The sequence below is a fragment of the Coloeus monedula genome (genome assembly GCF_965178545.1).
Source record: "Coloeus monedula genome assembly, chromosome: 2".
Lineage (NCBI taxonomy): Eukaryota > Metazoa > Chordata > Aves > Passeriformes > Corvidae > Coloeus > Coloeus monedula.
This window is the reverse complement of record NC_138782.1, coordinates 110,275,284-110,387,382: the sequence shown is the minus strand read 5'-3', so window position 1 is coordinate 110,387,382 and position 112,099 is coordinate 110,275,284. Positions and strand designations below refer to the sequence as shown.

At 40.6% G+C, this 112,099-nt stretch overlaps 4 protein-coding genes across 5 annotated transcripts; all 4 read left to right on the top strand.

Annotated features, from left to right (window-relative positions):
- Positions 1-6,549: 6,549 nt before the first annotated feature.
- Positions 6,550-19,825, top strand: LAPTM4A (lysosomal protein transmembrane 4 alpha). Its single transcript, XM_082302554.1, has 7 exons — positions 6,550-6,718; positions 13,303-13,423; positions 15,538-15,614; positions 15,711-15,833; positions 16,978-17,073; positions 18,438-18,536; positions 19,053-19,825. Exons 1-7 carry the CDS (start codon positions 6,620-6,622, stop codon positions 19,125-19,127), a joined length of 690 nt encoding a protein of 229 aa, XP_082158680.1. The 5' UTR covers positions 6,550-6,619; the 3' UTR covers positions 19,128-19,825.
- A 2,101-nt stretch (positions 19,826-21,926) lies between these two features.
- Positions 21,927-35,860, top strand: MATN3 (matrilin 3; the record flags this gene model as incomplete). Its single annotated transcript, XM_082302597.1, has 8 exons — positions 21,927-22,050; positions 23,689-24,258; positions 27,066-27,188; positions 27,617-27,739; positions 28,275-28,397; positions 30,284-30,406; positions 33,903-34,013; positions 35,808-35,860. 8 exons carry the CDS (start codon positions 21,927-21,929, stop codon positions 35,858-35,860), a joined length of 1,350 nt encoding a protein of 449 aa, XP_082158723.1.
- A 5,043-nt stretch (positions 35,861-40,903) lies between these two features.
- Positions 40,904-82,993, top strand: WDR35 (WD repeat domain 35). Of its 2 annotated transcripts, XM_082303005.1 has the most exons (28): positions 40,904-40,994; positions 41,582-41,699; positions 42,492-42,563; positions 43,918-44,010; positions 45,118-45,246; positions 45,462-45,595; positions 47,134-47,299; positions 47,396-47,541; positions 49,585-49,710; positions 52,243-52,428; positions 52,982-53,014; positions 55,679-55,739; positions 64,303-64,447; positions 65,689-65,758; positions 66,500-66,553; positions 68,323-68,432; positions 69,941-70,151; positions 70,729-70,809; positions 70,934-71,070; positions 73,297-73,500; positions 75,394-75,540; positions 76,644-76,776; positions 77,441-77,551; positions 78,666-78,830; positions 79,765-79,905; positions 80,693-80,849; positions 81,455-81,695; positions 82,640-82,993. In XM_082303005.1, the coding sequence occupies exons 1-28, from the start codon at positions 40,971-40,973 to the stop codon at positions 82,788-82,790; spliced, it is 3,546 nt and encodes a 1,181-aa protein (XP_082159131.1). In that variant the 5' UTR covers positions 40,904-40,970; the 3' UTR covers positions 82,791-82,993. The 2 variants fall into 2 exon arrangements, with proteins under 2 accessions (XP_082159131.1, XP_082159132.1); XM_082303006.1 differs by lacking the exon at positions 52,982-53,014.
- Positions 82,994-84,477: 1,484 nt separating this feature from the next.
- On the top strand, positions 84,478-85,940 carry TTC32 (tetratricopeptide repeat domain 32; the record flags this gene model as incomplete). Its single annotated transcript, XM_082302492.1, has 3 exons — positions 84,478-84,590; positions 84,665-84,825; positions 85,665-85,940. The coding sequence occupies 3 exons, from the start codon at positions 84,478-84,480 to the stop codon at positions 85,790-85,792; spliced, it is 402 nt and encodes a 133-aa protein (XP_082158618.1). The 3' UTR covers positions 85,793-85,940.
- Between the last annotated feature and the right edge of the window lie 26,159 nt (positions 85,941-112,099).

The following is a 112,099-nucleotide window of genomic DNA, read 5'->3' as shown; positions in this document are numbered from 1 at the left end:
GGCTGGAAATCAATCCTCTGGTGCAGCCACAGTGTGGGAGGTGGGATGAAGTGTGGCTGGCAAACATCTATGATCTGGTTAGGCGCAGGCAGTTAATTGTTACAGCAGCAGCTGTAAATGATGAAATACACGGCTTTAAGTTTCCACTTTCTCTTAAACTCAGTCTGCTCTATTTTTGCAATGATGCTCTTTCTTGTGGGCAGCCTCTTGAAGGTGGAAGATTGGCTATATCCCTTATAATAAAGCCATATCCATACGTGATGAGTCCATAGTATCACAGGCATTAAGATGTGGCTGATTATGTAACTGATGAACTCCTGACCTACAAAGTTGTGTTTACTTGCAGACAGCAGGCTGCAGAGGCAGAGGCTGAAGCTTTGCTTCACACTCAAACCATGGTGTAACACCGCCAAGGTTAAGAGGGGAAACCGCAGAGAGGAGTTTGGCCTGCTGTTCCATAATTATCCATAACTGATCATTGTAATTGTCTATAATTATCAAGGTCCCACCCAGTCTGCAGATCGGTGGCACAGCCAGCATGTGCACAAGCTGACTAGCAGGTAGCAATGCTTATTGCCTGGCAGGAAATAATTTCTTTACTATGTTTACAACATGGGCCTCCTCTGTAGCATTGAGTATTTTCTAAGGGTAGCTGAATGTTGTGAGGAGAGAGGGTTTTCAAGTCATGGGCCACAAAAATCAAATATAGGAAACCTTGTCCTTCTTTGATTGTACTGGACCAGACCCAGGGATCTTTTCAAGGCAAAATGAACTTTCCAGTATGTGCCATCCCTGACATTCAGCCCTGCAGATGTTCCTGCAAAGGAAAGGTCCCCCCACACTGACTGAACAGACACTGCAATGCACTGATCTCAGAAACAACTCCCTGTGTCTTCTGGGGAAAAGGCCACTGTAGGAGTAATTCACCCTTGTGTCATCCCATCATGAGAATATTACAAATTTGGTAAACTTTATTTTCTATCAAACTTTGATTTCTCTTTGCATGCACAATTTACCTTGGGTGGTGGTTCTGTGCAGTGCACGTTACAGGGACACATGATAAATGGTTTTATCGAGCTCTTCTGGCAGCAACAGCTGCCTGCCAGTGTTCCTCCTGGAAATCTGCTGGCATCCCGAACTGCAAACGCAGTCAAGTAGCCAATGTGTAAAGAAATAACAACCACCAGAACTTCCCTGAGGAGGTAGCGTTCATGTCCTCAGGCTCCTCCTCTTCACCCTGCCAAGATTCATGGAGAGGGCAAGTTCAGGCTGAGGGCTGGAAGGGGGAGCCTGCCACTGAGTACAGGACATTTTCCATTTCCAGTGCTCACTGTTGTTCATGTGAAAGCACTGAGATATCTGGAGTTGCAAGTTCCATTTTAGATCATGTTATTTTTAGACATTTTCATAGCTCCTCAGCTGTGTGGAGGCTGCTATAAACGAACCACAGCTCTTTTAGTTTAGCAGATTTTGACTCTCTAAATGAAGACAAGATTTATTCAGTGTTGAGATTTAGAAAATCTGAGTGTACAGCGAGTAACCCAGAAACACAGTCCTGGGCTTAGAGAAATTTTAAACCATGCTGTCATATTTTAGCTTATTTTCTAACCCTGACTTTCTGATCCATCTGTTAGGAGTCTAAAAGGTTTGGAACTGAGTTAAACTGAGTCATACTGGTAAAAGATAATTCATATTGTTAACAGCAACCAACTAGAACAAATAGTACAGAAGCTTGGAACATTACATTAGGAATCCCAAAGTGAAGTCGATTAATTCAGTAAACGAGTAAAATTCAATAACCACAAAAGTCATTGTGATACATTCTTATTACTTTCTTACCCCTTTTACAAGAAACCACTGATACTCCAAATTAGATTGTTTTCCTGCAAAATTCATCTTGGAAAAAAAGGATGGTAAAATTTGTTAATGCTGACTTCAGTATATTTATGATTTTGCTGTATGAGTCACCAACAGGAAAGTTTCCCCCTGACTAATTTACATGAGGTTTTTTTTCCCTTCATTGATATGTTAATGCTTTGCTTTTACTCCAGCACATTCTTATCTTTTTTAAGGAAGCAAAAAGTCTATCCATGCTTTTAGCCTGGGTATTTTTCACACGTTCTGCACCAGTTCTATGGATTTTTCTAAATTCTGTTAAGGGGATACAATGTTATATATTGCAGTTTCTATGTAAAGATGTTGAAAAATTTCCATTTTTTTTTAACGTAAAAATGGTTGTTCAGCATGGAAAATAACTGTGTCTGAGAAGCTAACTAACCTTTTCTCTCTTTTTTTTTTTTAATTTTAGAATGCAGAGTAGCAAGCACATGCATTAAGTTATAGGGAAAAAAATAGTAGTAGCTTGTTCCTGCCCTCATAGTCAAGTGCCTTCTATTTGGGATGGAGCAGCTCCCACATGTCCTGCACTGCAGCTTTTATTGCCTGGCAAAGAAGCCAATGGACAAGAGACTTCCTTGATGTTCCTAGGACTTTGACCTTTAGTGGTGTTGGTCAGATCAGTTCATCTCGCTGTGCCTTAAGTTTCTCAACCCCAATCAGGACAATACTTTCGTTTTAAAGTGATATGAACTCTGCCCGAGGTTACATGTGATTGTCAGTTCAGGGTCTGTAGGCTTCCCTTCAAATAACACAGCAAATGCTGAAGCAGAACACCTTACTCTTCAAAATACTGCCATCCTGGCAATAGCTCAGTGTGTGGTTACAGCATTAAACCACCATCTTCTAGTCAAGGACAGACTGAAGAATGGCACAAAAGGAAAAAACTGTGGTATTACAAAAATTAGCAGAAAACAGGGCTGCATTGTTTTGACATCTGGCAAGTGTTGGACTTCAAATTTTTGAAGAAGTTGAAGCCTGGTCTCTCATTTACCTGATCCTAGCTGTTTTGCTGTCACCTTATTAAAATATGATTATCCAAAACTAATTTGTGTTTGGTAAAACATTGCCAGGCCCTCTCAAGACAGAAGTGCAAATCTCCTGTCTAGACATGGGTTTTGAAAGCCCTGACTAGCTTGGCTAATGAGGAACATCATGATACCAAACCCTCCCTACCTGCTGAGACAGAAGGAGTTAAAATGTCATGCTGGTAAAGGAAGCCCAATCATTCTTTTGCAGCTGCTTCTGACTTGCAAATCCTATGTAGGGCTTCCTGCTCTTACTGTTGTGGATGCTTTGGTCCTGCATGCCACAGTCTTTTTGCTATTTGTGAGGAAGTTTTTTCACTAGTACTTGCTGTCTCTCTGAGATTTTGCTCTGCCTGTTATGACTGTAAGCTGAGCCCCTCAGAGTTTTTAATACATTTAGCCTCACAAATCCTCTTTGAACTAGCAAAAAGGAGAGAATTAAGGCTCAGCGAGAAGGAAGTGTCTTGCCTGAGGTCATCTGGGCTGTTTGTGGCATGGAAGAACTGGAATTTTTCACAGAGAGTAGGACTAAAATCATTAACCTATTATCTCTTCCCTCGAGTACAAGAAACAATCCAGTCATTCTTAAACTACTCTTTAAATCTTTCTTTTCCTTTTTTTTTTTTTTTTTTTTAAGGGAGGAGAAATCGGAGAGGTTTTTTTATGCAAATTCAATAGTTCCACATCAGCCTATACTGCTGTGGAAAGCTTCTTTGTAATGTTAAATGAGATTCACATTATTCTTCTCCATTATCTTTGTTGTTTGCAGAGTATAACAAGCAGTGAAGCTCAAGGGAATCGCATCAATTTTTATTCTGAGTCTGGCTGACAAAGATATGAACACTTAATTAAGATTTCTTTCATCTCATGAAAATAACCCTGAATATCCGAGCCTGACATGAGAGCTCGATCTTAGTGAAGGCAAAGTGTCCAACTGCAAGATCTTAGTTGGAACACTTGCCCTCACAAATCATTTGAGCTTCGAGCGAGATCTAAGTGTTTCCAAGTAGATGTCCAAACTTTGAGGGAGGGGCTCCTGCTTTCATTTCTGACTCATTCTAGTCCTGTGAATTCCTGTTTCACACAGGGACAGACCAACAGGAAGGAGAATCTCTCAGCTCCGCAGAACAATGTAATAAATTCAGGCATGCATGCAGCAGGAATAGTTGGCTTAGACTTCCCAAAGTGCCATCTGTGAAAAAACCGATTTTTTAAATGACTGATTACAACAAAATGCACATTCTTTTTTCTATTTTTTACATAGATGCATGTATATTGATTAAAATTAGTCCTTTCTTGCTACATTGAATCAGTGTTGATAATTAGACAAATGTGCACAGGGCTGAAAACATTAGGAGCACTAAAGAAACAAACAATAGTTTATAATAGGATCATTACAGCCATCTTAGCAGCACTTACAACATGTTTATCCAAAAATGAAATATGCCCTAAGGAAGAAAAACACCAACTATGGAACTCTGGGGATTTAAAATAAAAAGGTCACTTTTAAAGCCCTTAAGTAAATAATTTCAAACAACTCAGCAACAGCTCACATAAAAAATAGTCTTAAGCAGCTAAAACAATTAAATGTGTTAATTGGGCAATCTGGAACGTATCATACGGACAAGCACAGTCACCCTCATTACCTTCTCATTGTTCAAAGTGAAAAAACTCAGTATTAATACTGACGTACATCTTGGTGTATATATGCATTGCAAATATTTATGGTTCTGTGAGTGTCTCAGATTGTACACTGCTGGGAAGGAAATACTTGCAGCTGCAAGTAGAAGGTTAAAATAAACTGTGTGCATTTCTGCATCAACAGCTCAGGTCTCCAGAAACCATTGGGTCAGGGGAAGTTTACAGGTCCTGCTCCATGTGGGAACAGGAGACTGTGTGTCTAAGTGGTGGTGAAACTTATCACATACACATATGAAGACAGGACTCGGATTTACACATTATTTCTAATTAACGTATTAACCAGTGCAGCACCCGCAGGTTTTGGTGGAACTAACGAAGCATTTGCACTACCCACTCAGCAACAGATGCTTGAGTGGGGCTTGGAGTCACCAACAAAGTAAAGCAATTCTGTGGACTAAATTTCACCTCTTCTGTTTTCCCTCTGATGGCATATCCTCTTAGCATGTAGCAAAATCTTAGTATTATTCTTTAATCCAAGGAATTAACTCAAAAGAACAGCAAAACAGTTCATGTGAACTAAACCTTCTGCAGCACTGGGTGAATTTCACTGAAAGCTGGGCGATGTTGGCAGCACCTCAAAGCAGGCCTCTTCAGGCTGTATCCCACGTGTCGTGGTCTAGGAATGGTACTCCCCAGTTCAGGAGCCCCACTGAGACTTTCCAAAACCACATGCTGCTGCTCTCTCTCACTCCCCCTTCTCCTCCTCTTTCCCACTGCTGTGGGCTGGAGTTGAGAATTGGAGGCACAACAATATACTGGAAAAATCAATGAGATAGGAAACCTGCTCCCCTTCCAACACACGGTACTAGTTGGCTCCCTCCTCCATGTTTTCTCCATAGGAAGAAACCCCTTTTCCCCCTGCTCCTGGCAATGACCAATGATGTGAGGTGCGATAGAATAACCTCCACATCCTAGCCACGCTCTCTCCTGGTTCCTGCAAAAATTAACCCTGCCCCAGCTGGAATCAGGACATCAGGAGACATTACGTATTCATTACTATTTTAGAATTAAGGGTTGTCCATAATCACAAAATCAATTAGGTCGGAAAAGACCTCTAAGATCATCGAAGCCAAACCATAACCTAACACCATGTCAACCAGACCATGGCAGTGAGTGCCATGTCCAGTCTTTCATTAAATACCTCCAGGGATAGTGACTCCTGTTCCCCTGTCTAATCACCCTTTCCAGGAAGAAATTCCTCCTTATGCCCAGACTAAACCTCCCCTAATGCAGCTTGAGGCCACGTCCTCTCATGCTGTCACCAGCTGCCTGGGAGAAGAGGCCGACCCCCACCTGGCTACAACCTCCTTTCAGGAAGTTGTAAAGGGCGATAATATTCTCTCTGAGCCTTCTTTTCTCCAGGCAAAACACCTTCAGTCGCTCCTCATCAGACTTCTACTCCACACGCCTCACCAGCTCCGCTGCCCTTCTCTGGACAGTCTCCAGAACCTCAATGTCCCTCCTGAACTGAGGGGCCCAGAACTGGCCGCAGGACTCGAGCCGCCCCTCACCCGCGCCAAGTACAGCGGAACGTCTCTAGACAACGCAGCTTTCCCCATAGGGTTTCGCTGCCTCCCCGGCTGCTAAGTCCCAGCTTTTGAAATCCCCGGCGTGCTGCTCCCCGTACGCCAGGCGAAGAGGGCAGGACGTGTCCCCGCCAGACCCGCCGAACAGCACCGCCTGAGGGCCGGCAGTGGGGGCGGACGAAGTCCAACATGGCGGCAGGTACACCTCCCCCGCCTCGGCCTCAGGTGCGGCCCTCGCCGCCGCAGGTGAACGCGGGGCGTCAGTCCCAGGGCTGTTGTGATTGGTCTGCAGTGCTGTCAATCATCTGTCACCGCGGCAACACAGGCCCGCCCCGCGACACTCTCTCGGCGGTTGATTGGTCAGCGCGGCGGTGACGCGGGCGCCGGGGGTTTTACAGGCCTCGGTATCGGGAGCCGCTTGGAGAGGGTGGGTGGCGGGTCTGGTGGTTGGAGTTGTGTGTCGCCGCCATGACGTTCAAGCGGAGTCGTGACCGCTTCTACAGCACCCGCTGCTGCGGCTGCTGCCATGTGCGCACCGGCACGATCATCCTGGGCACCTGGTACATGGTGAGAGGCGGGGGTGGCCGCGGGCAGCGGCTGGAGGGGCGGCGGTGGGGGCCGTGTTCAGCGCGCGTGCGCGGGGGGTTCGGTGGGGCGGCGGAGCAGCGGCCGCTCTGAGGGACCGCGGGCGTCCCGCTCCCCTCGCCCGGGGAGTTGCTCGCTTTCCTGGGGGCCGCGGGGTCCCGCCCCCTTCGCTCGGGGAGTTGTTTCCTTTCCTGAGGCGATCGGGGGAAGCTGCACGAGGGGATTGCCTGGGGTCACCTGGCGGGACTGGGGTCCCTCTTCTTTTCTGGGGTCTCCTTCCGGCTAACCAAGCCCTGTTGTCCCTCGGCTGCCTTCCTTGTGGTTGGAAAAAAAGTGAAGAGAAAGTTTAGAGCGTTTTAATCTGCGTCTCAGAGGGGTTGTGTTACTCTTCCTTTTCTTGGTTTGCAGGGGTTAAGACTTTTATACAGTACTGAGCCTGTCCTTGGTAAGGGAGGAGAGTTGGGGGAGACTGGAATTTGGGGTATTTTATAGGAGAATAAGGTGTGGTACCCGTGAGTGGTATGTAACCTCTGAGAGGAAAATTAGTGTCTCCAAGTGGGCAAGAGCTTTGTGGCAGGGGAAGTTCTTGGTTCTTCCATACTCAGCACAGTGGTTGAAGAGCAATGGAAACAAATTTGGCTCCCAAAACACCTCTTTTTTCCTGACTGGTGAGTGCTTTCTGTCCGAGAAAGAGCTGTGGTAGTGAAGGTAAAATATTAAAGTTCTGAACTAGGGTGAAATGGAAATGTGAGAACAGTACCAACAAGTTAAAGGCCTGGAGCCCTAATTCCCTTGGTTCCCTTAAAGGGGGCTTGAGCTCCCCTTTATCGAAGTCATTTCCTCTTTCCTTCCCCTCACCCTCGTGGGCAGTAAAAATGAGTGGATAGTTTACAAAAGTAGCATCATAGCTGTTTTCTTCTCCTGAAGCTGTAATCAAAGCCTTTATTCTCCTTCACCCTTCTCCAGATTGTAAGAAACAAAGAATGCTGAATTTTTGTGTTGATATGAAACAGCCATGCACAGAAACTGCCTTTGGAGGCATGGGGATTTGAGTTTGAAGACTTCATGGTTTATTTTCAACAAGTATGGGGAGGTCCTTTATTTTTATGCATCGTGGTCCCTCAATTGGCAAAAAAATGTACAGGCAAACAAAGTGGCTGGAGACAGAGGACCTGAGGAAAAGGCAAGCTAGGGAGTTGGAAATGTAACAGAACTTTAGGGGAAGGTTATTTCTTTTTCAAAAAGAAATTGGGCAAAAGTCTTGGTACTGATTAAGTTTTATTATTAGTTTATTTAAAACGGAAAAGGTCCACTGTAGTATTGAGAATCGAACTTCTTTTGGAAACCTGCAGACCACGCTGTGCTGCTCATGGATGGAGTTCAAGAATATGCTCCTGGTACTTCAAGTAAAAGCACGAATCGTTAACAGTGAACAGGGAACAAAAGCACCTCGCTGCCTTCCGCACTGTGATTCCTGTTCGCGGGAGTGTCTGTAAACCCAGGAACTTGCTGGGGGCGGAGGACTGGGAGATATTTCCGTGGCCACAGACCTGGTAGCACTTCCAGCTTCTACCTCCTTTGCTGTGCTTATGTTTCCTCTTGTTGCCTGGATGCAGCACCTCTTTCTTCTTTCTGAATGGGTGCTGGGGACGGTGAAAGCTGCGCCGGGCACCCGTGAGGCTGCTGCTCCAGGGTCAGAGTGCGCCTTTGATCTCGTGTAACCGCAGCGACTCGGTCTGCTAGACGGAAAAGTAGAGTTGAGTTCAAGGTAGCAGGGGGCATGCAAAGGGCTTCATAGGTGCGGTTTTTTATTAAAAACTCCCTGTATATCAAGTGTATCGAAAGCTTTGTTAAACTGCGCATTGAATATTTTTATCCAGTTCTCAGCTGTCACCTGGGAAAGGGTGAGAACTTTTAAGTCTGGTAACTGTTGGCTGTTTGAGCTGAAATAAGGTTATAACACAAAGCTTTAGGTGGTCTTGCCTAGTGCTTTAAATCAGAACTCAACTGTAAATTGTACTTTTTTTGAAGGTAAAATGCAGTTTGGAGAGTGAAAGTTTAATTTATTTGTCTGCTGCCAAACTTTTTAAAAAAAATGGCCCAGAATATGTCAGGTTGTTAATGCACAATTTAAGTATAGCTCTAACTTAGTCTTTCAGGTTCTTATGAGAAGTATTGCTAAATCAATTAAATAATCTCTCTTGTAAGTTATGATGGGACAAATAGTAATAACTTTCTGTGTAGGATGGTGTTTTCTGCTTTATGGGTTTGATGGGGCTTTTTGTTTGTATTTTGTGTGTTTTGGTTTTGGTTTTTTTTTTTTTGAAGGATGTAGGGGGGAGAATGTTTAGTTCAAGAATAGCTTTGTGTTACTGAAAATCTTGCTATTTACTGCATAGACGGTGTTCTCGTACAGTGCAGTCCTGAAGGAATTTGATAGCAAACTTAAAATGGAGTCCCATAGCAATCTACTCCAGATGTTTTAGTAAGATAAGACTTCTGTCTACTTAGTACTTGTTATATAACCATTTCTTTAGGCATTTTCCTATTCCTTGCTTATTTGTATATTCTTAAATTATGCATGTAATTAACTTTTCTCCTCACTAAGAGTTTTATCACTGTCCTTGTTGCATGCTTTTGTGAGTCCAGAGAGACTGTCTTCTAAAATGTCTGCTGCTGATGCTGTGATCAAAGTGTGTCTTAAGCATGGTTATGTCTGTGTGCTGCTGATGTTTGTGATCAGTGAATAAAAGTGTATTTCCCAAAAGACAAGTTAAGAACACTAATGGCAGAATTGTACTTGAGTTCCAGGACTGACAAAGCTTGGTTAGCTCTGCAACACCCACTGCTGTTCTGTGTAGGAAGGAAAAAGAAACCTCCTGTTCCTCTCTCCATAATTGCAGTCGTGTTGCTTTGAAGTTTGTTTCTTCCTGTAAACTTTCATATTGGGCACTGCGCTTTCCAGAAACCGGAAGCATGAACACTGCACTGGCAAAAATGGGATCAGAGTTCAACAAACAGTCTAAAAGCCAATAGCATTGTTTTGGAGGGAGGGGCTGGTGCGTTCTGGCAGCAAACTCCAGCACTGAAGTCAGTGATGCAATTGCTGCTGGTTAGCAGGAGCATGAGGGGGATCTCTGGACTCATTTGTTCACTGAACAAGATTGACAGAAATGAGCCAGTATAACTGGTCTCAGTCTAATACTGGTAGTGCTAGAGGCTCTGAAGTCCCCTATTTAAAATTACTCTTTTTCAGTTTTTATTAAATCAATATAATGATAAACCAAACCAGAATCTCTGTCTTGTTTGGTTGTTGTTGTTTTGGGGTTGTTTTGTTTTGTTTTTTTCCTTTGGGAACATGTCTAGGGGAAAAATACTGGAAAAGTGATAGGAAAATGAGTTTAGTAGTGCAAGGCAATTTCCCTCCTTCCCCTCATAAAAGGATATAAGCAAATTATAAGTAGGCATTCTTGAGTTTGCCCAAGCCACTGAGAGTGCTTGGGGAAAACTAGACTTCCATGTTCAGGCCTCCAGAGAGATGAAGCACTTACATGATAAGGCGTTAAGTATATGCCGTGCACATAAAACTCACTAATTAAAAAGCTAATGCTTGTTCACAGTTCCACAGTCTTTTGCATTCTAATCATGTGGGGAGCTAATAGTTCTGTTACCTGTGTGTAATAAATGCTGACTTTCTGCTTGAGAATTTGGAATTTCAGCTATTTGAATTTTGATACAAGCTACACCAAACTGTTAAACTTAGTTATCCCAAATATAAAAATGTAAAATACACTCCTTAAACTACTACAAAACTAAATTAAGGTTCTTTTAATCTTAATGGAATAATTTTTTGAATAAGAATTTGAACATGCATTTTGCAAATTTTTTTGTTACTAATTTTGATTTCCTAGCAAAAAAGACCAGGATGAGGCCTCTGGGATTTCTGAGGTGTTAACCTTAGAGTGCTGCAGTATCCACTGATGGCTGTCTTGTCAGGTTTGGGGGTTTTTTGGGTTTGTTTTTTTTTTTAAGGAGGAGGTGGTGATGGGTTTACTCCTCATATTACACTGAGGCATACATGAGTTATGGTTTTTCTGACTTGTCCACGTAGATGTTTGTGAACATGCATTTGATCTGCAGTGAGTATGTACTTAAAAGCTCTAACGATGTTTTGTGATCCGAACTATATTCTTGCTTCCTGTTATGTTGATTATTTTGAAGTGAGCCTTGTGATATTGCTGTTATCAAGCTTCTGGGAAAGAATGGAAGTAGTTAAAATAGAGGCTCTGGCTGTGTTCCTCTTTATTGAATTCCATATGTTAAATGTGATAAATTGCTCAGTGTTGTGATGGATTTGTAAACAGCAGTAATGGAGTACTGGAAACCCTGAGGTGTTAATTGGCAGAAGTTTGGGTTTATTTGTTATGTTTACATTTGTTTTGGTTTGTTGCTATTTTTATTTGGTCTCATTGATTCTAATAGATTGGATTTTGAATGACTCTTTATTTTCTGTTTTACTTGCATACCATTTCAGGTTGAGAAAATAAACCTTTAATACTTGGAACTGCAGTCAGTAACTAGTGAAATTACTAAGGACTTTGGTATGCTGAATTAGGACTACAGGATGAAAATTTAAAAAAAGTGACTAATGGGGAATTACAATCTCAAAATTTGGAGGCATTCAAGTTCTTTAGTACTTCTATAGCATTTCAGGTGCTGCTTGTTCTTTATCTTGAGGCAGATAGCCTATCATGGCAGTCAAACTCATGACTGTGTATAAACAATAAATGATTTAGCTGTAATTGAAGTTTGTGCTTTATGAAGTAGAGATCACTGTTTCAACTGCCAGAGACCTGAACCTTGACATGGGCTTTTTGAAACAAGTACAGTGCAGAAAGGTGTTTTCCAGTACTCCCAGTTCACTCACAGAGGGGATGAAATAGAAGGGTTGAAGATGCATTGTGAACAGAAGGCCAGAGTACAGAAGGATGAATTGGGTGGGAGATGATCGTTTTCTATACGAGACCAATGGTGAAGGAAAATAAGATTTAAAGACAAGAGGCAGGTGAGCAACTTGACAGTTTGCCCTGTAGGAAATGTGTCCTGTGAGAGTGAAAATATGTGCATTTTGGGGCTAAAGATATTGGTGGTTGAACAGAGTTCTTTACTGCCAGCTGTTTTGGCTACTATGTTTTATATTCCAAGGCATAAAATGCCTTATAAAAATACAAGTGGCTGAAAGCAGCTGGAAATTCTATCAAGTTTGTGTAATACATGATGAGATTATTGCATTTATACAAAGTGACCACCTTTGATTCCACTGAAGGGCTCTTTTTAGCGGAATGTGCAAACAAGTTTATCACCATGTGTCTCTAAACCCCTGGGGAAAAAAAAGAAAAAGAAGAAAAAACCAATATAAACAGCAGGGGGGAAAAAGTTACGGGAACTGTGCATCTCAAAGTTTTCAAAAGGTTAAAAATGTGGGTTTTTTTTTTCCACTACTGAAATCTTAAGTAATTGTACATCATTGACTTCTGGAACCAGGCCAGTAGAAGAAGAAATACCTGGCAAATATTCTTAAGTTGTGAGAAACTGCAAACCAGTTTTTTTTTCTTTTGAGGCTAATTGGAAGGGATCCTGCTGGTGGTAGTGGCAGTACTGAACACTGATTGGAAAATGTCTGCAGCTTGAAAATACCATCATGACTTTTTTTTGTGTTATGCAACCTTTGGCATATGTGTCTGTGTCCAGATACTAGTAACAGAAACTATGTCCCTGTAAATCTTGAATACAATATAAATGCTGTCAAGGCAATTTTACAGAAGCTTAAGCTACTTACGATTCTTTGAGCTTTTACTGAAGACATTTCTGGTGTGTACCAAAATGTGGCCACAGAAGGAATCTTAAGTAGCAGCGTGAGGGAGGAGAAGGACTGGTGAGCGCCCAGCCTTTGCTGAATGCGTACACATTATGGGGGTTGATCTTCGTGTGAAACTTTTTAGCTTGCCCTGTGCTTGTGTAGACCTTTCTGATAAGGACTGATGGGGTTTTAATAAATTATCTGGGAAGTAGAGGGAGATGTTCTATCTTCTCAAAGCTGTAACATGGCAGAAACACAGTACTTTTTGTGTGTTAAATTAACTCAACTTGTTGTAGAAAGCAGAAATCCTTTCCAAATGTTCCTCATTCTATACCTTTACCTTCCTGACCTTTTTAAACTGTTTTCAGTTTTCCAGTTCACAAATCTGTACATTCTACAAGCAGCATCAGCTTAACTGTGTAATTTGAATCCCTAGGAACCTTACCATCCCCTCAATTTGCAAAGTTACTTAGTTGTGATTCACTGAATCTAGTAAGTGCTCCATGCTCTTTGGGTTGTTTTGGTAGTGGTTTAACTAAATCAGCTTGAAATTTAACTGTAAGTTGGGCTCTTTTTTTTTTTCCTTCCACATGCAGGCAAAGGGAAGAGTTTATTTTTAACTGAAATAAAGGATTATTAGTGGTCATTAAAAAGATCTTAGCTGTTGCAGTGTAATTAACCTTGAGGTAACTGTGATCTCTCTCAGGTGGTGAACTTGCTGATGGGCATCTTGTTGACAGTAGAAGTGACTCATCCAAATATGGTGCCAACTGTCGATATTCAGTATGAAGTCATTGGAAATTACTATGCTTCCGAGAGAATGGCTGGTAGGTCTAGAACTTCTCTGGCGGATTGGAATATCAAGCATGCAATGTCATGGATTTGCCTTACAATAGGGTGTAATATATGCATACACCTTTTAAATATGCTTATCTTGTTTTCTGAATTTCCCTTTAATTATACTAGGACCGAATTCTTTTACAATAATAAAAAAAGACTTTATGGAGTATTATTTTGACTTCATATTACACTGAAGCATCTTAAGCGATGAGATTTCTTGGCCTTCTAATGCTTCAAGTGTTGAAGTATGTGTGGGACATCTGGTTCACTTTCTCCATAAAAATTAGCCATCTTTGCTGTCTCAGTAAAACAAGCAGCAGAAAACAAGTTTAAAGACTTTTTCAGAATTTTTAGTGATCTTCATAGATCAGGAAAGAGCTTAGCACTATTGTGTATGAATTTACTAAGAACACCATGATATCTTTCTAAGAAAAGTGGAAGAATTGGGATGCCAAGTACTTGAGTGAAACCAAAGTGTTTCTCTAAGTTTCACCTGCAGAATAAATGAAATAGAAAGCATCATGAGCAGAATTAAGCCTACTTTTCACCCTGTTATTGAGTGTATGATGTGTACAAGTGTAATAGGTGTCAAGCTTTTTAACTATTGTATCTGTAAACTTGTGCATATGCTTTGCTTCTCTTGGTTTCAAATGTGCAGAAATGTGTTGTGTGGCAGTTCTAATCTGCCTCAGTCTGTTGTATTACATGAAAATTTGGGGAGGGTCAGATTCAGCAAAGATAAATAGTACAGCCCAAACCTGGGTTTTGAACATTTTGTGTTAATTTTTAATGAATTGAGAATCTGTCAATTCTGACCTGTGACTGTAACTCAGTTATTAGTAATGAAATAAGAGTGGGAGCAAGGATCAAATTCTTCGTAAGGCTAAGATATTAAGTAAAATCACAGCAGATGTCTGTAAAATGTCATATGATCTGTAACAACTGTTGCTGTACTTGGTAGCCTTAAGTTTATATGAGTGAAACATGCTGCTGAAGGTGCTTTCTTCACTCTTTAGTGTGAAACCTCTGTTACAAGCTTTTGACTTAAAAATTTATTCCTTGTGTTGGGATCTGGGCTAGAGGGTTTTGTGTGCATGAAAGAATATTACAGATATTATTGTGCTTGTGGATATTGTGAGTAATAAATCCTCAGAAGACAACCACAATTATGGGTGATTGCTGAGACTTAGGTCTGATCAACACAGTGCATTTCAGACACAGGGGGGCTCTTTCTTGATGCCATCTGTGTATGTAGATATTATTACCTTGTACTGAATTGGGTATGTAAGTGCTTCCACAGTGTCTTTTCAAATTAATTGCAGAGTAAAAAGGAGTCTCAGATCATCTCTTTTTCAAGCAGGGGAACCACAAAATTTTGGCTTCAATATTGCTCAAAAACATTAATTTACCACATCTATAGACTCTCAAGCTGGTTTCTTTGTGTTTAAAAAAGAACAAGTATAATCTTACTTGTGGAAAGCAGCTGTGCTTCTGTCATCAGTAACTGTGATGCACAAGGAGAATGTTTATCATGCAGTTTCCATGAGTGTCCTGGATTTTGCTACAAATTGGTTTTTGTTCAGCTGCCTTTTCTTGTAAATAATGGGATACCTTCCACACAGTGATTTCCTGTTTCCCTTAGTGTTAACTGAAGGAGCAGTACTGCTCCCAATGCCAATGACCAAATTACATAACCAAACCATTTTCAAGTGTAAAGGTTGATACTGTGTTAGCTTCACTTAATATTCTGTCCAGTTGTAGAGTTAATTACTCACATACTTTTAGCACTGACACATATTGCAAATCAGCATCATTATGGTGCATTACTGTCAAACTATGTCAAGCTTCTAATTGGTGTTTCTGGGCTTTAGTCAGGCTTTTGATTAAGGCAGAGGGATTTTTCCAGATAGTTGCAGGTTTTCTTGAACCAGATCTTTTTTTGTTAGGAAGGATCTGAGGTACTCTATTCTGCTGCTGGTAGTTGGCACAGATGAACCAGTTGAGAACAGATCATAGTAATGGACAAAGCTTGGGTACCTGTCAGCTGCAGTGTGACAACTATAGGAAATGACTGATTCTTACTGTTTTCCTTTTAATGCAGAAAATGCCTGCGTTCTGTTTGCTATCTCCCTCCTCATGTTCACAATCAGTGCAATGATGGTGTATGGTGCCATTGCTGTAAGTATATTTATAATCCATGGCTTTAAATTTGCTACTTGATTTTTTTTTAACTAAATAATTTACAAGTGCCTCCTTTTTTCTATTTCTTCTAAGCATCGTGTAGGCTGGCTGATCCCATTTTTCTGTTACCAACTCTTTGACTTTGTGCTCAGTTGTCTGGTTGCCATCAGCTCTCTAACCTACTTGCCCAGAATCAAGGATTACCTGGATCAGTTGGTAAGTATTCAGCTCAAGTTGATATTTTACATTTGAAATTAAAGTTTGTTTTAATTGGATCAGTGGCTGAGCTACAGTTCCCTTCCTGTACATAAGAAAAAGGAATTCAGCCTGCAGCAGCCGTAGGTGGTTATGGGAATGGTAGCTTATCAGAGGTGGAAGAGTCAAAGGTGTCATTACTCCCTAAAAAGAAAGCCAGGGAGAATAAGGAAAGAATTGTGATGGGAACTACTGGTTTAGATTGTGTTGGCTACAATTGAACTTGAAACTGTTTGTAACCCTTTAAGCAATGGGGCTCAGTGGCAAATTTGCTGCTGCAGATTAAAGATGTGTTGACCCTTATTTGGTAGGGAAGGGGAAGAGAAGTGTAGGTAAGGATTCCAACAGCATTACACATGGAATCTGAGATTCCAAGGTTTCCCTTTTACATTCTGTGTGTCTCTTCTCAAGTTGCAACAACACTTTCTAACAAAACTGCAGTGGAGTTCTCACTAACACTGCCTATGTTTTAACTGCAAGAAGAGTCAATGGATAGAATACACTGTCAGCAGGGACCACAAGCTCTGTTTGGCTGGTGTTTTGATCTGTTCAAGTAGATGTTTAAAAAAAAGTCCTTTTTTAAAACAGATTAAATGTTAGATTGGTGTTGGAGAGAGGCTTTGTTACTGTTGTCAGGGAAAGAAGAGAGACTGAGCTTTGCAGAAGCTCTATTTTGGCTCTTCCAAGTTTGACGATGACTTCTTATGCTATACATCTGTATGTTACAGGTTGGACTGACAGGATGTAATTAACAGTAAGTCATTAAAGAGTTGTGGAGGACCATAAGCACAAATACTGTGCTGCAGCTGTGAAAAGGAATCTTGTGGCTATCTGTATTGGCATGGGACTGATGAAATGACTAGGGACACAGACTGTACTGTAGTGATCTGCTCTTGCAGGACAGAGGCAGGATAAATGCTGTGCTTTGTGGGAAGATAAAGAGGAAACTTGCTAGAAATGGAACTTTTTGTTTCAGGGGAGTAGTTTGTGCAAGGGTTTTTTTATTTGGTGTGGAGTTTGGATGTTTTTCTATCCTATTTGACTGTGCAGTGTTCATTCTTATCTCCTCCCTTTCTCTCCCTTCCCCCATTTTTTTTTTCACTAGCCGGATTTCCCTTACAAAGAAGATCTCCTTTCTTTGGACTCCAGCTGTCTCTTGTTTATTGTTCTGGTGTTCTTTGTTTTATTTATCATTTTAAAGGTAAGTTAAAACTTAATCATGTGTCTGTTGGAAGAACTAAAAAATATTAAGATGCTGTCAATCTGAGTTAATTCTCAAGGCTGAGTTGAGAACCCAGCTGCCTTCTTAATGCTGAGGTAAGAACTTCTTTGAGCACAATTGTTAGGATGTTCAGTTCCAGTATGACTTAAGTCTAATATGTTGTGTACTGGTGACTTCAGCTAATTTGTGTGTTTGCAGTGAGGTGTGCTTATGCAGCTCTGCCCTTCCTGAGTAGGAAGGAGGAATGCAAAAAGGCTTCATACCATCTTTTTGTCTATGTGGAGATAATTTTAATATTTGTAATTAAGCTTGTAGTGAAAGAATATTGAGTTAATGCATACAAGTTTCTAAACAAAATGTTTAAAAACTCTCACTGTGCCTAACAAACCAGAATGCAAGCTTTGGAAGGAAGATGATAGAATGTGGAAATGCATAGGTTAATTCAGAGCTGCATCTTCCTCCCTACTAAAGGGTATTACCAGTTATTTTCTTTCTGAAGATCAAAATACAGAAGCATTCATTTGAATTATAAAAACTCTTGTGTAGACAAAGCATATTAGAGAAATGAATTGATAATATACATTGGTTATTATACTATTCCTTTATTGCTAAGAAAAAATGCAATGATGAAAAATAATTTTACTAATCTTCTATACTTTATCACAAGAGGAATGTTTAACTGAGGGGAGTGGAAGCCTAATACAGTAGATAACACTTGTGTGTTGATTGGGAAATTTGGTACCTTTTGTACAACAGAGTGCTAACTTGCCAGTGAGAGATTAATGTTACACTAATTAATAATAAAAAAAACCCTAATCCTCATCATACCATGATACTGTTTCTTTCTGCAGCAGTCAGTGTTGACTCGAAGTTCAAGGTTCTTGGCTCTACCATCTCCCTGCTGCCTCAGTTGTGTGTTTGAGCCCTCTCCTTCACACTGGCAGTTAGCTGGAGAAATAGTGCTAACTGGGGGATGAGTGGGATTGTACTGCTGGCCTTTCCTCCTCCTCCTGGCAGCTTTGGACTGAGATCCACAGAAGCATAAGCCAGTTGGGGATTAATTTGATTAGCACTGCTGAGGCAGACAGAGATTAATTGAATGGATCTGTGAATTCTTTTGCTAAAACCTGTGCAGTGCATCCTCTCTGAGTCACTGTGACAGCAAAGCTAAATGGAGAGCAACATAGGTATGTGGCCAGGTCTGTGAAATAGCAACCATTCCTCAGATATGTATTGCCTAAGTTGATTTATGCTCCTTTTTATCATAGGAATGTAATCCAGCATCTAATTTCTGAATCTGCCAATGCATATGAGGTGTTTAAAAGAAATATCTCTTCTTTCAGGCATACTTAATTAACTGTGTATGGAACTGCTATAAATACATCAGCAACAGAAATTTGCCAGAGATTGCTGTGTATCCTGCTTTTGAAGCTCCTCCACAGGTAAAACCTCTTTGAGATAAAAGGAACCAGTATCATTAATTTTGAAGTAGAAAATCACCACAACCATGTATGTTTCCAAGCCTAGTCCAGCTTTCTAAACAAAGACTGGAAAGATAAAAAAAATTTAAAGCAGCTAATTTTGTGGTGGGTTATTTCTTAGCTAAATTCTGTCAGTACCTAAAAGGAGGGTCTTTAGAGAGAAGTCTTTGAATGTTTTCTTGTAGTAGAGGGAAGCTTTGATTGTACCAGTCCAAACCTTCCCTGCTGTGCAAAGTCAAGAAGCAGTGGGGTATGGAATGAATGACCCAGAGTTAGGCTCAGCAGAGCAGTAAACTGCTCCTGCACCTTCTTTCACTTCCTCATTTGCTTACTAGGAAAGCAGTAAGTTCTTAAAATAACTGCCTGCAACAGAGGATTAAGTTGCTGATGGGGCATGTGTGCTTTTGTTCTGCTTTTTTTTTTTCTTCTTCATTTGAAGTCTACTGCATTAATCACTTCAAAATGTCTTCTCCTTAGTATGTTCTGCCAACGTATGAAATGGCAGTGAAGATGCCTGAGAAGGAACCTCCACCTCCCTACATACCTGCCTGAAGCAATTTTTATGTTCATTAACATCTGTACCAGCTTCCTGGGGGTTTTGTCTTTTAATCTTGCAAAACTGCTTAAGTAATAGAAATATCCAGGGCTTTAGGAGCAAACTGTTCTGTTTAAAATATATTTGATATAAACTTACTAAGCAAAACACATCTGAGAGTGATTTTGTTTGCTTTAATTTTTGTTCTCCCTAATGCTCTTAAACATTTTATTGCCTTAGGGCCTTACACCTGCAAGAACTTAAGCATGTGACTAACTTGTGGCTTTTCAGAAAACCAATTGAGCCACTGTGATTGAAGTTAGCTACAATTGTGTCTGCAGGATTGTGCCCTTAATTTATATTAATTTTTGTAAGTAGTTCATAAAGACAATCTGATTGTGCAGCAAAATGACAGTTTGCCTTTATCCATTTTTTGGAAGGGGAAGGGTTTGAATGTGGTATATACGTGACTTTTTTACTTTGCACTTTTCTCATATGTTATCTTACCTTTTATTGTGGTTTTTTTGGTTATCCTATGTCTTGAAACATAGTATTTTTGAGGAACAGGTGAGGGTGGCACAGGAGTTCTATTACAACAAGCTGGGAATGCAAGAAAAATAAATAGAAATGTGGAAGATGGTTGCATGCTTCTAATCTTCTATGTATTTTCCTCTTTGTGATAAATGATACTTAAATAAATCTTTTACAAAATGTTTATCAGTAGTGTTGGTTGGTCTGTGTGGTGGTTTAGCAGCATCAAACCGCCACAGTCTGTTTGGTGGCTTTTTTGTTGAAGTGCTTCATTGTGCTGCAGATAGTCCAACATCCTTAGTTTACACATTTAGTGGCTGATCCATTCTTCAGCAGAAGACCTTGAGTGGGTGGAGAACATGGATTCTCTCTAACACACAAGCCTGTGTTTAAAGCCTTCACAGTTCAAGTACTTGATTGTCTTCCACTTGTCTGATTGGTACTTACACATGAGCTGGGAAAAGGGAATTGTACTGGAGGCTTTGAGCCCTCGGGGAAATCTGATGTCTGGTCAGCTCAGGCATTAAGAGCAGCACAGACACCCAGTAGGACTACAACATTATTTACATTGGAAAGTGTCCACAGTCATGAGAGATATGCCATAACTTCAGTGATGTTCTTCTAAAATCAACAAAAAATCCCAAACCAAAAAACTACCCCCAACTTTCTACTCTTCCTCTTTTGTAGCAAGAGGTGTAAAGAGGTAAAAGATAATTTAGCAATTAGTATGTCTGAAGAAATAAAACATCTTTCTGCTTTGGAAGAGAAAAGGTACGTGTTGTTAAATTCTGGAAAAAGGGATTCAAATTGTTGCAGCTTATAGTTTGTGGGGTTATTACTATATTTTTGGTATGTACCTCTGTACACATTTAGAAATGCTCCAGTAGGGGCCTGCTATCAGCAGTAGTTTCCCTGTTAACTCAGGTGCCACCTGTGAGAGCACTTTGAACTGCGGTGGTCTCAGAGCCTCTCTGCCCCTGTTGTGACAGTGCCCTCCCTCCCTGAGGGGGTACCCAGGCTGTGCCCAGTGCTGGTGGCAGCTGCGCTGTTTCCACATTCTGAGGAACTGCACTGGATCTGGACTCCCAGAGACACTCCAAACCCAGGGCATCTTTAGATGCTGCCACAGTCTGCTTAAGCGTGACTGGAGGAGGGAGGGATATGAAACATCACTGTGGTTTTGTGTGGTCTAAGAACCACAGCTGAAGTTGTTGGGCAGTTGGGTGCTGCTCAAATACGGATTCCAGCCCGCTCTGCTCTGGATCCCTCTCCATCGAGGGAGTGTGTGTGTGTCTGACCACGAGTGGGCGAAGAGCTCCTGCCAAGGGCTGGCTATTGAGACTATCTAAGTGGGTGGCGGGCCATGTGGGTGAGCAGTTTTTGGCAGCAACAGGCACTGCCTGAAATTTGTCTGGGGTGTGTGTGCATGTGCTCCTGCTCAAAAAGCTGTAGCCTCTTCTGGGTGAGAAAAGCCATTTTATTACCCTGGAGCCCTGTCCTGTGGCTTTGTCCTGCTTGGAGGGTGGTGGTCCCTCTTCCCTGCTGTTGTTTGCAGCCTTTGTGAATGTGATGGTGGCCTCTTGTACTCTGCCTTTGCGGTAGAACTTGCTGAAGTGAGTCAGTGCCTGCCTGATACTGTACAGCTGGTGGGTTGGTGGTTCCTCTTCTAAATCAGGGCTTCCTGTTCCCCTGATGGAGGTGATGGGAGAGAAGATGATTCTGCAGTACAACGGGGTACAGATTTGGCAAAGGTGTCTTCTGAAGCCCTGTGCTGGAGATCAGGGTGCCTTTGTGCCCTAAGCTGTGCTTTCCGTTGAAGCTCACTGCAGCTTCCTGCAGGAACTGGCAGGAGTTCCAGTGCCAGGAACCAGACAAAATGCTCTTGGTCAGATTTGGCAACAGAGCAGGCAGTCCCTTGTGCCTCGGTGATCACACTGAGAGCTTTTTCTCCCGTTCTTTTCAAATACTGCTCTGGAGACTGAAATGCAAAATTAGCCTGGACCAAACACTTCTGGTGAAAGAAAAACGGAGTCTCAGTTCCCCCCTGCGTCCGGGTTTGAACCTTGTCCAGGCCCTGCCGCACGTTCCCAACGAGGAGCTCTAATCCTCGCCCCCTTCCCTCTCCCGGCGGCTGAGCGCCCGTCGGGGCGGGGGAGCGAGGGCCACCGGCCCGCCCTGGGGAGGAGACGGCGGGGGCGGCCGATGCCCCGTCGGTGTCCCGTCCCCCTTCCCCGGCCCGGCAGCTTTAAAGGCGGCGCGGCGGGTGCGGGGCCGGCGGTGGCACCATGGGGCGGGCGCTCGGCATCCTCGGCTGCTGCCTGGCGCTGGCGCTGCTGCCGCTGCCCGCGGCCCCGCGGGGCCCCGCGCTCCGCCCGCGCCGGCAGCCGCGCCCGGGCGGCCCCTCCGCAGGTACCGCGCCCCGGGGACACCGCGGCCCGCCCGCTCCGCGCTCCGCTCGCTGCTGCCCCGAGCCCCGCGTAGCTCTTCCCTGCCTGTGCTCATTGCTCCAAACATTTTTATTTCAGACTCATGGAAGGACCAGGTTGCCGAAAAGCTTTTTGTTCTTCTTACTCTAAAAAAGAGAATTCTTCTACCTACAAACTCTGCATTGGGTCTTTTTACTTTCTTTTCTTTCCTTTTTTTTAGGACAAACATTGCTTGTCTTTTTTTTTTTTTCCTATGTCTTAAGCTACGTGTGCATGCACTAACATTTCTTCATATTTTCTCAGCTTCCCAAAGGCAAAATTGAGTTACAGGATGCATATAGAATGATATAGAATATACCTGGATGGGATCCTAGATTCATCTGGTCTATTACTCCATCCAAAGGCAAAATCAACTCTGCTGCTGTGCTTCCTGAGGGAATTTGTGCCAGTTCATTTTTTCCCTCTGTTTTCACTTGAATCAGAAAAAAAGTTTCTAACACCTTGAAAAAAAAAAACCAAGGTGCTGTTTTCACCTCTACTTTTAAGATACATCTGAAGATTTTTTTAAATTTTCAGCTGGAATGGAATAATAAAAGTGAACTTGATAGTAGCCAGGAGAGGTGTGTCAGGTTCCCAAAACAGCCCTCAAGGTGTGAACTCAAACTGAACACCTCATATTTTGCTATTTAATGCACTGGTGAGCCAGAATGTCTCTTTTATAGAAATACTCTTGTTTTGGGTTGTCCATTTTTCAGCTGCAAATCCAACCTTAATGATAGAAACTAAGTACATGGTACCATCAGTGTCAGGACATGGTATCAGGACTGGGAGGGTGCATTTCGGCTGTCTGCTGTCACTGTCTTAATTGTTTTTTCTCTTCCTAGAAGTGATGCTTGTCTCTGATCTGAGCTATGGCTTTTCTGCTTCTGTCTAGATTTATATGGCAGTGAGGAATTTTGGAAATATGTGTGTAAATGTTCATTTTTACATGTAAAATTACTTCATAACTAATTTCACTTTTCTCTCTGTTCTACAAGCCTTAAAACAGTAAAAATTTCCAAAGAAGCTTTTTTACAGCATTATTTGTGTCTTTTTCCTGTTGACCTTTATTTTTCTGTTGTGTATTTTGGATTGTTACTTGCAAACAAGAAATAATTCCTAACTAGCAGTTTATATTTTTACTATGCTAAAAAATATTAAGATTTGTTCCCTGTGTGATCTACTCAGATGTTTTGCCATTTTATTTCTTTATCTTATAAAAACTGGAATTCAGGCTTTATGGAAATAAAGAGTAAGTACATTTATATATAATTGCTCCATGTCTGTGTTGGCTGTTACATGAAAACTGCAACCCTTTGTTTCAAGGATAATTAGACATTTTGAGGGCTCAAATGTGCACCTATCTATTAATGCTTAGAAAAGTTCAGTTATTTATTAATTATTAAAATTAATATTTAAGAATATCTAATGTGTTGCTCACTATCATTTGAAGCCTCTTCATAAAGAATCAACCAACATTATCTGGTAGGAGCAGTTTGCCATGACAGCACTCACTGCCCTTGGGTGAGAGCTCCTGTCCTGTGTAGGAGACGACTGAAGCATTTTCCTTCCTTCTTGGCAGACACTGCCTGTAAGAACCGGCCCCTAGACCTCGTCTTCATCGTAGACAGCTCCCGTAGCGTCCGACCTGAAGAGTTTGAGAAAGTGAAAATCTTCTTGTCAGAAATGATCGATACCCTGGATGTTGGTGAAAGAACAACGCGTGTGGCGGTCATGAACTACGCGAGCACTGTCAAGGTGGAGTTTCCCCTCCGGACCTACTTTGACAAAGCCTCTCTGAAGGAGGCTGTGTCTCGCATTGAGCCCTTGTCTGCTGGCACAATGACTGGCCTTGCCATCCAAACTGCCATGGATGAAGTCTTCACCGAGGAAATGGGCACCCGGCCAGCAACCTTCAACATCCCCAAGGTGGTCATTGTTGTGACAGATGGTCGGCCACAAGACCAGGTTCAAGATGTGGCGGCAAGCGCCCGGACAGCTGGCATCGAGATCTACGCGGTTGGGGTAGACCGGGCGGACATGCAGTCCCTGAGGATAATGGCCAGTGAGCCCTTGGATGAACACGTCTTCTATGTGGAGACCTATGGTGTGATCGAAAAGCTGACATCCAAATTCAGGGAGACTTTCTGTGGTAAGGGGATCGGTCCAAAAGAGTAGTGTAACTTGGCTCCTTTTGACTTCTGCTGTGGTTCCACTCCCTAAGAAAGAAGTTTTTAATGAGTGTTCTGTATCGCATCTAAATATTTCCTTTACCATCCATTGGGCAAACAAGCCAACCCTTTTTTTCAGTTGAGGCCATGTAATGGCCTTTCATTTCAAATAGTGACCTTATTGCAGGTAACAGACCTGACTTGAGTGGACCTCCTTGTGCAGTTGGTCAGATTTAGTGCAAAAGAAATCACAGCAATTGGATGAGGTTTGACTGCATATATTTACTAAATGACTGAAGAGCTGTGCAGGCTGCTCATTTCTTTTTCCATCTCGCTGGGAAGCAAGGAGGGTGGGAGTGTGGAGCTGAAGGGATTCCTTATGGATCAGAGTAGGAAAATCAGTGTGGCAGGTAAACCACTGCACTGGCTTGAGCAATGTGGTGCAGGATTAAGTGCCCAAACACAGTGTTAGGCCATCTCAGGACGGGCTTTCACTCCTTAGGCTCTGCTGGGTTTTTCCAGTGTCCCAGGCTCACATCTCCCTCTGTTTCTCTTCAACTTGATTTAGACAAGGAACTCTGAGATGAGATGAATTAACTTTACTTTTTCAGGGCTGGTCTTGTAAAAATGCTGTATGTATTTGGTTTAGGCTAGAACTTCACTAACAACTCTAGGCCAGAGTGAGCTGATATTGTCATTTACAGGGAAAAAAGGTCATCTGGAGTATTTAGAACTGCCTACAGATAGCTGTGACACAGCCCTAGTCACAAAAATCAAATGACAACTTTTCAACAGTTAAAAAACTTGTGCAAAGCAGTTTTTTCTAGTAAATTTCTAATAAATTTACTTTAAAATAAGTCTCCAGCAAGTAATAGGTAAAATCAGGCGTAAATAACATTGTAAGAAAATTAAAATAACAGCCACTGTCTTGGGAACTTGGTTGGCAGTGTATTACTTTTTTATTTCAGAGCCTTACTAAAAACTACCACCACACCTTTTGAGTAGGTTTAGAGTGAATAGACCTCTTTCTCTAGGTATGAAATAAATGTGTAAGACCATCTGCAGACAGGACACTTTGCCCAATAATTAGCATAGGAAATGCCTTGAGGTTTGGCTTGACACCATGTTGTGCTGCTGATGTGACCAGATCCTCACAAGTGCCCACCTGGCTGGACAGGTATGTGTGCTGTGAACATGGCACTCATTTCCACCTATGTTCTTGCCAAAGCAAGTCCTTTCATAGCAGCAAAGAAAAAATCTCTTCTTCTTAAGAATAAACTTAAGAATTTTTAAAGTAATAATTTATTTTTGTACTTAAGAATAAACTTAAGAGTTTATTGTGCTGAAGCACAGAAATTATGCACCTGCAAGACTGGAGAATAAATCAGAGAGCTCACACATGTACACTTCCAGTGTAACTCTGAGTTGCCTGCATGCCGTTTGCCAGAATCTGTGGGATTAATGAAAAAAACAGGGTGAAGGAAATAGTCTTTAAAAAGACTACTATAAACCAAATGAATCTAAGAGGGTCTTGTAAGACAGTGTGGTAAACTGGGTCCCTTTCCAGCTCCAGAGTGCTTTTTTGGTAAGAAATCTGGACTCACCAGTGACAATTAGGATTTTCTTTGGTTTGACCAAGGCAAATAAATTTGTTTGTAGGGTGAACAGGAAAACTAATGTTCAGGAGAAAAATAGCTGGCCAAGATCTTGATGCATTGAAAGCATTATTCAGCATGAGACCGTCTCAGAGATGGAAAATCTTAGCCTTGAATTGCTGTCCAACTCAGGGACATTTGACTTTCCTACCACAAAAATCTGACCACTTGAGTCTGAGCTTCTCACTTATGCTTGAAAATATCACCCAGAGATTTTGTTCATAAATCATGGTGATTAATTCTCTTATTCCCAAGGGTGTAGCACAATGAAAAGGTGCTGTCTTTGTTTCAAATTTGTTTTTACCAAGACAAGACAACTCTATCAGCCTTTTTAGCGGACTTCTAAATCTTACTTGTTTTAGAAAATGGGAAATGTTGCCATTTTGTTGCCACAAAATTGCCTTGTTTTCAGAAATACATGAGAAGGTTCAAGCACTCTTGCTTCTGATTTCTTATCTCACCAGTATTGCTTTGGAGATTGATTTTACCAGTAGTCCATATCCACACTGTAACTACTAATAATCTAAGTAAAATCTCAGGTAAAAACAGATTTGTCTTCCCTTTCTCTCTCTAATCTTTCTTTCTGTTTTTATTTTTTTTTATGTTATTTTATTTTTAAATTTAATTTAATTTAATTTTGCTTTCTGTTGCATTTCAGTTTATCTGGGAGTTTTTTACAGTGCAGCAGGAATTCATAGATTGGGTTCTGTGCAGGTGAGCTGAAGTTCTTAAGCCAACAGACAGTGATGTATTTTAGCATTATTTTAACTGGCTGTCTGTAATAGAAAGGGACTGGATACGAAGAGCCAGACGGTCCTTTTCATTGCTGAGCTCTCACTTCCCGTGTAATGCTACTAAATGCTTAGAACTCTCCTTGTTGAACCCTTTTCAGGGCATCTCTTCTCCTGCCACCTCAGGTGGTGAGTTATTTCCGTGCGGTTTATGACCTCTCTCTCCTGGCTACAGAGGTGCAAAGGAGGCCTGTAACTTCTTGTGACAGCAACACAGCACTGACATTTACTACCACTAATCCAGCAAACAGTGCAAGATATACTTCTGTAAGCATGAATGATTAATGCCTGTTCCTTTCCTCTGGGATGACTGAAACACCTCTCTGTCAATGCCCTTTGTAGCTGTGAACGTGTGTGCCCTGGGGACCCACGGCTGCCAGCACGTCTGTGTGAGTAACGGGGCATCCTACCTCTGTGATTGCTATGAAGGATACACCCTGAATCCAGATAAGAGAACCTGCTCAGGTATTATTCCTTTGGAAGATGAGTTCAAATAGAAAAACAATAAAAATTTTACACTATAATTGAATTTGAGATGCTACTTGTGTGCTTCTGTTGAAACAGCAAACATCTGTATCTTTTTCAATAATAAAAAATCTAGTAATGAATAATAAATAAAACTCAACTGCAACTAATGGTGAGATGTAGTTTGATTCTATCACCATCCTTTTTATTGTGCCTACAGATCCATTCATGGGCCAGATGCGAAAATAAAGTCTTCAGATGTAGATACTGTATAGATATTTTCTCTACCACTTGTTCTAGTTCCTTCAACTACTATTGCCATTTCTGAGCTGATTCCAAACTGAAATATATTAAAAAAAGTGAATGTTCACTCCATTCCAAACTACTTGCTATTAACAGTGAGTTGTTTCTCTAACATGCCTTACAAGCTGTGGACACGTGTGCACCTGGGAGGCACGAGTGTGACCAGATCTGTGTGAGTAAAAATGGATCCTATGTCTGTGACTGCTATGAAGGCTACACCTTGAATCCAGACAAGAAGACTTGCTCAGGTAAGAATTAAAGGCTACTTGAATATATGAAACCCATGGAGATATGGACATGTTTTCTGTGAGTTACCCTAAAATGAGAACTCAGCTGTAGTCTTTCCCCTTGGTTTCAATAACAATAACATTGCATTTTTCTTTAAATTTGTTGACTAAAAAATGCAGTTTGGCACTTACCTACCATTTTATGGTCTTCACAGAATTCCATAAACATCGTTTAGCTGCTCAGTCTGACATGGGGCAAGTTACTGCTTATCTCGTGGGTTTTTAGGTTCATCCTTACTGGGGATGTACAGGACTGCTGGAATTGCTGATGAAAGACAGAACTGCATGAGATGTGATGTAGTCACGTCTTGCAGTATCTACCTCCTCCATTAAATAATTAACAATTGAATTCAGCTGTCTGCAGCATAATATAATAATGTAGTAGGACATTGGTTAAATTGTAATTAAAGTGTAATTACAAATGTTGAGCATTTAAAACAGTGAAGTGTCTGGGAGGGATTAATAGGTTTCTTTTCTAAACCATGGCTCACCACAGCCATGGACATGTGTGCACCTGGAAGGCATGACTGTGCCCATGTCTGCCTGAGTAATGATGGATCCTACAGCTGTGGCTGCTATGAAGGATACACTCTGAATTCAGACAAGAAGACTTGCTCAAGTAAGATCTGATTAAGGAAAAATTGTGTTCCACTGAAAGGAAGTAGCTTTTAAAAAGCCAGCTAATTTATGTTATTTTTCTGATAAATTATCTCAGAGTTTCTGTACAACCCCTGAAAACTCAGGGCAACTTTGTTTTTTCATATGAACAGTAGTAATTCGAGACCCTTGGCTATGCTACAGTTCTGTGAGGCTTGTATTTGGTAAGATTAATATGCCATTTGGCATTTCCTTGAGGACTTCACAGTATTTTCACACCCATGGAGCATGAACTGCCATATCCAATACATGATGTGTACCATCTCTGTCAGAAAACTCTTCAGTAAAGCAGCACAATGAATGAGGGAGAGCATGGACTGTGCTGGAAGAGGGACTGGAGTCTGTATCATCACGACTGTTACTGCTCTTTCTGGTGGATGTGTTTGGACCTTAAAAAATATTGCAGCCTTAGAGCTCTAGAGGATGGAGGGAAATGTTCCTTCTCAGTGCTGGTCTCTTGTGGAGAACAAGAGCATAGATGTAGCTGGTATTCAGGGATGTACACAAAAGTATATATTATCTACAGATTAATAACTATTCTATATTGTCTTCACTTGATTATGGTTTGATCTTCACTCTGAATTTCTTTGGGTGTCTCACTGGTTATTTATATAGGGAAAATCCTTTTTTTTCTACTTCCACTACAATCCTTTTCCTTACTATATTTTGTGTGACCAAGTGTTGAACTTAGGCTTCCAGTCCAGGAAGTTCCTAGGCAAATCTCTTCAGTTAAAGTCACAGTTCTCACAACACAAAAAGGTGAAGTCACAGGGCCTGAGTATTTCTTCCTGCCTAGGTTAGGAGCTGATTTTGTAAATATGGTGCCTAGGATTAGCTCTTAGCTGGCATTATAGAGAGGCAATAAATATGTGAGGGAATGTAAATTCAATTAGGTCTTCCCTTTGGGATTCCAATCCCAAACCTCATTTCATTGCACCGATTCTCCTCCTGCATACTCAAACTTTAAATTATTTTCTTCACATGCTTGCTTTTTTTTTTTCTTTTGAATCTCATTTTGCAGTATCCTGCTAATGATTTCCCAACCATTCATGTCTTTGTGACAATTACATCACAAAGATGTGCAAAAATGATGCAAAAATAGTCTAGGTCTGGGAGAGGGTATTTTCTCCTTTTCCTTTTTCCTTTTACTTTTCCTTTTTTTCTTCTCTTCCTTTGCTTCCCTTTCCTTCTTCTTTCTTTCTCTCTTTCTCACTTTCTTTTTTCTCTCTCTTCCTTTCTTTCTCCATCCTTTATTTTTTCTTGTGCCTTACTGGGCCTCCTTACTGCAAAGATATCCAAATATAGGAATTCCTTCTCAGCTTGTCCTTCCAGAATTGACATGTTAAATTTGGCAGAAAACAGCAGCCTCACACATAAAGTGCCCACTTTGTAACTGGCAGTGGGTGTCACATCTTTTTAGCAGCCACATACACTTTTTTGTTTATGGTCTTCTCACTCCATAAAACAGTGTCTTCTCCAACTCAATAAAAGCTGAAGTAATGCCAAATAGTCTCTTAGAATCAAGGTATTTGATTTCTGAAGTTGTTGGATAATTGTTTTGTAAATGCATCACTTCTAGTTCCATTCCTTTTGCCATCTGTTTGTTACAGCTGCAAAAAAGTGTTGCCAGTATTTCAAAACTTGTACTAATTTTGTGATGTTGATAGCCGGATAAAACCACACTCTCTGCACCCTGCTCTGGTTAATAGCATGCTGACATGCAGTAAAATCATCCTGGTTTGCATCCAAATGAAGATACATTCGCAAATGGGAATCACTACGAGCAGCTCTCAAGGCTGAAGTTTGGACATTGATTAATATTCTTCTCCTCTGAAATGCCTCCCTCAGCTGCTGACGTGTGTGCGCCTGGCAGGCACGACTGCGAGCAGGTCTGCGTGAGGGATGACCTGTTCTACACCTGTGACTGCCACCAAGGCTACACCCTCAACCCAGACAGGAAGACATGCTCAAGTAAGAGCAGATTGCTGATCCCTTTCCCCCCATGCCCTCCACAGCTAAGTGTATGTATTGAAATAACTCTCATTAGTACATTAATATATTTGTATCTGTTGGAGGAACTTTCATGTGCATCCAGGTGTTAAAAGACAGCTCTGTGTCACTCTGCCTTGCCCATTTTGAGCAAAATTCAGAGACACAAAGGATTTTATATGTAACAATGTTAGTAAGTACTCACCATGCAGTCTTTCTCAACTTAAAACTTAAGGCCTTCCCTAATTTCTGCAATATTGAGAAAACCCAGAACTGAGAAATTGTTGAAGAGAGAAGGGATTAGTCACATGCCTTGCAGTACTGTGGAATGTGTGTACCACCATGCAAGACAGTTTGAGGTGATGTCCTCCCCTCCAGGCTGAATTTCATCTTGCTGTTCCTTTCTTTAGCTTCTCAGTGGCTTTGTGCTACAGTAAAAATGTAATAATTTCAGAAGTGTTTCTTTCCTTCCCAGTCTCCTTACTGTAAAGTTTTTGTGTACTGGAAACCTTTCCTAGTGTGCCTTTGGAGCTCATGTGGCATTTCACATCTGGTGGGGTAAGGCACCAGCTGGGTCAGAGTGAGCAAGGTCTCAGGTATCCCTTGTATTAATTAATGTATTAATCCCCAGTAAGACAATTGCTGCTCCAAGGCAAGATCAGTTACACAGCTCAGTAGTTCCTGGTAAGATTCATAGAAGATAGGCTCCCAGCATGGAAAAGCATTGCCACTGGGAAGCATTTAAAAATGTTATCTTGTTTTTGGATAACTGCCTCTCCAAAGCACATCCTGTGTGAACTGATGTATGTGCACCAGAAACCCATGACTGGAAGCAGGTCTGTGTGAGTGGATCATACACCTGTGACAGCTATGAAGGCTTTATCTTAAATTCAGATGACAAAACATGCTCAAGTAATAATTTCATGTTGTGTTTTTTTCTGAATATGCTTATTTATTGAAGCACCTCTTTTTAATGTGTTAAACATTTTTAATGTCTTTGAGAAATGGTCTATCAACTCACAAGCTCCCAGGAAGCACAATCCCTTTTCATTCTTTTATGCCTCTTTCCATGAATATTTTGAGCTAGTTTGGTCCTTCTTGTTTAGTTATAACAATTACTGTATTTAAAATTAGTTTAAGTTTAATGTTGCCTCTTACCTATTGTTACACATTTAAGGACTCACTGTATTTAGAAATATAATCTGTCATAATCTACATTCCTTATGAAATGGGAATAATTGGCGGTGTTGGCAAGGCAGGATTCTGGGGCACCTGTCTCTGGGAAGTGAGTCTCCATTGCATACCACCATTTGGAGAGTGGCTGTGGGGGTCCAGAGGGGAACAATACTCAGGTTAGAACTACTGCAATGCTAAACCTTTTCTTCTTGCCCACTCCTCCAAGATGAGTGGGGCAAGCATGAACTCACCAACTGTTTTCTCTTCAGATGGGCAATACTGGGATCAAATGTTGGCAGAACTGCTCCACAGTTCGATGTAGAATCCTAAGTTAGGCTGGGTTGGAAGGGCCATCAAGATCTACCCAGCCCAGCCCTTGGTTCAGAGCAGGAATAACCTGGCATCATATCAAGTGGCTGAAGACCCTTTGTAAGAGCACAGTTATAGGTGGATATAGACAAACACCATCTGCAAAAATAGTTTCTGGTTGGTCTGGACTTGAACACAAAGGCAGTGTAAAAACACAGCTTTAGCATGGTTTTTGTGACTTGTTGGGCATCCCAGTGGCAACAGGAATGCCCCAGATTTTGAATATCAAATACTGGAAGACTCTCAAATTCATAGGACTGTGGAAGAATTCAGAGTACTCTTGGACAATTGCCAGAGTTGGTTGGAAAAGTAATTTTGTTACATCAGACAAAATCCAAGGAGGATCTGTATCTGTCACTGGAGAATTTAAATGCAGACATAAAAAGTTAACTGGCAGTTGGTTGGAAACCAACCGTGCTGGTGTGATGTTTTGAACTGGCCTTCCTCCAGCTGACTCTTGAACAGCTCTTCTTTGTACATTGACCATAAAGCCGGTGGAATGTTCCAAAGAGGGGAACTGGACAAATACAGCTTCAGTAGAATCAAGGAGACACCAGTTTCAACACTGGCTTTAAGACAAATGAATTTCTTCACTGCCAGAACTGCAGACTCATAGATTTTAGATTTTGCAGTTTCCCTGCAAGAAAAAAAAGAAGCCAAAACAATCCAGGAAAAAAGGGAAATGTACTTGAGTATAATATTTTTATTGTTTTACTGTGACAATGCTCACACACTTTGTTTGGCATTGGTGAGCTATGCATTTATATATCTAGAGAATAAAAAGATTAATATGCTGTTGCTACCTTTGCAAGCAATGAAAAAAACACTTAGGAAGGGGTGGGTATTATATACAGGTAAGAAGGGGTGGGTATTATATACAGGTAATACCTCTTGATAACTTGTTGAAAAAGTATTCATAGGGTGGGTCTCTTTTAGGAAGGCTTTGCCTTTGGAAACTTATTATTCCTGTCTCAGATGTATATGGTAATCTCACTAGCTACCTGTGCTGCAGTAGGTGTTGATACATTTGTTCTCAACCTTCAGCAAGTGGTGCAGCCTTAACTTATTACTTATTTTATGGAGTAGGTGAGGTTAAATTGCCTTTCATGCAGCTAAGAACTCACAGTCTTCTGCTGATGCTTGACATTATTATACTACAGTGAAATTGTTGTCTCTCTGAACTCGTTGTCATCATTGCTGGTTTTTTGTGAATTATGGAGAAAAAGGAATTCTTGAGGACAGCTGAGGCTGGTCCCCTGCAAGTCTGGAAGACTGAGGTCAAGACCTAGGAACAGATTCAATGGAAGCACTGTGGAGTATAGCAATGCTTGCTTTCTCTTTCTGAAGAGACTGGTGACTTCTCTGTCATACTAACTGGCTCTTCCAGTGATACTGCTGTGACTTTCTGCTAGATTTTAAATTCACTTGGGCCTATTTGAATGATGTCATTCCCCCCATCTATAGTCATGTGACATTGGAATGGATTTGTGTGCACCCTCTTGAATCAAGATAGATATTCCCTATGCATGTATATTACCAGTGTTAGAAACCAAGAATACTTGTGGGGTGACACAATTAAAGTTGATGGGGAGGCTGGTTGGTCTCTGCAGCCAGCCCCTTTTTTTTTTTGCTCAGTAATGGTCTAATTTAAAGAGTGTAGAACATCCAGGTAGGCAGGCGATGAAATCACTGCTCTGCCTTCTTCTTGGTTAGTTGAGCTCTCTCTTGCCTGTCCTGGACTATGACACTCACGTCTCTGGCTACACACAAGCCCCTGTTCATTGCTGTCCCTCCTTCCCAACTGCCCTGGCTTGCAGTGCTTGCTGTAGTCTTACAGCATGGATTCGACTCCTTCCACAGAGTCAAGCATTTTCTTGGGATTTAAATGTTCAATAATTGTAATAAAAATACTAAATGCTGTTTTCTCTCTTAGGAGCCATAACGAGCAGTCTTGTAACAACTGAAGAGTCCTGTAAGTGTGAAGCCATAGTTGCCCTCCAGGACTCGGTGACCTCACGCCTTGAAACTCTGTCCTCAAAATATATCCTTTTTTTTACATGATCACCTGCATTTAGCACTTTACTGGTATTTTAGAGGTAACTGTTTTGACATAAACCAGGGAAGAAATATCCCTCAAAAGAGAAAGTATTTTCCGGGTGATTTTAGAAATATTATGGAAAAAAATCTTGTTTGCAAACATGACTATATTTTCACACTTCACTGAAGAGCAACATGATACAGATGAAATAAATGCATATACCCACATTCCCTAGATTACTTATACCATGTTGAACATCAAGCACAGCTCTACTCATAATTCTTCTGGATGACTTTTACTGTTACATCAAACACTGAGTTCTGACCCCTCTTATTATGCCCCAAAATTTTAGAGACAACTTCATGTGTGACAACAGTCCCATTAGCTGTGGTATTCCTCTGCATCCCACTTCCACAGGCACTGTCCCAAGTGATTTTCAAGCACCTTCTTTTCTCTGGAAATGTGTGAGCAAATTAGTGTCCTGGGATACAGGAAAATGGGAGAGCTGCAAGGCAGGGTGCTGAGGCTGGAGCCTCTGGGCAAGTGTTGGGTCCAGAGGAGGTCTGAGGTGCTGGTGGGTGGAATTTGCCAGCTTCGTTTGCTGCAGTGCCATGTCTGTACCCGTGAAATTTGGCCAGCCCCTGCATTAGACATTTCACAAACATGTGGGAGAGAAAAAAACCCATCCAACCACCAAAGAGAAAGTGGTGAACTCTGTGTTACCACAGCAAGCCTGCATGCTGGAAGAAATGCCCTCAGATGACATGGCAGGAACTAATAACTGGAAATTAAAGCGAGACAAGCCGTGGTACATTATAAGGTACAATTTTTAGGAGTGGTTGGTCACTGTTACAATTTACCAAGGACTGTGGCAGATTTTTTTTGCTGAAATTTTTGAGACTTAATGTTTTTTTCTGTCAAAGCTGCTTCAGTTCAAATAGGAATTGATTGAAAGGAGCATTATGTCTGTGGTTATCATCCTGATCCCTGGGGATTCACAATCAAGGAAGAGTGGGATATTTAAGACTAAAAAAAAGGAGAGTAAACTAGTGAGTTTTATACATGAACTCATCATTTACATAGATAAAATAACTTTCCAGTTTGCCAAAGTTTCTGAAAGCCAAATGAAAACTTCTGCCAAGGTCACAAGACTTTCCCAGTTTTTCAATAAATTCAAAGTTATTTTTATGAGATCTAACTGCACATCCCTCTTCTTGCAGTGTGCTTGGAGTTCAGTTTATCTGCCTGGGAAAAGTGAGGGGAAGAACTCTGATTTTCCTGGATTATAATATATAATTACAGGGACTCTAAGTAGTTAGAACTGAACACCAAGATATTTAAACCTGTAATGTCATCTCAGTACTAGCACATCCTTCAGAGATCAATCTTTCTGCCCCAAGAGTTCATGTTAAGGAAGAAAATGTTGTGGGTTTAAGTTAGGAACAGACTTTATTATAAAGAACTGAGTCTTTCTTTCAAAGTTATTCTTTGATGGGCCATTTCTATCCCTAGCATCCTTTCAAGACAACCTGGAAAACAGCAGAGACCATCACCTGCTGCTCTTCATCCCTGAATATCACCTGATCCAACTCCTTTTTAAGAAATTAGGGTGGTTGAGATTATTTGGGAAGATGCCAGATCTTGATGGAGCTCTAAAGCATTTGGAAATCTCTATTTCAAGCATGTATTGACCTCATCTAGAAAACAGACTGCTTTTTGAAAATGCAGCAGTGAAAAAGACTGTAAATAAAACAAACCTTATAGACATCTATTTTATTGCCCTTAACAACTGACCACTAGAGGAAGTGTCTGAGAAACTGCGGGCATATCAAGACAGACAGCAGATTGTCTAAGCTATCATTCTGATTGATTTTAAAATAATCTTTCAGAATCAAACCTTTTTATTGTTTTCAGCAAGCTTTATTTCACTGCACAGCTTACAAAACAGAAGTTGGTTTATTATTATTGACAAATATCAAGAAGACTTCAGGAAGACAATAGTCTTGAAAATACAGTGACCCTGAGATCTTCATATACAGTCACTTTATAGCCACGAAGCTACCCATACCTGCTGTGCTTCAGTCTGTACTGCAGATACTGCTGTTCTGTAGTAACTGCATTTTTTATTCTCTTACTTCAAAGTAAATACAAAAAAAAAAAAAAAAAGAATGGACACAGTATATCACATTATATAAAACTTTGAAATGGCAAGGCAGAACGAAAAAATGTGCCCATGTCTTCTTTCCATTAAACTGGAAAGTAAGTTGGGATCTTGTAACTTATTTTAATAAAATACAATATGATATGCAGATTGATGTTGTAAGTTATTTTGTATTCAACTTAAAGGGTGTGTGTTATGAAATAAAGGGTTTAAAAAACCCAAGGAAACAACACCTCAAAGATAAAGGAGGCATAAATGGAAGAATTAAACAGAAAACTGCCCCAAGTCACATGTTTGGAAAAAGAAGTATTTTATTTTAAAACCTAGAAGTCATTGAAAATATAGATAAAAGATTTAACAGTAATTTCAAGTATTAATAATGTTTAACATGTAGAAGAATGAAAGACATCCTCCAATTTAATATTTTTACCCTGCAAGATTTACTTATGTTATTAGACAGTCATTCCTGTTGTCATTACACAAACTTTACTGACACTTTACTTGTGTCAATCAGGCTTTTAGGATAAAACATACAAGCTAACAATTAAAAAAAAATTAGTCGTTAAAGGAATCCATTGATTTTATACATTTGGCATTTATAATCATCCAAATACTTTAGAAATTATATTTAAATTAGGAGCCAAAATGATGGGGATTTTTTAATGGAAAAATTCCACACAGTTTGTAGACCCTTGCAATACAATTACATAAAATATTATATCTGGTAGCTGGTTTGCCAAGGACATATTAAACAACATCTGTACTTGTTTTGCACCTGGCACATAACACATTCAAGCAAGTTCAGTTATGTTCACTTCACTGCACATGGCAGTGTGACTTCAGGTATGCCTACACAGTAATGTTAAGCTGGAATACAACACTACATAGCACAAGTGAACACGGGACACAACTTCAGCTGCAAGGGCTAAATACGAGACTATAAACTCTCCAATAACGCTGGATTTGGCTGTGCTTGGTATTTTGTGATGTATCCCCACACTGATATTAATTTGCTGTAGTAGAATTAAAGTGAGCGTGGGACATCCTGGCTATGCTACACTTGCTTCCTCAAATTGTTGTGCATGCAGATTTTTTTTCTTTAAGTCATGGAGTTTTATATCCAGCACTTTGCTTACTTTCATGTCCTCTGCATAGACATGGGTATTATACAGGCATTTATAGGGCCAGCAGTATGCCTTGGCCTCTGTAATTGGTGAGAATAAACAAGTCGTAAATCTAATGCAGGACTTTACAACTTCTTGGCAATTGGGAGGGGATGACCTCAGTCCTATTTACACTAAGGCCAGTTGTCAGATGAGATGTAAAATTTTATATGATAGTGGAAAATTGTTCTGGAGGCCAGATGTATCTTGCAAGCTGTCAGCTGGGCAGGCTTTGATTCATGCACTAGTATTCACAACTTCATTTTATACTGCAAATGATAATATTTACATTCAATTCCTCTGAGCAATTACCTGCCTCACTTTGCGAGTACCAGGTAAAATTCCAAGATTATATAAATGATTTGTTTAAAATAGGACATACTGTTGTTCAGCAAAATTAGATTTATTATCCAGTGTGTTACAAGCCAACAATTACATACTCAAGAGAGACATAATTGTTTATTTCAGAGTTGTGCACCCAGGCCCGGGTGCTCAGTGGTGTTCCAAAAACCAAGCACATTGACTATAAAAACTTTTTAAACTTAGTAAAACACAAAAATATAGTAAAATTTCTCCCTGAATACAATCAAAATGCAGTACAGATTCTATTTCTGTCCACATACAGCTCATGAGTCCTGAGTCAGTTTCAGCTTCAGGGTCCTTCTGTTCAGATCACCACGAAGTTGGAGGAATACCTTTGGTCCGTGTGTAATGAATTCATGAGTCCAGTGCTTTTAATTTCATGGCTCTGTGTGTGGTTAGCAGTACCTGATAAGGTCCTTTCCGCTTCTCAGCTAGTGGAGTATCTTTCCACGTTTTCAGGTAGTCTTGATCTCGATGCTTGAAAGAATGTATTGGTGACTTGATTGGGACTGGTGTTCTAAACAGCAAGCACTTGTGTAATAATCCCAGGATTTTACTTAAAGACAAGAGATGATTGGTTAAAGCTTTCTCTGCTACTACATGAATTCCTGTCAGATTCACATTATGTGGTGTACCATACAGGATTTCAAATTTTTCTGGATTTTTCAGTACAACCTGGCAGACTCCTTCCAATGTATCAAATCAGTGGTTGAAAAAGGAACTTGTACATATACAGGGTTTTGGTGTGCCCAAATTCTACCTACAATTGGACTCCATGTATCACTCCCTCCAGTCTTACCACCAGTACTGTCCTGGTTCCAGTTAGCACTGTTGTGATTCTTTCTCAGAGAAACCAACAACTGTACACCCTCTTCCTCACTATCCACCTTCAGACACCTTTTCCCTATACTACAAGCAGAGCAGCAGCAAGATGATTTCTTTTTCTCTTCCATCATCAACACATTTGAATCAGACATCAATAACCTGCATTTTTTCTTGTTTCGTGACCACTTCTCAACGAGAAAAATAAATCCACACATGGGATTTCATCCCATTTATCCAATCTTCTGCAAAACAACAGTTGCAGCATGTTATTATAATTTAATGTTTCCATTTCTGGCCACTTTTCCTCACCATCCAATCACTGAGTACAATATTCCTTTAACTTCCACTTTGTAAGAGGTTCTCCACCAATCTTATTCCAATGATTAAAAATACCTCCTAATGGAGAACAAGGAGAAGGTTTAACCAATTGCCCCATTCCATATCATTACCCAGAAAAGAATGTTTTTTAACCATGACTTCATACACTTGTCACTGTAAAGCATGTATGAGTTATCTAAAATTCTACTACACAATACCAAGTTCACAATATTATATCAACCCCTCTTTTTACTTTATACAGTTGCTTTTCATATGTTGCATCTTTGAGTCTCTTACCCACTCCTGGATGGGGAGACACTCACAGAGTTCCTGACCATAAGGGCTGTGGGTGCTGGAGTTACATAGTGCTACAAGTTACATAGTTATCTTAATAATTAGCATTCTATCTTCTATTGGTTAATGATTCTGTGAAAAACGAGGTTCACTCTCCTGTGAGAATTTAAAGGGTTTAATATAAAGACAATAAGAGACACATAAAATAAAGCAAAGGAATAACGGCCGGGTGCCTTGGCGCTCTGCCAAGAGCACACCTGATGCTAGAGGTGAGTCCTTTTTATACCATTTTTACTGTCTGTTCTCTATTCATATTAAAACTTTTCCCGGAGCTGTTCTGCATGGCCACTCCTTGGTTCTGCCTTTTTAGAGCATGCGTAGTCTTCTGCCTTGTGGTTTTATTTCTTTTGATTCTTGGGGTTGGGCCCGCTAGGTAAAAGTCGATGGTGGGGTGGATCTCTTAATTCCCCAGACAGTCAGGGCTGATTGCAGCTTTGGGCCTCTTTGTCCCCCGGGCAGAGCGGTGATAGCAGCTCTCGGACCCTCCTGGCCGCCCGTTCTCCGGGCAGAGCAGCCTTTGGGCCCTTTTGTTCTCTGGACAAAGTGTTGATCAGCAGCTCCTTGGGCCTCATCCTCTGCTCCCTTGGAGGTTATCTTACTTGCTCACACTTGCTAACATTCTTGCTAAAAAGAGAGAAAACTACATCCACACAGCAAAAAAAAGCATTTCTAACATTATATAATATCTACCTTTATACTTTGCGAGAAGCCAATATTATAATATATGTTTATAACAATCTCTTGCTTTTCATGCTAATTAGTCCACATGCTCAGTCTTTCTTTTCGGTTGGTGGGTTTCTTGGGTCTGGTGGTCGCAATCTGCTCTGCTGGAATTACCCTTTACCCTGTCAGAGCTGATTTCAGCACGGTTGCTGAGTTGACTTTATTAGTTTCTTTCTTATCTTGGGAGTCCTGCCAAACGTGGGCCTTGAGGCCCATCAATTCTGCATTCTTTGTGCCCATTATCAGTGTGACATCCTTCTTCCCAAGCTTTGTTAACCTCCCCCTAGGTCTGAGATCATCAAAACTTGTCCAGCTGTAAATTTTAACACAGCAATATTAGTGACAATTTATCGTTCTAATACCTGAACATCACTGAGAGCTTGTTAGTCGCTGTCTCATGGATTAAGCCTCCTTTCTTTTTGATTAGGAATGTTTTTAATCTGGAAGAGGGCAGCTGTAGATTATGTATTAAGAAGAAATTCGTTACTGTGAGGGTGGTGAGGCTCTGGCACAGGTTGCCCAGAGCAGCTGTGGGTGCCCCATCCCTGGAAGTGTCCAAGGCCAGGTTGGATGGGGCTTTGTGCAGCCTGGCCTAGTGGAAGGTGTCCCTGCCCATGGCAGGGAGGTTGGATCTAGATGCTCTTTAAGGTTTCCAACCCAAACCATTCTATGACTCTATGTTGATGTAAGTTACACTGCAAACACCGTGTGCAGACAACCTGGGGTTCACGAACTTTGGGATTTTCCTTCGTGTAAAAGCAAAGTGACCTTTATTAACAAATTCCCAATGCTTTCTAACCAAGCTGAGCACTCCCATTAACGGCTGTGCCGGGATGGGACCCCCAGCCCGCCTGAGCCGGGGAGCCCCGGGCGGCCCTCACGGCCCATCCCGGAGGCTCGCGGCCCGCGGCGGGGCGGGCCCAGCCGCTAATGGCGCCCGGCCGCTCCCCCGGAAGCGGCGCCATTTCCGCCGGCCGTTGCCAGGGGAACGCGGTTGCCGGCGCGGCCGCGCTGCCGTGAGAGCCGGCCCGGGTCGGCTCCCCGCGCTCCGCCGGGATGTTCATCTACCTGTGCAAGAAGGTGCCGCTGGGGACACGCGGGACGGCGGAGCGCAGGCTGCTCCCGGGCAGGGGGAGCTGCCCTGGGGAGTCCCGAGGGTCGGGAACCCGCGGGAGCTGAGGGGACTCTCGGGGTCCCCCCGCCGCCTGCGGCCGCTGCGGGGAGGCTGGGCACGGTGCGGCACTCCCAGAGCGCTGCCCTGCCCTGTCCCGCCGGTTCCCTCGGCCTGGCTGGGGTTTCTTTGATCTCCCGCTGCACCAGCAGCTCCGCAGTTTCCCCCCGGTAGGCTTTGGACGCGGCTTTTCCGCTGGAGACCGGAGCCCTGTGCACTGTGTGACCACGGTCACCTGTTTTGGTTGCTGAGCACACCTTCGAAGGTGTCCTGCTATTATTACTTACTTCATGTGTTCGATTGCTCGAGTGTGGCACAGTTTCATTAGTGATTGTAGTTCTGTCTTCTCTCCTTCTTTTTGCATGTACAGATCTGTTAATAGAAATAAATTTATCTCTTGTCCTATTGTAGGTGTCTTTGAGGTGCTCAAATAGACTATGTAAAATAAAACGTGGTTGTTGCAACTGTGTAGAGATGCAAAATACTTCTTTTTCAGATTGCAATTCCAGGTAATGTTCGACTGAAATGTATTTCCTGGAATAAGAACCAAGGTTTTATAGCCTGTGGTGGAGAGGATGGATTACTGAAAGTCCTAAAATTAGAAACACAAACAGGTAAATGCGGGGGGGGAGGGGCGTTGTTTGGTTTTTTTTGTTTGTCTGTTTTAATTTTTATTTTAAGAACAACACACTTAAGAAAGCATAACTTTTCCCCTGAGTTCCTTGGCAATGTTGCATATGTTTTAAATCTGTACATAGCTAGTTATGTATTTCCACTAACATCACATTTTTTCATCACTGTCTTTTGAATACAGTTTTCCTCCAGCTGGTCTTACTTGGCACACAAGCAATTTGTCTACCTGTTATATTTGCTGAAGTTTTCTTCAGTGCTGCTTTTTTTTTTTTTTCAGGGCATATCATTCATTCTTTTTGTGTAGGCTCTTTTTTTATTTTGGAACTTACTTTGTTATTTCTTGATTTTGTTTGAACGTTCTCTACCATCTTAATTATTTTAGGGAGAAAGCTGTGTATTTTCTTTTAAATAAGTATGTTCCAAGAAAGGTAAAATCAATTTTCAAACATTTTTAAACTTTTTTTTTCTGAATGTAACAAAATGTGGTAGCCATAGCTGCTGTTGTGGTTTTGTTTTGTTTTGTTTATTTTGTTGGCTTTTTTTCCTGAAAAACTGCTAGACCATAAGGCATATATCAATTTGGATGACAGATGTGAACAGCAAACACATGGAACAGAGGGGGGGAAATTCCATCTCCCAGTTACTATATACTTTCTTTTAAGTGGTTCAGTTTATCTCTGTAAATTGTGATTAGAGCTGCAGTATTCATAGAAACATGGTAATATGTTTGCTTTGTTAGGTTTATTTTCATAGTGAATTTTGTTATTTTTTAGATGAAGCAAAGATAAAGGGACTGGCAGCTCCTAACAACATTTCTGTGACTCAAACTCTTGAAGGCCATAGTGGTAAGTGTATTTGGGCATTTAGTCTACTCTTGGTTAGAGTAGAAAAACCACAAGATTTTGTGAAGCTGATAGAGTAATTTTAGTGTAACTTTTTATTTTAAGTCTGAAATACAGGTTATGAGTATTTAGCATGGGTATGTAACAGCTTGGTTGTATATTTTTACCATGTTATCCTGGATAAAGCTGTTTGGGGTGTTCATGTCTGTGAGATTTGCTTATACGTTACAGTAGCTTTCCATTTTTTTCTGAAGAAATGAAAATTATTTCAGTAAACGTGATTTCTGTGTTAAACATATAGTAATTTTTCCCTTTATTGACAAATTTCAGAATGTGTGTATGCATAGACTGCAGTGTAGTGTAGAGACAAAATTTAGAGAGGTTAGAAAGCGAGCTGGAGAAGGATAATGTGTGAAGGTAAAAACTGAATGCAGCAAAATTAGAGAGGACTTAAATTCTCACATGAGAAATGTTGAGTGGTCATCACCCATGGACAATGGGATATGAAGGTGATGCTAAAATCCTTGCAATATTTGAAGAAGTGGACTTTTTTATGAGGACTTGCAGTTGAAATCTGGCAAGAGTCAGGTTATTTTAAGGGCTTAATTAAATAGAATTGGAACAAATGAATTGTGAGGAATTGATTTAGTGGATACTTTGGGTGAATGTGTTCAATTCTGAAACAGATTACTATTACCTTAAAAATCCCTGACATTCAGAATATCTTTGATTGCATCTATTGGTAAAGTTCATGACAGAAACACTAAAAATGGAAATGATACAGAGAGAATGGGTACCCAGCAGTGAGGGAGGGAAAAAGTGTGATGCAAGTTGATGTACAGTATGGAACTGATAAAAGTTCAAAGATGTTTCAAGTAAAGTCAAATATTTATGAGTGGGATCCTATATGAAACTTGAGGGTCTGAAGCATTTGTATGTAGAATGCTCTTTTGGGTAATTATCAGGGAGATTGTTTTAAAAGTGCAGCAGTAGTGAGGATCGGACTGCTGAGAGGAAGAAAAACCCAAAACTTCCTACAACAGTAAAGTTTTATCAGTGTCCAAGAGTGTCAGAGGTGGTCAGAAACTGTGAAACTATGATTTGGGTTTCGGGTGTGGAATCAATACTCTGAGCAGGATTTGGAGAGGATGTTACTCCAGTGGGTGAACACAGAAGCAAAAGGAGCTCTTGAGCAGAATTTTGAAAGAGGAAATAAGTGGCACAGAAAGAAACCTACAACTAAATCAAAGTCAGCAATGCAAATTTCTGAAAAGCTCCATGCTGATTAGGTTGGATGTGATATTTTTTATTAACTTACTTAAATAATGCCAATAAAAAGCTTTTTATCACTTTCTAGGCTTTGTGCAGGTTGTGACGTGGAATGAACAGTATCAAAAATTGACTACCAGTGATCAAAATGGCCTCATTATTGTGTGGATGCTGTACAGAGGTATTCTGCAAATAAACTTGAGATGGGATAATATTCTGTGTCGTGAGAAATACTTTTTTTCCCCCTCACCTGCAGTTTTTACAGTTCTTTTCTGGAGTTTTTATTTTGCAGATTGTATAGCTCAAAATAGCTTTAAAACAATTTTCAAGTTTTATTGTAATACTTGTTTATAGTGTAGTCATATGAGACAAGGCACTGGTCCTGCTGAGCCTGCTGTAGAAGAAGATACCAGTACTTAGCCATGTGCTTGATAAACTGCTCTAAATTTTTTATCTCTGCTGCTTTATTCCCTTGGAATACTACATGAAAAATATATTGTGCATTGAGCACAAACATACTGGTAGACTAGAAGAACTTATCAACCCTGCTTAAAGCATCAATTAAATAATCTCATAAAAACAATCTTTAGAAATGTTTAAGGTAGTGAACCAATATGACTAACCAGTGTATGACTGTAATTATCTTTTATTGCTCTTGACCCTTTCATGCACATATATATACTACTGTGGTTCACTGGCATTCATTTGAAAGCCAGCAAACCTCACAGTCAAGGTAACCACTTTGCAACACATATGGGAAAGAAAAAGAAAATAAAGGGCTTTCCTATTCTTTTGGGAATTTTAGTTTAATGAAAAATGGAAACAAATAAAAGCTCTGCTCCTCATTTCAGGAGTAAAGAATAAAACTCAGTCTTTCTGGCTGATTTGTGGTGGCTACTGTCATATAAATAATCTCTTAGTTTTAGAAAAAAATCGGTAAATTTCTTACTACCTATTCATAGCAAAGCCAGTGGTTTGCTCTGTTTATGTTTCCTATTGTATTGTCTGTTCTGAAATTAGTGAAGCACAGAACTCTTTCTGTAGGGCCCCTCTTGGACTTTGGCTCCCCTTTCCAAGCCCTCATTCGTCACCTTTCGCTTTGGAAATGAGCAGCTCCCATGTGAGCGCTGGGTTTCACAGTAACTGTGTCTGTGTCTTCTGGGGCACTGTACTGTAGTCTTGTTAGGCTTTTACTGAAAGGGCAATTCAGTGATTTGCATGTCCCTTGAGTCCTCCAGAGGTTTATCAAATCACAAGTGTAACTCAGTTTTTCTCTCACGACAAATAGGTTCTTGGTATGAAGAGATGATTAACAACAGAAATAAATCAGTGGTTCGAAGTATGAGCTGGAATGCTGATGGACAGAAGATTTGTATTGTATATGAAGATGGAGCTGTGATTGTTGGATCAGTGGATGGTAAAGTTTTAAGCCCTACTGATTGCTGTGCTATTACACAAATTTGTTCGTAGTGTTATATACACAGTGGCCCTGTTTCTCTGGGTAAATACAATTAATAGTTAGTTACTAATTGTTGCTTTGACTTTAGCTGCTTTAGTTTTTACACTGGTAACTTGCATGCTGTTTTAAATTTTATGGTGTATTTATTAAGTGCAGTCAATGTTTTGTTCCAGGCAATCGCATTTGGGGAAAAGACTTGAAAGGTACCCACCTGTCCCACGTGGCCTGGTCCTCTGATAGCAAAATTTTACTCTTTGGAATGGCAAATGGAGAGATTCACATTTATGACAATCAGGGAAATTTTATTGTAAGTTCATTGTAGTATAATTAAGGATTATAACTTCAACAGGCATAAAAGCTCACTTCCTCTTAATTTATTTCATGTTTGTTTAGTTGGTGGACTTCAGTACTGAGAACTGTGAGCTCCTGCACAGAGCTTTTATTCAAGAATTCTGCAGCTTTTTATAATAATTTCTTTTCTGGTAGCTAAATGAATATCACATCAACTAATGCCTTTTGGCCTTGCAATAATTACTGAAAATGTAAAAGTAGGAATGGTCATAGTAGTGAAATTAAATGAAACTCTTTAGGACATCTGAAAATACTTACTTTCAAAGATGTTTGTGATGATAGGTCAGGTTTAATATTTTTAAGCTGTTGTTTCTTTCCTCTCTTCATTATTTGGAGGAACTAATGCTGGCTTAAAGGATATTGACTTCTTACAGCCTCTGCTTCTTAAAGTATTAGCATGCTTTTAGAAAAAAGCAATAGTTTATTTTCCTATTGCTCCTATTATTCTTTAGAGAAACCTGGTAGTGAGTGGAAAAATAACAGCTATAGTATATTGTTGAAGTCCTACAACCTAGACTTATTTATTTATTTTTATCTACTTACTTGGAGTATTGGAATATGACTATAACAAAATGCTAAGTACAAACACTGGTTTTAAAGTCTGTGATTTGGGACCATGTTCTTAACTTTTAAGTGCTTAATATGGTGAATTTTCTTCTCCTTTCCATTACCTTCCTAAGAAAGTATCTGCTACCCTTCGCATTTTCTTTTCTTTATCCTCCCACTGTATCTTTCTTCCTTCCCACTGTGTGAGTCATGGTATTTCCAACTGCTGAATTACTGTTAGAGAATTACTGAAATTCTTTAAATAACTTGCTGTCATTTCCCCCACCATATCAACAATGTGTATGGTTGTGCTCTCTTTCCCTCTTCCCTTCTCTCCCATAACTTACCTGGCATTCATCTTTGAAATGATCCAGGAATACTCTTATCTTTCAGAAAAACCCTTACTTGTGTTACCAGGTATTCAGGGCTAATTATTGCAAAAGTGAACGCATCTTGATTGGTGTTCTAATTTGGACACTAGTTTTTTTCCATTGTTTTTATATGTTATTCAGACTTTAGTCAAGAAAAAGCAGACAGAAGGTTTCTTTTTTTTTTTTTTTTAAATATTGTGCCCAGGAACGGTTTGAAATAATTTTTATTTTTTTCCAACGCTCCAGGGGGTTTCTTGTGTCTATGCACGTGTGTGTGCACACTGGGCTTTTTATGTTGTTGGTTTTCTTTGTTTTTAAGTTACTTTTCAAAGAATGAAAATGCCAATATTAGGGCACCCCTTTGTAGTTAAAAATATATGTTTTCCTGTGTCTGATCTGGCTTTGATTATATAAGGAAGTTTTTCAAACCCATAAAATTCTGAGAACTTGAAAATTTTTCTTGGAACAGGAAAACAATTTTGCTTAGACATCTTGGCTTTTGCAAGTGTCAGTAGAGATATAAATTATTCTTTAAATAGCATGTTATATATGACTTTAATTAACCGTTCTTGTGTAGGTGAAAATGAAGCTGAGTTGTTTGGTGAACTCAAGTGGAGCATTCAGTATTGCTGGGATACACTGGTACCACGGTACCCAAGGCTACATTGAACCCAACTGTCCTTGCCTTGCTGTCTGTTATGACAACGGGAGATGTCAGATAATGAGAGATGAGAATGACTACAGTAGGTACAAAATGTGGGGTGTGAGTTACTGACCTGCTCTTGACCCAAAATGTCTACGTGTGTTGATATTCTTAATGTTTATTCCTTAAAAACTAGATCCTATTTTGATTGACACTGGTATCAATGTAGTGTGTATTCAGTGGAACCCCAATGGAAGTGTCCTGGCAGTGGCAGGCTCCCTCAAAGCAGCTTCTCAAGATAAAGATGTCAATGTTGTGCAGTTCTATACTCCCTTTGGTGAGGTAAAAATATTTGATATATAATAGAAATGTTTATTTGTTTGTTTTAAAAATTTTATTATGTTTTGCTGCAGGGTCATTACTGTTGGAATTAGAATGCCAAAATGTAGGTGTTTAGTGTGTTTAACATGCTCTCAGTTATCCATCTAGGATATCCACATGGACCTGGAAAGGTGACACAGGACCAAGTACCATTCTAGAACAGCAGGGTAGTGTCCAGCATGAAAATCCAAGTGCATCTCAAAACACTAATAATAGGATAAGTGTGGTGTCTAGCTTTGAACACCAGATCCCATGAGACTATAGAGGATGAGCAGTTTTGAGCATAGGCACCAGTCAAGATGTCAGCATCTGTGTATAAAATTGAGAAGTACTTTTCTTTCTACACTGGCTAAGAAACTTGGGCATCTCTAGATTAGAAGCTGAAAATAACAGCAGCGAATGCTCCCCTCTTTTTTTATGGAATCAGTGAAACTGGCAAAAAGGCATCCTGTATCAGTAAAAGCAATGGCTGAGAAACCTCAGAAAAGCTAAATTGTTTCTAAACTTCTTCATTTGGCTGTTGGGGCTATTGTTTTGTAAATGTTTTTTGTCCATTCTGTCTTTTTTATAATATGTTAAATGTTTAATAGTTGAGAGACAACTGGTCAATACATTTTTTGTTGTGCTATTTTTGCCTTGCCAGGTGATATCCCTTTCTCTCTTAGTAATATATCAGAAAGTTAGTGTAATGTATCAGAGTGTGATGAAGTTTGTCCCTTGTACTGAAGTACCAGCCAGCTCTGAGCTGAACCGTGAAAGGGGTTAAGATCTAACATCATCTGTAGGGGTTTCCCTAGTTGAAAGTATTTAATGGAACCAAAGGTTTTGGCAATAATGTTACACCTCTGGTTGCTAATGTCCTTCAGATTAACTGAAACAGGTGTTCCAGATTTTGTATTTAATGTTCAGAAGTAAATTCTTCAGGTTTTAGAATTGGTTTGTACTGGTTCTGATACTCAGATATGGACTTAACTTTTTGGAAGATGGTATTTTCTGTGAATAATGTGTGACCAGTATTTTGGCTTGGTATTTGCATCTGGTCAAAGGCATGAAATAGGTACTGAACTGTGTAAGTTCATTGGTAGCAGTTTTCTTAGGCACAAAGTTATGCCCTCAAAAGGAAAGTTAGATCTGAGCATAAGTATCAGTGTTGTACTCTTTTAAAGCCTAAGATTATTTAAAAACGTACAGTAAATAGTAGATAAGTGTATCTTTTATTACATACATCTGTATTATTTGCAACTAAAAAGGTACCCACAAACAAGTGCTCTGTGGGACTAAGGTTATAGCTTTTGAAAACATTATTTTTTTTCTAATTGTTTCCTTCATTCAATTTAAAATTCTTCAGCAAAATAAAGATACTTGAAAAAAGAGGGAAAGTGTACCAACTGCCTTTCTTAGATTCTTTTGGAAAGGGGATAGAGAAGAGGAAAATGTCCATTACCTCACTGAAAATTGTGTACATATGCAGCTAATTCATTGCATGCTCTTGACATAGATTAGGGATATGTTTTTATTTAAGCTATCAGCTGTAGTTAAGGTTTTGTACATGAACTGACTAACACACTTTGAGCATCAGTGAAACTTCTGAGGTGTGTCAGGATCAGTACTATTGCTGTGTTTTAGTTGTGACCGAAATGATAAAGGTGATTCAAATTACCAGCCAAAGGAAATAATGTTTATAACTGTCATTCTCCATCTACTGTTTCTTTCTGTAAGATTGAACTATCACTGAATCTTGTTTTTAATTTCTCTCTGGAGAAATAAAACACAAACGAAAAAACAACAAACCAAACCTGAGGTGAAAGAACACATTATGGTGTACACCTTAAATATCTCTCTCTTTGCAAATGCATTGCAACTTGAGAATTGTTATGGGGTACTGTAAAGAATATCTATGGGGTTTTTTTCCATCAACTATCAAAACTGTTCGTTGTTTATGTATTTTAGAGTGGCTTTCCTTTGATAAATTCATAATCTTTTTCTTTCCTTGTTCTAACGAAGCACTTACGTACACTGAAAGTTCCTGGCAAACAGATATCCTCCTTGTCCTGGGAGGGAGGTGGACTGAAAATTGCACTGGCTGTTGATTATTACATATATTTTGCAAACATTCGTCCACATTACAAGGTATGTAGTAGTGTGAAACTTAATTGTATTTATAAGTTTCCTATTTATATAGGAAACTCATAACTTCCTATAAGTTATTTATTCTCTTTCTGATTGGGTTGAAAAAGTAGCTTTTTCTAATATATATACATACATATCTGTGGATGTGTGTATGTATATATATATATATGAAATTAGTATTAGCTTAATTTAGGATTACAGCTTCATCAACACTACCGACTTGATGTTTTAGTGGAATGTGAGGGTCTGTCTTGGTGATGCAGTGACTCAGCCATTGCCTTTACAATGCATTTGGAGTTTCATTTTCACAATAAGGAAATGTATGCATTGCTAAATTGGGTATGGTTCTAAAGTTTGTAGAAATTGAGGATGTCATTAGGTAAGACTGCTGTGTTTTCACTGCTGTTTGGTTAACTAGGTCGAGCTAAGTGATATGATGGGAATTGTTTGAGTCTTACTGGGTTTTTTTTGGTGGTGAATTATTTATTTGAGCCAGGGAAGTTGTGTAGAAACCTGAACAACAGAAATGAATGCAACCTGATAGATGTACTTCCTACTTAAATTTCAATTCCCAATATACTCCTTACAAGTATGTATTCAGCTAATTCTAAATAATGTTTTATCTTACCCACCACCTGAGTTTTTTTCATTGGGTGGGGTGTTTTTTAGGAGTTAGGAATATTTCACTAAAATTTACAGTTTAACAAATAATAGCAATTACTGTCCAGTATACAGTATTGTATACTTTTTTTTCCCAGCACAGGATATGTTCTTTAATCATTAGTGTGTACCCACTGTAATTAAAAAGAGAGTGCAATGTGAGGAACACCCTGCAGCTATATTGAAATGTATTCTTCCACTTGGTGTGAAAAATCATTGGTTAGGGAGTTGTAAACACAAATCTGCTAGGAAGCAATTTGAAATAGTTTGTTGTAAATCTTCTGGAAAAGACTTTGGAAGTCTGAGCTGGAAATTAGTCTTTCAGGAAATGCTACCTAATGTTTATTCTGGGAAATGTGTTAACAGCTGGAACACAGGCCTGTTGCTTTTTCTTAAACTCATCAGTATCTAGGAGACCATGAGTATTTCAAGATCTGGTATGGTTTGCAAATTAATAATATTTTGAAACCTTAGTTTTAGAAACTGCATGTGTAAGCTCTTCTTCCCCCCCAACTCCATTTTGTATCGTTGAAATGGAAAACGATGTGTTCAAATTAAATTACTTCTGCAGCAGATAAACTCCTAATATGTTGATAGTGTACTCTATTTCAATGTTAAATATTTTTATGGTGAATGATACATGTTTTCCTTCAATAAATAATACACATTACTTCTGCTGTGTTCTGATTATATGAGTAACTCCCTTTTAGGAACTAGATATGCTAAAAGTGACAGTTATTAAATGGGAGTGATTTAAAGCAGTAATTATCTTAGGCTGGACTGGAATTAATGACCTGGAGATGAAGAGTTAATATCACATTACCAATGTACTAAATAATCTATTTTCCTCTATTTTTCAATAAAGTAAAATAAGAGAAAGAGGTTTTTTAATTAACATGACAGTAAAAACTAACAGTTGAGCTCATCTTTTTTTGACCTATTCATAGTTTGCATGGAGTTGTAATGCTAATTAAGAGTCTGTAGATCTATTCTAGTTCTTCTGTTTATGCTGTAATTTATCATCTTGGTTTCATTTCCTGAGGAGTGTGGGAACCTCTCTTGCCAGCACTAAGAAGCTTTCTCTTCTCTCTCTCTAGTAGATGCTGATGCAGAGAATTCTATTAGTTTTTCTGCAATTCCATCATCATCTTTAAGTGGTTTGCTTTGTGTCTCGTTTATTTGACAGCTTCACCTCCTTTCTGAGACATTTTCTGATTCTGTTGTATTTTATTGGTTTTCATTATTAAATTCTGTACTTTAAATCAGTCGAATGCAATAAAATGCATCCTCTTGTATATTCTGTTTCTTTTGCCTTTTTGCCCTTTCTCTTGTTAGAGGAATAATTATATTCTTCTGGGAGTAAGGGAGGGGTTTTCTCATGGTACTGATGTGGAAGAGGTGATGTGAGTTATTACAGTACTCCTGTATAATTGCTTAATTTGTCTGCTTCTGGAATTGCACTGTTTAGGGTATTTATTATATTTCCTCTGGGAAATGAACTTTGGGTTTCCAAATCAGTAGTCACAAAGCAAGCATTTTCATGGCAGAAACCATCACAGTGGGTATTTCTGCATACCCACTGAACAAGGAAGAAACAAGGCACAGTGAGATCTTGTCACATTTTGAGGTTGATCTTCCAGTTCTGAGGTTGCTTTGCATGATAGAAAGGCTTATTTTGCCTGTTTAGTGTTATGCCAATATCTTATCGCCTGAGCTGTGTTCTCATACTTTTAACAGTTTACTTGACAGGTGAAAAATACTGAATACTGATTGTGTAGATGAAATAAACTCTTTCTTTTATGGCTGTGAACAATTCATTATTGAATGCTTATAATTTCTGATTGGTTTTGTCAATATTGTTTTTCTTGGCAGTGGGGTTACTGCTCCAATACCGTTGTTTATGCCTATACCCGACCGGATCGCCCGGAATGCTGTGTAGTCTTTTGGGACACAAAAAACAATGAGAAATATGTGAAATATGTCAAGAGCCTTATTTCCATAACAACTTATGGGGACTTCTGTGTTTTAGCAACCAAAGCAGATGAAAATCAGCCTCAGGTAAAATCTGTCTTTTAATTTTCGCATGAAATGCTCTGTTCCACATGTCAGTTCTTTACAGCCAGAATAAAATGAAATGTAAAAGTCTGAATCTGTCTTAGAGTTGTGTCAGTTGTCATTTGACAGAATAGCACTTGAATGGGCTCAGTGTTTAAAAACAAAGAATCCCAACAAATAACAAAGTAGCTGATAAACTGCATCTACAGATGAAATCCTTGTAGCCATTAGTAACCTAATAAAAAGTGCAGCCTTACAGATTAGTGTTTCTTTAGAAATATTTGGAACAGTTCTCCAGAGACAAGCTAAAAGCATCAGAACAGTAATGAATATTTCATCAGTCAGAAATGGAAAAAAAGGGGCAATTTCTTAGGTGATGTAAATTACATGTTACTGCAAACTTCTTTGTTTATTAATTTATTTTATATGTAATCACAAATGATAAATGTATCCTTTGGTTAATGAATGTTTGGTTAGTGTGATACTGTTACACAATTTTTCTTGCTCAATCACTTCAGAATTATTTTTCTGTATCACTTGTATATTGCTTACAAAGGAGGAGCATGAGACAGAGTCATTTGGTGCCATGGTAAAAAACCCCAAACATGCTTTAGAGCCGCTTTGCTTCATTGTGCAATAAATGGTATACTGTCATATGGACTGAAAACATAGGATATGTGGCCATAACCATTTGGTGAAGTTGAGTGCAATAAATTTTTTTTTTTTTTGGATTGTAATTTTAAAGGAGGAAACAAACAGTAGAGAGATTTAGTGTAACTTTATTGAGCATAAATAAGAGATTTAATTTTAGCACCTGAAAATTACAGATAGTAAGGACCTTTCATTTGTTTTGAAATGGCTCCAGTGTAGTTATTAACACTGTGAGTTGCCAGGTTTTAGGAAATGAAGTGCATAGGCTTATGGGTAGAAGTTCATTAGAGTTGTTTTCTGAAAAACTGATTTGGTTTACAAGAGATTTTGGTCATTAGAATTGTGATTTCAAATTGGCAGAATGTACAGCAATAGTTAAAAAAAAAGACTTAATTTCAGCAGGACCTGTTTAAAGATATTGCAAGTAGATGTGTCAGTAAGTTAAGAAGGACTTCATGTTGATATCATTAACAAGGCTGGGTAAATCAGACAATGGAAACTGCCTGCCCTGGCACCACCCTGTGTGGGTCATACAGCCAGTCGGGGATACTGCTACTCCATCATCCCATGACAGGCTCTGATCTACTGACTTGGAGTCACAGAAATTACTAGTAAGGGCATAAAAGAGAAATTTATTGTAGAGTGAATGTAGGCATAATTTACCAGAGAAGAATTAATGTAAACGTGATGGAAATAAAAAAATAAGAGAGTTAAGAAAGCTATGTGTGTTTTCCTACAAAGGCAGAGGCACAACGTATTTTTTTGGATAATAGAAATTTGAGAATGCTGGTGGACAGTTTAACTCATGAACAAAGAAATAAAAATACAATTTTTGTGAGGTACTTATTGGTGGCCAAACCAGAAAAAAAATTATTTAATGAAAAGAAATCCATGTTCAGCTCTTTTTCTTTGAAAGAATGAAGTTCACACAGTAGATGAAAAGGTAAATTGAGCTGCTCATAGTGCGGCCGGGTTGGGGTCTGTGGCTCGGACCCAGGAAGCCGTGACCGACCCGGAGAGAGCGTCCCGCAAGGGACAGTCCCCCAGAGGTCTGCGGCGGTCCCTCAGCCGCCGGGGATGCCTCTGCAGAAAGGTGCCTGTCTCAGCAGGCTGTCAGCTCTCCAGTGATTCAGCGAGAGTGACTCCAGCTCTTGTTCTGCGGGGCAAACCCCAGGCTGGACCGGGAGGAGAGAGACAGAGGCTCGTTTAGCAGTCCCGCATGCGGCAGCTTTTTTAGTCCGCACCCCGCGAAGGGGAGGCCAGGGACGAGCTCTCCCAGCTCAAAGGGGGAGAAGGGTAGGTCTTACAGGGATACAAGGGTGGGTGTGAGAGGCTAGAAGCCAATGGATTCCAAGGAATCTACACAGGGTCTCCCAGAGGAGCATGGTTCTTGTTTTCTCTCACCCTCACCGAAAGTGCTGCCTTTTCCAAGGGGATTCTGCTGGGAGGTTATGCAATCTCTTTATCTCAGCAGGCCTCCCTCCAGGGCAGGGGCTGGGTATACCCCACACTCTCATGTGATGAATGTCAATCTATCAGTTTAAAAGGGTAGCTGTACAGTTGCTGTATTCTGCTACTACAATTACATGGATTGTTCAGGAGGTGAAAGAGCCATGAAAAAATAATTATCTTTCATTTCCTGGAGAGTCAGGGTAATGACTCTTGGGCAACTCACATTTTGGTACCAAATGTGAATTATATTATAATTTTTTACATGTATATTATATTTATTTTCTTTTAAGTTTAAAGACTTGGCAGTAAAAGTTGCTGCTTAATTTCCACACTTCTCATTCAAGGCATTTCCCTATGTAATAATCATTAAGCTATTTAATTCTGATTTAGATCTGAAGAAATAAATACATAAGCTACAACAATGAAGCATTGGTGTCTAGGGAATTGTTATATATTTGCATCTTCCTGAATATAACAGCCCAATCTCTGAGGTACCTGTGCTATCAAAGCCTTCCCCAGTGGGATTACAATAAGGGCAAAACTAAAAAAACCTTTTTTTTGTAGTACCTGTGATACTGCAGGGCACAGGGAGAGACTTATTGACAATTCTCCCCACACTGTTACCCTCTTGGAGGTTCAAGGAGATGGAGATCTGCAAAGGATAGGACAAAGATCCTAACTGCTGAGATTTCATTAGACTGTCTTTTGCATGAGCAGCTGATGAGAGTTGAGCCACTGCGTCAGTGGTGTCATGCCTGTAAATACTCACAGTGCAGTGTGTGCCTCACACAGCAGCAGGGGAGACGCTGCCTGTCTTGCCCATGTGTTGTCTCTGGACATGCTGGTGGTACCTCCTACCTGTTGGATTTTTTCTGGTAGATTTGCTCCCGTGCATAAAACAGCTGGTTACTTGCCTGTTTTGTGCTTGTTCTTCATTTATAGTGCTAATTGGCAAGTATCTCATTACTCTCATGCTTACGCTGCTTTATATTTGCTGTAGTCGTGGTCTCTGTGTTTTCTGTTGCTGATGAGCGTTAGAATGTGTGATGTGAGTTATGAGATGCACCTTCACAGAAAACCTTGTACAGCTTACTAATTTACAAAAAGTGTGGTGGTAATTTATTTCTACCTTGGTTTTATTTCCATACAGTATGTGCTGGTTCTCTGCAATTCTATTGGCACACCCTTGGACCCGAAATATATTGATGTTGGTAAGCAACTTGGTATAGTCTTATTCTGTAACTTATGTTGGAATTGACCTGTTAGTTATCTGTTAATAAAGATAATGGCTTATAAAACCAGTCATATTCCTTGTCAAATTGGCTAAACTTAAACTGAGTTTTCCAGTTAATGCAAACTATGGATAATAGAATTTTTAAAAATTGCTACTTTTCTTTTTTTCTTTTTAATGGATGGTTTTTGGCAATTCAGATTTTCCTTCACAACAGTCGTAATTCAACTTCTTTTTAAGGAAATGTACTTTGAAAAGTGTCCAGTTGTATCAGAGGAAGTGAAATAATTTGGACTTTCATTTAAAAATAACTTGTTGCTGCTTCCCAGATATCTTAAACATTAATTTATTGTGTTTCAGTGTTGATAATGTCTTCCTTATCTTCCTCACAATTGTTTTATCTAAGTAGTTTCAGATTATAAATTAAAATTCAATTAAAAAAAAATCAGTGAATTATAACAGAAGTATGAAAACACCCCCAAATCCTAAATAGTGCTTAATTCCAGGCTTTCCCTATTTCTTGTTTGCTGCAGGTATGGTACAGAACATTGCCAAGTAATTGCAAACCACTGTTTTCTGTGAGTTTTGCTTGAGCATAAGGATCATTGATTATTTTCCCTTTAAACAGATGAGGGAATTGTAGACAAACCGACAAATTAATCATTTTTTTGATTAATGAATCCACTTTTATTTGTTCTGGTTTTTGCTTTATTTTTGGTTTGTTACCCAAATAGATATGAATTTGGATTCAGAGTAGACACTGTGAATCCTGTTTGCAGTTTTCTTTTTGAAGCTTGATTCTTTGATTAACTCTCCTGTTTTGTTGAAAGGCTAAATAATTTATTTAAATTTATACAAATATTTATTTGCTTTTGAATGAGAGAGAAGACTCTATAATGACAAGAAACCTTATGAAGTTTTTTTGATGTAAATTGCCTTCTAGAGCCATTGTTTTATCCTCTCTGAAAAAAGAGACTACTCTGCCTAAATTAGTCTCAGTAGAGAAGTTAGTTCCAAGCCATAGTGCTAATACTTGGTGTTAATATTAAACAACAAACAGTCCTTTTGTCTGATAAAATTGATGGGTAAAATGTCTAGCAAAGTTTTGGTAAGATCGAAATGATGAGAAAAGTAAGATGAAGAACTATTAAACAAGGAAGTAACAATTCACTGAAGAGTATAGGTAGGAAAAGTCAATCAAAGACTAGAAATAATTGAGATCATAAAGATGATTATTTTCCTCAACCAATGCCTCTAAACAGTTTTATTCTTCGTTATATATTAACTAAGTTTGTAAGTATCAATTTCTAATGCTCAATTTTTCAGTGATAGCAGGAGGAAATAATCTGTGAATCATACATATTTTGTGAAATTCACGCCCTATATTGTAGATCATAAGTAAAATGAAGAGTATGCTCTGATGAATGAGTTTGACTACTTTGTCCTATGAAAAGTGTATTAAATACTATGGTAGTTTTAGTCTTGTGATTTCCGTTTATGTCCCTTTGATGTCCTCTTGCCACCTTTTGCAATTGGGGGGGCCATATCAGAATCTATAGGAATAACGCGTCCAGGAAGTTCAATATCAAAAGTTTTACCAAGAATGGATGAAAAAACAGCAAAAAAACAACCAAACAATGCTCCCTCCCCTCCAAAAACCCTAAACCCAAACCAGAATCCCAACAACATAAGCACTGAAGTAAGATGATGTGGTGGGTGATGGTGGTGTAAGTTGGGTGGCTGTTTTGTCCCCCTGTCCTGTCTCTGCTCCTCCTGATCAGATGTCTACACTGTTTGTGCCCAGTAGTTTCCTTTTCTTACTTGGCAGGTGGGATTGGGTGGGAGGCAGATTCAGGGATTTAGAGGGAGTAGTTCTTCTCATTTCTGCAGTTGACATCTAAAATAAGTTGAGTGAATCATTCATGAAGGGGGTCTTTTTGCTCTCCATTGGGTACAAAGAAGCCCAGGGCAGCCAGCTCATCTCTGTCAGAGATGTCTAAAATTAGGCGAGATGAATCCCACTCACTGTTAAAATTAGCTTTGCATATACACCTCTAACTCTGCATTCAAACTCTTTGCTTTGCATTTTTCTAGTGTTCTGTTTATGTGAACTTACTGAATGTATCTGTGAGAGTTTTATTTACATTCTAAACAAAGGTTTCTTTGTGATTCTGCCAGTATGACCCATCTCCTACAGCTGCCTGTACACAAGAAAAGAATCCTTTTCAGTAACTGGAAACAGTTAAAAAGAAAGGCTATTTAATTGAAAAAGGCTGTTGTTATTCCAACTGTATTTGAATTGTGCTGAAGAGATTAAACAATTTATTCCTTTAGCATAATGAAGCCTTCTGCAGTCTGCTGCTGTTCCCTCCAATATTGGAGAACCAGTTTAGTGCAGAGATTTACAATGCTCTTTTCTAAAGTGAGTTCACTTGTGAAAATGCTGGGCATTACAGCCTTCAGCCGCATAGATGGGCAGATAACTGAGGTTAGGAATATTTACATTTCTGAAACCTGAAAAATTTCTGTAGCCTCAGTAGTTAAAACATTACAAGTGAGTCTTTCATTGCTGTATGGTAAACACAGCCAAAGATTCGACCTTTTTTAAAAAATATATGCATCCTGTAAGGCTCCTTTAAAGTTTGCTCTCCAAACTTGCAGAAGGGATTGGAGGTAAAAGTGTAAAGCAAATGCCTATAAATGCAACTCCTTTGGAACACATTGTGCTGGTTTCATCATAGTTATTTTCCTCTTTCTGTAACATTTGAAAATGCAACTTTATAGAACAACTTGAAATATTTACAACATAAGGTCAGTTTGTGTGAGAGGTTAACAGCTGTACATAGTCAAGGTCCTATTGTACAGTATGTCATGCTGTTCATCACAGTTGGAGCTTCTTGGCAGTAGGAAGTGTAATTGTTCCAGTTTGACAGCATGCTGAACTTAAGCAGCTGTCTGGCCTTGCAGAAATCAATAGAGAGAGAAGACCTTGTAAAACTTCAAGAGCAGAAGACCTTTCTGAAAGTTCTTCTAAGATTCCAGTTGATACATGATTTCTAACAAAATCATTGACCTTTTGTTCTGCTTATAAATGAGGAAAATCAGCATTAAATCATTTATCAGGTGAGACTCATTATTAATAGTTTAAGGTATTAGCAGTTAAAAAATAAAATTAACTTATCTCTTCCTCAAGATAACTGGAGGGGTTACTTACGAAACATACTATTACCTGTTTGTGAAATTCTTTTTTTTCTCTTCTTTCTACCAATACAGTTTTTCAGGTTATTTTCTTTTAGTAAACTGATATATTGTTACATTAAGTTCTGTTCACAGAAAGTTAGATGAGTTTTGTTTTGAACTCTTGTTCTCATTTTGGAGTTCTAAGTGCTGTCTTTCAGAGTGGCTTAAGTACACTTAGGTTGTTACTTTATTTGATTTTCATAAATGCTGAGAAAAAATTATTTCTTATGCTGTAGGATGTCCTCAACAGACCACTTGGTATCTGTGTGCTCCTACATTTTCTTGAGTATGTGCTCTTCACTGCCATGAGTCTAAACTATACTTTTTGACTGGCTGTAACTACTGCAAGTTGAACACACACTATGTTTGGTTTCTAGCAGACTGCCCCTTGTTGAAACAAGAATCACCTGGAGTTCTAGTGAGCATAAAGGGTTTACTCCTCCTTGAGACTTTGGTGCCTTGCAGGCCTCTTGGGTAGAGCCTCTTGGACTTTGTCCAGGTAGAAGATTGATAGTGGAGAAAAAAGACTGCTCATCTAGATATGCTAAATAGCTGCCAGAGTACTTAAATAATGCATCTGCGAATGTGTGTTAAGGCACAATTTGTCTGAATTGTCAATTTATAGTATTTTATAATACTGTTTCAACAAAGCACTATTAATCTCCTAATGACAAAGTAATTGTGACATTATGCAATGTTTGACTCACCCTCAGGAGATGTAAATCTTATGCTGTTGGGCTCTAAGCCAGTAGCTCAAGTAAGGCTCAAGAAAAGAAGTGCTTATCTCCTTTATTCTGTTGAATTTTTAATTATGTCATTAGCTTTCTAATGCTTGTCTCTGTTAATGATGGCAAAAAAGGATTAATCAGTCATTATCTGATGAAGGGCCATCACTTCAGCTTTCTTTAGACATTGATGGGTGGTTACACTTTCAGCTGTTCCTCATACTGCTTTTTATTTTGTCTAAAGGCATTTTGCTTCCTGTGCTTCCTGTGCCTTGTGTTTGAGGTCCTTCACAATAGCTCATGTTTGCTAGCCCATAAATTACTCTTTTCTTCATTGTTTAACATTACTGCATTCCATCCTACTCTGGTACAAAAATTAACCAACACGGTGTCTTCTGTGCTTGTTTTACAGGCTCACAGGCTTTCTGTCAAAGTCCTTTGACGAATAACTAAATATACACTACAGAAGGTTAAATATCTTGTTATATCATATCTTTTTAATGGAAACACAACAGATGGTATCTGCTAAGAAAAGGTCACTCAGGCTGGATTATATCATCTTCTTACATGTGCTTAGGAGCACTGACATAGTGAAGTGTTGAGTTATCTTTCAAGTGTGTGTTAGCACCCAGTGAAATTAATACACCAGCCTGACCACCATACAGGTGGATTAAAGGCAGAGCTGGAGTCATGCCCAGGTGTCTTGCCTCCCTCCTGGATGCCTTAGCAGGGATGACTGAACTACATGTGAAACAGCACTTGAACTGCTGTTGCTTGATCCTTTTAATGTAAATCATAAGGGATTCTGAGCATGTTCTGTAAACTGGTTGTTCATGAGTTGTCCCACATGTCCCAACATGTTCAGTTGTCCCTGCTGTTGCCTGACATTTTCTTCCATTTGTGAGCCAACACTTGTAGAGATACTTGAATCAAGCTCTAAAATTAGGTAGATTTATTGATTAGACTAAGTTCATTCCAGTTTCTCAGGAACAGCCTGTAACAGACTTGTATGAAAACAACAGTTTAGTATTGTCTGTCAGTCAGATTGCTTCCTTTCCATCAGATTTAGGTGGGGATTTCTTGTCTTTCTTGTTTGTGTATCCTATCTCATAGACTAAAAAGCATCCCAGCCTTTTCATGTGGTGAAGTAATGTAGTCATACATTGAGTTTGTTTTCTGTCTACTATTTTTACAAGATTAGACATTGAAGCAGATGTTTTCTAACAGTTTTGAAGTGAGATGGAGTGTGTGTGGATGAAATGCAGACATTGTAGGTTATTTGAGATTCCTGGATATATAGGAAAGAAAGTTTCTTTCCTTCAGGGAGGAGGCTTTATGAAAGAATAGTGAAGAGAAATGAGGTGAAAAGAGAAAGGAGGGCCAGAGAGAATTTAAAGGGCAGTTGTTTCACATGTTGGAGTTGTTTTGATGGGGATGGTTTGTTTAGTCCTTTCCAGTATTTTGCCACTGAAAAGTAAAGCACCTGTTTAAGTGTTTTCCCCACATATTTTCAATGTCTGAAAATGAAGTATTAAGACATTAATACTGAAGTTGGGTATCTGCAAAATCAGCAGGAAGAACTAAACAGTTTCAGAAGTTTACGTGTTGAGCATGGAAAGCTGCTGTGCAGGGGGAATGCTGAGCAGAGGAGTGTCCAAATCTCTTGCCTCCTTCAGACCCTAGGTGCTTGCACTTTTGTCTGCTTAATAGTCAGAGCACCGGTTCTGTGAAAGGCACTGATGCTCAGGTAAGCAGCACCTGCTGATAAATCAATGCTGTCATATAAGATGGTATTTCCCTACACTGAAGGAAACGTAGGTAATTAAACCAGCTGCCTGGAAAGGGATTCTAGATCTTCCTCAGCCTGAAGGGATTGAAATGAGCATATTGTCTTTCCTTGGAAATGACAAATCCCATTCCTTCCTTCTCTGCCCCAGCAACAGCTCAAACTTGGAGTGGCTGAGACATCCTTCTCTCATGTTGAATTTATGCTATTATGCAGTCAAGAAGGAAAACATTTTAGGAGCAGAGCATAGCCCCGTGTGGAAGGCTCTGAGGTGAGAAGGTGGGATGGAATACTTTCAGTTGGTGGAGTCTGACAAGGATCAGCCAGTCCATGATCACTCTAGGGCTGACCAAAAGCATGTTGCTAAGGGCATTGTCCAAATGCCTCTTAAACACTGAGAGGCTTGGGGCACTGACCGCCTCTCTAGGAAGCTGTTCCAATGGGTGCCTACCCGCTCTGTAAAAAGTGTTTCCTATCTCCAGTCTAGACTTGGATTTCAGTTTCTTTTTCCACAGATTTTTCTGTTTGTGTTTTCTTGTTCAATGATTGACCAATATAAAATGCTAAAGCAATTCTAGAAAAAATGCCGTGTGTCCTACTTTTATGCAATTGTTGAAGTTATATAGGCAATTTTGTAAAAGCATCAGTTCCCACATAGAGTTGCTGCTCTTCCAGATGTGGCTTTGAATGGATCTGATGCTGATGATTGTGTCTGTGTGCTGTGCCCTGTGATTTCATGTTTGGCTTAAATCCAGTCATTGCTGTGCCTTCTGTTGCAAAGAAGGGAAGGCCCTGCCCTCCATGCTGGCTGCTCATTCCTGCCTGCTCCAGCATTTGTGATTTTCTCTTTAATCCACCTTAATGTAATCTTTTATTTATTTATTTTTGAGGTCAGTTAGATGAATGAACTGATCCAACTTACTCTGCTGTCCAGCTGCTGCTAGAGCTGATATGAAAGAAGCGGCAGGAAAATGTGTCAGGGGTTGGTATGTGTGCGCTTTTTGGCAGTAACAGTCACTTTAGTCTTAGGCATGTTCATATAATGCCTAATTGATGGTATTCCCCTGGATAAAGCATGGACATTTTGCCATCTTGTTTCTGGATCACAACAAAGCTTGTGTGAACAACCTTTTATCCCAGATTGGGCTATTTCAAGGTGTGCACAAATGAGCAAGTTTAGGCTCTGTGGAAGCTGTAAGTCAAAGGGGGCATCACCTGGTCAGTGTGAGGAATGCCCATGGCTTTCAAATGTGGGTATGGCAATGTGGTTTAACATGTCTTGGCCCACAAGTACTCAAATGTTGACTAATTTGAGTCCAAATATGAGGCTTAGTACAAAAATACTGTGATTTGTGCAAACCTTATTCACTCACAAGTCAGGAGATTCTCTTGTTTCATTTTTAAAGAATAAAAGCATTGATTGTTATGGCACATACAGCTGGAAGTTAATAAAAGAACAGAGTAAATACATAGAATATATTAATGTTTTTGATGAAACAGGAGACTGTATCAGTTTGGACGTGACTAATTATTGAAATGAATGTGTTATAAGTACATGAAATACACTGAGTTGTGTATAATGTAAACAACTGTGCTGCTCACATGTTAAGCATCATCACTAAACCTTCTTACCCAGTATTGACATTTTTACTCAAAAATGTTCTGCAGCCATCAGGTAGCTTATATAATCCTCTTGGTTTCAAAGAAATGAAATCTGTTCAACCCATCTTCCCCCATCTGTCTCTTGTAGCAGTGCTCTTCTATGTGGCAGGCTTATAGCTCCCTCCAGAGTTCTGTTCTGTGCTAAAATACAGAGCAGAAAAAAACCAAAAGAGATTCACTGTAAAAGAATTGTATTTTGTGCTCACATCATGTTATCTGCGTGACTCAGTGTTCCACTATGAGGCTGGTTTGCACAATTGTTCTGAATTTATCTGGGGGTTTTTTTGGTATCATCATGATTTACTTGTAGAACTTAAAGACACTGGGTGATTTACATACAAGGTTTCTTCATTTTTCTATGCCTTCACTGTTTTGGTTTTGTTGGGTTTTTTTGTTTGTTTTGGTTCTTTTGTATTTTTTTTTTCCTGAGCATGGACAGCAGAAATGAGATACTCAATTTATGCACATATTCTAAGTGGGCTTAGGGCTGAAGTAAAGAAAATACTCTGCATTCCTACACTGTGATTTTTTGGTATAATAAAGTAAGACTTAAGTGTAGAGTCTGCTAAATATTTAATTTGTTGCCATTCAGATAAAGAATTGATATTTGGCCCAGCTGTTAACTAAGGTACAAACAGCATTTCTAGGTCTTGTCTAACTTAAAATTTATGAACTGATTTTAAGAAGAAGAACCTCTTCTAGATTGTCAACTTTTGAATAGCCTTAAATATGTCAGATATAGAAGTATTTAATAGGTCTTGTTAATGAGATTCAGGATATTCCTGAACTAACTGGTCATTAAACTGAAAGTTGTCTATATGTATTTGATGTTTTCTGCATCAGCACATGAAGATTTGCTGAAATAGCAGGGAGAAAAGTGTTAATGGTAAAATCAGAACTTTTAAAGAATTTCACTTTTCTTCTGGACAAGGCCACAAGGCCTCTCTGAAACTTGTTATCAGCTAATGAAAACTGCTGTTAGGTTTTGTGTGGGTGGATTTTTTGGTTGTTGTATTTTTGCTTTTAATGTATGGGCATATGCTTTCATCCATCTTGGAAAAAATTTACGAATTAGCATCTACTTCAATGCTTGCTGCTCTAATTTTGCAACTCTTTGGGTTTTATAACAGAGCCATTGTTTGTCACAATGACCAAAACACACGTGATTGCGGCTTCCAGACAAGCGTTTTACGTCTGGCAGTATCGGGTGGCCAAGAAGCTCACAGCCATGGAAATCAATCAGCTGACACGGACCAGGAAAGAGGGCAGGGAAAGGTTTGTCTTCAGGCTTTGGCATTTTTCTTCCTCTGCACTGTTGTTGTTGATAAGGTGGATTCTGCCATGTCTAAAATGCAAACCCTTGTCTTCTCATTTTTTAATCAGGTTTGTTGACTTGCAGGCCTGTAAGATGAAATACTAGTTTCTTATAACAACTGTGTGTTATCCAAATCCCTTAGACATTTTTGAATGTTCCTGTTCAGTGTCTCCATTTGCTTGCTGCATGCTTTCCTTACGGAGCTGTGTCTTGTTGCCTTTTTGCCCCTCTCCTGTTTCTCCTCCATGCTCTTAGTTTCCAAGCAGCTCTGTTCCCTGTGATAACTTTAACTGCTTGTCGTCTGTCACTGCCTGTAAGAATACAGTCTGTCCAGCTGGCTCTTCTCTAATACACTCGTGTCTGATTGTGGCTTTGACGACTAATCCTGTATGGACTTTTATCCTCTCAAACTAAACAAGCCAAAGTCAACATTGTTTTGCTTCCAAAATATTTCCTTCCCAGGTGCTTATTTGTGGCATTAATTTTTCTGTCACCTCCACAAGCTTGCAACTTTGTCATGGTTTTCTTATGTGTTATCTTATGTGTTCTTCCATAGAGACACTGTATCATCTTTCTGTAAATCTACCATCTCTTGTCACCATATATCCCTAATAATGAGTAATTATTTGTACATGGTGTAATAACTTACATTGTTGTAGGACCTAGATGTTCTAGCCTTGGACAAAATTACAAATTGATAAAAATACTGAAAAATATAAATAGTCATAATTCAGCATTAAGGATGATTTTAGCATTCTAAAATCTTTCCTAATGCTACTTTTTAAGGCAAAAGAGAAGTTATGAGTAAGTATTGAATAATGCAGTAATATATAACCTTTTGTGGATGTGAAGGTGAAACTCTTCATAGTTATGGAGAAGAGCCTGGGGAAATATGGAAGTGTATGTTTGAAAAGAGACAACTGGGTGGTTGATGGTTTGCAGGAACTTAGTGTTACGGGATGAAAGCTTACAGATCATAGGGAATAGACCATCAGGGCTGTGAAAGTGAAAGCAGTTGCCATATCTTTATATCAATACAAAGCAGGTTTATCAAAGGGGATGCTTTGGAACATAAGAACAAGCACAGCTTTTATTGTCTTCTCCAATTACAATGGTTTCTTCTCCAAGGACATACCTATATAATACCAAAGATGATCCTTTCTTTGGACTCACTTTTTCTTCTAACTTTCCTTCTCTACAGGATCTATCATATTGATGACACCTCTTCAGGGTCTGGAGATGGACACCTTGATTACAGCAGAGCTTTTGAAGTGAGTGATGTTCTGACCTAGTTTATTGTGGTGTCACTGGTAGCTTGAAAGAGCAGTAGTTCATGTTGATTTATTTATTTTCAGCGATTTTCATTAGTAGAAGTGGTTGTACTTAAATTTTCTTTTACTTCTACCTTTTGTACATAAGTGTTATGTTTCTTCCCTCTGGTTGGTGCTGTTACTATGTCATATGTTGCTGGAAATTTACAGCAAACGATAAGGAACATGGAAAAAGTATATTCTGGGGTACAGTATGTAGACACCTGCTGTCTTCTTGGTCAGAGGCAGCTCCCCTTACTTCAACAAAATATAACCTTGTTAAAACTCAATATCCTTTGTGATATTTTCTCATATTTTCAGCTGTTTTCACTTCAGGTGTCCTTAGTAATATACCTGTCCTTAGTAATATACCTGAAATGATTAATTTACAAGCCTCACAAGTCTGGGATTGTTGCTTTCTTGTGTTTTCTGTTAAACACCTGTTACATTTTGGGTTTCTTATATTTCTGGAGGGATGGGCAGGACAAGAAAGGAAGGTGTTAATATTATTGTCATGGTTCCCATAGCAAAGGCTACTAATATCATAAACCATCCATATAGTGTATGCTGACAATGTTTGATAGCCCCTTTTCATGTGGATACTTAGCAACATTCTTGTTTATTTAAATAAACCTTCTTTCTTTAACAGGGCATTCTTAATTTGCAGTAAAACTGATACTGATATCACTTGTATACTTTCAGGGAACAATAGATCCAATTTGTGCAATAACAGCATCTGATAAGATACTACTTGTGGTAAGCTACACAATTAACACAACTTCTAATTGCCCCTTGTGCTTGTTAGGCGTAAGATTCTTCTGCTCTGTGTTCATAAGCAGTCATAATTTCAAAGCATTTCTGAAGTTAGAATTTACACAAAATCTCTTTTTAAACTTCTTTGAAGATAACTTTAACAGTTTCTTCTGTTAACCTGGATTCTTTCCTTAGGAGGGCTAATACACTAAGTACTTACAATTTAATTACAGACTAGTTGCCTGAGTTAATACTTACACATAGGATTTTATAAAGTCTAAGTCAAGACTTAATTCTGTAATCTGAGTCCTGGGAAGTCTCTTTGACTGTATGTTCTAGGCACAAAGATTTACAAAGTTTGTCTGTTTACATATTAATGGTATAATGTATGGTACTATACTATATACGGATTCATACACTTATGGATCATACAGATGTGTGAGGTATTGAATCATGCCAAAGAGCCGGTGCATTTTTTTGTTCTGATCTGGAAAGTGATCTCATTAGATGAACAAACTTACATGTTGGCTTTAAAGCAAACTAACTGAACAGGACAAAGAGAGAGAAAGAACACTATTTCTTCCTGTTACCCACCTTCCAAGAAAGATTTTGTTGTTTTCTCACGTTCTTATTCCAGTGTGGATTTTTGTTTTTTGTTATATCCTTGGACTGGATTTTACAAAATCAGAGAGTCATGGGAGAAAGCATGAACAAGAAAAGTGCAGTGGTTAATAGGTGACTATAGGATTGTTGCCACTTGAAGAATAAGAAAATGAACTTCAGACAATAATTAATCTGTGACTCTTGTTAAAAGGAAAGGAATGTGAGGAAATGCCTTTGAGACCAGATCTGGATAAATGTGCTGAAGATGAATGCATATTACAGTGGTTCAATTTTCTAACACTTCTGAACTAATGTGCTTCTTAGTCTATAGAATATACACATGTTAAAAAGTCTAAGCTGGTGATTTATGCTGAGGATCTTAGGGAAGGCTTTGGGGGAGGAAAAAAAGAAAAAGAAGGAATAAAATTTGCACTCCTTTAATGTTGACTCATTTCCAGCATAAGAGTTGAACAGTAGGCAAACCAAGCTGGATATGTTGTTCACTTTACAGAAGCACCATGAGAAAATGGGGGCAGTCATCATTTCAGTCCAGGGATGTCAGACTACTTTTCAGCCTGTTGGCCTGATGGTGTCTTGACACAGGGAATGGTTGTTACATTCAGCAAAATAAAGAGAAACCACATTGGTACTTAGATTTGTTTCCTGTTACTCAAACCTGTGCATAATCAGTGTATTTTATAGTATTTCCTTTTAAATCTAGCTCTGGTCTTGCAGGAACTGGTGAGACTTGTTGGCATGCAGACAGCCCCACATGAGCAGAGCTGTCCTGCTTTCAGACCTGGGCTGGTGCTGTCATATGGTGCTCTCTGAGGGGATTTACCAGCGTGGGACAAGGACACCTCTCCTTTCTTGTTTTGTGACCATGTCTGGAGATTCGTGGCTCCTGAAATTCTGTGGGCTGTATGTGAACTGTAACTGTTTGTTTTTACAGCCCTGATTTAAGCAGATCTGTCAATTGTAGCATCTTAAAGTATTTTGTTTAAATACCAGAATTCAGAACTTTTAGGCTGATGACATTCCCTCTTTCCACTCATGCTCTGTCACTTATGCCAAAGCTCTTTTGTCTAAAACAGCATATAAAGAAGACCATTTTAAAGGATTTACTGATGGACAGATTCTCTCACTAAGGCAGCATTGCTCTCCTCTAGGGCAGAGAATCTGGCACTATTCAGAGGTACAGCCTCCCTAGTGTGGCTGTGGTGCAGAGCTATACCCTGGGCTGTCGTGCCTATCAGCTGTGTTTGAACTGCAATTCCAGGTAAGTTACAGATCTGCTTCTAATACAGGTATCCAATTTCAAAATGCAGCACTAAAATTTGTGAAAATATTAATTCTATGAAATCCACAATTCTATAATAATTATGTACTAATTTTCATTTAATACAAACAATTTATTTATTTTAGTTGTTCTTAATAGTTGCTTAACCATTTATTTATTACTAATTAATTCCATCTGGACAGTCATTGCTCTGAGAGACTGTTAATAAAGGTCTCCTATGTTTTCTACCCTATATACATGAAAATACCTTTGTTTTATTAGATGAACCAAACATAACCTTCCTTTGATTGCAACATGAATTGATAAAATTATGTCATAACCTGAAGCTTTATAACTCTATGACTTCTTTCTGTTTCTGTGTCCTTCTAATGCCTGGAAACTTTGTTCATCCCATTTAATTTTCCATTGTTACAGGCTGTAATTAGTGGTGATGGTTCTAGTAAGTCTGGTTCTCTTGAGCTTTAGCTGTGCCAATACTGAAGTTACTTCCTATTTAACAGCTATTTTTTTTGCAAGAGAGTGCATGAGAGTGTTGGCAAAAAAGGCAAAAATACACAAGAATTTGCAAGGCAATTTTAATCACTTCAAAATAACTTTATAATTTCAAACAAAATTCATAATGCATGTGTAGATCTCTTGCTTCTTCGGGTATAGCCCAAAAATAGATTGCTTCGCTTAAAAGGCAATGTGATCTACTCAGAGCCATATTCAATTTGTTCTGAACCCAAGTTGTTTTCTTCCTAAATGACTTTGGTCTAGGGAAATAAGTTCAGATCCATAAGCATTTTGAGGTTAATTTTCTAAATTGCTTTTGATATTTTAATAGGGATTAGGGGTGTCTACCTATCAATATTTAGAAGTGCTTTTAAAATGGCCTCGTAGTAAATACAAGTTACTGTGAGTCACTGAAGACCTACACAACTATAAATTTTCAAATGTAGCCTTCTAGAAATTGTATTTTCCCCGTATTTTAAATTACTTCAAAGATTAATTGGATTATACTTCATATTGCTTTGAAAAACAGTGAAGAATACCCTTTGTAGAAACACAAGAAATCCCGTTTTAGGGATTAACAATCTGCATCACCACACTGATTTTTTAATTTAATAATCTGCTTCATTGCCTCCTAGTAAATAAATAAGGAAAACCAGTTCTGTTCAGTTGTTCATTTTAGTCTTTGTCAAGAAAAGTTTGGCGAAGGACAGAACCTGTAATTTATTCAGCTTGGTATACAATATAAAAATGGGCATGTTTCAGAATCTTTTCATGGCCAGATCCTGTGTGAGCAGATGAAGAACATCTTTCCATGTGTCTGGTCTCTGCTGTGCAGAAAAATGAAAATCACATGGATCTGTGCTGGTTCTGGCACACGACAGCATCTCATGGAATCTATAGAATTATACTGTGCTGGGTTAAAGAACTCTTTCAGATTTACAGCCTTGAGTAGTGTTATTTGGCTGCCTTATTTTTTCTCTGTTTTTCTGTAGTCGTCTTGCCATCATAGATCTTTCAGGGGTTCTGACTTTCCTTGACCTGGACATGCGGGCTGCAGACAGCACAGGGCAGCAAGAGGCAGGTGAGCAGCTGAAACTGGAACGCAGAGACGTCTGGGATATGAAATGGGCCAAGGACAACCCAGATTTGTTTGCAATGATGGAGAAAACAAGAATGTATGTTTTCAGAAACTTGGATCCGGAGGTAAATATCAACATACATAAACTACTCATTTTAAAAAATTCACTCATAAGTTAATGGCTCTTTCTTGAACAGTATTATTTTTGTGCTTACCGTTCAGTTCTGCAATGTTTGTTTATATAAACTTGCTTCAGAAAACCTCAAAATCTATCAACTCCTATGTGGGAATGTTATTTTGGACCAAACAGGTAAAACGAATGGTCAGTCCTAGAAACATAAAAAATGCTGTCATATTTTCTTAAATGTATGAGATTTTCAGGAGCATATGCTTTTGTATGCTTTGGAAAACATAAATGCAATTTTAGTAGAGATACCTGTAAAACAGTTCAGTTGAATCTAGATATTGGCAGGTGTTGCTTTATCTTTTTCTCATAATTTAATTACAGAAAACATGAGGAGTTTTAATGATGTCTGTGTTTACAGAATTGTCAATAATGTTAATGACTGTAGTATTTGTTTCCTGTTGGAAGTGCAATTCTGTCCTAGTTTGGAGAAGAATGAATCTATATGTACACTTAACAGGTTTGATTAGGATTTAGTCAGAGAGAATACAAGCTCATTCCTATGTAACTTATTTAAGGAACCTATACAAACATCTGGATATATATGCAACTTTGAAGATTTAGAAATCAAGTCTGTTCTTCTGGATGAAATATTAAAGGTCAGTATAATTAATTTTATTTTGTAAGAAAAGTCGGTGTCTGTCTAATGATAGATACCTGTTTTGTTGGGTGAAAATAAAGGTCACCAGGAATAAAAGTATGTTTCTTTATCCATTGTGTTAGAATCCTGAACATCCTAACAAAGATTACATCATCAATTTTGAGATTCGGTCATTACGAGACAGTCGAGCATTGATTGAAAAAGTTGGCATTGAGGAATCTTTCCAGTTCATAGAAGACAATCCACATCCCAGACTTTGGTAAAATCTCCTATAAGCCAACTTTTGTTTAAATTTGTGTTCTTTTCTATTCTTTTCCTGACAGACAGATCAAGTATGAAAGTACAAAACCTCAAATTAAAACCAGCTAAAGCAGTATACATCCTACACAGAATCATTTAAGATTTAATGAATGTTGGTGTACCTAGGCATGTGCTGTGCCATGGTAGTGGGTATAGGGTGCAGGCTCAGGACACCTTTTTGCTCTGTGCTGTATGGGCCCCAAAACACAGTGCTCCTTGTGTTTTGGAGGGAATTTAAAGGAACTTAAAAACTGGCAGAAAGCTAACCAAGTTGGTTAAATTAAAATTAAAATGTATATATTTGATATTGAACATTAATGAGCTTAAAACCCAGTAAAGGGAACACATCAGAATGGTAATAGGATAAGAGTAGTGTGAGTAACCTTGTAGCATTTGGACAGGCTGTAAAGGACAGAAATGAGAAGAGCTGGGTGTGCTGTGTTCCCAAGCAGCATCTCAGAAGTAATCTGAGAAATGGAGATATTGGCATGCTTAAACTAAACATGGCTCAGCTTTTAAACTAAAGTTGAAAAGCCTGCACAGCAAACATGTGAGAGTAAACCTGTGAAAACAGGAGTTCTGGAAATCTGTTTAATATCCCAACTTGTAAGGGCTGAAAGAGTAAAGGCCTTAGTAAGTAATTTAATGAAAAGTCAGTGCAGAACCTAAAACTTCATTGACAGGTTTCTTGATGAATGGCATCAATTCTCTTTAACTCCATGGGGATTGTTTACTTATCTGTACCTTTCTTTAGTAATTTTGGCTCTGTCTTGAAGCTAAATGATCTCTTGCAGCATTGGATGTTTAGCTTGCATCAGGGGGTTAAAGAGTTCACTGTTAATTATGATGGTTCAAGAGGAATTTAGAGTTGCTGAAAGACTGGCCAAGACACCTTGCTTTAAAAGTTTGTCCCAAAAAACATTCCTTTCTATCTAGTTGTGCCCTTTTCTCCACAATGTTCATTTTGAGAAACAGGATTTGCTAGTTACATATTGAAAGTTTCTCTAATAATCCTGTAATTTTATTAGCTTGAGTGTGTAGGGTAAAATGTTAGAATTTTGAGTTTTCAGTTTTGCTAAGGTCTTGAACTAACTGAAGATTTTTGAACTTTGAAATCTTTCATGCTTTTTTTGCTAGTACCATCTGTTCACTTAATATAAAATGACTATTGGTTTTGCAAGTCTGTGTCTCAGTAAAAGTTTTATATTGTAAAATCACAAAATATATGTAAAATTCTGTTCATCTTGTTCCAGAATTGCCATGAATTTTATTTTTATTATGAGAGAAAACGTGTCACATATTTATGAAGAAGAGATGGATTAGAAGTACTGGATATAAAGCCAGTATATTCCAGATCAGAACAAAACAGTGACCTTACTTCTAGAATGCAACAAACAGGGTGATGTGTAGCAGATCAATTGGTTTATTTGATGTCAGTGATGAGCACTTGAGTTTAAGTGATACCAATCTTCTCAAATTGATGGAAAAATACTGAGCTGATACTGCCTAAGCATGGCTTGGGTCACTGAATACAGCAATAATTAGTGGTTTTGTCAGTGCCTTAAAATGTCAATCAGCCAGCCTAAATTTTAAATTGCCTTATTTTTGCAGAAATTTCTAGAGCTCATTCAAGCACCTGATGCATATAGGTTGGCCTGAATTCCCTCTTTGCAGAACTAACCAATGTGGCAGCACCTGTTACAAGGTTCTCCAAAGGTTTTCCCTGCTCTCCCAGACTGCTGTCCTAACAGGACAAGGAACATCCAGATGGATCAGAAGCATAATTTATTTGTCATAGCCAGTGTAGTTGGAGGCATTTAGACTGAGGCTGCCGTCAAGGCTTAAAGTTTCAACAAATGCATAGGGAGAAATAAATAAATGGAACTGCACTGAGATCAGCAATACACTTCACAGAAGTGTAACACTCAAATCTTGCCCATTCCTCCCAAGCCAGTGTCCATCTGAACAGCTGACCAAAAGAATATTAGCAATTATTTGAACATCTCTCCCATACCAAGAACCGGACAGATCACAGAATGTATTAGGAATAAACACATGACTGTATTAAGATCAGCTAATAAACAATAAATTGCAACAACTTGTATGTCTTCTTTAAATAATTACTAGTTAAATGTATAATTTACTCTAGCTGCTTTTCTATCTGCTACGTTTGTTTTTCACACAGGCGTCTCCTGGCTGAAGCTGCTCTTCAGAAGCTGGATCTGCAGATGGCTGAACAAGCTTTTGTGCGTTGCAAAGATTACCAAGGCATTAAGTTTGTGAAGCGCCTGGGCAATCTGCAGAGCGAGTCCATGAAGCAAGCAGAAGTGGCAGCCTATTTTAGCAGATTTGAAGAGGCTGAAAGAATGTATCTGGATATGGACAGAAGGTAATTGCATGTAAACATCTCAGCAGCAAAGCAAAAAAAGTCCGGGAAAAGAAAAAGCATTCCTTAATCAGGGATGGCTGTTTTCTCTGGAGAGTCTTTACCAGTTTCTGCAAAGACATAAAAGGATCAGATGGAGAGAATTTTGGTTTATCCACAGATAACCAGTTCTATATGTAAACTAGTGCATTCCAAACTGTTTACAAAACCTTGGCTGCTCTAGGTAGTGCTGTGTTTCATAGATTTTTTTTCACAAGTATTTTGTCGGTATTTCAACTGGGATTCCAAAAATACAAACAATCTTAAATAATGTTTAATTTATGTGGTGTTGCTCTTCGTTAGTAGCCAAGTACACATTCTTCTCAATTACATATACAAACAACAGAGTTTGTAATGAACTGTAATCTTTGGAGAGATAAGAGGACTCTGGATGAAACTGTGAAACATTGAAACCAATCAGCGTAATTTTTGCTCAGGAATGAAAACAAAGCAAAATTTTAGTATTGCTGGGAATATAAATTAACACTAAGTAATTAGCTAGAGCACTGTCTCTATTGAAAAAGAATAATGAGAAATCATCAGCAGCAGTTGTGCAGTGTAGCCTGTAGATGGTAGTCAAACATGGAGAAACATGAATCCCTTACGCACACGTGAAATTTTTAAGCTTTGCTTAATGGAGCCATGAAAAACAGTAGGGAATTATGGAGGAAAAAATTAGTGACTATTTCATTCTGTAAGAATGAAAGTAAGGGGGACAGGGTGGCAGGCCAGAGGGAGAAGGCAGGAGTTGGGGAGAGTTGCCCAATAGAGCCTGGTAACAAAAACTTCCTTGCATGTCGTTAATTAGTTGATGGCAGTTTGCTGGTCTGGGGATGTGGGCTGCCTCCTGAGCACTTCAGTCACACTGCAACACCCAGTTTTAGATATGGCATATTCCCTTTCACATGGCTGAAGAGAAATTTGGACATAGAATTGCAGAAGTCAAAAACCTGCTTTTTGTTTACTGGTTTCTTCAACAGTAAAGCATCTTATTCTCCAGCTACAAGAATATGGAAATTCTGTATGACCTTATGTGTCTCCTAGAAAACACAACTTGTACAACTAGAAAACTCCTGTAAGGATCTACCATAAATCACAATGAAATAATTATATTTTTCAAATACAATTTTAATGTTTTTAGATAGATGCTCTTATTTATCTGACTTCACTGACTTGCGAGTGCCTTCCTTAATTTACTTGTAAGTTGAGGGTATTTTTAAAAGAAGTGCATAGGTCTCTCCCATTTTTCCATATTTTCTATGCACCTGCAGAATTACTTTTATATGAGGTAATATAGAATTATTCTATTTGGTGGAAAAAACATGCCAGACAGACACACAGTGAGTCATATGTATGCATGAATAATAAAAAGGAAAAACTACTGCTGAGTCCTTTCTCCTTTATCCAAAATCACCCTGAATCTGGAAGAGAAGTCTCTGAAATCCATTTTATTACATCTCAGCTTTAGCCTCCATTATTCATATTCCTTGCTTCTTGGCCTTTCCCCTCATCTTTCTTCTGCTTTTAGCCTTTTGCAGCTGCTGCCATCTCTTGTAGTGGTCAGCAGTGAAAGATACAGAACAGAGTAAGAGGGAACCTGAAGTAATATCAGCCCAACTGTCTCACACATTTAACCCCTCACACAGGAGTGTGGCTGATAAGAAAGTGCATATGTGTGATATAACCTGTGAGTTCTCTTGAGTATTTGCTTAAATAGAATAGTGTTTGAATTGTATCTGGGATCACTCTGATACCTGCAATGCAGGTTAAGAAAACAAAAAGACTTTTGGATACTTTTCTGGAGATTTTTGTTACCTATTTTTTGTGTTCGACATTTCCCTGCTGTTTTCTGTGAAGAGACCTTGCCATTGGGCTGCGGATCAAACTGGGTGATTGGTTCCGCGTGCTGCAGCTGTTGAAAACGGGCTCGGGGGACTCGGACGACGCCCTCCTGGAACAGGCACACAACGCTATTGGAGACTACTTTGCAGACCGGCAGAAATGGTACATTCTGTAGAGGAACCAGCAGTAAGGAATTTACAAAGGAAATTATTAAATTGATGACAAAACTTAATTTATGAGGAGGGACAGATGTCAGGAAAGTCAGGATGCAATGCATTGGATAATTTAGGCGTGATGAGATTTAGTTCAGACCTTTATGGTTCCATGGTATGATAAACAGAGAGCTGTTGATCAGCTACTTAAAAGGTGAAGGTAAAAAAAAAAATCTCTGCTTTGCAGAAGTCTGTCTGCTTCAAAAGAGGGGAAGAAAAGAGAAATACCTATACAGTTGTGATATAGAAAGTATTAACAAAAACAAAGTAGGGTTAAAAGTAGGACGGAATTACTTACCATCAGTGAATTTTCTAAAAGCTTCAACCCACAAATATTTGAGAAGGTCCAGAATTCTCTAGGACCTGGATCTGTCTCCAGCTGCTGCCTAAACTGGGCACCCAAGGAAGATTTTAAGGGCAATGCACACTTGTAATGGTATTTCTCCAAAACACATTTTGCAGTCAGCTGCTTACTGAGCCAGAGGCAATGTCTTCATCGCTAATAACTTGAAGGGATTTTTTTAAATGAACTTGTTGCTTTCTAAGCCCATGCCACAGAGTTCCACAGCTGTACTATGTATTGCCATTATCCAAACTATTGTCACAATGCTGAAAACATGTGATTAGATTTTAAAAGTTGAGTTTTAGGTGCCTTAGGTAATTTTGGAGAATTGCCTTGGGAGGTCTTGGTGCTTGTTATAAAATATGGAAGCACAACAGTAAAGCCCTTTCCTGAAAGTTTAGTTGTAAGTTGTCCATTATCTGCTGTGATCTCTGCAGATGTAGGACTATAGCTTTAAGAATTCCTTGACCTCCTAATCTTATGCTAGTCAGAGAATCAATATTGCTACACTCTGAATATAATGATCTGTAAAAATTAAAATTTGTAGTGCATTTTGGAAAAACAGTGAAATTCTAGCTACACGAGCTTTTCCAAGCAAAGTTACCTATTTAAAATGTGATTTTAAATTTACAAATGCAAAAGGCTTACAGAGTTAAAAACATCTCTTGTGTTTACACATCAGAAGCCACCACATTTTTTTGTCTTATTAGGTTAAATGCTGTACAGTACTATGTCCAAGGACAAAACCAGGAACGTTTAGCTGAATGTTACTACATGCTAGAGGATTACCGAGGACTGGAGAACCTGGCTAACTCACTTCCAGAGAATCATAAATTGCTTCCTGTAAGCAAAAAACACCTTTATTTTTCATTGTCTTATACCCAACTATTTCTTTAAAATTTCCCATCTTGGGAGGGTTAAAAATGAGAGAAAGAATGCAGCGTATGACCTACTCACTTAAGTGCAATGGTGTTACTGTGGTATTGATCTCTGGTATTACTGCTGTTTTCATACTCCATCACTCTCCCTTTCCCTTATTGTCCCAGTTCCCCAGAAAGACCTGACTGACAATACTCTAAAAGGAGGGGAAATAGGTGGGATAGGGTGTGCAGGGTATATAGGTGCACAGGGTATAGGTGTGTATATGTAGCAGGAAATTACCTACTAAATAATATCTAATTTAAAACTATGCCATGGTTGATTTAATCCAAAATGCTTGAAAAATGCAAAACATGCTCCTTTAATGCCTTTTTCAGTAAACCAAGACATAGCATTTTCTTTTAACCTCATTGTAATAGCCTTCTTGAATTTAGAAGCAGTAGAGTGTAGCACACTGTTCTAAAGATTTTCAACAATGCATGGTGCCTTCATGGCACAGGATCCATGAAGCAAACAACCCATTCCCCACCCTCTTCGACTAAATAAACCAAATAGGAGTATTGCTGTTGCTGCACAATGTACTAAAAATGTGGAAGTGAATTTAGCACAGTGCTGATGCTTTTTGCAGGATATAGCTTACATGTTTGTGAGAGTGGGGATGTGTGAACAAGCTGTATCAGCCTTTCTGAAATGTAATCAACCAAAGGATGCTGTGGATACCTGTGTGCATCTCAACCAGGTAAAATAAAAGGAGATAATCTGCTTTAGCAATACCAGTTTAACAGTAAGATTTCTATCTTGATGACCAGTTAAATACAAATCCTTGTTAAGTGTCAGATGTTTTGTCATAGTTTCTGGAAAATTCATACTTCGGTGCTTAAGCCAGTTCTCTGAGGTTGAGATTAGACCACTGGAGGGGCAGTGCAAAGCTACATGCAGGGTGTGTGGGCAGCATGCTCAGCATACAGACATCTGTAGCCTCTGGGAAGCTGGGCTGTGCTACCTCCTGATGGAATGGGAGAAGACGGGAGAAGAGATAGATGTTTGTTCTGGATATTTTCCACATCCTCCTCCTTCTTTGTATAGATGCAAATGGATTTGTGACTACATAAGGACGTAGCTGGAAAAAGCTGAGCTGGAAATTGATCTGCATGTTTGTAACTAGAGCTGTTTCCTGCTATGACTTAACCTGTGCAAATGTCTGTGTCAACACAAATAAGAGAAAAACTGAGCATGGCTATGAGGAACTTGATGGATGGGAGTGGCAGGACTAGCTAGGGCTGGCTTTATGTGAACAATTTCTTAGTTTATGGATCTGAAGAGCTATTAGGTGTGAGATTCAGTTAAGATTCTCAGTCTTGCCAAACTTTTCATCTGGAGCAAACACAGTAGCCAAACCACCGAAGATCAGGAAAATTCACAGACAAAATGAGGTATATAGAAGGATAAGTGAAGTGTTACTGTGTGCTTTAAGCTTCTGGGTTGAGGTCCTCTTTCAGACATGCTTTTGAGAGTCTGGGTTAAGTAATATCAGAAGTGTTGAAATCCACATGTCTAGCTATGAGATGCAGTGAAATGATTTTGCAAAGCTTTTATGAAAGCAGAAGCAACTGTTTTATATATGGTTTTGGACAGAAGTCCAGCATTTTTTTCACGAGCCTGCTGCATCACATGATTGGCAATGATGTAAGAATTTGTATTCTCTTGCTTTCTATGTTAATTTTATAGAAGTCTGGTTCAAAATGGTGATGAAATATTGCACACAAATGTTGCAGTCTGTTCATGGATAACCGGTTTGTTCAGAGAGTGTATTTGAAAAAATGAGTTTAATAATTATCTCCTTTCATTTCTAGTGGAATAAAGCTGTGGAGCTTGCTAAAAATCACAATATGAAAGAGATTGGATCATTGCTAGCCAGATATGCAAGTCATTTACTGGAAAAGAATAAAATCCTTGATGCTATAGAACTCTACCGCAAAGCCAATTATTTCTTTGAAGCTGCTAAGCTCATGTTCAAGGTATCGCAAGTTTTATTTTTACGTCAAATAACTGGGTTTTTTGGACAGCTCTTACTGTTTCCATGCTTCTTTTATTCTCTTGGGGTTATTTTAGTTTTAACAATGTCTAGGCAGTAAGCAGATGCCATCATACAGGAGACTGCAAAGATGAACCCAACTCCCAGAGTTCAGGTATGGGGGTGCTCTGTAGCTAGTGGAAAGGACACTTTGGGGACACAAGCCATCTATTTATTTGGAGACGTTCGCTTCAGTGTGCGATGAACTGCACCTCAGAAAAGGTCCTGATGCCCTGCATTGCCTAGTAAAGGAGTATGGTAGATGGGTCTGGGGTGCAATGTCCACATTAGTTTAGATGTCATGGGAGTTATTTTTATCTCCTTTATTAAAAAAATAGCAATGTCAATAAGTAGAAGTTAAATTTTGGTATTTCTTCAATTAGTTGCTTCAATTAGAAATGGCTGTGGTGTGCTTTTAACATAAAGATGTTGCTTAGATTTGGTTTGGCTGCAGAGATTTCTCTTTATAGCTTAAAGTCTGTAGGAGTGATATGTAATTTTCACAGCAAATATTTATAGCAGTATATATATGTTACTTTCAAAAGCCATTCTTCTTTTCTGGGAAAACCACCAGACCTTATTGAAAGCTATGTATGTGTTTAAAAATTGCTATTTTTTAGTTTATTTTTATACTAGGTCAATAGACTTATACATGGTTACACTGATATATCCTTCCTGAGAATCTGGCTTTATATACATGTTAGCTAAATAAATATAGAATAATGTGCATACTTCACTTTGACATTTTCATTTATAGTTCTGTTTGCAGTCTAAATTATTACATTTAAAGGCAGAATCATTTTTTGGCATGGTTTCCTAGGTTTGTACAAGCGTGCAATTGTCCAAGAGAATTAAATCCCTTTGTTGTGTTTTTTAAGATTGCAGATGAAGAGTCAAAGAAAAGAACGAAGCCTTTGCGAGTTAAAAAGCTTTTTGTGCTATCAGCCTTACTTATGGAACAGTGTCATGAACAAATGCAAAATGCACAAAGGGGAAAAGTTAAAGAGAAAAGTTCAGAGGTAGTGTCTTTTTTTTTTTTTTCCCCTTTCTGAATTCTGGTATCTGATAGCTAATCAGAATAAAGCAAGCCATCTTCATGGGAGCCTATAATGTTTTTTTAATAACCCTTTTCCCTCCTAAGAACAAAGCTTTCCTTAAAGCAAGTCCCCCATGAAAACATATTGTTTTAAGTATTATTTTAAAACATTTAAATCATATGTATTAATAGATATTTTTCTTCCTAAGTTTAATGCGTTTTTCTTAATGTTTTCACTATAACAATGAAAACCATACTAAGAAACTCTGGACTTTTTTCTTCCTGCAAGACTCTCATGTCATTTAGGAGTAAGTATTGATCCCACAGGGTGATCTGTGATTAGATTAAGCTATGTTGCCTGTAATTCAGCAGAGAGATGGCTCCAGATATGGGGGAAGCAAATGGAAGAATTTTTTTTCTCTGCTCACACGTTCATCTTCATATGCACAAATGAAATAGTTTAAACAAAGTTTTAAGAGCTCTGGTGTTGAAATGCAGTATTAATCCAAACTATGAACCAGTCTGCAGATGTGCACAAAATATATTTGTACACACACGTATATGATATTTATCTTTGAAAATCTGCACCATATGTTGTGCCTGTGCTCTGTACAGAATGCCTGACAATGTTCACTGTAGGTCCATTTGTAGTTCTCCTACTTAACACGGACAGTAATCACCAAGTATAGAAAAGCTCTTTTTGTATATCCCCATTTCCTGCTGTATCTGTTTCATATAAAAAATTACTTGTGATACTGGTTTGTTTTCAGAGTGCTTCAGCTTTGGCTGGTTTGCTGGAAGAAGATGTTCTTTCTTCAGCGAATCGCTTTGCAGACAATGCTTGGCGAGGAGCTGAGGCTTACCACTTTTTCATACTTGCACAAAAACAGCTCTACAAAGGTTCTGTAGATGCAGCACTTAAAACAGGTAAGAATTAATTTTCAACCCTGTAAAGACAGCACGTAACTTCATTTATAGCTGCCACACTTTTCAGTTCTTAATAAATCCATGTAATTTAAACCAAAACCATATAATGAATTGAATATGGCTGCAGTCACAATACCTGGAAAGGACTTCGCTGAAGAAAATGAAAATCTTTCCAAATATTACCTGGTAAATTGGTCAATCTCTGCAGATGTTCTGCTGACTGTTTTGTTTCTTTCCTTAAATTATAAGGCAAACCTGAATTTACATCAGACCTCCTTCATAAAAAAATTGTGGGAATTAGAGAAACAAATAGTGCCTTGTACTTTGTCCAAGTAGTGAAGATTTCAAATCTTTCTAATATTTTTAAAACAAACCAACCAACCAACTAAAATAAAGTGTTTCAAGAAGACACTTCAATTTCCCAGTCAAATCTCCTTAATTTTTTTAGAGCAATGTTTCATAGTAATGTCAATAAAAAACTGTGCTTCATTTTGTCCAATTTCTAGGATTAATGCTGTCTACTAGTAGCAACTATTTCATACAGATGTTTGCACTTCTCAGATATGTAAAAATTTCCTTGGATTTATTTTTTTTCATTTTTTTAGCTCTTCATCTGCGAGATTATGAAGACATTATCCCTGCAGTTGAAATCTATTCCCTTTTGGCACTCTGTGCATGTGCAAACAGAGAATTTGATACTTGTTCAAAAGCCTTTGTTAAACTAGAATCCTTGGAAACTCTTAAGCCAGAGCAGAGGCAACAGTATGAAGACCTTGCTCTAGAGATATTCACAAGATATAGTCCAAAATGCAACAAAAAACCTGATCTGGATGCTGTTCTTGAGAGGTGGGTTTATTTTTACATGATACTAAAATAATACTCTCATTTTTTTCTGCTGTTCTCTGTATTTTGGGTTTTAGCAGGTTTTGTGTATGACTAAATTAAGTGCTTAAACCAACTATCAGGCAAGAAGAAGGTGTTAGCCAGTTTGGAGGAAGGTAATACAGCACTATGTTGTTTGGGAAAATAGACACTGACTGCATTTGAGGAACCGGGCATAGAGATGTAACTTCATCTTAATTTGAAATGCAGGTAGACAAAGCACAGGAGTTTTAGGGCTTTGGTACTGTATCATGTGACATTAAAGTAAGAATGTTAGTGTTTGCATCACCATGGTGGTGTGATGCAAGTATCAACAAGGGAATGTTTAGCCATTATTAACTAACAGGTCTCCAGTGTTTTGTGAATTACCTAAATCTACTTGGTGTGAAAAGATCAGTATGTGAAGTGGAAAAATTAGTATGAAGGGCACATTTAAGGGTAAGTCCTTGGAGTGGCTGTACCCACAATAGTGTCGTTGACATGTTTCCTGCTACGAGCATGGAACTTGTAAATATGGAAATCAATTGCGAATCAATTTTCTTTCAGCAAACAGGATTTTAACCTGTCTTGATTGATCCTACTGTGCAGCTGTACAGAATCTCACTAGCAGCTGTCAAGTTGACCCTTCAGACTTCAGAGGAAGGAGTATAATAGCAGGGCAGGTGTCTAATCACACCTCACCTTTATATGGCCTTCACTGCTTCTTTTCACCCCACCTCTTGGATCTGCTGCTCCTGATTTGTTGACTGTATGGTTCTGGGGGTGGGCATTCTCTGCTGTGAGGATTTACACGGTTAAGTCAACAGTGAAATGTTACATGAGCTAATAACTACTAATCAACAATTGATGCACCACATTTTTATTCTTTCAGCTTTATTTACTCTTTTTTTTTTTTCTGTTTTTAATAGTGGAGATGGTAAAATTCCTGTATGTGTTGCAACAGGAGCCCCTATCCTGGAGTATCAATTCTGGATGTGCAGTGTGTGTAAGCACTGCATGAAAACCAAAGAAGCAGAACATTATAAAGCCTGTCCTCTGTGCCACAGCACAGGAATCTGAGGAAAAAGACTGTGTAGCCGCATTTATGACTGCTAAAAAGAGCCTGTAAAATGTTACTATGTTTTGAAATACAGCTCAGGTACTGTATTGTAGCAGTTAGTGCTGCTATTAGAGCAACATTAAAAAAAAAAACAAACCAAAACCAAGACAGAAAACCACAAGAGAAACCTTTAGTGGTTCCATTTGTCTGAAAATACTACCATGCAAATAGACTCCATTTTTTGCTACACTTTAAAAAAAAAGATTTAAGGTAAAAGCATTCTTTTTGTAGATTGAGCCTAGTTTCAAAACTTTGTGAGCTGAATATGCGTTCATATCAATATGTTTTACTCTGAGCAGGCTCCATTATTTTGTCTCTCTAATTCCATTGGAAATTACTGGGTTTTCTCAGAATTCAGTTTTTTGAAAGAAGTGATTCCTGAGTTGAAATAATGTCACAATAATTTTGATAATATTACTATGTATGTTTTTGTACTACTGTTTAAGGTTACTAGAGTGATGATACTAGTGTACTGGTTTCTTTTGCCAAGAGTATTGAAACCCACCATAGCAATAAAGGGCTTGAAAACACTCAGCAGTCAGTGTGTCAGTCTGGTTCCTGAGCTTGGGTGATATCATCTTCAACAGGTTAAGGAAACCTCCATGAACCTGCAAACTGGAACCTGGCATTTTTCATGTAGCTTGAGAGAGCAGCCTGCATCTGTTGAGCTCAAGTGTCACCCTTGTTACACACAAAGGTCCAAGGAACGATGTCTCACTGTCCTACCCATACTGCTGGTTAAGCCTCTGCTCTGGCAGTGCTGCAGGGCCTTGATGCACAGGATCAGCTCTCCCCAGGACCAGCCAGCACTCGGCTGCCTGGCAAGAGCCATGAGCTGTGACGTTCCCATTGTGCATTGGCACGTTTCCGAGAGGAGAGTGTGAGACCTCTTCTGTGCTCTCACCTTAACTTAAGCCAGGTGAAGATAGAATCACAGAGTACTACAACGGCCTGGGCTGGAAGGAACCTTAAAGACCATCTTGTTTTGAGCCCTCTGCCCTGGCCTGGGACACCTTCCACTAGACCAGGTAGCTCAAAGCCCATCTGACCTGTTCTTGAACACTTCCAGGGATGGGGCAGCCACAGCTTTTTGGGGCAACCTGTTACAGTGTCTCACCACCCTCACACAAAACAATTTCTTCCGTATGTTTAATCTGAACCTTCCCTCCTTCAGCTTAAACCCATTCTCCCTTGTCCTATCCCTTTATGCCCTTGTAAACAGTCCTTCTCCCGTTCTCTTAGAGCCCCTTTAGGTACTGGGAGGTGCTCTAAGTTCTCCACAGAGCCTTCTCTAGGCTGAGCAACCCCACCTCTCCCAGCCTTTCTCCCGAGGAGCGGTGCTCCAGATCCCTGATCCTCTTGGCCTGCTCTGGCCTCGCTGCACCAGGTCCTTGTTGTGCCTGTGCTGCGGCCCCAGAGCTGGACGCTGCATTGCGGGCGGGGCTCTCACGAGAGGAGAGGAGCAGGCAGCTCCCTGGCCCCGCTGGTTATCACTGAGAGCACCAGCACGTTCCTGTGTTGGCCGTGCGCGTCCCGCCGTGCGCGCAGCTCCCTCCGCCGCAGCGCCGTCCCTCACGAGGCCTCGCGGCTCCCGCGCCGCCGTGCCCGTGACGTCAGGGCGCGCCCGCCCCGCGTGACGTCAGCGCGATGGCGGGCGAGGCGGCGGCGCTGCTGGCGGCGGCGCGGGCGGAGCTGCGGGCGCGGCGGCTCTCGGCGGCCGAGGAGCTCTTGAGCCGCTTCATCGCCCGCAGCCCCCCGGGGTAACGCCGGGGCCGGGGAGCGGGGCGGGCGCGCCGGGCGGGCCCCCGCTAACGCCGCTCCTCCGTCCCCGCAGCGCCCGCAGCGACCTCGCCACGGCGCTCAACGAGCGCGGGCAGGTGCGGTACCTGCGCGTGGAGTTCGCCGCCGCCGTGCAGGACTTCACGGCCGCCATCGAGTGCCAGCCCGGCTTCGAGGTGCCCTACTACAACCGCGGGCTGGTCCGCTACCGGCTGGGTACGAGCCGGGGCGGGGCGGGACGGTGCGAGCCGGGCGGCCCCGGGCCGCGGGCGGGGGCACCCGCCTGGCACTGGCGGGACAGGGGCGGGCATCGCTCCGGGACACGCGGGACACGCGTTGCCAGCAGCGACAGCACCTCTAGCTGCTGCCTGCCCCGTGCGTGCAGTTACACCCCCCTGTTCCTAGGTGTGCTGCTGAGTCTCTCGAAACGATGCTATTCCGTGGAAAATGGGAGGAAAGGTGCAGTTTGACTTGTGGGAAAATTTGCACTGGGGTAAATAAAGCCAGTTCCAAACACCACCATTAAACCTGAGATAAATCATCTCCCAAGCAGCTGTAGCTGCAGTGAGTGTGGCCTTCTCAACTTCCAGTGGGCTGCTGGTGACTCTGGGGAATTTCCTGCCCTGTTTTTGATGATGCTGTAAGAAAGTGACAGCCTTGTGCCTTTTGTTGGAGCTTGGCCGTTGTAGAGGTTGAGGGACTGGAGAATGGAGCCAGACCGTGGGGCACCAGCTGGAAGCTTTCTGCCTGTGTGCCAGCTTTAAGGCAGCCTCATTATTGGTGTGGGCCTTTTGTCTCCTTCTCTTGGAATAAACTGGCTGAATTGAGCCTTAAGTCCGTTTGAGGTTCAAAAATACATATTCTGATTCTCAGTGTGAAACGCTTTGACTCCCACTTGGGCCTGTGGGGAATCCAAATGTAGTGGGTCCAGTAAGTAGCTGCTACTTTTTGTTGGTGAAACTATTTGGAGGTGTTCTTGAGTTGTGGTTTGTGAGTGTGAGCAGTTACAGAAAGATAATTTTACTTTTTTTTCTTTTTTTTTTTTTTTGGGACAGGAGACTTTGATGAGGCCATGAAAGATTTCAGAAAAGTATTAGAGTTAAACCCCCAGTTTGAAGATGCTGCATTGAGTCTAAAACAGGCTATTCTTGATAAAGAAGAAAAACAGAAGCGGGGTTATTGAAAATTCAGGTAGTGATGTGATGTGAAAGTGTTCCACTAAACGTGATGTTTGTCATTGATGGATGAAACACAAGATCATCTGTTATGACCTGTTGAAGAACTTCATTCTTGGGTAAATAAGTTAAAAATTGATTATGATTGCAAAATAAACTGGGTTTTGGATATTTTTAGTCTTGAGGGAAAGTATAATGTTGATCTCTGTGAGACGCATGTACAGATTTTGTACAGAAATAGTTTGTAGTTCTATAAAAAATGTATTGGCCAGATTAATTGAAAATAAAAGATGAACATGTACTTTTTATCTCATGATTGTCTGCAAATAGTTTACTGTAGAGAATATTCACAGGAGGAATTGTTGTTTTCTCTTTCTTATTGAAGAGATCAATTCCCTGAAAAATACTGTGTGAAATCCATCTGATGGAACTGGCTGGGAATACCCAGGCAGCTTCATTTCTCACATGGCAGGAGGGACCATTACTGAAACCTGTGAATCATCAGGCAGAAACTCCCTTGCACGTTCATACTCTCAGATTGCCTACATGAGCATTAGGATTTTGTTTTTTAAATAAAATTATACCAGTGACATTTCTGCTTCTTACGGTGAGTTCCTCCATGGATGATCCCAGAGCCTGCGCAAGCACAGGGCTCACTGAAGATGGTGGGACCCTTTGGGTGAGTCATGAGAGCAGACTGGAGCCTTTGGATATCCTTCCCAGCAGCCTCACCGAGATCACTTTCAGCTTTGGGATGAAACTGCAACAGCCACAATGAGCAAATTTGAAACAGGGATGAGGAAATGCTGCATTTACCTCTCATGCTCCTGACACTTGACTGCAGCCATTTGAAGTTACAGAAATAAGATGCATGATACCAGGATGTGACCATTGACAGTTTGGGAAATAGGCAATGACCATTTTTTTCCCCCTCAGAAGTCTTAATTTTGGACTTTTCTTGATATATTAAGCACATGCTTTGCTACCATTTATCTTGCTCTTCTGTCTCCAAAACAACACAGATAATTCAATGACTTGACACACTTCATGCCACCTAAGTCTTAAAAATTGAGAAATCCTACCAGCTTCTGGTTGATGGTGAGAAGGTGAGCTAGAACTAAACATGTTCCTGACTGACCATGCCAAGGCAATTAAAAAACCAGTAATGAATAGTTGAACGTGACTTACGAACTTTTACTGTGAGAAGAGAGATCACAGATGTGGTTCTGCACAGAACACTTTAAATGACAGGCTATAGATCAAAATATTAACAGTCAATAAGTATTTTAGAAAACAAAGATGCTAGAGATAATATTCCAGCTTGTGTTGTTTTGTGAATGTTGCTTAATTACTTCTCATGCAGTTGTTGGCACAGAAATACTACACTGGGCTGGGAGTAACTGCCAGTTCTCCACAGTATTTCCTTGTCTCTCCTGTGAAAGGATGAACTGTCATCATGTATTTCAGCATAATCTGGAATTCTTTCAAGGTAATTTTGGCCAGTAGGGCTTTCACATTTTCCCCTTTCACATGCACACGAGTCACTCAGTTCTCTGGCTTTCAGGTTTTCAGCTTGAAGTTATTAAATAGCTCTGCTGGTTTCAGCTGGGGTAGAGTTAGTTTTCTTCACAGTGGCTGGTATGGAGCTGTGTTTTGGATTTGTGCCAAACATAGACCTGATAATATGGAGATGTTTTTGTTATTCCTGAGCAGGGCTTACACAGAGCCAAGACCTTTTCTGATTTTTGTACTGCCATCCTGGTGAGGAAGTTGAAGATGCCTGCGAGGCTGGGAGGAGACACAGCAGGGACAGGTGACCCAAACTGACCAAAGGGGTATTCCACACCATAGGGCATCATACTCAGTATATAAAATATACAAAAAACCCCCAAAACTCAGAGAGGAGGATGTATTTAGTAACTCCCCTTGTCCTGCAAAGTTTCCTCTTTGTACAAGTTTAAGAATTAAAAGCTTAATGGAGAATAATAAAATCCTTTTATGTAATGTTTTGTGAAATTCAGGCAACCTCTCAGCCTGTAAAAGGAGCAGGGTTGTGTGCTTTGGATGCTTTGCAGTGTGAGGTGCTGTAGCTTTATACAGGGCTTTAGGGGTTGTCTCTGCACAAGAATTCCACACCTCTGTGGAGCTCCTGGGTCAGTCCTGCCCATTCCACTGCCCTTGTCAAAGTCATGGGGCTGTACCAGAAAGTCCAGCAGGTGGTTGCTGCTAATGCACTGTGACTCTCTTTACTCTGGCCAGAAATGTTTCAGATGTAATAATTCTCAGCTGCTTTCCCAAGGTTTCCTACCTATAAAGCTACTCTCCCAAACCCTTGACTTTCCTTCCACAGCTGTCACTGGCAGCCCCTCTGTTTGGCTTATTCCCCATAGCCAGGGTTAATTTGGCAGTGAGGAACTGTTCTCACCTGATGATTTACCTGTAAACTTACAAAAACCCCTGTGAGTTCCATAATACGTTACAAAGAATAACATCCCTACCTTACAGAGCAAGGCAAAGAGTAACATCATCACCCTGTGTTTTCCCTAGGACTCTATTTGTCCTACTGAAATATGGGAGGAGGAGTTGTCACACAACTCTCAGTGTTGCAAGGCCTTTCCCTTGCTCTTGCAGAAAGGTGGGAAAACCTGACAATGCCAAGGTGAGCAGGGCACCGAGCAATGTTGGAAGGCTTTTGTGCACGTTTGATGTGAGTGCAGCATGGGGAACAAGGAGAGCCTTTCCCAATGGAAAAGCTGTGGCACACTGAAGGCAAAGGGTTTGGTTGTCAAGTACCCAGAATATGTCCGTCTTCCACGTGCCTGCCTTCCGAGTGAGCTACAGAGGTTAAGTCAGCATGAAAAGCCTGAAAGTCTTGGCCTGTTACAAGTGAGGGCTGCATTGTGCACTTCTCATCTAGGAGGTAATCTTGTTAAAAAGTGACTGAGAAGAGAAAGGTGCACTATCCCAGTTTTGTGGGGATTGAACACCTCTACCTCAGTCAAGCTCAGCTATGCAGGTCATGCTCTCTGTTGCCTGTCAGGAGGGGAAGGATTCAGAAAAGCAAAAGCAATGTTCAAAATTGAAGATTGCTAGTGGAAGGATAATATCCAATATTCTTTCATGTCAGCAGATTACTGTTCATTTGCCTCATCCTTTTAACAGAGGCAGGAGCTGGATCAGTGGAACAGATTTGACCCCAGCCAATGGCTTTCATGCAGAATGAAACGTCTGATTGCTTTTTATGAAAAATGTTTGCTGAGAGATCTGGTCAAGTTGGAGGCCCCACTTCCAGCATGTTGGGACTGTTTGAGCTGAACACTGGTCTGTTTCCGAAGATTATTTCCAAGACTCTCCTTGTAGGATCCCTTTAGTGCATGAGCAGGGATGGGATGCAGTCCAGAGCATCGCTTCCTACAGCTCGTGATGATCACGTTTTTCATCACTCATGTCTGTGTTGTACAATGAGCATGTGAAATGGGCTTGAAGGATATCCTTGTCTCCCAGCGAGGAACAGCTGCTCCAGCTGTGTCCCAGGCTTCACAAGAGTAGTTTCAACCTGACTCCTGTTGCTACAGAAGGCTGATGAGTGCTTTCCAGGCTGGGGACTCCCCAGCATGGGGACTCTGGTGTGGCTCTCTCTGTGCATTTAAAATAACTTTCCAGTTCCTTTTCTCCACATTGGCTGAATAATGAAGGCTTGTTCAACTACAGTGGTATGACCAGAGTGGTTCCTGAAAGCTAATTCAAGGAACCACTTAAGCCCATGGGCCTGAAAACAGCAATCTAGGACAGGAGTTAGGTGCTGGAAGTTCCACCTGCAACACCTGAGAAGTAGGAATAATCCCAGGAGAGCGTAGGTGCAGAGCAATACACCCATGCAATAGCGTGGCTGAACCACACCTTGGGAAAGACCCTCAGATGTAAACAGGGAATGCTTAACTCTAACACACCGTGAGATTCAGTGTCAAAATCATCATCCACACCATGAACAGCAACCAAGGTAGGAGAAAGACACCAAGTATGTGGAATTGCTCTGGCTTGTCTATGGGAAGGTGGAAACCTGAAATGGCTGTTGAAATGGGAAAGCAAGTCTGTCCCCCCTTCTCCATCTCCCTTCCAACATATGTGGAAGAGAAAGGTCTCCTCATCTGTCAGGGTATGGAATGCTGCTGGAACCATTCCTGGTTTTCCAGGGAAAAAGGGGGGAATCTGGGATATCCCACTCGCTGCAGACAAGTTCATCTGAATATACTCTGCAAAGCTGGAAAACAAGTGAACCTTGTGACACCAGACCCGATGCTCACCTGTGTGGCTTGAGAGTGCATGAGAAAAGAAGAGCTAGCATTTAGTCATTATTATTTTCCCTTCATCCCCATTGCTAATTTCTAGAGGATCTCTTTTTAGATTAACAGAAAGTTAACCTAAACTTAGGAGTTTGTTGCTGTTGTTAAAAATAGGGAATATACTCTCCTGGCAAAGGTGTGGGAGCAGTAACTTCCTGGGCTCTGCAGTGTAGGCTGTGGACAGCAGAGTGCACTACTCGTGCAGCAGAGGAAGGCAGCACCCACGCAGCTGCTGGGGGGTCCTGGGGTCCCAGCACCCTCCCATTCCTTTTTACAGATCTTACTCCTTCATCAGGTACAGCTTTAAGAGGGCATTTATTCAGCAATCATCTCAGGCATGACAGCAGCTTTTGGAAAGCAGGCCACGTGTGTGCACTGACCAGCAGGCCTGGGAAGGCAGGGGCTGCCGGAGCTGGGAAACCCTCTGGAGACTGCACACGAGTGTGCTGTCGACACAAGTGTGTCATCTGCCCCCTCTGCATTGCTGTTGAACACCCTATATGTGCTGCAGCCACACCTGCAGTTACACTGTAGGCACATCCTGAGAGTGATTACAGGTGGCTGTGTGTCAGGTTTGTACTTGATCTCTAAAAAAAAAAAAAAAAATAAACAAAAGCTTTCTGCGTGCACAGAAACTAAAAATACCAGGTGTAATTTTCACTCCTACTAGACCATCCGTCTACTCACATTTTGTAGAGTCAGTCTTTTCCATACAGGGGCAGGTGAGAGGAAAATGAGGAACTAACAAGTTTCCAAGAATGTCAGGTTGATGTAATGATACAGACAAAACTCCGCATTAGTGGGAAGAAGCATGTGCCCTTGTGTTGCACGTGGAAGGGATGCTGGCAGCGGTTGCTTGGCTCTTTGAAGCCAGTGTTGGTACACCAGATGGTTGCTGTTGCACATTAGCAAGATGTTCTGTGCTTACATTGCTCTGATGTATTTTTATTTGACTTTTCAGATTTGCACTTTACATTCAGATGGGAGGATTGGCAGTCATTTTATGAAATATTACAAGAAGCAGCCATAATCAGGGCCGGAATAATTTTAGTGATCTGCAAGTCCCATATTTCAGCAGCTGGAAGAAATAAGAAGTGTTATTTCACAGCCTTGGGTCATTTTCTGGTAAGTTTTCTTTTGTAGCCACTTCAGAGAGGCAACAGGTTGCAAGATTTATTGATCCTGTTAGCAGACTCTAGAACTTTCCAGTGCTGTCCCACCATCTGGTCTTTAAACTTCATGCAAATAGTGCTGGTGGTTCCTGGAAGAAGTAGCTCCTGTGTCTAGTGGCACTGTTTGGAAAGCAGCCAGCACAGCAGAGCCTTCAGGTGCTGTTGGAGACACACAGAGGCTGAAGTGAGGAGTGATGCTGGAGCAGACAGCTCAGCAGCTCTGGTTCTCCAAGGGCAGATGAAGCTATAGGATAAACCCTACTGTTTGGAGGATTTGAACCATTCAAAAGCACTTGGAATATGGCAGTGACTTGTGCCTTAGTGTTTGTTTCTAAAATTTTGGATCTGTTTTCTCTCAGACTGGGGTCAGTCCCGTTGAAAACCTGTTGAAATAATACCTGGCTCCAAAACTGCCTGCTATGGCCCAACGCCAACATGCCCTGCTCTGCTGCTGGCATCTGCTCCAGAGCCACACCACCTGTGTTTGGCTTGGCAGGGAGCTCTCCTTCTTCCCCTCTCATGGGCTCAAGCTGAGACCATGGGACTGCAAACCATGTCCATTCCCTAGTTCTTGTCCCTCAACTTTTATTTTTCAGGTCCTCAAGGACAGGCTCTGCATTGCCTGTGTCACAAAGCATGGCGACCTCTCAGGCTGAGTACACAGGGCCTGGTGTTCTTACCAAATTCAGTTTATGTGTGTCATCTTAGATCTGGAGCAACAATTCGTACTGGTCCAGCAAGTACATAGCCCTGGAGACTGTCAGAACGGTGACCTGGAAAGGCTGAGAACGACACACAGCGTGTTTGTGCAGTTTTTAAAGAATACATGCATGCTGCACGTTAAGTGCTTGTGTATTAAGCATGAACTAAAGGTGACATCAGTGTTCACAGTCCATGCTCGAGGCATTTCAGATGCCAAAGTCAGAGCTCCTAAATCTCTGAGAAACATCAGGTCTGGGGTGCATTGCAATGGCTCTTTTTCTCCTCCACACCTACCCTTCCTCTCCCTGCTTGAGTGGCACTGTCCTCTGCAGGTGCTGCCAGGTTGTGTGTTGGTAGGAGAGCATGCTGCCACTGAACAGTGCACATACACCTGAAAAGAAGAAGAAAAAGTGCCACTTGGTCCACATCAAATCCCAATTTGCAGAGCATTGTTTTATCTTTTGTTGTCCTTTTGCAGAAACTACATCTGATTAGACTTAGGCTTCTCTGAACACTTCCACATGGCACCTTCTAGCTGAACCTGCCTTGAATTTTAAAGTTGGTGTCAAGGAAGCCCTCAGGCAGTTTGGTAACTGAGAGGCTGAGATAGGAGAAATCAAACCTCACGTGCTGCAGTATATCGAACCTAGACAGAAACTCAATCTGGTGTCTGCTGCAGCTGCACACTTAAGGAAGCAGCACAAGCCACAATTGCATCATGTTAATTTCTAGCAAGTTCAAGAGTTGAGGTGCCTGTGAAAGGCAGAGTAAATAATAATGCAGTTAGTTGAGCTGCCCAGGCAGGGTGAACACACCATGGCTGGTATCAGTACATGTCAGGACAGGCAGTTCACTCAGCTGGTGCACAAGGAGAAAAGTACCCTCAGGTGACTGTCCTAGGTATTTTGCTCTACTTAGTCCTTAGAGGAGAACAGGATCTCAAACTTTAAGACCAAACCCACATCTCTGCTTCTCTGCCCATTGGGCTGACACCCAAGGAGATGGATGAGTGGCTAGGACAGATGGGAGACAACAGAGCTGAACTTCACATGGATATTGGGAGATGTAAGTTGATTTTTTGCTCTAGACATTTTGAGTTGAAGTGCTATGAATCTGATCCTACACAAAGCCAGAACCACCATATAAAAATTATATTTACACACCAAATTATTTTGTTTACTCCAACCAGTCCAGTCTCAAGTCAATTGGGTGGCAGAGGAGATTTAAGAAGAGAACTAAATTAAAGCTGTGCACCAGTCAGGGTAGTTGAGTTGAATGCTGGCTAGGGTTTAAGTCTGAGGTGCCTAAATCAACTATTTTTCAAAGCATAGAGTCATAGAATCTCTCAGGTTAGAAGGGACCCATATGGATCATCAAGTCCAGCATCCTGGTCCTCGCAGAACTGCCTGCAACTTAACCATATAACTAAGAGCATCATCCAGACTTCCAGGATAGGGTCCATGAGAGGGATGTGAGCCCTTCACTCGATCCTACCTGTTTCAGTTGCTGTGCCAGGGTCCTTACTGCCAGCCTTTTAAAGTGAGAAGGGTGTCTCACCCTGGAGCTAACAGGTACCGGGCAGAACTCTGCAGCAAACTCACTGCCACTAATCTCACACCTATTTGAAAGGAAAGACCAACAGATCTAAGCAGAAATTGGGGCTTTGCTGATAAGTGCATTGGACATTTAATACTACTTGCCCATCTGCAGTGATGTTCCATCTTGGGGTGCTGTTGAAGTCTGGAGATCTGGCTACCCAGCAGTTTTCCAGGTATAACTCGACACTGGGGCTCTCATCTTTCAGCTCCACCTCAAGAAACACAGGCTCTACAGGTTGTTTGAGTATTGCTATGCTGGGCTCATAGAATTCCGTGAAGGATTCATCTCGAGAAAATGTCAGGGCATTTTGTTGTTGTTTAATTTTATTTAAACTAAAACATGTGTGGAAATTCTCTGATTTCCATAGGAGATTTACCTTTGGACACTCTTGAAACTACATTCAGAGCTTGTCTTACCCTTCTGTAAGCTGCAGAAAAGGAAATGTTGGTGAGGTTCTTTAGTTGAAAGCAAGGCATGTGTTAACAAGGGAATTTAGGACTGAAAGAGAGGTTTGAAAATGAGGGAAGAGAATTGCACACCTGCAGTATTTGATCGTGGAACCATCGTCCCAGAGCCAAAGGGAGAGGATGTGGCTGGGTCACTGGAGAAGGCGCCGAGCACTAGGGTCTCTTTTGCTTGGTAGTAGCACAAGACTGTTAGTCTAGAATAGAAGAAACAGCAATTTTTGTGTTCACATCTGCTTCCCAGCAGCTGGACGAAAGTGAGCAGTGTCAGCGAGCAGCAGTTCCTACCTGTAGTCTGAATCTCTTGTGATTGTTGGTATGCTCTGTCCTGGAAGAGTCTCCTTCTCATAAGAGATTTCATTCTCATAAATGATGTGATCACCTTCAAACTGTGCGTATGGGAAGCTCATTATAAATTGGCTCTTCTCAGGAGCTGGGGCAGGGGAACAAACGAGAATGCAGGAGAGGCAGAGACTTCCAGCAGGTGTATCTGCTCTGGCCATGGGCTTACCCTTACTGAAGTGCCACAGGTAGTGACATGGAACTTGAAGAAAGCATGGGCTTCATTATACTCTCTAGGCTTGCAGGAGCTGTCCCTTAGCTTGGTTTTACTCATGTCAATGGCAGGAACGGTCTTCATCTGGGCAGATATCATTATGGTACCATCTGGGTGGCAAACTGAGAAAGTCAGAGTTGATTGTGAGTGAGTATTCAAGGAAGTAATCACACATCTTTTTATTGATTGATCAGTTGATAACTTACTTATAAATACTGATGAATTAAAACTGCAGCTAACAGAGAACATCTGTAAGGTCTCCATAGTTCTCACTTTCCTTAGGGCAACATCAAACCTTGCTTTAATTTTCTGCAAGGACACTTCCTGCAAAGGAGGAGATGGAAGAAATCTCCTGTTACCATGCATCATCCATATATACAAAGTTCTGCTCCTTAGCTTGTGCCACTTGAATGCTAACAAGTCACAAGAGTTAAGTCAGTGTGAAGACTCGAGCCTGATGCAACATGGAGGCAGAAGGTTTCTTGTACTAATTAATCAGTCACTGTCATGGAGATAAATTTTGGCTGATTATTGTAGAATAGTTCAAACGTTTATTACAGCATCAATTTTCCCCTGCCATGCCTTAACATTTCTACAAAAAAGTTCCTTTAAAAGAGCTTCTTTCATAAAAGCTGTATTGAAATATTGTTTCTGGCTCAGAGCAGATGGGACATTTTGCCTCATCTTACTAAAAACACTGAGGAGTTTGTTTTTGAAGACTTGGTGCATATCGTTTAGAAACAAGTGGGGACTGCAGGTTGCATAATACATGGCATTACCAGAAGGGTCCATGTCCGATGCCTCTTGTCCTACTTCCTCTGGCTTAGTCCTTCCCTCTGGAGGTTTTCCAATATGTGTAACACCACAGCACTACAGACTGTGACTGTAGGACTCTGTGAGAGCAAACAGTCCCATGTGCGTTAAAAAAGGCATTGCTAAACAGCTCCTGTACCTTATAGATGACTCCCCCAGCAAACAGAGGTATTTGCAAGATCAGGTGTGTGGAGTTGGTAGCTGCAAGATACCCATTGGTGAGGGCAAGGTGCCTGTTCAGGAGCTTGTTACCAAGGTACAGGTCCCAGTACTGGTGCAAGCCAAAAGTGGGCAGGGTTAGATACAGGTTTTCTTCATCACAGCCACCAACTGCTTCTGGTATTTCTGCAGGAAGAAGGTGGGGTGAAGAGTTAGCAATGAAGGAAGGTTTGAGGGTGATATTTGGCCCAGGCAGGGATTTCTGTCACAGGTGAAAAACCCAGCAGCCTGTTATGTGCATGCTGGCATTGTCTGCAGGGCTTGGCTGTGTAGTGGGTGTAGCAGCTCACATCTGATGGGATGGGGAGTCCTCCTGCTTTAGCAGTGGCCTGCCAGCTTGCATCCAGGACTGATCCCTATTTCAGTAGGGCAAGCTGAGCTATGTATGTAAATATATTTTTTGATCAGCCTTCTTTGACCTGAACCAAGAGCTACTTCAAAGATAAAACAGGACAGTGAGGAGACTGTCATGTTCGTGGCATGCAAAAAGCTAATAAATTTGAGAAAATACCAAACAGACCTCCTGCCCATTTCAGTAACCTGCTAAGTACAGCTCTTTGTAGATGATTTCTCCTTACAGAAATGCTGTCTTTGGAGATCAGAGCAATTTATTTGAGTCAGTTAAATTCTGCCCTGGATGCAGAGGCAAAATTGTGTTTGAGGACAAACTGAAACTTGTAGCAATGTCTGAAAGTTTTGCCAGTAGATGTATGTTCATGTTCTGAGGCATCTTGTTCACTGAGTTTGCAAGCCAACTTCTTTTACACACTTGCTTTATTGCTCTCAGTGTCTCGAGGGCAGACTGTCTTGCCAGTATGCAGAGGAGCTGCCATCAGTAGAGCAGCAACTTGGCTGTTACCAACAATGAGCTGTGGAGGGGTGGGGTTTTCCCCAAAGCTCTCACCCTCACTCTAATGTTCTCACTGAATTCAGTGACAGCCTGATCCATGCTGTTGATGCAAACCAGTTTATGTCAGGGGAAAGCTTACCAATATCAGCAATCACACACTCCACCTCTGCTGAATGATAATAGAGTGTCATCTCTGGACCCACGCTAAGGGTGTAGTTAACCAGGAGGGTGTATTTTGTTTCATTTCTATTCACATACTGAAAGAGAGAGAAGTGTAAGGCTGTAGCAGCTTTCAGAATAGGCAGGCATGTATATGCTGAACAACACTAATTATTCCAACACCCTCCTCTCCCCTGCAAATAGCTCAGTCTCCAAAAGCATCGCTTCAGCTGGCATAAAACTATTCAGAAATCTGGCCTGGATTCAACAGCTCTTTCAGCCAAGCATAAATGTGGAGAATGTTTTGCCTTTTCAGAAAATAAAGACAAGTGAACATAGTGGTGGTTCCTCTGTAGCCCAGTGGTGAAAGAGCTCGTAGAGGGAGATCCAGGTCCAAATCCTTACTCTTCTTTACTCAGTGTGGGCTGAACCCAGGATAGTAAGTAATCGGTTGAATGGAAGGTATGAGGAGATGCTGTGAGAGATCCCTCTCAATATCCTCTTTGACTTCACTGAAAGTGCTCCCAAAGCAAAACCTGGTGTTCAACCTGAAAGAAATACTTCTGAATTTTTTTTTGCTTGCTTTGATCCTTAATGCTATTTGCCTGTGGTTTGACTGCAGCCTGAAAACTATTTGCACAAACCCTGTGCGTTCACAATGTTATTCCATGTAACAGCATCACAGCTCTGTGTGGTTTGGTTGAAAGAGTGGTAGAGGATTTGCAGTTATGCATCCTCCCACTGAAATGAGAGGTTGAAACCCCTCTGTGAGTATATACTTTTTACAAATATTTAGATTACAAATGGTCTGAAGCTTAACAAAATTACATTTAGAGTACCCTGACCCTGCCTGTAACATGCTTGCACGGGGCATGGCCTGTGCCAGCAGTCAAATGGCTCTGCACAAACAGTGGGTTCAGGAGTTACTGGATTTTGGAAACTGGTGTTTGCCAGCATTGCAATAATTGATTTATTTTTCCTAGACACTCCTGTTTCAAGGGGCAGTGTCTAACACAGATTTGGCAAACCTCTTCCTGTTGGGTGTGCACTCGGACATTAGTCATGCTGACAGGCACTTAAGAAAGTAACATTTCATCCTATCTAATTACACTTGATACTGATCTCCTAGACATCTATGGAGAGCAAGGGGGGGCAAAAGCTTCTAATCTTAACTCAGATGAGCTCAGACTCATTGACACCTTTATGATCAAGGAACTGTTGTTGGTTAATAAAAGCTGGACCATGTTCTGCAAAGGGACTGCCCACTTCCTCCACTCTGCTGCTGAAGTGACCTGCTGTATCCTACCTCTTTTAGAACATATGGATCATCAAAAGAGACTTCCAGGATAAATTCTTTTGTTCCATTAGAAAAGGGAGTTTCATAAATGCTGAAGCCGTGGTGTTGTGCTTCCCTCAGGGTAAATGGCACATTTCCTATTGCGATTGCCACCAGAGAGACATCAGGAAGAAAGTGTCCAAATGCAACATTAAATAGCCGTTCCTCTGGCACAGTATCTGCAGGGAGAGAACATCAAATTACTGCTGATGTGGATCGAATAACGAAGATGGTTAGGGTGGCCTCCCATTCAAATTCCAGGAAACTTAGCCAGCAGCCATCTCTTTAATGGCTCTGATTAATGAGTGTTTGTGTTCTAGTCAGATCTGAAATACTCTGAGCACATGAGAATTGCTTCAAGCTGCAGGGGATTAACAACAAATACATACAACTTTATAGGAAGTGGGTTCAGTGACTTTCTAGAGGTGCACTATGATGTGCAATACCTTTGCTATAAAGAAATCTAGAATCTACTTCAGCCACATAAAATATGAAAAAAAATCATAATGTATGATAAGAGGCTCCTTTTTCTTTCTATATTACTTATCCAGAAAGCTCCAAATATGTTTAGTGCCTTAATGCATTGGAAAATATAATTTAAAAACCATGACTGCAGCACTGGGTAGCACAATGATTTCAGTACGCTCCCAAGGTGTCAAATGAAGGCAGTTTGGGGGAGAAAATACCATCAAAGAATGCTGTCCTCAGATAGTTCTTCTTCCCAGTGTGATAACTGCACATCACAACATCTTTATTCTAGGGTCCCAGCGGCTACTGGAAAAATCCAGGGTAACATTAAAGGAATGTTTACATTTTTATCAGAAACTTGTAAGTTAAGGCTAAAGGGTTTTTGTTGGTGGTTTGTTTTGTTTATATGTTTGTTCGTTGTTTTCTTGTGTGTATTTTCTGTTTTGTTTTGTTTTGTAATATGATACTTGAATCTTGACTTTGCCTAGCAAATTGGAAGTGGGAGTTGAGGACATTCTGGTGAATGTAGATGTGTGGCACAGGTCAGGTGGAGCTATGTATAGCACAGCAAAAGGTTGGTAAAAGTCAGTGAGAGGAATGACTTACTGTTGATAACAGTTGGTATTTGTGGCATGAAAGGTGTGGTGATGGATTTGATGACCATATACTTCGTGGTCTGCCAACCTGCATCTGTCCACGTGTGCTCCAGACACAGGTCAATACTGTAAATGACTCCATATACACCACCAGATATGGAGCTCTAGGAGGTAAAAAGTGTGATTAAGTCTTAATTCTCAGTAGCTTAATAAAGAGATGACTGAAAATCGTTACAGTTCTTACACTAGAAAGAGAAAATGGTATTCTAGTATAGCTTGGAATGGATTTTGCTAAGGGAGCTTGTTTGGTAGTTTGGCCCATTTATCTGGTCCATGTGTGGCTCAGATACTGCTGAGATCCTTAATAATGAAGTACCAGGTTTTCAGGGGTGTCCTCATTAAGTGTAGCATGTCACCACATTTGTGGTTTTTTTTACAATCTGTGGATTACCAGTCATGTCTTTTGTTCTGTCTGATACACAAAAAGGGAACTCCTGAAGGAGATAAGTCAAAATCACACCAATGTAATTTTGAAGAAATATTGCCAACTCCTTTCTAGATATTCAAGGTCAATCTGGTTGGACTTTTGAGCAAAATGATCTATTGAAAGATGCCCATGGCAGGGGAGTCTGGAGTAGATGATCTTTAAAGGTGCCTTTCAGCCCAAACTATTCTATTCTGTTCTACTGAACTTTTTTTTTTTTTGACATTACCTCTCTATCTGTAAATTATATATTGATGAGGAACAAACTATATTCAAAGCAGGTGACTGCACACCAACCACATGCAGAGAACCTGTCCCATGCTAAATCATGCTGTCTTTCTATGTCTGGAAATTGGCAGGGAAATTACTCCTGGAGCCAGGCCAGAATTAACCAGGACTAGTTTCATTATTTAACAACATAGACAATTGAATTCCAGTTTCCAGGAATACTTTTGCCCTTGATTTATTAGTATGTCTTATAGATTCCTAACAAAAGGCCGTCTCTTGCTTCTATCATGATTTGTCATCATAAATTCTTAGTTTCTGAGTAGGTACTTTGAAAACACAGGGAAGTGGCATCTAGTTCTTCAAATATTTATTGTATCTACAAATTTTAAGCAGTAATCAATCACTTTTTGGAATTATCATGATTTGGAAACATCTGTAGAATCAGCCCTCAAATGTATTTGTGTGTGATAGGTTCATACTAACCTCTAGCTTGCCTCCTTCTGCTCCAATAGGGATGGTTATTCTGATATGTGTCTCGTTGTGCTCCAGTGAGTAGTTCATCTCCTCTGGATTTACTATGACTTGATCATCCACTCCCATTACAATGCTTTTAGACAGAAAGGTGGATTCCTGAACCACTAGTGTGGGGATAACTCTTGGCACAGTCCACGTTAGCATAGTATCGGTGAAGCTGATGCCATCTGTGGAGTTAGATAGACAGTCCCAGAGGAGGGGCTCCCAGTCAGTCATGTCTCTGCCTTTCCCTGATTCCCCTCACCAGGCTATTGCTACAGCTTTCACTGATGCAACACCTTGTAGGATATCAGTCGAATGATGGCTATTTTGTCACAGAGACCCTGGCACTCAAAGCAGACCTGAATCACCAGTTTCAGGTGAATCATTAATTTATTCAGAAGAACTGGCAGCCATACTCCAGATGCCTGCTCTGTTGTCCTTCTGGTCCCAGGGATTACTGGAAAAAAGAATAGGGCACAGAGCAACCTGTTTGGACCTTCTTGAAATACTGGCTTCAAGGTCATGACAACTTAAAACCTTGTGCTTCCTCATCACTTGTTCACATTAATACCCTTCTGTGAGAGCCAGGTGCAGCCACCACTCCTCTGCAAAAAGCCAGGCTAGTCCTGCCTCTCCAAAGAAAAGGACTAGGTGAGTCACAAGGATGCAGAGCTGCATGCCTTGCGTAGACTTGTATGAAAGAGGAAAGCCAAGGCTGTGGGATTAGTCCAGGGGAGGCTGCCTTGCTCTTCTATAGCAGTTTTCCTTGTTTCCAGTTCCCTGCATCTAATGGGGGGGTTTTGAGAAACCAGAGAAGGCATGACACTGCACTGGGAACACAAGTAATGTAGTGTCACAGCAGGGACCGTGTTTGTCCGGGACCAAAGCCACAGACTCTTAGCTCATGTTGCTCTGAGGGAAGCTTGTAAACCTCTTCTCTTAGAGAGAATAGGAGGACTGTGTTTTCTACTAACTCCTTAGGTGGTTATTTTTATCCTTAGGTGGTGTTGAAGAAGGAAGAGATCCTTACCAACAGGACAGGAGACAGTTGTGTCAATCAGCAAGAGCAGCCATCGCTGCCTGTACATGGAAGTGGAAGTGACCATGTTCATATTTACACCACTGACCTGTTTGAGCCCAGGCAGAAAAAGAGAGCTGATGTTCTGGAGGGGCAGTGGGAACAGCAGAGCTTTGTTTCTGGCTGGGATCAACAACTCACCACGCTGACATCAGACTCGTTGCTGTGGTAAGGCGCTCGCAGGTACACTCGGGACAGGGTGTTATTGAAGCTGTAGCCCAGTTTTACTGCATCACTTACTGTTATTCTCTTTCTCCCTGATGGAGAAACAAACACCATTTGCCATTGCTGGTATGCAACATTTTGAGTCTGCAAGAGAAAGGTGAGCTACATCAGTTCTAGGTCTACCAATGACTCTTAGAAAGCTATGATATTGTAGCACCTATTTTCCTGTTAGAAATGGGAGTAACTGGAATGATAGTGGACACTACTAGTTCATCTCAGGCAAGAAATGCCCTTGATATATATATATATATATATATATGTATGTATATGTATATATATATGTATATGTAAAGATAAGGAATTCTAGAGCTCTTTAAGGCATCTTTAGAGATAGTCTTCTAGCAGCCCTGGAAGAAATGTAGACAGGTGGCCTTGAACAAATGCACTGTGGACAAAATACCTGTTCTGTTAAGAAACTGATTGTCTTCATGTCTGTTGATTGCTGGAGCAGCCCAGAGGCCAAATGACAGACTACCTTTTATAGTGTGTAGCCATACTGTGTCAAAGATAAGATGAGAGCAATGACTGTACTGGCCTTGAACAGAGTCCCCTGAAATGATGGCCATATGGGAGCACAGTCAAAAGGAAAATAGGCATAAGGAGCAAGTAAGACATGAAAAAATAGGACAAGCATATATATTTCACAGAATCACAGAATGGTTAAAGTTGGAAGGAACCACTGGAGGCCATCTAGTCCAACCTCCCTGACTGAGCAGGGTCCCCATGAGCATGTTACTCAGGATTGTATCCAGGCAGCTTTTGAATATCTTCAGAGGAGACTCCACACCTTCTCTGGGTGATCTGTTCAATTCTTCCTCATGTTCAGGTGGAAATTCCAGTGGATCAGTTTCTGTCTGCTGTCTCTTGTCCTACTGCTGGGCACCACTGAGGAGAACCTGGCTTCATCCTCTTGACACCCCTCCTTCAGATGCTTGTGTACATTGGTAAGATCCTCTCCTAGTCTTCCCCAGACTAAACAGGCCCAACTCCCTCAGCTTTTCCTCATAAGAGAGATGCTCCAGTCACCATTTCCCACTCATTCTTTCCAGCCTCAAATATTTTTCATCTCAGTGACTCCTGAGCTGTCTGTAGCTTCTTTGTATTTTGTATGTCTTATTGGGCTTACTCTCTTCAGTCAACTTTTCCAGACTCTCCTTGGGATCAAGTAAGATTTTAGCAGCCATAACATCTTTTGGTGATGAGTTTGACAGTTTCACTACCCATTGTGTGAAGAACCACCTACCTTTGTTTGTCTTGAACTCAGTTTCTACTAATGGAACAAGCATATGACTCTGTTCTCCCACCTAAATGTCTTTTTGCAGTCTAGAGGTCTAAAAATACTTGAGAGGTTTTCAGTACTTGATGGCAAATTTGTCATCTCCATTTTTTTTCAGAGCTGGAGCTATGCCCCAAGAATGACTCATAAGAGTAGAGAGAAGAGGCAGGCTAGGAACTGTTAGGAAAGACTCCCCTTCATACCTCTGGCAGTGCTGACATCCATGCTACGGTGTAGTCATTTGAAACAGCCGGGACATCAGTCTTCACTGACACCTGGGGACACAGGAGATTCTTTGGGAGCAATGGGAGCAAACAGATTGTCAGTATTATTACAGGCATGGGGAGCAGTGTCTGTCAGGATTTAGCAGTTTGCATTCCCTGGAGGTAATTAATGTTTCCATGGAGGTTCTTGATGGCAGTAATTTATGTGGCCTTAAAACGAAAGTTAAAACCATGGCATTTATAGTGGTGGGAATACTTTGTGTATAACCAGGTAAACCTAAAGTCCTGCTTCATATCTGGTAAGCTGTAAACTAGATTCTGCTCCGGAGACTTTCAGGGACATCTGGGTCTCTCCAGTGGAGATACTGGAAAGCAGGTTATTGGCACTAACAGGACTGGTTCCCTCTTCCCATGCAGGCTGAACACCTGAAAATGCAGGATCCCTAAGTACCTAAGGTAGGTGCCGTGGTGTAAATCTTGCCCACATGTGCTGCAGAGTGAGGCAAGGACAGAGGACAGAGTCAGAGGACACCGAGTTTGGAGTCAATGTTTGCCTCAGACATCTGTACCATGGTTTAAGTGTGTTACAACACCCAGACATGACTGCACAGCCTCGAGTTCTAACAGGAGAAGTATGTTTTCTTTGTCCTGCCTCTTGTAGGCGTGCACAGCAAGCAATGAAGTTTGGTTTGTTCACTGCCTCATTTCTACACTGGTGTGTAGGTGATGGCAGCAGGCTGGACCTGTACCACCTGGCAGGAGGCAGGTCCTGTCTCACAGTAATGTCCTGTGAGTTGTGTGATGCAGCAGAGATGCAGCTCTTCAAACTCTAGGTTTTATTATGTTAGATATGAGGATGACATTCTCACAGATGCTGCAGGACTTTATGACAAAAAGGTACTCTCATGAGCTTAAGAGCTTGGCCTTAAGCCTCTCTGTTGATTTGCTTGCAGAGTCTTGCCTTACTTCATCTGTACAGTTAACCAAGTTTCACTGCATCCAAAATATCTATGGCATGTAAATGTGTTACTAATCAGATCTGCAGTTACACACTCTGCTAAATATCAGCAGGTTGCTTTTATGCCTGGTACATGGGGTACAATCAACTTCTGAAAGGAATTTGGGGAGGTTGTTGTGCCTGGCAGGGAGCTTGGATGTAGCCTCAGCTTTAGTGGGAAAGTTTTTACCTCCATATAATTTTCTTCGCACACAATTTCTCTTGAAGCCCAAGAAGCGTAGGAGCAGTACATAGGGTAGGTGTAGGTGACAGCTGCCCTCATGCTTGAAAATGAGGAGACCTTGATGTTCACAGTCAGTGAAAACAGCTCATCTGCCTGGGAAGAAAAATAGGCAATTCAGCAGATGGTGTGGAAGGTTCCAGGAGTGGCTGCATGGGACCATCCAGCCCAGTGTCCTGTTTATGACAGTTTTATAATGATGAGAGCAGGTTGAGAGTTGTAGTGACAGGTCCTCCAACAAACCACTCTGTCTGAAATGGTTTGTGTGCAGGGTCTTTTGGAGCCAAGGGCATTGCCTCAGCACTCACAGCCTTTGCCTCAGACCCCATCTCAGCACTATTTTTGCCACACTATAAAGGAGCAGCTGGTCAAGGGAAGATCTGACCTACCTTACTGTGAGGATCATGTTTCTCCCATTTGTGACTCTGTGTGTCTCCACATGGAGAGAAAGTACTGGAACTTTTGTTTTGGTGTAAGTAGTTCAGATCCATCCTACAAATGCTGTTTAGTGTCTAACACTAGACTAACTCCGGTAAAAAATCCTTTTGGTTCTTCAGCTCCCCAGGAGCCACACACAAAGCCATGGACTGTCCTTCTCTATGACATATATGTGTATTTTTCTACAGAAGAAGGCAAAACCTTTACAGAGAAATTTCCAGCCTGGAAATCCAAGTCATTGCACAGGACACTGTACACCCCCATTCTTGTTAGCTAACCTCTGCCTATAAAGTTTTACCGTATTTTTTCTGTGGGGCTTCCAGGACCAAGCAGACTAAACATGGACAAGCAATGAAGTTTCTACTCTGATTTTTTCTGGTTTTGAGTACATTTCATCTCAACTAACATTTAGAAATTGGAAATCCAGGCTACACTTTTACATGTATTTTTGGAAGGGGTGAATCACCTTCCGGAGATGCCTGCTTCTCTCCACTGACTATTGTGGAAGAGCAAACAACTAGTTTAGACTAGACATTATCTTTTAGATGGCTAAAGTTACGTGAGGCAAATCTGGGTCTAATAGACATGTGTGATCTACGTTCCTAGGCATGTGTTAACAGGCATATTACCATACAAATTAAGCCAGGAAATGATCTGCCAGAATCACACTGCAAACATTGCTTTTTCAAGCAGATGCCTACTTCTTTCCAGAGAGGCTTTCAAGAAACTCTCTGGCAAATCAGCAGCTACAAGGATATGCTTGAGAACTGGCAGCTACTCAGCAGCATTAGGATAAGTGTCATTCCATGGAGAGAGGAAATCCCATGTCAGTCACACTGAACAAACCTCAGAGCAGAGAGCCATTACCTATTCATTTCTACACTACGCTACCAACACTAGTTCCGTGAGTTGAGTATTCTCAAAACATGCCATTAGAATGCCATATACTATCTCAGTCTTGTATTTCTGGAGAAGATGTACTGCCTGAGCTGTTTCCAACCCCGTGTCTGGGCCTTACCTCGTTGGCCACGTGACAGCCGAGCACTGAAGCGCGGAAGATGGGATTGCCCCACACGTCTTCTGACAGGACATAGCCACAGCGAGATGCTAGGTTCTCATCCAGAAGAACAGGGCCAGAATAAGGATCTACAGAAAAAGGGAAAGATACGTGGGGGTGTAAAGCTCAAGGCAAGTCCTGGGGCAGAGTGGTGCTGAGGCCCTCTCACACAGCTCTTCTCCATGTGGGCTGGGTGCTCTCCAGCGACATGTGCTGTTAAGGAGCTGGTGACACTGTGCTGGCATGTGTAGGAGTGCATGAGACAGTCTGGCATGACTCAAGCTCCTACACATAATGTGCACTTCAGTGCCTGTTTCCTTGCATCCAGAAACTTGTGCCATTGCCACTTTGAAGTGCTGTTATGGAGAGTTTCTCTGAAGTGTCACCTACATTTCCCCCTCCCTGATTTTTTTCTCTAGAAAAGAGTTATGGGCTATTAAGCCCATCAGTTTCTAAAAATCATCATTGTGATAATCTGCTGCTCACTCTGCTCAAAGGATGTGGTCACAGACCTGTTTTGGGTGGGCACTTCCACATATTGATCAGGTTTGCTGCTCCTCTCTGCGGGCTGTGAAGCCAATGGAGGTGCCAAGTAAGAGGCATGACGGGCTGGCTGTGCTCAGCTCTTGGTGATGGTAAGTTAATAACATCATATTTTGTTAATTATCTGTCCTCTGATTAAGGAACTATTTTAGTCTTGGGTAAGACACAAGAATCTGTACAAATAGATAGGGTTTAACTAGCTGCCACTGCAATTTCTAGATTTGTCTGTCATGTCTGTATGTCAGACAGTTCTAGAACTGCTGTTTCAGTATATGTATGGCTGCAGCCAGGATAGGCTCAGAAGATAAGTGGGAACGATTTTGGAAGAAGAAAGAAAAGCTTTTATGAGACCAACTGATAGAGCTGGAAGAAACAAACAGCATTTTGTGCCTGAAGGCTGGTCTGTTTTTTCCAGCAGTATCGGTTACTCTCATAAATGCTATCCCTTCTGCCCACACCCTTTCCGTACTTGATTTTTTCAGTTCTGCCTCCAAATAAAATGAAAAAAACCATAACCCAGAAAAAAAGTGCACTGATCTCAAGAGAAATTAATTAGGTTTGGGGTGAAATCACATTCTTTTTACAATCTCATGTGAACATTTTCTGGTTTTCATTTTGGTTCCGAAGATTTTTGTTTTCCTCACAAAATGGAACCCCTTTGTCCAATCTGAATTACAGTATTTAAATGCCATTGTGGTGTTAAATAAAAAGGAAATTTAAAAAACCTCCAAAGTCCTTTGACTGCTGCAGCACTCACTCAGCACTCACTGAGAGTGTGTTTTCTGGGTATTACCCAGCCTACACTGCTGTTGTCATTATGCTGTTCAGGACACATCCAATCTGCAATGTCGCCTTTGTTTTCCTTGCTAGACACGTGTAAGGGCTAAGCAGAGGAAAGAATGAAAGGCAAACGTCAGCCCTCCCTCCTCAGACCATCCTTTCTCCTCTCCCAGCACCGTAGTTGCATGGGGCATGTGGCTGTAGTCACCAGCTTTACTCCTCTGTAAGGTAGTGGCCAAACTGAGGTGGGAGAGGCTGGCTCATGGTGACAAGGATGTGCTGCAGGTTCCTTGGGGTAAGTTACCAATTATCAATAGATGGCAGCAGCATCCAGATCACAGACTCTGTGATCACTTAGGTGATTCCCCAGCCTTCATGTTATTCGAGGCTGCCACTTGTAACTCACCATAAATTTCCAGCTGGAAGAACTTTCCCTGGAGCAAGAGTTTATTCAGTTTCATCCAAAAAATTCTGGAGCGGCAGCTACTCTCTACAAAACCTGGTAGGAGCACATACAGAGCTTTTGAGTCAGTGGGACTGGAGGGCAGAGAAGAGACACACTGTGTTATGAGCAAAATAACCGAGTTGTCATCCCTGCCTCTCTCCCCACTCTGCTTTTATCGTGTTTCACCAACCTGGGGGAGCCGTCCGCCTCCCTTGTCCCAGCCAGAACAGCAAGAAAAACAGCCAGATCCTGCAGTATAAGCACATGAACTAATAATAGGGAGAACAGAGAGAAAAAATAAAAGATCAAAATGGAAAATTAAGGAGGTGGAAACCAATGCATTGTTACCTGCACAGCAAGTGACCCACAGCCTCCATCTGTCCCCAGAGACCTGTGCATGGGCAGCAAAGTCCTCCTCCCTGTGAAGTAAAGCAGACCCAGGTGTGCAGATGGAACTTGCTCAGACCCAGGAGGAGAAGTACAGGTTACCTTTTACAGATTGTGCTGTCTTCTCCAAACCTTGTGTGTGGACCAGGAAAGGCCAGTGGCTTCTGTTGTGGAAGGACACCTGGGCGGAATCCTGCAGTGCCCTCCAAGGTTATCAGAGCTTGCCCCCAGCAGTGGGAGGCAGTTCCCTTTCTCTGGGAGGGCACAGCACCCTCCTGCCAGATATTTGCAAGGTCAGAGGCTGCTGCTGAGCCTAATTGTAATGAGTACAGCAGAGGGTGCTTGGTGCTTTCCATCAACCCCTGGGAAGTACCCTCATTCCTTACCCAGTTGGGTAGCTCTGGCTTCAGGTCCTTAGAACACATGAAACATTTCCCCAGAGGTATTTTAATTGGGTCTACACAGGAAATACATTTTTGTTTCTGTGAAATGTCCCAGTGACCCAGCCATGCCAGAGATAACAGCAGTACTTTGGCAGCTGCACGTTTTACTTTTGTGGATCCAGTTAGGTTGCCCTTTGATTTATTTGATTATCAGAGAGTGTTTTGCTGAAAACATCTTGTTTTCAGAAGTGCTGCGATATCTCTGTGTCAGTCAGACCATGTGCAGGTCTGTAAATGGCCAAGCATATTTCCTGGGAAAGTCTTTGCTCCTGACAGGAGTTGTTTCTCTGGGACTGCAAGTGACCCAGGAAAGAAAGGCTGAGAGGTTTGGTGAGGTAAAAATACAGCTTGTGTGGCATGGATGAGCTGCGGCCCGGTGAGGAGTACAGGAGACTTAGGTTGACATTTTAGCCATTTCAACTCAGGGCTCAATTTCCTTTTTGTCCCCATTTTGGGCCATTGCCCAAACGTTCTTGCCTTACTTTCATTCACAGGCATGAGCAGAGCTGTGCTGTAGAACTGAGATTGCATTTGCAGCTCACTTCACACCATTGTAGGATAAACAAAAGCCAGCAGACACATGCCCTCCCAGGACACAGTGCAATCAGTGTGATTTCTTCCCCTCTCAGAGGACCTGTGTAGTAACAGCAGACCCCCTACCACTGCCCGGCCAGACACGCTCACTTTGCACAGCAGGGAACAGTGGCACACACTGTGTGAGTGCTCTGGAGCGAAGCCCCGGGGCTTTAGCAACCTCCTAATTAATGTCCTTTGGCCACAAGACCCTTTCTCATTCAGTGGGAACTGAAGTCCAGCTTCTGCAACAACTTCTCATGAGCCCACGCAGGACTCGCTGCATGATCCTGGCCCGTGTTAACTCTGCGTCCGAGTGACTCTTCATTGAATCCAGCTGGGGCTGGAATTCTGCTGGAAATGGCCATACTCAGATACCACAGTGATGAGTGTGGTGTAACAATGAGATTTTGAATTTTGAGTGAAAACTTCAGTGTATTTGGACAGCAAAGAGTTCCAATTTTGATAAGGCACTTCCAAGAGTCATGTAGCATCTCCGCAAGATACTGTGAGTCAAGGTCTGAGGGAGCCATGTTTGAGAGAGCGTGATCGCAATTTATTAATTAGCAGTCAACTGTCAGGGCAGGTACACAGCTGCAATTAGCTGCCACAAGCACTGAGAAAATTTCTGCATCTTTGGACAACTCAGACCATCGTGATTACAGTGTTTCTGGCATTAATTGTGGTTCTAAATGTGACAGAAGTGACCTTGGATGTGACATAGAAATTGTGGTCACTGTGCGATAGCCAGTTCTTGGCCTCACTGTCAACAAAGCAAAGCAAAGCATGTCCAGGTCAAATGCTTTTGGCTTCCAAGGATGGCTTAAGTGCTGTGGAAAGCATTGTTAGCACTGGGCGTCTGGAAGCATCAGCTGCTTGTGGTCCCTAAAGTTCCTCTGGTACTCATTATAAAGGTAGGGAGAATAAGCCTGTGTGTTCCAGGTTATTATATTTGTCTACTCGGTTTTCCTCGCTGTTTTGGCTGCAAAAGAGCACCCATCTTAATGTTCTTGCAGGGTAATAAACAGCTGCTGCATTTCAGCGTTGAGGTGATGGCATTCTGCGGTGGATGATTCATGGCTTGGGTTCTTTTGAGCTGAAAGGTACTGTTTGAATGTAATGTTTTGGTTTCTCTTTTTTTCCTGCATGGGTCTGGACCTGGGCTTTGTATTATATAACGTGATTGAAGATTTAAAACCGGCCACTTGGAGCAGCACCTCTCCCAGTGAGGCTTGCTTTCAGTGGTGGAAAAAGGCTCCAGCCCTTTGAGTCATGGTGTTTGTGCTGTTGTTCTGTGGCACTGAAATCCCCAGGTTAGCTGAATACTACAGAAAAAGATTTTTGAATTTCTTTGTCCTAGGTTTTTAATGATAACTTTATTTCTACAACTGGTTAAAGTCCAAAGATATTTTTGGTGGGTTTTTTTCCTCTGGGTCCTGCGTGTTGATCTGAAGTAAGCCTCATAGTTTGATACTTAGTCTGAGTGTGGGATAGAGTAATATGACACCTATTATTGGACAAAAAAATAACTAGTGAGCAGTGGGAGAGGGAATGGGGCAAAGTCTTGTTTTAATGTATCAGAAGCAGATTCAGAGAATCATAAAATCACAGAATGGTTTGGGTTGGAAGTAATCTTAAAGATCATCTTGTTCCAACCCCCCTGCCATGGGCAGGGACACCTTTCCCTGGATAAAGTTGCTCAGGGCTCCATCCGACTTGGCCTTGAACAATTCCAGGGATGGGGCCTCCACAGCTTCTCTGAGCAAGAGTTTTTGCTTATATGGAATCTTTGCTTATACCTACGGGTTGGGAAAAGCCAATACAATAAGGTATCTCTGCCCTCCTTGTCCTCTTGCAACTGCAGGACTGGCAAACCTGAAATAGAGGTAGAAATATTGTTATGTCAGTGTTTCTAAATCTAGAAGTAGCTGCCCAAGAAGGTGAGTTAAGATGTGGCCTTCAACTAGAGACAGCCTCTAGAAAGTCTTTGAGGAGATGCTAGAAGCGATGCTTCCCCATGGGAAGAGATATGCCTTGCAATAAGCTGAGAATTAGATAACCAGGTTGTGGGTTCAGAAGGTGAGAAATGGGAGTGGTGTTAAGCTTTATCTCTGAGAAGTGTTTTCTCAGGGTGTCTGTGAGACAGAGAGGTGCAAGTGGCCTCCACCTGCAGGGTAGCATTGTTGTTCTGGAATGAGCTTGGTCACCTTGGCACAGTTGTAAGCTTGAGCTCTGCTCCCATCCACATGCACCAGGAGCTTGTAAATGCATTCAAAATGCTCTTGAATTCCCAGGGTAAAATACCATCTACAGATAGTTCTGGTTGAACTTCATACCATGGCACAAGATAACCTCACTGATGCCACTGGTCTGTCTGTCTTCATATGCACATGTCATGTTTCAGAGGGTTGAGGCCTTACTGTTCTGAGCAGATGGTGCAGGGGAAAATATACCTGTAAGGAACAGCTACAGAAAAATCAGCTCAAAGAGGCAATTTCTTCCTATCCCCATGAGCAAGTAGTTGGCTTATGCTCTGGACTGTGAGAGTTTACATTCCTCATCTGTTATTATTAAAATATCATAATTATTATTATTATTATTGTCTGTATAATGTGTGTTTAGAAATTGTCTTTGTGTTTATGCCATTTTTATCTTTAAAACATGCCACACTCAAATGCATGTGAATTCCAAAAAGCAACAGTTGCTATCATTGCATGCCACTAAATCATTAAAGTGGTGGAAAAAGCACAAATAAGCAGACCTGTACCTTGATGGGCTTTTAATATTTTTTTAAACATGCAATTGGTGTTAATTTCTCAGTGTCTGTAATGTTTGTGTTCACTATAACCGAACAATAGAACTTTGTTTTTGTTCTTTGTGTAAATTAAAAACATCTGTTCCCTTTATACGAAAAGTTGTTTTTTAAAAGAAACTGGTCTGATCTAACTAAATACCAATGCTGTGTCCACAATGAGTTACTATTAATATTTGGGAAAGGCAACCATCCAAAGCAAGTGTAATGTCAAATCACTGGCGGGAGTGCATATTTATTGCTCGAAGTGACAGATAAAAATGCAGAGGTTACAAAAACAAAATTCTTACA

What these genes read in the sequence shown, in the direction of transcription:
- LAPTM4A (XM_082302554.1), top strand. Translation starts at nt 6,620, where the DNA reads ATGACGTTCAAGCGGAGTCGTGACCGCTTCTACAGCACCCGCTGCTGC. An exon ending in TGGTGTATGGTGCCATTGCT is followed by an intron (nt 15,615 to 15,710) that starts GTAAGTATATTT and finishes ATTTCTTCTAAG; the next exon opens with CATCGTGTAGGCTGGCTGAT. An exon ending in CTTTTGAAGCTCCTCCACAG is followed by an intron (nt 18,537 to 19,052) that starts GTAAAACCTCTT and finishes TCTTCTCCTTAG; the next exon opens with TATGTTCTGCCAACGTATGA.
- WDR35 (XM_082303005.1), top strand. Translation starts at nt 40,971, where the DNA reads ATGTTCATCTACCTGTGCAAGAAG. An exon ending in AACTCTTGAAGGCCATAGTG is followed by an intron (nt 42,564 to 43,917) that starts GTAAGTGTATTT and finishes ATCACTTTCTAG; the next exon opens with GCTTTGTGCAGGTTGTGACG. An exon ending in TCTATACTCCCTTTGGTGAG is followed by an intron (nt 47,542 to 49,584) that starts GTAAAAATATTT and finishes GTTCTAACGAAG; the next exon opens with CACTTACGTACACTGAAAGT.